Source organism: Musa acuminata, chromosome BXJ3-11 (assembly GCF_036884655.1).
Source record: "Musa acuminata AAA Group cultivar baxijiao chromosome BXJ3-11, Cavendish_Baxijiao_AAA, whole genome shotgun sequence".
Lineage (NCBI taxonomy): Eukaryota > Viridiplantae > Streptophyta > Magnoliopsida > Zingiberales > Musaceae > Musa > Musa acuminata.
In genome coordinates, this window is record NC_088359.1 from 4,718,626 (window position 1) to 4,862,804 (window position 144,179).

The 144,179-nt window shown below is 37.5% G+C and overlaps 13 protein-coding genes across 18 annotated transcripts in view; 7 read left to right on the forward strand and 6 right to left on the reverse strand.

The window, feature by feature from the left end:
* The window catches only part of LOC135652878 (mediator of RNA polymerase II transcription subunit 15a-like), a 22,878-nt gene extending 16,523 nt beyond the window's left edge, over positions 1 to 6,355 (reverse strand). Inside the window, exons 1-3 of the mRNA XM_065174181.1 lie at positions 6,103 to 6,355; positions 4,820 to 4,931; positions 4,165 to 4,288 (exon numbers count right to left, since the gene is read on the reverse strand). Coding sequence (XP_065030253.1) covers positions 4,165 to 4,288; positions 4,820 to 4,931; positions 6,103 to 6,224 — 358 coding nt within the window. The 5' untranslated portion in view covers positions 6,225 to 6,355. The remainder of the gene's footprint in view (positions 1 to 4,164; positions 4,289 to 4,819; positions 4,932 to 6,102) is intronic.
* Positions 6,356 to 10,558: 4,203 nt separating this feature from the next.
* LOC135653241 (U-box domain-containing protein 44-like) lies at positions 10,559 to 15,465 on the reverse strand. The gene is made up of 3 exons (XM_065175006.1): positions 14,612 to 15,465; positions 14,042 to 14,342; positions 10,559 to 12,635 (listed from the first exon to the last, which is right to left on the reverse strand). Exons 1-3 carry the CDS (start codon positions 15,323 to 15,325, stop codon positions 11,173 to 11,175), a joined length of 2,478 nt encoding a protein of 825 aa, XP_065031078.1. The 5' UTR covers positions 15,326 to 15,465; the 3' UTR covers positions 10,559 to 11,172.
* Positions 15,466 to 20,526: 5,061 nt separating this feature from the next.
* Positions 20,527 to 35,752, forward strand: LOC135582016 (F-box protein At3g54460-like). Of its 2 annotated transcripts, none has more exons than XM_065174890.1 (9): positions 20,527 to 21,225; positions 26,805 to 29,456; positions 29,529 to 29,742; positions 29,819 to 30,097; positions 30,183 to 30,242; positions 30,315 to 30,445; positions 30,746 to 30,860; positions 32,179 to 32,328; positions 35,468 to 35,752. In XM_065174890.1, exons 1-8 carry the CDS (start codon positions 20,702 to 20,704, stop codon positions 32,323 to 32,325), a joined length of 4,122 nt encoding a protein of 1,373 aa, XP_065030962.1. In that variant the 5' UTR covers positions 20,527 to 20,701; the 3' UTR covers positions 32,326 to 32,328; positions 35,468 to 35,752. The 2 variants fall into 2 exon arrangements, with proteins under 2 accessions (XP_065030962.1, XP_065030963.1); XM_065174891.1 differs by lacking the exon at positions 20,527 to 21,225 and adding an exon at positions 22,323 to 22,421.
* A 2,578-nt stretch (positions 35,753 to 38,330) lies between these two features.
* Positions 38,331 to 40,449, forward strand: LOC135652573 (two-component response regulator ORR9-like). Its single transcript, XM_065173593.1, has 5 exons — positions 38,331 to 38,686; positions 38,787 to 38,878; positions 38,962 to 39,039; positions 39,155 to 39,225; positions 39,996 to 40,449. Exons 1-5 carry the CDS (start codon positions 38,584 to 38,586, stop codon positions 40,270 to 40,272), a joined length of 621 nt encoding a protein of 206 aa, XP_065029665.1. The 5' UTR covers positions 38,331 to 38,583; the 3' UTR covers positions 40,273 to 40,449.
* A 1,512-nt stretch (positions 40,450 to 41,961) lies between these two features.
* LOC135652197 (protein LONG AFTER FAR-RED 3-like) lies at positions 41,962 to 73,943 on the forward strand. Of its 2 annotated transcripts, XM_065172984.1 has the most exons (15): positions 41,962 to 42,122; positions 42,244 to 42,392; positions 54,135 to 54,236; positions 55,305 to 55,377; positions 58,685 to 58,791; positions 58,873 to 58,996; positions 60,620 to 60,814; positions 61,161 to 61,246; positions 63,745 to 63,852; positions 68,830 to 68,925; positions 69,004 to 69,102; positions 69,261 to 69,335; positions 70,917 to 71,048; positions 71,164 to 71,279; positions 73,567 to 73,943. In XM_065172984.1, exons 1-15 carry the CDS (start codon positions 42,032 to 42,034, stop codon positions 73,739 to 73,741), a joined length of 1,728 nt encoding a protein of 575 aa, XP_065029056.1. In that variant the 5' UTR covers positions 41,962 to 42,031; the 3' UTR covers positions 73,742 to 73,943. The 2 variants fall into 2 exon arrangements, with proteins under 2 accessions (XP_065029056.1, XP_065029057.1); XM_065172985.1 differs by lacking the exons at positions 58,685 to 58,791; positions 58,873 to 58,996.
* Positions 73,944 to 78,609: 4,666 nt separating this feature from the next.
* On the forward strand, positions 78,610 to 79,420 carry LOC103970515 (uncharacterized). Its single transcript, XM_009384314.3, has one exon. It carries the CDS (start codon positions 78,649 to 78,651, stop codon positions 79,267 to 79,269), a length of 621 nt encoding a protein of 206 aa, XP_009382589.2. The 5' UTR covers positions 78,610 to 78,648; the 3' UTR covers positions 79,270 to 79,420.
* Positions 79,421 to 82,952: 3,532 nt separating this feature from the next.
* On the forward strand, positions 82,953 to 84,015 carry LOC135652532 (uncharacterized). 2 transcript variants are annotated; one of them, XM_065173527.1, is made up of 3 exons: positions 82,953 to 83,291; positions 83,496 to 83,590; positions 83,663 to 84,015. In XM_065173527.1, exons 1-2 carry the CDS (start codon positions 82,969 to 82,971, stop codon positions 83,506 to 83,508), a joined length of 336 nt encoding a protein of 111 aa, XP_065029599.1. In that variant the 5' UTR covers positions 82,953 to 82,968; the 3' UTR covers positions 83,509 to 83,590; positions 83,663 to 84,015. The 2 variants fall into 2 exon arrangements, with proteins under 2 accessions (XP_065029599.1, XP_065029598.1); XM_065173526.1 differs by having other exon boundaries at positions 83,676 to 84,015.
* A 609-nt stretch (positions 84,016 to 84,624) lies between these two features.
* On the reverse strand, positions 84,625 to 85,848 carry LOC103970907 (AT-hook motif nuclear-localized protein 28-like). Its single transcript, XM_009384824.3, has one exon. The coding sequence runs from the start codon at positions 85,800 to 85,802 to the stop codon at positions 84,936 to 84,938; it is 867 nt and encodes a 288-aa protein (XP_009383099.2). The 5' UTR covers positions 85,803 to 85,848; the 3' UTR covers positions 84,625 to 84,935.
* Positions 85,849 to 86,734: 886 nt separating this feature from the next.
* On the reverse strand, positions 86,735 to 87,181 carry LOC135652326 (SKP1-like protein 12). Its single transcript, XM_065173169.1, has one exon. The coding sequence runs from the start codon at positions 87,179 to 87,181 to the stop codon at positions 86,735 to 86,737; it is 447 nt and encodes a 148-aa protein (XP_065029241.1).
* Positions 87,182 to 93,635: 6,454 nt separating this feature from the next.
* LOC103970516 (U-box domain-containing protein 11-like) lies at positions 93,636 to 95,072 on the reverse strand. Its single transcript, XM_009384315.3, has one exon. The coding sequence runs from the start codon at positions 94,817 to 94,819 to the stop codon at positions 93,818 to 93,820; it is 1,002 nt and encodes a 333-aa protein (XP_009382590.2). The 5' UTR covers positions 94,820 to 95,072; the 3' UTR covers positions 93,636 to 93,817.
* Positions 95,073 to 118,382: 23,310 nt separating this feature from the next.
* On the reverse strand, positions 118,383 to 125,213 carry LOC135652143 (protein N-terminal glutamine amidohydrolase-like). 3 transcript variants are annotated; one of them, XM_065172885.1, is made up of 6 exons: positions 124,986 to 125,213; positions 123,150 to 123,255; positions 120,856 to 120,933; positions 120,610 to 120,737; positions 119,435 to 119,559; positions 118,383 to 118,652 (listed from the first exon to the last, which is right to left on the reverse strand). In XM_065172885.1, the coding sequence occupies exons 1-6, from the start codon at positions 125,138 to 125,140 to the stop codon at positions 118,495 to 118,497; spliced, it is 750 nt and encodes a 249-aa protein (XP_065028957.1). In that variant the 5' UTR covers positions 125,141 to 125,213; the 3' UTR covers positions 118,383 to 118,494. The 3 variants fall into 3 exon arrangements, with proteins under 3 accessions (XP_065028957.1, XP_065028956.1, XP_065028958.1); XM_065172884.1 differs by having other exon boundaries at positions 120,847 to 120,933; XM_065172886.1 differs by lacking the exon at positions 118,383 to 118,652 and adding an exon at positions 118,682 to 119,117 and having other exon boundaries at positions 120,847 to 120,933.
* A 195-nt stretch (positions 125,214 to 125,408) lies between these two features.
* On the forward strand, positions 125,409 to 129,555 carry LOC135652719 (uncharacterized). Its single transcript, XM_065173900.1, has 4 exons — positions 125,409 to 125,535; positions 125,981 to 126,212; positions 126,285 to 126,337; positions 129,219 to 129,555. Exons 2-4 carry the CDS (start codon positions 126,122 to 126,124, stop codon positions 129,366 to 129,368), a joined length of 294 nt encoding a protein of 97 aa, XP_065029972.1. The 5' UTR covers positions 125,409 to 125,535; positions 125,981 to 126,121; the 3' UTR covers positions 129,369 to 129,555.
* Positions 129,556 to 132,529: 2,974 nt separating this feature from the next.
* LOC135652454 (thioredoxin reductase NTRC-like) overlaps positions 132,530 to 144,179 on the forward strand; it is a 14,823-nt gene continuing 3,173 nt past the window's right edge. The window contains exons 1-8 of the mRNA XM_065173389.1: positions 132,530 to 132,881; positions 135,251 to 135,464; positions 135,580 to 135,685; positions 136,839 to 137,104; positions 140,093 to 140,372; positions 141,737 to 141,844; positions 142,255 to 142,341; positions 142,429 to 142,533. Of these exons, the coding sequence (XP_065029461.1) occupies positions 132,659 to 132,881; positions 135,251 to 135,464; positions 135,580 to 135,685; positions 136,839 to 137,104; positions 140,093 to 140,372; positions 141,737 to 141,844; positions 142,255 to 142,341; positions 142,429 to 142,533 (1,389 nt within the window). The 5' untranslated portion in view covers positions 132,530 to 132,658. The remainder of the gene's footprint in view (positions 132,882 to 135,250; positions 135,465 to 135,579; positions 135,686 to 136,838; positions 137,105 to 140,092; positions 140,373 to 141,736; positions 141,845 to 142,254; positions 142,342 to 142,428; positions 142,534 to 144,179) is intronic.

Sequence of the window (144,179 nt, forward strand, 5' to 3'; positions counted from 1 at the left end):
TATAAGTAAATTAATAAATATAATTATTTAAATAAAAATATAATATTAAATTAAAAAAATCTTACAGAATCACAATATCACATTAACAAAAAATCTCAAAATTCAAAAAAATAACAATAATTTCAAATAAATAAAAATTAGCAGTATTAAAATCAAAATAATATATTATTAATCTAATAAATAAAAAAATATTGTTAGTAGTATACAGTTAACAGTATACTATTAATATATTGTGAGTAGAGGGAGTAAGAGTAACAATAGCTGCAATGGCAGCGGGAGCGGGAGCGACGATAGTGGCAAGCAGCGACAATAGCGGTAGTGGTAGCGGCAGCGATAGCGGTAGCAGCAAGCAGCAGCAACGATAGCGGTAGCAGCGAGCAGCGACAGCAGTGTAAGAGTAAGACTGAGGCTGCTGACTGAGAGAAGCAGCAGTGGTAGCAGAAGCGGGAGCGGCAATAGTGACAACGGCAACAGCGATAGCGAGCAGCGACAACAACGACAAGCAGCGACAGTGGCAGCGGCAGCGGAGAGTAGCGACAACGAAGATAAGATAGCGGAGAGAGGCAATGGTAGTAGAGAGGAAATGTCAGCGGTAGAATCGCGAGCAGGGTTAGGGTTGGGGAAGTCGCGAGAGGGATGTTGGGAGGTTGATATCGGTGCTTTAATTGGTTCAATCAAACCAACTGAAGCACCGGAGATCGAACCAAACGTAAAACACTGGTTCGGTCGCCTGGTTTAACCCGGGCGCTTGCCCGAAGCGCCCGGTGCCTAGGCTCGGGCGAGCACCTCGGCGTGAAGCGAGGCACCTGGACGTGAAGCGAGGCGCTCGGGCCTCGCCTCGCCTCGCCTCGCCCGAGCACCTAGGCGAGTGCCCGAGCGCCTATTGAAATCGCTATCGTCAATAACATTTTTACAGACTATGAATTTCAACCAGGTTATAAGTCCTTATTGAAAACCTTAAGGCAAGGATTTCTAGTTGTGGCATGGGATCATGCCCATTCTTTGGCATAGGCCAAAAATTGGTGCAACCATATTCAGCACCAATTTAGCATGGTGCATGCCTGCACTTTTCTGGCATGGTACATTTTAAAGCATGGGTAATCTTTGTTGTAAGAAGAGATGTCAAGGTCATTCTGTTATCTAATCTGAAAAATAATCAAAGCCAGTTTCTTAAGAATTGTCATGAGTGTCAATACTGGACATGTATCTAGCATGCATCAGTAATAAAAAAGTCATTTGATCAATATCACATATCAAGCCAGTAAATACCAAGCTAATGGAGCATCAGCAAAAGGCAAATAACATGACAGTCCGGTGTACTCACACAGAACTGGTATGCCAACATGGCATTATAGTCCATCAACATATATCATGCCAGGGTATGGCACAACCTCACATACCCAGTGTTGCAACAAACCGTCCATTATCTTACTCTTACCCAATTCTATACTCTCATCCAAAATGGAATATTTTCTCTAAATTACCCTTTAATTTCTTTTGAAAATAATTCTTTCAAAGTATTTCTCCAAGTAGCATTGCTTCTGACGACAGAGAAGCTTAAAACTTAATATTACTGCTGTAAAAAGCATATATAGCTTTGTAAATATATTATTGCAATAAGCTAATTCACTAAATCACTTCATGATAGCAGTTTCAAGTTTGCAATTAATTTCACACATAAAACCATTATCAAAGATAGTTTTTTTTTTCTGCAGAGAAAACAACAACATAATTAGAGCTTTCTCACATGCAAGTCAACTTTCAGAAATATTTTGAGGAGGATCCTTTGGGAAATATTTTTAGAAGGGGTCTTTGAGGGAAAAGTTTCCCAAAGTTCAAACTAATCCAAATTTACAAGGGCAATGATCCTATTTAGATCTTACATTTAAAGCTTAAAATATCCTTGAATCATATTATTGTTGTAAATGAAAGAATGAGTAAACATACTTTCTACATGGTTGCAATTTTATACAGACATGAGAATATTTGCACCAATGGAAATCCACTGATTTTCTGTAGAGCCATAAATACAAAATTTAATATATAAGAATTAATTTTTTTGATTTTCAAGTGAGGAAGCATAGTTAGCAAAGCCTGTGTTGACTAGTTCTAATGATCAACATGGCAATAATTAGCAATCCAAATGCAAATCCCAAACTTGCTCCCACACTTTTTCAACAAGCTTACATTTAAATGATTATAATTAGAGGCAGGGCCTGTAAATCTGATGTGCAAGATGCAAGTCAACCACATCCGTTTTCAGATAATTATAAGCATCCAAATGAAAGCTTGTTTATTAAAGAATGGAAGAGACTTGGACAAACATGATTATGTTTTAGCTGACTAGCCTAGCTTTTCCAATCCTGCCTAAGAAGATATGCCTCCTAATCAAATATCTCCCTGGCATTGTGCCATTCTTAATTTTCTTGTTTATCACCAAAGCAATCAAGCATATTTAAGCGGGTAATTAGTGTTTGATCCAGCAAGGATCTAGTATGCATTCCATGTGCTATATCGCAATGGATGTACCACCAATGATGGCAATACTTCAAGTGACGGGCATGATGACAAGTCGGATTGAAACTTTGCCGCTTTAGGGCTATTTTCCGATAAAAATAGTTGTCAATAGATGATCAAATCCACAAATCCATAATGAAACCAAAATTAAGATGGGATCCAGAAGAATCTAGGCTAGATTGTCTAACCTATGTTTGTGGCAAATCTAGGCTATATCCGTGAATATCTATTGTAGATCTACACAGATCAATGCTAGATCCACAAAGATCTAGCATACATCCAAATGGATCTATGCTCAATCTGCAAAAATCTAGCATAGATCTAGGGGAACCGAGGCGAGTTCCAAATGGAACAAGCCTTAATCCTCATGAATCAAGTCTAAATCCTCCTTGATCTAGCTTAGATCTAGAAAAATATAAGCTGCATTTTTGTACAAGAAGCCCTAAATTAAGAATAAATGAAAGAAATCTAGGCTAAGGATGGAAGATTAAACATAAACCATAATCTAATTTCATGAAATTAACCTAGAGATAAGATTTGGATTTAGATTGATTTGAAGAAATTAGAACCCGATCTTGAGATTTGAGACTTTTTTCTAGTGCAAATAACCTCCCTTAATTTGTCTTCAATGAATTGTAAGGAAGTTGAGAAAGATTAAGTGAGTTTTGGGAGAAATTTAAAAAAGAATGAAAGAAGAGAGAGAGAGAGAGAGAGAGAGTGCAGGAAGGAAAAGAGGAGCAATGGGTGGCTGTCTAAAGGCAACCAAAAGAGGCTCACCGGTAAGCCTTAAACCCAGGTTATATCGCCTGATTTAAGCTGGTCAATGTTCACAGACCGGACAGGACCATGATTTACTATGGTATCAGTATGTATTCCTTGTGTCAAAGAATATGGTATCTAGTCAATTATACCAAAGTGAACTATCCCTGAATCTCACTTTTGATTAGATTTATTGCTAAGAAATAAAATTTTAAATTAATTTAGAAAAATAAATCTGGTTTGACCAGCTAGAGCTTCAGAGTTCAGACAGTTACGGAACTCCCTAGTTATGTTAATCTTTAGGCAGGAACAAGAAACACATGCTCAGAGGCCAGAACCTCAGACAACAATCAAGAAAGAGCTTTAAAAAGTAATTAAAACATTAGACTCAACTTCATGGCATTAGAAAATTTAAATCCAGTCTTATCCATGACAGAGAAATTAAATAACACAAAGTTCTTGTTAAGTATGAATGTTAAAGAATTTACAAAGACATGTAAGCATGATATATTAAACGAAAACAACTAGACAATAGGAATACAAAAGATGGGCACAAAGCATGGAATAGAATTAACTCAAACTTAAAAAACTTCATACGCTAGCATGTACCAATGAAACATTAGATAACCATGGTAACATATGCAGGAAGAAATTCCGAAACAACAGCAGGAAGACAAAAATATCTATTCCAGTTTATCTGACAGCATATTGATTCAGCTTGATAGGAAAAAGAATCAAGATGAAAATTAATATACATAGATACGCACAAACAGAGAAACAAATTAAAAGAAAGTAATGACTGCAATATTTTGACTACAATATGTCTGAACAATTAATCAGAATGCCTAATTTGTGATCAAAGGGAATGCAATTTTTTAATTTAAATACCTGGGTCTGCAGAATTTTGGTTGGTAACTGTCCTGTTGGACATTGAAGGGTTGATTGATGTAGAATGCTGAGGCTTATTCTTAATTGAGACCATCTTCAGAGAAATTTTCCTCACATAATCATCCTGAAAGATTAGATGATTAAAAGAACGCTTCGCCAAAAGCTTACAGTTAACAACAATAGGCAAGAAAAATTAATCAAATAGATTTTTTTTCTACTTTTAACTCTAAAACCATATATGTGGATAAATAAACCAAACTAGAGGTCCAAATTTGACATTCAAAATGCTCTAAAATAATGAATCTACAGTCTGCCAGCACCAGTGAAATTTGATTAACAAGCCAATAGCCAGTAAGAAACACATTTCTTCAACGATAAAATCAAACAAACAGAAGATTCTGCTACTTGAAAAAAAAATGATAATGTGATGCAGAAAGAGAGCAGACAAAAGCTATGTTTTTTTTTTTTTTTTTTTCACATTGCCTGGGAGAAGAACAATTCATGAAAGTATTGATTAACATTGAACCAAAAATTAAATACCAACAAGATCCAACAATTGAGCATGCAACTAAGAGAGGGTAAAGTCATCTAGTACAATCAGGCATAGAGTAATCATACAGAATGGCCAAGATTATAGACAGGCTAACTAAATTACCTGGTTAGCAGCTGAAGTATATATCTTCTCCTCAAACTCAAGAGCAATTTTCTGAAGTCCATATAAATCCTCAGGCTCAGAGACTAGCATTGGCATCTCCAAAGCCTCCATTCTACAAATAGCACACATTCTTTTATACAGCTACATTATGAACAGAAGAAATTTTGTGAACCAAAGGAGACAAATGAAGGACATGCACTGTCTTCCATATTTAAGAACAAGGAATTTGTCCAATTTTAGACAGATTATAGTTTGAACAAATCATAGAATGAAACTCTGAAATAAAAAGATTGAACAAAGAATAAAAATATGAAAAAAAAAATCTAAAGACTAAATTGTCAAAGATCAATGCCAATAATATCTATTTAGTAAAGACATGATGGAAAATTGAGAGAGGAAAAAATTGCATATTGTCTCTTTATCAAGTAAGAAAAAGTATAATGTAGGTTCCAACTTAACTAATGCAGTAGTTAAGTTGAGTTTGTTACATCTATATCCCATCCGTAAAATGCATATGGATCACTTTCTAAATCCAAGGCAGAGTGCAAAATTGAACTCCTTTTATCATGATAGACTTGGTCTATATCTGAACTTCCAAAGCATATTCCAATGAGGTTCCAACAATGTATGCTATTTTGCTGATTATAGGGATCCCATTTAAACATCCAATTACCAAAAAGACCAAACTCTCTTCCACCTCAGCCACTCGACAAGATCTATAACTACACAAAGAAAGAATCAGTTCTATTAACCAAATTAAATTTCCTTGTCAGATACTGAAGCAACATCGCAACCCTTCGTAAGTCACGCCCAACAATTGAAATCAGGGAACCTCGTTAAGCACCCAACAAGATCAAGCTTCTGAAATATGTCATAAGCGTACGTGTGCACATGTCTGACTAGGGGCGTGAAGCAATCGATTAAAGAACATTAAAATCTGGAACGAGAAGCTGAAGTGGATAAAGATTGGGAATTTAACATTTACATGAAAATATTATAAATTTTTTGAATATAACAACTTCATTCTTAATAGCAGAAGATCATAATAAAAACGCAAACGAAATCGACGCAAAAAATGCTTGTTTCCTCGATAAATTCAAATTTTCACATCCAACCAACAGAGGCACCCTAGTCTCATCCCAAACACTGTCATCATGTCAAAGATTCCACAACTTATCGATCAAAATCAAGAGATAATCCATTCCATCACATCATCAGATAACCTAACAACAAATAGAAGGAAATGATATTTTCGGGGATGAAAAAATGGTTCTCTTACTTACATCTGTTCTACAACCCTTTGACGCGCCCGGGGATCGAGTTGGGCCCTCCAGTCGGCAGAGTTCCCATCCGAAGTGGCCGCGGAGGCCTCCTCCCGGACAGGCCTCCAGCGGTTCGCCTCCATTCCACCGATCAAACCGAAGAAACTCCTCCTCTCCGGTTTACACTACGAGGTCCAAGAGCACGCAACACCCCAGAATGAGATATCAGTGCCGACAAAGGCCAAGGAGATAAGTCGAGGAAGAGAGAGAGAGAGAGAGGATGGTGGAGATCCCTCGTCTTCGAAGACACTCGTCACGGCAGCCGAGAAGGGAACTACGCTCTTCTACAATTACCCAACCATTGCCAAGGAAAACCGAACTATTATGGACGCGCACCGAAGGTGTTTGCTTATGGCCCCTTCGCGGCATCGCCATGTTTCCTTTTTGTCCACTTGCAGGCGCTCCAACCGCTACCGAGTAAAAATGCCTCACTCGTATGATGTACACTCGGCCTTTTGATGGGGATGCCTAATTGGTGCTTTTACATATATATCCTTTCCAAATCTTATTTTACGTCAATCCCCTTCCCAATATAATATAATATTATATATATATATATATATCCATTAAATTCACCATAATTAGTAATGGCTTTTAAAAATTTTAGAATAAAAATAAAAATATATGTTAATACTTTCATCAAATAAATAAATATAGAATTTACTAATTTATAGAAACATGCATAATATATGTGAAGGGTATTAGTAATAACAATTTTTGGATATTTAATGACATTAAGCTAACAATCAAGAAATTAACTATTATATATAAATAAAATCACTTTGAAGGATGTATATGCGATATTTGAAAAGATGGTGGGGGGGGGGAATCAATCCTCATTTAATAATCTTTAACCACATATTTGAAAAGCTCTATATAGCTTTATCAAGAAATTTATTTTTTTTTATTTCGAAAAATAGGCTGAACCACTTCTGTTGGATATTAGAAATGCAAAGAATTAATTATAAAATCCAAAAAAAGTCAGATGTTAGATTATGCATTCAAATCAATATCAATTGATTGCTTTCCAATCTTCAAAAACTGCAATTTTAAATATTCTAATTAATCAACACATTTAATATACAATTATATATATAACACATTACTGAATGGAGTGATTTTACAAAAATGTTTCTTACCAATTGTCACTTTCATTATCATATATATTTGGGAGAGACTCTCTAAATATTGCAAATAAAAATAAAAAATAAAAATAGAAAGTTTAGCAGCAAGGAATCAGAATGTACTTTCTTTATAATCCATGAAATGGGACTTCACACGCTTCCATGTTTACCTATGATGGCATGCTCTATCGTAGGAATGCAAGATGGAAGGCATATCGGTCAGCCTGGGAAAATGGTGCTATGTTCCTCAAATGTATTACTTCTGCTAACAAGCTTGAGAGGATGCCTTTGGTACCTAAAATTGATCTTTGATTCTACTTCTGAGAAGAGCCTTTGGTACCGACGAGGGAGATGAATGATTGCAGCCTCTTCTCGGACTCGGTAAACAGCTGAAGTACTTCTTCTTGCGGAGGGGAAAAATAAGATTAGAAAGCAATCGAGTGATTATTATTGATTGGCTCATTTTCATGCCAATTTACTAAGAATAACCGCTTTATTAGATTTTTACCTGCTATCTTTCGTCTTTCGTCAACCGCTGCAACTGTTTGATTCACTATGAACTATTTTTCGTATTCAACCCAGTTTATGGTAAAGACAAGTGACCTCCCCCTTCCTCCATTCTGAACTTTTGTCATGCTCTCGTCTCCCTATCATATATGCTATCGTTATATTCTCTGTCTTTTGATTTATCATTATCGTTCGTTAGTCTCATTTGTAATCTCTCTTCTTTTTCCTCCTATTCCTCTTCTTTATCTTCTATTATATTCATCTCTTCTTTATCTTTGTTGTTGTCTTCCTCTTTGTCTTTTTGTTATACTTGTCTTTCTTCTCCTCTATCTATTGTCTCCTACTATTTTGACGTTGTATCATCACTTAAGGTGGGTCACCTCATTCTCCCTATGCTACTTAAGCTCCCTCTACCTATCTCTTCATCGGTGATATTGACTTCTTCGAAGATTATCTCATCATCTTCACCACACTCGTATATAAGCGTTGTTATTCTCAATTATAGAATCATATTGAGAATATCAATTTTGAATATAAATATCTCTAAATCCACACAAAATAGAAAACTATATATTCATTATTATATATATAGAAAACTATATATAAAATGGACATTATTTACGTCGTATACAACCATATATCAAAGTCATTATACTTGTTTTCAGAACTATAGTAAAAATATGCCAAATTTGAATATAAATATCCATAAATTCAGATAAAAATATCCATAAATTCGAAAGGAGACTACGTGGGAGACTTAGGTGAAACAAAGAAGGAAACTTTGATGTTTAAATTAAAGAAGGAAGACACGATGTGGCACGATGACGTGGGTCTAGTTGCCAAGTAGGACAAGTCTGATTGATTGCCTTTACATGTCAAGAAATTACTTCTTGGACCTTAACTGATTTCACCAAGGAGATGACTAATGATCATGTTATCAATAATAAATTTATTAATTATCAGTTACATTATTTTATATCATACAAGTGTTTTCCTATTACAGGCTAGAGTAATTTCAAGCAAAAGCAATCTAAAACATGGTTGTGAAGAAATTGCCAAATTTGTTTTTTTAAAAGAAGGTCATAACCTATTACAGAATTTTAAATAATTCAAGTTTCCAAGAGAGAAAGGAACATGATCTAAACTTTTGGGTGGGGGGAGGAGAATGGGAGAAGCAACGACAAGCCATTGAGTGATTTTATGTATTCAGCTTGCCTAAACTCTTCTCTTTCATACAGGCACACAAATACGTACACACACACATACGAAGAGTAGGTATCTGTGTCCTCTAAGGTATATAGCTTTTTATTCATGCCACGAAATTGAAGATGGGACCAAAACCAAAATTATAACGAGCTATAAAATATTAGCCAAAAATTTTAAGACTGATTAAGCCATTATTTATAATAACAAAGGCATCAGTCCTGCAGATACATAAGCGGTTTAACAACTAGTCTTAAAAGAGAAATTAAAAAAAAAAAGGAGAATAAAGAGAAGTGTCAAGGAAAGAAGTATCGACGTCCTAGTCAATAAGATGCTGTCCGAACTCGTATGCAATGGATTATCCGATGTGTCTCTAAAGTAAAACTATCGAGCTCTTGATATGTCACCTGTACGAATATCGTGGTCGGGAGAAGTTTTCTGATCCAATTCGTCCAACACTTAAGTTAGTAACCCAAGGTATATGAGTATAGATGCGAGTGGTCAAAAAGGTTATCCCCTTTCATTGTGTTGAAAATGAACTTTTAAACTTCACCGTAAATATATAGAATATTTCATGAAATATTCGACTGAATCTTAAATTTTGATAATAAAATCAATTAATGAGTTTATTAAACTAATATGCTTTTAAGATAAGTAACATAGAAAATACTTCAATCATGAATTCAAACGACCGAAGAGCCAACTATTGAGCAGGAGAGTCGAAGTTATGCTAAAAAATTGTCATGTCAAAAATTAGATATCGACTCCAAGAATTGGTCAATGTGCCATAAATCAAACTTTGTACTAAGAGTTCGAGCATCATATTAAGATTGGATATTGTGCTAAAAGATTATATGCCGTGAAAAAATCGATATATCGATGTGGTCTAAACTTGTATGTGTAGGATTGTCCGATATGCCTTCAAAGTTAAAACGTCAAGCTCCCAAGATACCACCTTCACGAAGATCGTAGTCGGGAGAGGTTTCTCAATCCAATCCCTTTAATAACTAAGTTAGTAATCCAAGGTATATAAGTGTAGACATGAGTGATAAAAAAAAAAATCCCCTTTCATTATGTTGAAGATGAATTTTTATATCTAATCATAAAGGGATAAAATATAATATTTTATGGGGAGATAGCCTATGCTCGCCTCAACAATCTTCCCCTAACCTCTGTGGGCAACAAGGGAGGATAATCCATAATCGTTTGTTTTAAACCCTTGCCCATATGGGCAAACGGATGGAGAATGAGAATACCGTGATCGGATGAAGATTGAGATGTACTACCTGTTAAAAAGCTAAGAAAGTTTATTATTATAATCATGACCAGCAAATTATTGTCAAAGGACGACATCCACAATTCCGCTCAAAGCTCAATTGGAGCTCAACGAGCATCATTGATATGAGCTTACACAGCCCTACCAAGTACGCATCCCTCAGTTGTTACATAGACATCTGAAGAATAAAGCTAGCATGGAAACAATAGAAGATCTGCTACCATTGAACAAAGTCACAAACTACCAGTGAGGTAGACATCAGCAGGAAAACAAACCATTGTTAGAAGCAATTTCAGAGACCGATGTATCGTTAGGACTAAATCATCGAAGAATGATTTCATAAATGAAACTACACTTTGTACTTCAAAGTTCGACCATTCAAATACAGCTCCATAGACCCAACAAATCTGTGCACATCCTCTACAAGAACTGTTACAGCATAATGTATATTAAAGCACACGCAATTTTATAATGGAAATTATATACATGTAAGAATTGGCATACCTACATTCCTTTTTTATTTCCGGAGATATGAACAAAAATTGAATACACATGAGCACTTCCATCGAAGAGTCTGCTGTGTTCTGCCTTCTGATGAAGGTGAAATTATGGCTGTCTTCAGTACACAAATGTTCTGGCATAAAAGATCAAACTTGCACTATAGATCTCACATTCAGTACTTTCCCCTATGAGTACATAGTCGATTCTGAAACCAAAGTTTTATCTCATAACTTCTTGCAGTTGCTACAAGATCATAATGGGCCAGTCACAGCAGCAAGGGTACAAGTATCTCTCTCCTTTCCTTTGATGAACATTATCGATATATACCGAGTGGTCGAACCTTTATCCTTGAACAATTACAAACTTTGTTGAGTTGCTTTATGAAGCTTCTCCAAAATACCAAAGAAATATTAAAGCCTCTCAGAAGTAGCTTGATTGTGTTTGCAATAGCTGAAGGTGTGCTAGTATCTTTGCAATTTTTGGTTTCAGAGTTGGACTTCCTTTTTGTGCTAGATCAATGAGAACAACTTGAGCAGCTTCACCATGCTGCTCCGTGTGAGCTTCGAGCCTAAAAATCCTCTCCAACATCCATATCGCTTTTTCTTGAGCCTTCAGATTACCTACTTCAAGAACTCTCACAAGTGCCTGCACTCCTGACACCTTTTCAATAGCATTGCTTCCACTTTCCCAGGTCTCATCGTGCAATAAGGTTGCCAGGGCATCAAGAACTGCTTCATCTGCTTCACGCTCTTTGCCTTCCAACACTTGTACCAAAGGAGGTATAGCACCAGACTTAACCAAGCAAAATGTACTTTTCACAATGCAAGTGCCCTTGTGAACCTCACAAAATGTTTCGGATGATGGAGGAACACACAACCATCTAGTGGACTTGACCTTGCTCAAAGCAATTGTATTCTGTGATAGCTGACCCAGTGAAATAGCAGCTTTAGATTTGGCAACAGCAGAGCCACATGAAAGTAACTTCAGAAGGCAAGAAATAATACCATGTGATGCTGATATTCTCTGCATTTTCTTATCCCAAGGAACCGTGAACCGAATCATCACGCCTGCAATGCTCTCAAGTAACAACATTTTTGTAGTACCTAAAGATCCTATGATGGTTTCCCCAAGCAAAGAAATCAAAACAGGGAGTAAGTTTTCCCTTGCAAGAATTTCTGTTACTCTTTTGTCATTCACAGGGAGATTACTAAGAATGCCAACAGCAGCAGATTTCTCACTCTCTGAAATTGATGTCGAGACAATATTTACTAGGATGTTGAGATGAGCCTCTCCTAGCTGCTCAAAACACTCTATTGCTGGATCAAAATCTTTAGAGATGTGGAATAGTAAGTTCAAGGCTGCAATCCTGATCTCAGGATTGTCCTCAGTTAGGAATGGCAGAAGCAGCTGCATAGCACCATTTTCCTTCATTTTGGTTCTAATTCTTTTGGCATTAGGGTGACTTGCAATGCTATTAAGAGCCTGTAAAAGATGAATCTGGATTGCAGGGCTTGAGTGGTTAAGAAGAGACAGAATTTGTGGTGCCACACCTTTTTTTATTAGGATTAGATCAGATTGTGCTATGCTCGCAAGTATAGCTGATGCAGGTTCTCGAAGAGTCACAAGCACAGATGTAACAGAAAATAGGAGCTGAAGTAATGGTTCTACAGCACCTGACTTGATCAAACGGTGAATGTTCTCTCTCAAGCCAGAGAGGTTACGTAAGGCCCCCAGTGCAGACAACTTGGATTCGAGTTTCCCCATCGTAAACATTTTTACGAGGGGTTCTATAGAGCCCTCTTCTCCAAGGGTAGATTTCATTTGGTCTGTAAGTTTCATTCTTGAAATTGCATTTGCCATAAGAATTTTGTTCATTTCAGAACCTGCAGATGCAATATTAATTGAATGGACCAAGTTAGCAGGATAGGTTTCAAACAAATCAGCAAGAATAACTATGTCATACATATTAGAAGGAAGTAAATTCTTTAAAGCTATCAGTCAGTGCACTGATGCATACAGAGTCAAATGTGAAAGAAAATATGACATGCTTGGAGACCAAAATAATCAGAAGGGCCTGAATGTTTTGATAGCTAAATAGATGGTTTCCTAATTCGTAAACCATATAGATGTGGATTTAGTGGATCCTTATATTATTTCAGGAAGAAATTGTAGTCCACATAGTAGTGGATCCTTATAGATGTCAACAACTGTAGTCCACATATTGAGATGAAGACAACGCAGATTTCATGTCTAGGTATGGAGTAGTGCTTACTGGGGATACACAAGTAGTCTTTGATTATTAATATCACCAAAACCCCATTAGAATAAGAACTAAAGTAAAACTTTGTCAACTTGAAATGAGTGCAAACGCTAAAGCTACCTTTGCGATTCCTCAAGTACAAACAGGATTCTGCATATAGGTAAGAGGCACATTATGGGCAAACATCTAAACTGCTTTTAGCATACTCTGCCTAAGTATCCAAATTTAATCCATAAATTCTTCATTTACAACATACAAATTACTGATCTTGGGATCAAAGATAAAAGAAACTACATTAAAAGGAGTAATTTATGATAATATGGTCTGAGATGGAGGCCATTTGAATTGTCACCTCCAGTCCAACACAAATAAATCCACTTTCATTCACTTTATGCATTAGACAGTGTATCATTTGAGGAAACAATATGTCATGAACTTTGTCGGCATTTATTTAAGTTACCTATATTTGTGTAACAAAAAGTAAGATTTCCCTTAGAGATTTCAGCATTAAGTAACATAGTTCCATTCAAGTTGGCCGACTGAATTCTGAAATTACATGATATAATTTCCACAGTAAAAGATGAGATCTTTTAATCAAGTTCATTATCTTAAAATCTCTAGTTGCAATTTAAGAATGTTGGATGAAGTTCTTATCTTTTAAGTAAACGACTTAGTTTCTAAGAGATCTCAGAACTACGATTAGCAATGTGAAATCCTAATCATCTATCATAATGACTTAGAAGGAAGATGAAATCTAGATCATAGTTCCAGGGTTGGTTCAGTCATTTCTGCTACTTTGTTAAGGATTCAGGGATAATTGTCAGTGCTATTATTACTATTAAATCACACTAAAATAATTAGTTTTATCTTGGAAGAAACATCTTAAACTGAACACCTTGAATAATAGATACATAACTGAGTAGTTAAAAAACACATATACAAGATGTTGCTTAGAAACCAAACATAATGGAAATTCATATCTGGCATCGTACATGAAACTTTGAAACTAGAGGATTGTCTTGAAAGTACCTTCCTTCAAATAGTGTACCAGAGGTACGAAGTAACCAGCTTCTGCCATAAGGAGAACATTGTGTGCGTTACCTGACAAAACTCTCAGTAACTTCCCTGAATCTTGTGAAGCAATAGGGTCATCTCCATTTTGCAATGTAACCAACATCACCATACAACCTTGGATTCTACCAATTCTCTGTCGAATTTTCGGGACTACTGACAAATCCAAAAGCAGCCCTACTGCTTCTCTACTCTCTTCAACATACCTTGACAAAGATCTCACTATAGTAGAAAGAGCTTCAATGCCTGCCATTCTCTCCTGCAAACTAAATGACAACATAAGCAAACCATGCAACCATTGCATCATTCAGTGTGCCCATGTGCACTTTCTCATGATCCTAGCATACAGAATTATGATCAATCTAGCAATCAAGTTAGCTTGACTCTGTGAACAACTCAATCTAAATTATAACATCTCCAAGAAGCAAAATCACAAAAGTAACAAACTCACATCTAATCCTTAAACTTCTAAGATTGAATAACATGGAAATCGAAGTGGAAAGGACATAAGTATACTCGAAATGCTACCTTGTTCTCGGTGCTGTACGATGCAAGACTCCTCAACACCGGAATCATCTTCAACCTATTCGCACTCTTTGCGGAAGCCAATCGATTAAGAAGAGCTGAGATCAACCTCCCGCCCTCCTCCCACACCAATCCCTCACCAAGTAGGACCTCAATCTCAGAGATCACTACCCAGAGTTCATCCTCCTCCCCATTCTTAATCCGCACGACCAAGTCTTCGGTATCTACGTAAGTGCCGCCACCCTTGTCACTCGCCGGTCCCTGGAATCGCGCTTCCATCAATTCCATCTGCAGAGCTTCCATCTCACTCCTAATATTCGCCGGTGCATCGGCCCACGCGCCGGCCAAGACCTGGACTCCTCTCGCGAGGTTGCGAGCGGCGCCGTCGAGCAGGCGGGCGGCCAACGTGGAGGGATACCCAGTCGATCTCTCGGCGAGGCAGCGAGAGCGGCGGAGCTCGGAGTCGAGGGATTCGACAGCGCTCCTCTTGATGGTTGCGGTCGGTGCATCGGCGAGCTCGGACGGCTGCTGCAGCAGGACGTGGAGGATGGGGTTGAGGCGGCCTACCAAGGCCGAAAAATAAGGGAGGGCGGAGGGGACGTGGTGGGAGGACTCGGCGACGTCGGTAGGCCCGGCGAGGGATGCGGTCTCGTCGACGGAATCCAAGAGGCGGGAGAGGAGCTCGGCAGTGCTCGGGGCAGAATCCTCGGGCTGCATGGTGAAACGGAAAGGAGGAGGGAAAGCAGTTGCTGTAGAAGGATTGGCGATCGATAAGAGGAGGGAAGAGGAGAAGTAGTGGAGGGCGGCAGAGACGGAGCCACCCAGAAGCGCGGTGATGACGAAGTGGGATAGGACGGCTTTTGTCGTGAATCTCGACGATGACGTGGAGAAGACCGATTCAAACGAGTTAAAGGGTGCAGATTCCGTGTATCAACTAACTCAAGACGACGACTAACAACCGTAAATCGAGTGCTAAGTGGGGTCCACATGGGTCGACCCACGGGTTGCCACCAGTAGAAAACGTTGATATCCTGTTTGGTGATTTGAAGCACACAGCTGAGCTTACGCGTGGAAGGATGGATGACGGAGTTAGAAAGGTCAAGCCCAGATCACGGAACCGTTTTAACAGATATATCGGAGTAGAAAGATAACGGTCCGTCTTAAACGTGTGAGAACCGTGTATGTTCTCGCTCTTGTTCTTAAAAGAAAACAAAAAGTAGGTCTACTCCAACTTTTAGCTGTCATTTCAGAGTTAGTACTTAAACTAATTTATTTGGCAAATTGATAATTCAATAATTCTGTTTGTCATGATCTGATAGTTTATTTTTTAAGCTTTTGAATAATAATTATTGATTTTATTTAATCACAGTAAAAATTGGATAGAGATTTATTTAATATTTATTTATTATTAAGAATATTGATGAACTCTAGGTAAAACTTTATAAATAATGATGTAATCATTTCTTTCGATAGATAATTAAATATTATTTAATCTTGTGACAAAACCCTAGGAGGTTGATCCCCTCGAAGTGATCAAAGAGGCTGATCCCCTTGAAGTGATCATTCCATTTTCTCTCCTTTCTTCTATGATAAAATCCTAGGGTTTTATAAATTAATATTAGAGCGATGATTCTTGATGTTATCGCTGCAGTGTTGTCGTAGCTATCATAAAAAAAAAAAAAAAAAAAAAAAAACGAAGAGAGGAAGAAGAAGCCGCAGCCACACACCCCTGCTTTCCCTACTTCCGACCATCTCACCTGTCGTCTCTGCTCTTCGGCCAACGACTGACTCTGCCCCACCCCCCTTCTCCACCACCGTTGTAGGGCAACCTGATCTCCATCAACGCCGTTGTTTCCCAGCTAGCATGCCTCCCCCCTTCGTTGCGCTGCAACCGCTCACGCCCCCATCAAGCTCGAGCGAAAAAAGGGCGCCTCATCCCGCCTTCCACCACAGTCATCCCTCCGAGCCTTCGCCAGAGATGATGCTGCCAGTGTCTCGTCTCGCCGCAACCCCATGACCGTCTTCCCTTTCGCTCCTAGCCTCGGTGACCACCACTTCCTCTTCTCCACCGGCATCAACAATAGAGCATCCTCTGCTGTCGTAGCCGTTGGACCCTCTGCTGCCTCTCGACCTTGTCAATGCAGCCACAGTCACCCAGCCTTCAACTTGCACGTAGCCTCCCTGCCCTCGGCCAATAACCTCCCCTCCTCATTATGCCGTAATCGCCACAACCCTATCTTCTCCCATATGAAGCCCATTTGGTCGAAAGAGCCCCCTGCTTCCCCTACTTTCAACCAGCCCCACTGCTCGTTGTTGCTTTCCAATTAATAACCACCGTCACCGTTGCTCCTCAGCCAGCAGCCTTCCCTCCTTGCTGCTTCACCCTACTCGAGCAAGAAGGGCCACGATCGTTGTTTCTTAGCCAGCGGACCAACCCCCTCGTCGCTTCTACCATCGGCGACGCTACCCCCAACCGTGCCACCATCGCTGCCTCCCCTTGGGTTGTAACTGAAGTCACTAGACCATCCCTCCTCATGGCGATCAAAACAAGGCAATCATGACTGCCGTAGCCTCTATCGTTTCCTCGACCGTACACGATCCCTCGGCGTTACCAGCACCTCCTTACGTAGTGTGATAAAGACAGAGCAATGTTACCTTCCATTCACATCGTCGCAGCCACCACAACAGCGAGCCCTTGGCGGCACTGTCCCCAGTCGCACCACCATCGCTGCCTCCCAGCCCTCAGCAACAATGATCTCTCCATGTAGCGACCGCAACAAGCATCGCTGCCTCCCACGCAGCGACCACAGCTACATTCCAGCATCCTCGTAGCAACCCTCCATTCCCATAGTGCTGCCACCGACTGCATCACAACAGTAGCACCAAATAGGGTAGTGATTAATGCCCTAGTCTCGACACCAGAAATAGGAGTTGAAATTACATATTTGTAGTCTTACGTAATGGTCATCTATAGCTTGATGAAAGTACAAATGGAAGCATTGGAAATCAAAATTGAGAACCGGTAGTAAGAAACACTTAACGATTTCAAAAAGAGCATACTGGAGAGCTTTAGCAAATTTTAACAAGATAGGAGCTCAAGTTCTATGTTGCCCAGATCTAAAAATACAAGAAAATAACCCTAAGATTGTGACATAAACTACTCACACATGAAAGTAGAATTTTCGAGATGGGAAGATGGAGATCTGACCAATTGGATCTTTAGGGTAGAAATTTTTTTTTATTTTCACAGAACTCCAGAAGAATCCAAGGTGGAAATAGTCTCAATCCAACTAGAGGAAGATGCAATCCAATGGTATGATTGATATAAAACTTGTCATGAAGTTCCCTCGTAGGAGCAATTTAAAAGAGGACTTTTTATTCGCTTTAGACCATTTGAATACGAGAATGTTGATGGGTAGCTCACTAAAATTTATCAGACTTCTACAATGTTAGAATATCAGAGCAAATTTGAACAATTATCAAATCAAGCTAGAGATTGGTCTAAACGATAACTTATGAGAACATTTTTTGAAGGACTTAATCCAGATATCCAGTGTGAAGTTAAGGCTCGTTAACCCCGCACTATGATAGCTACGATCTCATTCGCACATCTACATGAGAAAAAAATTAGCAGGGAAAATCATAGAAACAGAAGTGACAACAACCAGATGATCAGCAAGCCACTTACCAAATCTATTCCCAACCAAAATCCTGACACCCAAAGACTAACCCAAGAAGAACTCAAGAAAAGATCAGCAAAGGGTTTGTACTATGATGGAAAGTGGAGTATGAAGCACCGATGTAAACAAGGTCAACTTTTGATAATTAAACCAATTGGAGAGGAACCAAAAGCTAAGAATGTGGACTCGAATCATGAAGGTCTAGATTCTAATAAAGATGTTGGACTTACCATACATACAATGCATGCATTAACTAACTACTCTAACCCGCAAACTATGAAAGTTAACGGAACTCTGGAACATCAATATGTTATAGTTTTGATTGATACTGGTAGTACTAATAATTTTATAGATAGTAAGACTATTGATCGATTGGCCCACTATATTGAAAGCTATGACATATTCGAAATAAAGATCGCTGATGGACGAATTTTAACTTGTGATAGCAAATGTTCGAAGATAATATTGATTATACAGGGCCAAAAGTTTCTTGCAATGATTACTACACTGAAAGACCGACCTATTGCTTACACTGTCAAAAAATGGAGACCATACTTATTTAATCAATGGGTTGTGATGCGTTGCAAATAGCCTGAAGTGCTAAAAGAGAAGCTCCCCGAGTTTGATGCTACTCAACCTTGAGGACAAGGCTGATTTGAAAAGGAAGGAATTGTTAAGATCCATTTATTTCTAAACTTTTGAATAATATTTAATGAGTCTGTTTAGTTCAATCGAGTAGAGGTTTATTTAATATTTATTTATTATTAAGAGTCAAAGTCCTAATGGAATTCTATAAATAGTGATGTAATCGTTTCTTTTTGATAGATAATTAAATATTATTCAGTCTTGTGACAAAATTCTAGGAGGCTAATCCCTTCGAAGTGATAAAGGAGATCGATCCTCTCGAAATGATTATTCTCTTTTCTCCTTTTTCTTCTACGATAAAATTCTAGAATCTTATTAGTATCGTTTCTCGTTAATGAAATAATAAGTTGTAGGCACATTCAATTTAAAATTCTTTATAATATAATAGGACAAATTATTGGACACTCAATTCACATAAATCTTCAAGTTTCCAAAATCAATCCCTAGATTGCCAAATTTTAGTTTTTAATATTTTTAATATTTTTACTATTAGTTGTTGATGAGCGAATAAGTTATTGAGATGTTGATCAGCTTGATATAATTTAGACCTGTAAATATATAATTGTCCAACGTATCTCTAAGATGAAAACCTCTGCATTACTTATACAAAAATTAAGGTCAAAAATAATTTTTCTATTCAATTCCTCTAACACCAAAGTATGTATATAGTTAAAAAAGAGAAACTCTATGGAGATTGAGCTTTTATATTTGATCATAAAATAATAGAATATTTTATATCTTTACCTTTTATCCACATGCATAATTAAGAGAGGAGATGAAGCTTATAATTATTTATTTTAGATCATCTATATGGGTAGGTAATAGAGGATGATCTTATCTTCTTCTTATAGACACCATGTTATAGTTACATATCGATGATTAATCGTACTCTCTATCAAATATTAATGATTTAATTTAAAGAAAAAAAGTTAAATGTAACCGCATATAACAGGATAGAGGACTCTCATATTCTTAATTTTACAAAGCTCTTCTAATATTTAAATTAATAGTGTATTGGACCGATTCAATCATATTGTCAGGGTAGACCAAAAAAGAATATATCTGAAGATAAAAAAGTGACTTGTGCTGTTTTGTTTTGTGTCTCCTCAGTTGATGTGAAATTAAATATATTTATTACATGTAGTATATGTTTAAATGTTATTCAGAAGTTTCGAATAACCCATGCAACAAATATGCTATCACACCCTTTCAGGTAACTTTGAGTGTGATGGTCTGACTTAATCAAATATAAACGAACTAAAAATTCGATCCAACCCAATTAGATTTGGAAAAAAAACCCTTTTTTTTATAATAAAAGCATTTTGATCAATTTATAAATATAAAACATTTTTCTGCATTATGGAAAAACTTAAAAAAATGAGGCTTTTCTCGAATAATAAGTCAATAATCTCTCTCTCTCTCTCTCTCTCTATATATATATATAATATTTATTATTTAAGGGTGAAATATGGCGGTTTACAAACGTATCCATAACGGGTTATTTCTTCGTCTGATATATTAAACAAAGATAAAAAGCAAACGGATCATGAGTTCGGTCGGGCGTCTTCGGTCGATCCGATTCCAGTCCGTCACGTCGTCGTTTGTTCTTCACCCATCCCCTCTCTCCTTTGCTACGAATCCTTCTCCTATTCCATCTTCACTTATCCTTTTATTTTGGCTACTGCCTCCTTCCATGTCTTCCAAAGCCGAACGCCACGAGCATTCGGAACCCTAATCTGGTCCCGCGACAACAATTCGGGCTTCTCTTATGGAGAGCGACCACAAGCTTTGCGGCTTCCTCCAGGTCGTGCTCTCCGTGCCCTCGCCCACCCAAATTCTAACCCCCGGCGCCTCCTGCTCCCTTTTCTCCGACGGACCTAATGTCGGTTTCCGCTCCGATGAAGGCGTCCTCCTGCTGCCTTTGCCCGACCGCACCGCCTCGCCTCCGCCCGCAGCTGCTGACGCCGTCGCCGCCGCGACGGCGACTCCGGGGAGGACCATGGCCGCATTTGGGAATGCCGCCGTGACGTTGCCCTCGTCGGCGTCGAAGAGGAGGAGGCGGAGGGTGGCCGGGCTGGTCAACGGGAGCATGAGCGTAGTCCACCAGTTGCAGGCGCTCACGGGCTACAAGTGCGTGAAGATTGATGCCAGAGTCGTGAGGATTTCTGCTCGAGGGGACGGCGAGGTGAGGGCGGTGGTGTTGATTGACTTGTATTTGCCCATTGCTGTGTGGTCCGGTTGGCAATTCCCCAGGTCCGGGGCGTTGGCTGCATCTCTCTTCAAGCATGCAAGGTATGGACCTCCTTTCCTCTAAATCGCTTGAAAGTCGTCCAATTTTAGATATCGTAATCTCAAGTGAACTTGTTCATAGGTCCAGGTGCTGTGCCCCGATACAATAACATGATCATACCGTGTGTAAGCTCATAAGAAACCACATTCACAGAGCAGGAACTTATATCTTTCAAGTGTTTATTCATAACAACGAGATGGCTTAATTGCTCAGTTCTTAAAACACTTTTGGATACCATCAAGAATGATTGACCTGCTTGCTTTCTTTAATTTTCATTCAAGGGGATCTTTCCCCATTATCTGGGCAAAACTTGGTGTTCATTACAAGAAAGTCAACATATAAAAGGTTGTAGACGTTAGACCTATTGCCTTATCCAATTTCCTTCATAAATCACTTGATAAAATCTTTGCGGATGAAATTAAGCTAAAAATTGATCCTCTTAGTTCCAACAACAATTTGCTTTTGTCCCTGATAGCAGTAGGAATATTCATGATAATATCCTTATCACCAATGAGGTTGTTTATTCAAGGCCCAACTTTAAATATCTCCTCTTATTCTCATCAAGGTGAAGTCTTTTTGACATTTACTTGGTCTGACATCTTTGAAACCCTGAGTAAAATGTATTTATCTTCTGTTTTTGTTCAGTGGATTATGACTTTTGTTTCATCCTCTAGATTTGTTTGCCTCATTAATGGTAACTCTTCTAATTGGTTCCAGAGTCATAGGAAAATTAGGCAAGGAAACCTCCTCTCTCCTTATCTCTTTATCCTAATTCACCATGTCTTATCCAGTATTCTCACTAATTTTGTTAGGCACAAGAAAATCATTCCCTTTAATCTCAAAGGAATCAAAATCTCATTACTTATGTATGGTGATCATCTTCTTATTACAATTAGGGGTAATTCCAAATCTTGCCTTAATCTTTGTTAGAGCTCTTTATATGTTTTTAGTCCTCACTAATCTAAGGATTAACAGAAGTAAGCCTGAATATTTCATCCCCAAGTCAAATGATCCTAATGTTAAATTATGATATCTTTGGTTTCGATTAGGGCAAATGGCCCATGAAATATCATGACCTTTTTGTCTCTTTTGACTGATTAGCTGAAAAAGACTAAAGTTTGATGACGGACAAAGCGGTAACAATGGTGGATGTCTAGGAGATGGTTCAAGGTTTGATGAGGGCCTTGTAACTAGCGAGGTATGGTACATCCTATATTATGGCGTGCCCTATTTTGTTGTGTGGGACTAAATATATACAAAATCAGGGCTTTGACATACTCCTTTAAAGGCCACAGGAATTGTTATCCTTACTAATAAGGATTCTTTTAGTGTTCCCTGAGTTTGGGGCAAGGTATATATTGCTATCTTTGGTATATGTTATTTGTAATGTGTTTAGTTAAGATTTGGTTACTAAGTATTTATTATCCATGTCTAGCATGTGCTTTTCAGATAGTGTATGTGACAAAAGAGTTTTATTCTTTATATAAGATCAAAGAATAGAAATGAGAATGAATAGCTACAAATAGCAATTTTGTATCAACCAATAAAATCAAAATTGCATGTGTGCCGTCCTTGGGGAGTTGAGCCAATGCTATTAAGAGGCCTCCGGTGCTTGTCTAGGCACTTGGGTGAGATGAGGCTAGAGCGCCTCAAATAAATTTGAGGAGGCACTTAGGCTTGGGTGCTCCTTATGCGAACTCCTGGTCCTGGGCATTGGTCTGCCTAAGCGTTCGCTAGGTTAGCTCAAATGCATTGAGTTTGGTTCTGTTAGCTATAACAGACCCAAGTCCGAACTAACAAACCCGATTCGCTCTCCCAATTCAAGTCCAACTCTAATTTGACTAAGCTAGATATGGGCCAATCAAATAAAATATCTAAACATCCTTAACCCCACCCCTAACCCTTCCCCATGATTCGAGTCCCAATCTGATCTGATTGAGCTAATTGATCTAGCTCAGTCAACCAAGATATCTTAACCAAGGTTTGCAATTTCGGTCCGTACCGGTATATTGACCAATGGTCGGTACGGTACGTACCGAGGCATACTGATGGTATGCCCAAAAAAAAAAAACTCCAAAAATACCTGAAAATTAGAAAAAATTAGTTTAGGATTTTGAAGTTGGAAATAAATATAAATTTAGTATAATTTTAGTGAAAATAATCAAAATTAAGAAAGAATAGTGACATATATCTTTTTTGAGCTTTGGGGAGTAATTTTGTTATACGTTTTGAATCATCATTCCATTAATATTGAATTATCTACAAAGAAATGATTTGAATTGTTAGATGTGAGTGAGAATAAGCTTGAGAGAGTTGAAGAGATTGAGAGATTGATATGAGTTGAAAGAGGGAGGAGGAAAGGGGAAAGGGTTTAAAAACCCTTTCCTATGAAATATGGCGATCTTAGTCATTGATCGATAATGGTCGAAATCCGACAGTTATCGATCGGTACACACCCCATATCACTCGATATGGGATTAGGTTATGGTATCGCCCTCAAGTCGGTAATGGTCAGATTTCGACCGTTACCATCCAGTACAAACCTTGCATTGCCCGATACGTGGTTAGGTTATGGTATTGCTCGGTAAAGGGTAGTCCACGTATTGGTCCCTTGTCGGATTGATACGTGTCGCTCATACCGGGCGGTATGGGTTGGTACTGCGCACCATGATCTTAACCATGGTTTGCAGTACCGGTTCGTACCGCCCGGTACGGGCGGTACGTATCGGTCCGCCAGACTTTCGGTACGCGGACCATATGTTACCGTTCCGACACTGTAGCAGTACTGTAGCACTGTAGAACTGCTACAGTGCTCGGCATGTCTGAATATACCGCTCGGTACACCTGGGTGTATCGAGCGGTATACCGTACCGTACCGGTACCGAGCCCAGGTCGAAACTCCGGTACGGTACGGTATTGCGAACCTTGATCTTAACAATCTAGTTCACGCCCTGGTTGATAGGGGTACATGTAAGTGTAAAAGTCAGTGAGCTCATTCAAAATAACTGTAAACTATATTATTTGAAGATAAAAATATCTAAATTGACAACTCTTGGAAATTAGGTGTAAAATGAGATTCAACAGATTTTTTTTGAAGCCTAAAATGATATTTTTATTAATTTGAGTCCACTAAAATTAAAATTGTGATAAATTATTTTTTTTAATCAATTAGCCACTCATTTCATGAATAACTTCATGAATTGAAAGCTTAAAATTTCTTTTATATGAAATTGTAGAATGAATTTTGGCCCAAAAAAGAGGTTTTTGTTATTATAGGTAAAGTAATTTTGATGAAAAATATTTTAATATTTGAAGTGTTACTATAATGACATTGGGTGTAATTAATATTTAATATTTATTGATTTGTTTACAAAATATTATTTTTAAAACATATATTTTTATTTTACAAACAATGATTTGATTTTACCATATTTTATTTTTTTTGTTATAATTTTTTTGTTTATTTTAACAGTTATTTTTTCTAATTATTTTATTAGTATAAATAAATTTATTAATATTATTTAATTTTGTTAGTCATTATTTATTTTTGTATCAGTTTAAATATTGGTTGGGTTAAATTGGTCCAATTAGATTAGATTGAAAAAGGAGGGAAAAGAGAAAAAGCTGACTTGATTGATTGTGTTGAAACATATGATCAATCTTAGATAATACTTACATTGATTCTGTTTAAGCCGACTGGTACTGAAAGCCTTGCTATTAGCTAGCCTTTCAAGTTTCAAGGTTTTTGTGGTGCCTACCAAAATGGTAAGGCTCCAATTAGCCCTATTTCATGTATATTTTGTCAGCAATGCAGGATGGACCTTTTTAACAAATGATTAGCGATGGCAGTGGATTGGTTTTTTTTAGTACTCGGGTCTGACCTGCTTAAATTGGTCTTGGATTTTTCTTAGGTTTATGATGTGTTCAGGTAGGGAAGTTGGTACATGAGTTAGTGTTCAGATACCTAGGTAATTAGTCAGGTTTGGATCCATTGTCAATCCTTGCGTGAGCTAGGATGGCAGTTCAGGTATTTTGGTCCATTGTCTTACCAACCCACATAAATTGGGTTCAAGTCCCCTTTAATTGGATTTGGGATGGGGTTCGGTTAGGAAGGTAGGTACCCATGTCAGGTCTGGGTTTGCTTTGGGTTGAAATCAATGATGCCAAACCTTTGCTGTCCTGATCAATCATCTTGATGACTTTTGAGGAAAGGACATGCAATTATGGTGCTTATGACCCTAGGTTCTAGTTAATAGTCAATATAAATATATGATCATGAGATCCATTTAATAGTCCTAGGCCTTTTAACTGATTCTAACTTCTTAGAGAAAAACTTTAAGCATTATATGCTGTTATGCTTATTCCCATTAACAATTACCATGAGAATCAGGATAGCCTGTCACGCTCTGCTGATTCCGCAATCATGTGTTTTATCCCTTTTAGTGTAACCTCCAGGATTCTTACATAGAACGAAGTCATTAACAACAGATGTATTCAATCATTTATGTTTTTAAGGAGGAGTTATGGGTTAGGTTTAACAAACATTTAGTGCAAAAGAAACGATCATAACAAAGCTTAGTAAATATGTAAAATAGTGAAAACTTAAACAGTTTAAAATTATGGGACAGTAGCTAGAAGAGATCAGTGATTTAAGATTTATTTTGGTCAGTTAATAGAGTTCAGAGAAGGACACCAGCAAACTTGAATAGTAATTTGGCAGGATGCTGGCATTGAATAAAAGATACCATCTGATTGGCTACAGTTTGGCAGTTAAAAGATGAATCAATATGATGATCATATTTGGATTAATCTTTGTCTTCCTTGTTGAGTACTTTATCTATTTGTTTATAGGTTCCCCATTATGAGGTTAACTGTGTGACAAGATGTGGATAGCTGGTTGGAAAGTTAAACATAGAGGCACAATTGCTCTTCTCACTCTTCCAAAGATGATTTGGTGAATAAGATGAATTGGCAATATTATCCAGTAACCTGTTTCTGTTATGGAAAGCTCAATAGTTGGTTCAATGAAACCTCATGAAAAAGTTGGGAGGAATTGCCTGATTCGCTTGATAGAAGGATATGCTTTAGCAGAATCAACAAAATGAAGTTTACCTGTTGCTATTAAAAGAATTTGGCTCATGCTTTTTGAGATCTATATATCTCCTCTTGGAGTTGGCATAGTTAATATCAGTTATAACCACTGAAAGTTTATGGCTTTTTTTCTAGGGAAAGATATCATTTGCATCACGTGATTGATATGGTGTTGATAATTTTATATAAGTAATGTATATACATGCATACATTTATATTTCTTTGCATCATCGTAAAAACTCACTTAGATTGTTGTCCTCCACCACACTGAGTAAACTCTGTTGGTCATCAAATGTTTGATCCGAATTTTATGTTAGCAACAAATTTGATTGTATAGGTCCCATGTGTTCCCTGATCAGTATATTGTTCTTATTACTGTTTGTTTATCTAGTGAATTAATTAATTTGGATCAGATTTATGTCCATCCATGCAAAACCATGAATGGTTAATTAACTATTTGCTAACATTAATTACCAATGTCTGTCTACAGTTGTAATTGGGAAGTCAGAATTTCTTTACTCACCTTTGATTGGAAAGCCAAGGATTATTGCAAGTTGGATGATGAATCCATTTGGAACTATTCTGATTGTCATATCTTGGGCTGCAAGATGCGCTGTACTTTATCTGGTTCTGACAATAAGAATCTATTTGATCTTCATGAAATGTTCAAGAGCTTACCTAGCATTGGGAAGGAAAAGAAGATTTACTCTACTAGAATAAGACCTGATGGCGAATTTGTAAGTCCTGGTATCTGGGATATTTCGGATGATGTTTTGACAAATGTGTTGAATCAACTTGGCCCCAAGGACCTTGTAAATGTTGCAGCCACTTGTCATCATCTAAGATCCTTGGCTAGGCCTATCATGCCATGTACGAAGCTAAAGCTTTTTCCTCACCAGGAAGCAGCAGTTGAGTGGATGCTAAAACGTGAGCACCATACTGCTGTTCTGGCACATCCTCTATACAGAGATTTTTCAACAGTGGATGGATTTTCACTTTACATGAATTCTGTTTCTGGTGAACTATCTACTGAAATGGCTCCGACTGTATGTGATTTCCATGGAGGAATGTTTTGTGATGAACCAGGATTAGGGAAGACTGTAACTGCACTATCTCTTATCCTGAAAACTCATGGAACTGTTGCTGACCCTCCTCATAATGCAGATGTAGTTTGGTGCATGCATAATATGGACCAAAGATGTGGTTATTATGAACTTGTTGCTGATAATTTAAATTCAGTTAACTTTATGTCAGCAAGAAAAAGATCTATAGCACAAAATTTAGGAAGGGGTGAGACCCAATTTAATCAGCCCCTACTGAGACCTAGTTCAGTTGAAAACTCAAATTCCTTCCCATATGATAGATGCAGATCAATAGATTCTAAGTTTACAGCAGAATTGATAGATTCTTCTAGTTGGAAGTCGGATATTTCAACTTGCACAAAATCAAGTCCAATGCCTGTAACATGCATTGTTAGAAGTACTAGAAGCTTGAGTCGAGTTAAGAGAAATCTTCTAAACAAATATGGAAAGGGTATTATCTCTGATAACAACATAAAGACTGCAGGAAAAGTTGTTGGCTGCACAAACATATCGACTGCTGCAAAAGGAGAACATTTGATGAATCAGGAACATGTTTTTCCTGCTGTTCGCAACAACTACAAGAAGCTAAAAAAAGAGACTGTTGGTTCTGATTCTAGTGAGACATGGGTTCAGTGTGATGCTTGTAGAAAATGGCGAAGGCTATCCGAGAGAAGTACACTTGACACTGCAGCAGCATGGTTTTGCAGTATGAACAATGATCCAATACATCAGAACTGTGGTGCTCCAGAAGAGTCTTGGGACTCCAAGACAAGAATTACATATTTGCCTGGATTTTATACAAAAGGAACTGCAGAAGGGAAAGAGCAAAACATCTCATTTTTCACAAGTGTATTAAAGGATAATTTCTCACTGATCAATCATGAAACAAATAAGGCTTTAAATTGGTTGGCCAATCTTTCACACAGCAAGTTCCAAGAGATGGAAAAAAATGGTTTGACACGGCCAGTTCTAAATGCACAGTGGGAAGTATATACAAGAGAGGCTCAGGGGTACCATAAAATATTTCAAGCATTTGGGCTTGTAAGAAAGCTTGAGCATGGTACAATAAAATGGTATTACCCATCTTCACTTGATAATTTGGCATTTGACTCTGCAGCACTCAGGATTGCTTTGACCAAACCATTGGACTCAATTAGGTTGTATTTGTCTAGAGCCACCCTGATTGTTGTCCCAGCAAATTTGATTGATCACTGGATAACCCAAATTCAGAAGCATGTTAGTCCTGGTCACCTACGTGTTTATGTGTGGGCTGATAACAGAAAGCCTTCTGCTCATAATCTTGCATGGGATTATGACATTGTCTTAACCACCTTCAACAAGTTAAGTGCAGAGTGGGGCCCTCGCAAGAGGAGCATCTTAATGCAAGTGCACTGGCTTAGGATAATGCTAGACGAAGGACATACGCTTGGCTCAAGTCTCAGCTTGACAAACAAATTACAGTTGGCTGTCTCTTTGACTGCAGCAAGTAGATGGATTCTTACTGGTACACCAACTCCAAATACCCCAAATAGTCAAGTAGCTCATCTTCAACCTATGCTCAAATTTCTTCATGATGAAGCTTATGGTCAAAATCAGGAATCCTGGGAAGCAGGTATACTTAGACCTTTTGAAGCACAACTGGAGGAGGGAAGGTTACGCCTTTTTCATTTACTTAAGCGGATTATGATTAGTGCAAGGAAAATAGATCTCAAAAGCATACCTCCTTGCATAAAAAAGATTACCTTTTTACATTTTACTGAAGAGCACGCAACAAGTTACAATGAATTGGTTCTTACTGTCCGACGAAATATATTAATGGCTGACTGGAATGATCCTTCTCATGTTGAGTCACTTCTGAACCCAAAACAATGGAAGTTCCGCAGTAGCACTATTAGGAATGTCAGACTATCTTGTTGTGTAGCTGGACATATCAAGGTAACAGATGCTGGTCAGGATATACAAGAAACAATGGATATACTAGTGCAACATGGTCTTGATCCTCTTTCAGAAGAGTATGGGTTCATTAAGAATTCTCTTTTGAATGGTTGTAGCTGTTTCAGGTAATTGATGCATATAAATTTTTAACTGATGATATTTTCTGATAATAATCATTTTGTTGTTACTACATTTAGGTGCGAAAATTGGTGTCGTTTACCTGTTATTACACCATGTCGGCATATGTTGTGCCTTGATTGTGTTGCTCTGGACAGTGAAAGATGCACTCTACCTGGCTGTGGATATCATTATGAGATGCAATCTCCAGAAACAATAGCTCGGCCAGAAAATCCAAATCCAAAGTGGCCTGTTCCCAAGGATCTTATTGAGCTACAGCCATCATATAAACAGGCATGCCATTATTTTTAACTAACATCAAATGATCTATTTCAACTACTGCTCTAGAATTACTTGTGCTCTTTTACAGGATGACTGGGATCCTGACTGGCAGTCAACATCTAGCAGCAAAGTTGCATATTTAGTAGAGCGATTGAAGGTTTTACAAGAAACAAACAGAAAATTTGGTGAATCTGTAGATGGAATAGATAAAACCAAGGAGCTTCTTTATTCTTCTAAGGTCAACTGTAGTTTTTTTGTGCATCGGAAAGCTTGGTCCGCACAGAATAGTGAGTCTTGTAAGGTGCTGCCTGAGAAAGTAATTGTTTTTTCTCAGTTTCTTGAGCATATACATGTTGTTGAACAGCAGGTAAACATTAAACATGTCTTCGAGAGTTTATTCATCATCTGAGTAACCTATAGTGAATGGGTCGATTTTTGGTTCTTTGTTTCAGTTGACAGTTGCTGGCATCATCTTTGCTAAAATGTATAGTCCGATGCATTCCAGCAACAAGGTATGAAGTCATTACCCAATTATAAAATTATTCGTCCCACATGGATGGATCTTACTTAATTGTCTTGTTCAGATGAAATCATTGATGACCTTCCAACTAGACCCAAATTGCATGGTTTTGCTAATGGATGGAAGTGCAGCCTTGGGCCTAGATCTGAGCTTTGTTACACATGTTTTTTTGATGGAACCAATCTGGGATAGAAGGTAATTCTCTTGTTTACCTGTATACAGTAAGTAAATGCATATATGCAAGAGGTACCACCACTTGCGTTAGTAAATTCCTTTTTTAGTGTTAATTAATGCTCTGTTGTAGCTATTCAGGAAGTAACGACATTAACTTGTCTTAATCAGGCAATAGTTATCTTCAATTTTGTTTCTTCCATTAATTGCTTACTGTTTGTTATGTGCTTTTCCTCTTTACAGTTTTTTTTCTATTTTTATTTATCAGCAGATGGATAGGCATCTCATTTTAACCTGTACTATGAATTTGTTATATGTAATCAGCATGGAAGAACAAGTGATTAGTCGTGCTCATCGCATGGGTGCTACACGTCCGATTAATGTAGAAACACTGGCAATGTATGGTACCATTGAAGAGCAAATGTTGAAATTTTTACAGGTAAATATTTCCTGACTTTGCGTGCTCTGCTGTAGGTAGCTTGTTTGATCCATTGGTGAGCATTTTTAATGTGTTAAGAGGCAATTGTCCGTTCTAATTCATACTATAACAACAAAGTCTAATCCATGTAAATTTCAGTTCCAAGGTCAAGCACTTTTCATTTGAGGATTGAAGTACAAGTGATTTGACAAATATAAAACAAATCAGCGATCGGAAGTCGACCTGGTGGTTTATCTTGTTTTATTGCTCAATTTTTGAAATGTTGAGGAGAAAAATAGTCAGTTTCTAGTGACTAGTGAGTACTTTTAGAGTTCTAGCTACTCTAGTTATGATCTACAAGAGATTTTTTAATGAATAAATCTATCCTGCTGTAATCAATTCCCTGAACAATAACAAGGCCTCTGGTTGTTGCTTCTCTTGTTCTGTTACATGAAGATCTCTTTGATCTAATCTTCCATGAATATTTAACCTGTTGCTAGAATTTGTTTCATATCTTCTTTGGAAGTCCTTGGTGGAATTTCTTCAGATTCTCTTTCTAGGGCTACTCATGGGAGGTTTTGGGTGGTTGTGCAAGCAACTGAAGCAAGTAAAGAATGGTCTCCACTTTCCACCAGTCTCCAGGCTTCATTAGTAAAATAATTTTAGACAATACGTTAGTTGAATGCTTTGCCATTTCGAATTTGGCAGCACAATGGGATTGGGATAAAGTGCTAATTTTGCCTCTTTTAATTATATATCTCTCTTGTTGTGTTATTCTTCTTTGAATGAGAAAGGGGGAGAGGGTGTGAAAAGAGGAGTGATCAGACTTTCGAGGAGATGGGAGTGATTCTCAGGGTTCTACTGTGACCAGTTTTGCTTGAAATATATAGGGTTTTAAATCAGTTCCAATGCAAGTTTGGTAAAATTATGAAAAAATGGGCTAGATATAATCAGTTCACTTCATACAACCTGAGATTGGGTAGTCCACATTTCAATCCATGGTTAATTTGGCATGTACTGGTTGATATGGTATGGTCTGCTGCGATACTTTTTGGCTATGGTTTGAACCTTTACTTCCTGCAAGGTTCCATTCTTGTTGTTTTCTTGCTTAATCATCATTTGAGGTCGACATTAGTTTTGGAAGCAATTTTCATTTTTGCCTTATTTTCTATAATTAATTCTTTTTTGGAAGTATGAAATTGTTTGCTAATCCTTCTTGGACCCTTTGAACCTAGGGCTTAGTTATAATTGTATCTGCAAGATTCTAGCACTGGAACATTTAGTAAGTGCAATATTAGCTGCAAGTTTAATGTACCACTAACTGCATCTGTCCCTTCAGGATGTCAATGCTTGTAGAGAAACATTCAAGCAAGAAGTTGATAAAGATGAATATGAAGGGACACGAGCTCATCGCACACTACATAATTTTGCTGAAAGCAATTATTTGGCTCGATTGAGCTTTGTGTGCACAAATGTGAAAGCATAACAGGTATTGGACCTGTCACAATCTATCTAATTATCTGTTAGTTGCTATTTACAAACTAGTTAGAATAAACATGCATTGTATTCGGTCTTTTTGTTTATTATCTTCACTTTACTATCATAGATTCTAGACAGCAAAAAGTTATGTAGATGTTAAACTTTGTTACATGATCATCCAGAGTCAAAAACTTCATGGCTGCTATTATCAGGAGAGTAGTACAAACTATAATTAGAGAGATTACATTAATGATCGCATTCTATTTAAGAATATTAGAACCATTATATTTTTCTTGCAGACTCCTTCTATAGACCTTATATTTATCATGAATAATGTAGTGATTTAAAAAACGTTAGGCACGAAGGTCATTAAATGTCCGAGGCGCTAGGTGCCCACCAAAGTGCCTGGTCGAGCAAAGCGAGGCACTCTAAAATATCAAAATATAAAAAATATATAATATAATTGATAAATATGATTATATAAGTATTAAAAAAAGATCTAAAGTATCAAGTCACATTATCCATCTTCTAATAACAAAAATGTCGAAAGACTCAACAATAAAACTTTACCTCAAATGTAATCATCATCATAATCAACATCGTCATTCTCGAACATATCATTAACTTTCTCTTCCTCTCGTCCAACTTCATCAAAATATGTTTTATCCTTTTCAACAATGGCAAGAGATGACTATTATATAGGTTTCTTCTCGTCCATCTTCATCTTTCTCTTCTTCTCATCGTCTTCAATAATAGGTTCTAAATAAATAGAGATTAGCAGTGTTAAAATCTAAATAGGGACTATTATAAGGTAATAGTAATTAACAATATGCTATTAACGGTATTTAATCCACTGTTAATAGTAGTTAGAGGAGAGAAAATAGTCATCGGCGGTGGAAAGTGGAGAAAGAGAGAACGACTGTGATGAAAGAACTTTCGATTGACGACTGTGGTGGCGAAGGAAGCTTCGGACAGTAACAACAGCGACAGAGAAAACTTTGGACTACAGTGGCGGTGGCAGAGGAAACTACTGACAGTAGCAGCAGTGACCGAGAAAACTTCGGACAGCGACATTACGGGCGGAGGAAGCTTTAGATGTGTCTATCGGTGGCAGCGAAAGCTACGGTCCGCTCCCTCGATGGTGGAAGGAGCTGCACATGGAAGTAGTGGCAACAGAGGGAACTACACACGAAAGCTAGACCTTTGGACCCGTTCGTCAGTGATAGAGGTAGAGGCTGTGCGTGTTTATGGGCCGGGGTCGTGCACGCAAGGTGGGTTGCTTGTGCAGCTTTAGAAATAGTAGGTTCAATTGAACCAATTAAGTTACTGTTCAATCGAACCAAACTTGATCATCCAGCTCGGTTGCTTTGCTAAAACAAGGTGCTTGCCTGAGGCGCCCGATGCCTGGGTTCAGGCGAGCGCCTAGGCGGACTTCGCCTCGCCTCACCCAAGCGCCTAGGTGAGCGCTCGAGTACCTATTTAAACCACTAGAATAATGAAACATGGATATCTACTATTGAAGTAGTCATCCTTGAGGAACTACCGCATCTTCTTCGGCCCTTGACACCACTATCTTCAAAGAACAATTTAAAGAATAGAATCAAGGTATAATGAATGCATGAATCATCTAAAAGTTTGTAAAGGATATAGGAAGACGATTTTACTTATAGAGAACATCATGGAGGACATGATTTTAGCTAGTATTGACATTAGGAGCTTTTCTTTTTCATAGACTTCAGTAGAAATTATAAATAAGGATTTATATACTCTTTAACTGAGCTGGGAATATAACTTTTTATAGAGTCCTATGGTGGCAAAAAATCCCTGTGGCCAACCCCAAATAATTGGGATATTATGGTTTTTTTGTTGTTGTGAGCACCCTGCAACAAGTCTAATAGCATTTTATGGTAATTACTTTTAAGGATGTGCATGTTTAATATGATAACTATCATCATGGAGGATAAGACTATATGCAATGTTACTGTTAGAATAAAGCAAAAATGAAAAATCTTATACTTTCTCACATGGCAAAAGAGTAAATATGATAGCCTGTTTTGTAACTATCATATATCATTGCCTTTTTTGTTCTAGTTAACTTATATTGCTGAGTGAAAAATCTATGGAAGTGCTTTTGTATTGTCATTTAAATGATTGCTTCCTTTTTTTCTAATCGTTTTGTCACCATGTACCAATGATACAAGGAAGAGTACAAATGCTAGAAAGGATAGGGTGCTAAAACCAAGAAGCTTAAGAGTTACTCATCTTGTAATGTAGCTTCAAGGGATTAATATCTTGGGGAACTTGTCACCTTTTAGCCACTGGAACAAGCACTTTCTTTGTTATGCTGGCTCACATGATTGTACCATCAAAATAGGAAAGCTAAGACAATGCTGATGAAACTGAAGCACTAGGCTTCTCTTTGTAATTTGTATGGTTGATATCAAGATCGGGATCCACTTGTGATGATATGATCAAATTTATAGAAGTGCTCAGATTAGACTTACAAGATCAAGACAAGCCAAGAATAAACTTAAAAAATATAATAAAAAATATTAGCAAAGGCGAAATAGGATCTGAGAACTTAAAATATGTTTTTATTCTATTATTTGATATGATATCTAACTTTTCAATAAAAAAGGAAACTACTATAAAAATTTTAAAAATCATAAATGATAACAACCAAAGATATTGGAAAGTAATTCATCAAGAAGTAACTATGATATATTTAATAGAAATAATTGTAGTAAATATATATTAAAAATTCAAAACATTTGCTCCTACAACTTTGAAAACTGTGATGCTGAAGTGTCGGGTAATGTGAAAACAACTAGAGAAAAAAAGATATTTTGAAGAGAATACTCCTGGGATTCAAATAGATTTTAAATGTCATGACACCTCTCTTCTTTTTTTGTGGAGAACCAAGATTGATGGTCACTATTTGTCCTTTTCATATACTTATGTTCTTTCTTTTCTGTCATATGCATGGATGATTAATGCAACAAATACAATAGTTTTAGGAAATATTATTATTTGCAATAGTAGCAACATCTTCATTTCACTCGCATAATTATAAGTTTTCTTTTTGTCTTTCAATCTGAACTTCTTCCTCTCCTTTTGCTTACGGCCTCTTTTTTTATTCGTTTTTGCAGCTGTCAAATGATAATTGGCCGAAATTAGCCTACTCCGATTGAATTCCATTGGTTGTACCTATTCCAATTGATTTTATGACTGTAGGTTGAAAAGTTTTGGAAATCATAAGCCTTTGATGATACTGATACAGATGGAACATTAACAGAAGTCAAATGATACTGTGAACCGTGTTCCTTTCACATCCAACCTTTATTTTTGAGGAGGTAAGGTGGCAATATTTGACGTTATGTAAGGCAGAGCAATCTGTATATTTCTGGTATATATCTGACCTGAGGTCTTCTCCATCCTTGGATCTTTCTTCCGTTATTTTGGTAGCAAGGTGAGGTGGCATCGAGTGTCGAGTCTATTAAATCTTGGGTGGATCTTGGACTGAATTGCTCTACATGGGGTTAACAAAGGTTGGTTTGACCATGTCAAATCGAACTGGTCTAGTATTATTGAGATCCTCAGTTTTTGGAGCTTGATAGATGACCGGCTCGAGTAATTTTGCTCGATGGTGTGCAAGCAGCTTCATTTGTGAACATAGTAGAGTCTCACTTTAGAAGGAATTCTATCTGCATAAGTGGAATAATGTAGCTAAGTTATTGTAGTGTTGTTATCTGACATCCAAAGCAAACGCACTATGAATACATATGTATAGGAAACCTGTGAATTACCGCCTATTGTTGTTTATCAAGGGAATTCTAACCTTTGTGGTTGGTCAACGGTTGCTGAACTCGATCGAGCCGATCACAAATCAGGTGGAGTCAATCTGTCCTATCACGATCGAAACCCATATGATCTCTCGTGAACTAGTCAGTGCCAGTCCATCCACGGCTACTGCTTATGACTTGGAAGAATCCACAGATCGAATCAGATCAGATCAAGCTGGGCCACCATGTCACAGAAGAGTCTGTGGGTTGTTGACCCGAGTGGTTTGCATGCATCTCACGCGGGGCTGACGGTCAACGATCACGCCCAAGCCGGTCAAGATCTCATTGCTACTATGCATTGGAAATTAAGGACGCTTCACGCCATGTTGAATCCGTCCAATGTCTAATTAAATGGTACAGTTTCTTGATTGAGCCGTCGAACCGAACTACTATTCCAAATTGGCGTGTGAAAGAACTTTACATGGACCACATGAGTTTAATGTTTAGAGGTTGTGAGATGATATTTGATAGTCGTAATCAGCTTCCTTCATACTCTAATACCGAATAATAAAATCCAAACAATGAACTGGTTGACTGACGACAATTTTTTGGTCAAGTCAAATTTTGAGTCAGATCTAACTTGATCACCTCATGCGTTCTCATTACAAAAGAAAAATTGATCACACATTGATTTGACACTCGAAAGACCTTTTTTCCTATCTATCTTAAACGATAGATAATGACTCCGACAGACATCCATCCCAGATGAACGCTAAGTTCTATGACCATATGAAATCCAGTACACGACGCATCTAAATATTAATAAGATTTTGGGAGTACAGATTTATATTTATTGTACAACGAAAACTAAAGCAAGAGAACATTCATTAGTTTAATATAAGGTAAAATCTAACACTTGTAGATGCATTCATGTTTGGAATACGACTAGAAGTCAACCCAAATCCATATCCTTGTCCAAAAGATTTTGAGTGACTATTTCGGAGTACATTTAAATAAAAATTGATCCACGTAATTTTATTATTATTATTATTAAAAGAACCTACTAAATTTGAATCAATTGAGGGACAATTAAATAATCTGAATAATTAGAAGGAAGATTTAGGTGAAAGTGTTATATTTGACTACCCAAATCACCTATAATAATAATAATAAATTTGACAATCATAATTAAAATTACATTGAGTACACCATCATAAGCTACATTAAACTCTCCCGGCATAGATTTTTGTTATAAGATAAAAAACGAATGCACACACTACATCAGCTAATAATACAATTATATATACAACACCCACTTTAATTCAAGAGACGAGACTCCCAAACCATAAATTGGTGGACACACACCACATCAGCTAAAAGAGATCATTTTGTCTATCAGATCCTCAATTACATACTACATGGCCCACACCATAGAGCTTGACCAGCCAAGCTTATATGGTAGCACAAGAAAATGAAATGGTATGTGATCCCAATATTGAAATCTGGAAGAAATTAGTCATAGAAAGACAATGGCCGGTGGAGTCTTCTTCCAGGTCTGCTACCAAAAAATGTACAATCTTCACTCAGCAAGCATCCATTCTTGTGTCAACCTCAACTTCTTTAATATATATATACGTGCATGATACTTGTTATGCCTTTGGTCTCCCATCTGACCGACTCCTCAGCAATACTAAATTATTATCATATATGCATGAAGATACAGATGGTGGTGCGTACCTCAGGCTGCTATTTTTGTATGCTACATTGAATAGTCTGGCACGGAAGCAAGAAGAGGAGAGAGAGAGAAGGAAAGAGATGGAAAAAGATCCGTGGAGACAGCAGGAAAGAGAGAGGGAGAGAGAGAGAGAGAGAGAGAGAGAGGGAGCAGAAGGACAGAGATGATGGGGAGGCAAATCTAGAAGGGATCACATGGAATTGCCTTCCAAGTGCTTGTGGGGGAGGGGCAGATCCTGCAAAGACCACAAGAACTCACACAACCAAAGAAAAGCGAGGGCCGACGGTGACGTCAGCGAATCTCATGCCAGGATTGGGTGGTCCACCACCACCGAGCCTTTCCCCGCTTCTGCTCCACGCCCTTCATCTGCTGGCCTTCCGCCCCTCCTCAGCCCTCGATCATGGCCGCACTAATCTCGTAGCAAGTTGCTTAACTTTGGCCCGAAAGGACATGTCAGGAGGTGGCTTACATATAAAACATCACTCCATGGGGGACGGGGGAGAGGAAGTGCCGTTTCTGTGGTGGCTTCGCTTGGTATCCAATTCATAGATAGAGCAGAGGGGATTCCTTTCGAGGAGGTGAGATTTTGGTGGGTTGCAAGGTGGATTATATTTGATCGTCTTGCTGGAGGTTGGAATCCGCTGGTGAGAAAACAGAAGGGAAGTGAACAGAAACCTCTCCTCCTCCTCTTCTTCTTCTTCTTCATTGCTGTTGTAGTTGTCGTCATCGAGAGAGAGAGGAAGAGAATATGGCTGTTGATCGGGAGGCACAGTTTCATGTGCTGGCTGTGGATGACAGCCTCATCGACAGGAAGCTCATCGAGAGGCTCCTCAAGACCTCATCCTACCAAGGTACTCTCACTGCTTATACTTACTTGCATGAATGGGGAACAGCGGATTCGGCACCCACTCGATTCGAGTGTTTCTGAGAGAAATGTGTTGTTTGCTTCAGTTACCACAGTCGACTCTGGGAGCAAAGCCTTGGAATTGCTGGGGTTGAGAGAGGACCAGGATATCTCATCGCCTTCCTCACCGGACAAGAACGTAAGTCAAATCATCCATCGATTTCACAGCATGGGTTCTTCTCGTTTCTGATGAATCGTGATGGATGGTAATCGTGCTTATAGGAAATAGCGGTGAATTTGGTCATAACAGACTACTGCATGCCCGGGATGACAGGGTATGATCTGCTCAAGAAGATCAAGGTAGAACTGATGGCTGGTCCGATTTCCATTCTTCGACTTTTAATTGCTTTTTTAGCTTGTTTCAAGATAGTTATGTGAGTTTGTGTGTGTGTGCTTGGTTTACTTGTTATATCAGGGGTCATCATCTTTGAAGGACGTTCCAGTTGTGATCATGTCCTCTGAGAATGTGCCTTCCAGGATCAACAGGTGAGGAAGTGGATTCCTTACCATTAAATTCTTGCATGAGATTTTGGTTTGGTTTCACTCGGCATAAATGGAGCACCTTTACAGTCTTGCAACTTTAAGAAAAGGTGAAGTAGGAAGGACAATAAAAGAATCCCAAGATGCTGTTGGTTTCTCTTCCAGCTTTCTTAAGTTTACAGTGACCAAGATATGAACTTTGTTCCAGAGGCTGATACCTCAAGAGCTGTATCCAATTTGTTTCCTTTTAGGAATCCCACAAACAAACACAAAGCCACTAATTTATGCAGCTAAGAAGTCCCAAGAAAGAGATCCAGCTCAAAATTCTTCTTCTTCTTCTTCACTTGCTTTTCATCAAAAGAGGAGAGAAACAAAAAAAAATAATAATAATAATAAAGGCAAGCAGTAAATTAGATCTTCCCTGGTTCACACAGTATCTCATATCTTGCCCATCACTGGGGGTAACGAGCGAGGATGGGGGGAAACATCCAAACCAGCAAGTGGTCCTCGAGGCATGTTTGTTTTCCCAACTTTGGTTCATAAAAGTTGGGTCGGAGTCATCTGTGCGGTGGTCATAGCTTGGGTGGAATCAGGATAAAGCCACCCCTATACGCCAATAAAGTCAAACATCCAAAATCTTTTCCATGTTGATGTTAGATTTGCTCAATATTCTGAAGTTGATGTGATGAGAGAAAAAGGATAGAGAGTCCCACCTTAGACTCCTTTCTTCTCACCTACATCTGACATGTAAATGCTTTGATGTGTCCTGATGACAGATGCTTGGAAGGAGGAGCTGAGGAGTTCTTCCTCAAGCCAATACAGCTTTCAGACCTCATCAGGCTCAGACCTTACATGCTAAAAGGCAAGTTGAAGGAGCAGCAACCATCACAACACCAAGAAACCAACAGTAGTACCATTAGCAGCTGCAGCAGTAATAACAACAGTAAGAGCAATAAAAGGAAGGCCATGGATGAGGGGCTTTCACCTGAGAAGACCAGGCCAAGATTCTCCAGTAGTAGCTTGGCATTGGTGTCATATGAAGAGACCGCCTAATTGCTTACGCCATCTACCTTGGATTGGGTTTCCTTGAATCATATGCCTGGAAACCCATATACATACACCTACTTGATTCCGATTTTTGTTGTTGTCATGATCTCCCCAACATCACAAGCAAATGTAGAAAAGAAAAATGGAGATTCGAGTCATGAATGGATAGATTGGATTTCTGAACTCAAAGCGTTTGCACATGGATGCGTTGCTACCTATGCCATCTGTATTGCAGCATTCAAAGGACAAAATGATGAAGAACCATAGCAAATCCAGCTGAGACGAGACAATAAAAGGCAGGAAGCCGAGAAAAAGTTCAGGACATCAGCCATTATTATGTTCCTTGACCTCTCAGACTCCATGCCGAAAGCTTTTCAGTGGCTTGCCAACCTTTGTCTGTAATCGCATGGGGGACTGCAAATTGCATGATTCAAAGCATCAGAAAAATTTGATCTACTAATAATGTATCTGAGCCTTTTTGGTTTGAACAGAGCATGGAAATAGCATTCGATCAAACCAAAGAGCTTAGATTATTCCCAAGCAAAACACTTGGCTTCCAGTATTACTTGGAGCAGCTGCATTTGACAGCCCACCGAAGGATCGCCTTGCACGCAACCACCAAATCATTTAATTAGTTCTTCAAAGGATTGTCCCCATGCCTTCTTCCACGGCAATTAATTCTTGCTTCCAATAAAAGGGAAATGCTTTTGTGATGTCAACTTACAACAGAATTTTTTTGCTAGATTTTGGTAAGATTAAAAAGGCATTTTTACAGTTGAAGGACGACTGTGATTCCATTCTTACCATTAAAAAGTGCAACCTGATGCCTTGAGAGTTAGAATCTTAGTGTCTCTTGTGTTGAGCAGTTTTGATCCAAAATGACATCATTTCTTGTGAGGACTATAACAAGAAACTCTTTTGGTCTCTTCCATATGACTCTCTATTAATAATTTAATAATCAAAAATTAAAACATAAGATTTTTATAAATATTCATAAAAATCTTAAAATAATTTGTATATATTTCTAACATAAACTAATCATATTATTTTTGAATAATTTCTATTAGTTTTGTCTCTTTCATATTAGTTTTTAATATTTTAGAGGTCAATAATTATTTTTATTATTTAATAAATTTACCATTGATTTTATAATTTGTATAATTTAATATGTTATTTATTTTTATAAATTTAACTAAAATTATAAAATTTGTTGGTTTTTAATCCAATTTTATATTCAGGGATCTAACCCTAAATCAAATTGAAATACGAAAAAAAAAGATAATCAATTTTTGTTGGATTATATATATATATGTATATATATATATATGTATATATGTATATATATATGTATATATGTATATATATACATATATACATATATACATATATATATACATATATATATATATACATATATATATATATATACATATATATATATATATGTATATATATATATATATATATACATGTATATATATATATATATATATATGAGATAAAATCATTCTTTCTTTCGATTTTAAAAAGATTATATATATATATATATTTATTATTTGAGACATTAGAATGGATTAGAATAATATCAAACGAAAATCAAATAAATTAATTTTAAATTTCTTCTAATCAAAACAAAAACTTGAAACGATTTCCTTAATCCCAAAACCTCTACCTACCAAAACCCACCGCTGATTACTATACTACCAATGGCCCAAAATTGCTCCTCCGCCGTCACCCCCTCGCTGCGTACTCTTCTGTTATTGGTATGGCCAGTAGAACCACCGCCCTCGCGTCCCTCTCTGCGGTGGCTGCCGCCCTTTTCGCTATCATCGTCGCTCCGGCTCTGCGCCTCACATGTACCCCCTCTCTGCTACTAGTCTCACAATCTTACTACTAGTTGAGAATGAAATCGATGGTGAAGCAATAGGGGAATGACTTGGGGAGGGCTAAAACTGTGTCGTGCTTTGTGAATCGCAGGGAGTCCGTGGAAATGGAGTCGGATTTCGGCGGACCTTGTGGTCATGAATGCGACCATCTACACCAGCGACCCATCCCTTCCTTTCGCCCAAGCCATGGCCGTCCGAGGCGGCCGGATTCTCCGAGTCGGCAGCTATTCCTCTGTTGAGGTGTTTGAACTTTACCTACCTCTTGAAATCTATTCTGTTTTGTGTTTATTATTTGTTATAAATTGTTCAAATTAAGAATTTCTTTTCAAAAGATTTATTTGAAAAGGTGTTTTCTTTTATTTTTGGTAGTTATTTTTCAAAGGTTGTGTCTTTTGAGAAAATAGTTATAATTTTCAATAGTTGTGTCTTTTGAGAAAATAGTTAATTTTCAAAGGTTGTGTCTTTTGAGAAAATATCTATAAATAGCTATTTGGGGGTAAATTACCAAGGAAAAACTCTTTCATGCTCTTCTTCTTTACTCTCCAAGTGATTGAGTTAGACATTCTCCAATTCCTTTCTGAAGATTCTTTATTGTTTGCTTAATACAGATCTTCTAAAGGCTTGTCATATCCACTAAAACTATTTGCATCAAACCCAGAGCAATCTTATTGAGAAGAGGGTGCAAATATCGTTTTTAGGAAAGTGTTTATACACGTTTCAAGCCTAAATATCTTTCCTAAAGTATTCTTGATCTTGTGTTTGTTATTTGTTACCATAGTGGGTTTTATCCTCTTCTTTGTCGTACCTCTTTTTTCCAACAATCTAAAAACGATATCTTGTGAGTTTATTCAAATTCACTATGGAGGCTACAAATACCATCAAATTATTGAATCAAGATTTTGTTCGTTTGGATCGTTTTGATGGAACGAATTTTACCCGTTGATAAGACAAGATGAAGTTCATGTTGACTGCTTTGAAGATCTTCTATGTGCTTGATCCAAATCTTCAACCAATTCCTGATCCAACCGATGATGACACCGATGAAATCAAGGCTGAACAAAAGAAAAGGAATGAAGATGAAGTCATGTGTAGAGGACACATTCTCAATGCTCTTTCGGACCAGCTTTATGATCTTTATACGGTGGAACCATCTGCAAAAGCAATTTGGAATGCTTTGGAATTCAAATATCATGCCGAGGAAGAAGGTACAAAGAAATTTTTAATTTCTAAATATTTTGATTACAAGTTTGTGGATGACAAGCCAATCTTGGCACAAGTACATGAGTTGCAAGTCATTGTTAATCAATTGAAGGCTGAAAAAATTGAACTTCCTGAACCTTTTCAAGTAGGGGCTGTAATAGCCAAGTTGCCTTCATCTTGGAAAGGGTATAGGAAGAAGATTTTGCATGACTCCAATGATATTACTTTGGAGCAAATTCAAAAACATCTTCGAATCGAGGAGGAATCGAGGATGAGAGATAAGAGTGAGAACTCTTTTTGCAATATAAAAGCAAATGTTGTGAATCAGCCTAAGAATTCCAACAAAAGCAAACAAAACAAGGAGAATCATTTTGGCCCCAAAAGGGATCAAAGAAAATTTAAGAAGCCACAGAGTGGAGGCTGTTTTGTTTGTGGAAAACCTGGTCATTTTGCTAGGGATTGCAGATTTAAAAAAGGCCAGAAACCAAAAGTCAACTCCGTTGAGGGAGATGATAATATAATCGCTACGGTGAGCGAAGTGAATGTCATATTTGGCAAGGTTTCTGGTTGGTGGTACGATACTTGTGCTACCGTCCATGTTTGCTATGATAAGGGACTCTTCAAGACTTACAAAGAAGTCACAGAAGGGCAAGAGATTCAAATGGGAAATGAAGTTCGTTCTAAGGTGATTGGCAAGGGAAATGTGGAACTCACTTTCACTTCAGGTAAGAAAGTCACTCTTACTAATGTTCTTCATATACCTGAGATGAATAGAAATTTAGTGAGTGGGAATCTCCTTAGCAAATCTGGAATTAAATCTGTTTTTGAATCCGGGAAGTTAATTCTATCCCGTAATGGAACTTTTGTTGGAAAAGGCTATTCCGCTGAGGGAATGGTCAAATTATCTATTGTTAACAATGATTCTAAAGTTAATAAAGATATTGCTTCTATTTATATTGTTGATTCTTATTCATTATGGCATGATAGATTAGCACATATTGGAATTAGCATGATTAGAAGAATGGTTAAGTGTGGCTTAATAAATTATCATTTTGATGATCTTAATAAATGTGAAATTTGTGTTAAATCAAAGATGATGAAGAAACCCTTCAAAAGTGTTGAAAGATATACTAATTTGTTAGATTTAATACATTCTGATATATGTGAATTAAATGGCATATTAACGAGAGGAGGTAATAGATATTTTATTACTTTTATAGATGATATGTCTAGATTCACATATGTGTACTTATTGAAACATAAAAATGATGCCTTTAATGCTTTTAAGGCATATAAAGCAGAAGTTGAAAATCAATTGGGGAAGAAAATTAAAGCTTTAAGAAGTGATAGAGGAGGAGAATACTTTCCTAATGAATTTAACTTGTTTTGTGAACAACATGGCATAATTCATGAATGTTCAGCACCTAGAACACCTGAGCAAAATGGATTAGCAGAAAGGAAAAATAGAACTTATCTAGAGATGATTAATGCTATGTTGTTGCATGCTAAATTATCTTATAATTTGTGGGGAGAAGCTTTATTGGCTGCATGTCATATCTTAAATAGAATTCCCTCTAAAAAGAATAAGATCTCTCCATATGAGTTATGGAAAGGAAGACAACCTAACATTGGTTATTTTAAAGTGTGGGGGTGTCTTGCATATTATAAAAATAATGATCCTCAAAGGACAAAATTGGGACATAGAGGAATCAAATGTGCATTTATAGGCTATGCCTCAAATAGCAAAGCATATAGACTTCTTAATTTAGAGTCTAATATCATAATAGAATCTCGAGATGTGGAGTTCTTTGAACATTTATTGACTTCTAGTAATAATGTTCATCCTCCAACTAGTGAAGAGTCACTAGTGAAGAAATCTCAAAAGATTGGTGAGCAACCTAAAATTCCTTTGATTGGACATCAATCAAGTTCACAAGAGGTTGGAGAGCAATCTTACGAATTAAGGAGAAGTACTCGTGTACGAAAAACAAAAACATTAAAATCGGATGAGATTGATTCTCAAAGTATTTCTTTTTATCTTGTAGAAGGAACTAATGAGAGAGTATTAAAAACAATTCCTCTTGTTTTACAAGTGGAAGATGATCCTAAAACATTTAAAGAAGCTATGGCTTCTCGAGATGCTGCTTTTTGGAAAGATGCTATTAATGATGAGATGGATTCTATTATGTCAAATCATACTTGGGAACTTGTCGATTTACCTTTTGCCTCGAAACCTATTAGTTGTAGATGGATATTTTGTAGGAAGTATCATACAAATGGTACTCTCCAAACGTTCAAAGCAAGGTTAGTTGCTAAAGGATTTCGACAAAAGGAAGGAATAGATTATTTTGACACATATGCTCCTGTGGCTAGGATCACATCTATTAGAATTATTTTTGCTTTAGCATCAATTTTTGATCTTTATGTTCATCAAATGGATGTCAAAACGGCATTTCTAAATGGAGACCTCGATGAGGAGGTTTATATGGAACAACCCGAAGGTTTTGTTCTACCGGGAAATGAACATAAAGTGTGTAAACTAATTAAATCATTGTATGGTTTAAAGCAGGCTCCAAAACAATGGCATAAGAAATTTGATGCAATAATTCTTTCTAATGGATTTGTTCATAATATTGCAGATAAATGTGTTTATCTCAAAACTTGTGATGACTATATGGTGATAGTTTGCCTTTATGTTGATGATATGCTAATAGTGAGCAACAACATAAAAGGTATTGTAGAAACAAAGAGGTTTCTATCTTCAACATTTAAGATGAAAGATCTTGGGCAAGTTGATACTATACTAGGTATCAAGGTAAAAAAAAAATAGTGGGGGATATGTTTTGAGTCAAACTCATTACATAGAGAAAGTATTGGAGAAATTCAGTCACTTAAAAATCAAAGAAGCAAATACCCCATTTGACCCAAGTATCAAATTAGTCAAGAATGTTGGAAGAACAGTGGCTCAATTAGAATATTCAAGTGCTATAGGAAGTCTTATGTATGCAACGCAGTGCACAAGACCTGATATAGCATTTGCAGTTAATAAATTGAGTAGATTTACTAGCAATCCAAATGTAGAGCATTGGAAGGCTATTGAAAGAGTTCTTGGGTACCTTAAACGAACCAAAGATTATGGCCTACAATACTCAAAATTTCCTGCTATTTTAGAAGGATATACTGACGCAAGTTGGATATCGAGTTTTGGAGATAACAAATCCACTACTGGTTGGGTGTTCACCTTGGGAGGTGGCGCTGTTTCTTGGAAGAGTAAGAAACAAACGTGTATAACTCACTCAACTATGGAATCGGAATTTGTTGCTCTAGCAGATGCAGGAAAGGAGGCTGAATGGTTGAGGGACTTTCTATTAGAAATTCCATTGACTTCTAAGAGTGTGAATTCAATTTCTATACTTTGTGATAGTCAAGCCACTTTAGCTCGTGCATATAGTGAAATATATAATGGAAAGTCAAGACATATAAGTCTTAGACATGATTATGTGAGGAAATTAATCAAGAGTGGGATTATTTCACTCACATTTGTGAAAACAAGTGAGAATTTGGCTGATCCATTCACCAAACCTCTTACAAGAGAAGTTGTAAGATCAACATCAAAATGGATGGGACTAAAACTCCTTGAATAAAAGATCCACCAATGATAGCAACCCTACTCAACATTATGAAATGAGTAATGAAGAGTTCAAAGGGTAAGAACAAGTCATTGATATGTGGAGTGGTTCAGCACTTTGAAATATTTTATGAGTCCCATCTAAAGATGTTAAAGTGCTGGTTGTCACCGAATGAGGGTTGAGTTAATTATACTCTTAATGAAGTTCAGTCAAGTTAGGACAAGTATCTCAAAGAGTGACAAAGATACTATAAGAACTTCACCTATATGAACTTAGAAGTGGTGCCGCTTCGATTGAGAGTTGGAGTTTCTCTCATAAAAGTTCATGAATTTGGATGAGCCCAAGGCCATATTAGGGCTAAGCGAGATTTTATGAGGAATACAAGAATGTTGTATTTATGTGTGTGGTATCACTGGTGTTGTCATGAGGAATAACAAATTCAAAGCTTTTATGCTATTTGGGATTTCGACTTCACTTTGTGATGCTTACACTAAGGTAATATTCAAATCGAAAGATATATTACTTTATTCATAAATACTATTTAATCACTTGGAGAAAATTTTAAATTTGAACAAGTGGGGGATTGTTATAAATTGTTCAAATTAAGAATTTCTTTTCAAAAGATTTATTTGAAAAGGTGTTTTCTTTTATTTTTGGTAGTTATTTTTCAAAGGTTGTGTCTTTTGAGAAAATAGTTATAATTTTCAATAGTTGTGTCTTTTGAGAAAATAGTTAATTTTCAAAGGTTGTGTCTTTTGAGAAAATATCTATAAATAGCTATTTGGGGGTAAATTACCAAGGAAAAACTCTTTCATGCTCTTCTTCTTTACTCTCCAAGTGATTGAGTTAGACATTCTCCAATTCCTTTCTGAAGATTCTTTATTGTTTGCTTAATACAGATCTTCTAAAGGCTTGTCATATCCACTAAAACTATTTGCATCAAACCCAGAGCAATCTTATTGAGAAGAGGGTGCAAATATCGTTTTTAGGAAAGTGTTTATACACGTTTCAAGCCTAAATATCTTTCCTAAAGTATTCTTGATCTTGTGTTTGTTATTTGTTACCATAGTGGGTTTTATCCTCTTCTTTGTCGTACCTCTTTTTTCCAACATTATTTGTATCGGCCGTTGACGCTGGTTGGTCCTGTGTTGTTTGTGAGTAAAAATTCGAGGAAATCAAGAATGAAACTGATAAGTCAACATTTGGTCATCATTGGTGCGAACCCGTAGGCTCGCGAAGAATTGTTCGCCCACATAGTTTTGCCCTTTCGAGGCTCATGAGCCTCAAAAAGGCCTACGGGGTCGTACCAATGACGATCAAATATTGACTTATCAGAATGGTGCTAGAAGGAGGGCCTGAACCTTCGGCTTCCCTAGGGAAGAGCACTAATAAGGACATTTAGTCCCACATTGGTTGAGAAGTAGGAGAACCAAGACTTATAAGCCCGTCGGGTCACCTTTACCTTCAGAGATGCCTTTTGAGGCTCACGAGTCCCGAAAGGGCAAAACTGTGTGGGCACGTCCAAAGCGGATAATTCCTCATGAGCCTACAGAGTCTGAATTCTAAGAGTTCTTCAATGCCTCTCTGTTTATTCAAATCCAGGTTTAGTGTTGTAGGTTAATTGTAAGTGTAGGTGTTGTGGCGATGCCATTTTAGAATTAATACAAATGTTTTATCTATCAGTTTATGTTGAATATATTTAGGGGGTATGAACACATGGAGAAACTTGATAGCTTCGAGTTATGAGTTGGACCAAAAAGTACATACAAGGTTGTCTTTGATTCCCCTTGTAGTTCCATTCATCTTTTGAATGTTAGCTCTTGGCTGCACTTTTAAAATTTAAAAGACAATCAAGATTTAGAGCTTATGTGAATTGCACCCTTTGATCATGTTCCATGTGACATAACTGGAAACTAAGAAGCATGAACACATGCTTTTGGTGGACTTGTTCGTGTCTGACGCATGTTAGACAAGTATATGTCGTCGACATGGCTGAACACATGTCCAGTCATGTTTATTTATTTATTTTCATTTCTATTTGTTGGACATGGCATTGCTTCTGGTTTGCTTTCATGCGCTTTGTTGCGTGACCCTCGCGTGCAACATTGCGCTTGCATGGCCCTCACATGAGGGCCGTTTGCTTCAGATTCTATGTGGACACGGATCGTCGGTGTTGCAAGGAAACATATATCAGTTATATCTAGACATTGTTAAATATTATTTGATGTACTCAATATTTATTTTGGATACCTACATTTAGATAATTTTAATTGTTTAAATCTGTATGATGATATTTATTTGTTCATATTGCTGAGTTTATAAAATTTAAGTATAAATGTCATGCAACTCATATTAGTATAATATATATACACACACATGTGTCCTCGCCGTGTATGTGTCCTAATTTTTTAAAAAATGATGTGTCGCTGTGTCCCTGTCCCATGTCTGTCTCTGTGCTTCTTAAACTAGAAATATCAACAATAAAGTTACTTGTTTCTCACTGAACTAAAAGAAACTCGACCATTTAAATTGATCTTGTAGGAATTCCTTTACTATTGATTTGTGCAAATGGAGGAACTGAGCTGCTTTAATCATGCTGTTTTGAAAGCATGAACGTATTGTTTTTTATGCGGGACTATGCATCACTATGTTGAGGTATATCTGAGAACTCATGACCCAAAGAAGCTTAGATATTTACTTATAACAGAGGAAACTAGATTTGATGCTCAGGAGAGGCTAAAAACTTGAATAAGAGTAGGTTGAACCTAGCATGGAAATGGAATGAAGTATCTGTGTATTGAATTATTGATTACCTAGAGGTTCTAACTAAATTGGCATATCCTGAAAGGGGAAAGAAGTCTCTGTGCGTTGATTACCTTGAGATTCCAACTGAATTGACATGTCCTGAGAAAATTGACAAAATATTGATTTACTGATCATTCAGGCTGTGCGCTTGACAAAATATGAGCTTGGACTGGATCAGCTGATGCTTGTTTCACATTTAAGGTTAACACATTTTTATCATGGATGTTGGCACTGCCTTCTTATGTGATTATAGTTTTGCTTAGTGCAACTGCATAAAGTAGTATTGGCATTGGCTTTTTAGAACTTTAAGTTGCCAATGTGATTTGAGTTTTGCTTAGTATAACTACCTAACTAGTACCAACATTGACTATTTAGAACTTCAAGCTGCTAATATATGTCTAATTGCATACTGGTTTGGACTGAAGGTGAATTAGATTTATGATCCTAAGACATCCATTGCAACATCATACTGCTATCATTGTTGGAAACATATGATCTGCAGCTCACTAGAGTGATTTTAATGTAAAAAAGAAGAAAGAAATTGTTCAGTGCTTGATCTGTAATTGGGTCTCATTGTAACATTCATTTTGGTAGACAATATTAGATCAAACATTTCTCAGAAAGGTTCAATTATACCAGTATTGTTGACACAAGACCATTTTAATATATATTTTTGAATAAATTTTATTAATTAGAAAGTATTTTGCAGATATCATAACTTGCAAAATAACATCTTCCATAATTCTACATTAATTATTAATATTGTGATCTTCAAGATCCAAGATATAATTAAAGGCTGAAATATGTTGAAGTTTGATTGATTGTGGTAGCACAAAGCAAGGTTTGCAATTTTAGGTTGTGGGACCCAGAACGTACTGTGGCACTGTTGGTTTGGGTGGGGGTAAAGAAGAAGGACGAAGAGGAGATGGGCATGCTGCCAGCAGCAAGAAGGGGGCTCTTGGCAGGACTCCTCGTGAGCCCTAGATGTATCTTTTAATGGGTGACTTCTCTTTTTACCTAAAAGTAAAATCTGTTTTTGTCATGAATTGGATCTGAATACCTGGTTTTAAGTCACCTGCATCCTGGTGGCAATCGGACTGGTAAATACTGGCTGAACAGTATCAGAACAGGTGAAATTGCTTTCTTTGGCACAAAGTAACTTGGTGTTTCTAAGTTGGCATAAAACTTGATTGAAACCGAGGAGTTGCCGTTTTAGCATACCCAGCTAAATTTATAGTAATGCACATGTCCAAGTCCAGATAAGGGCTCGTTTTTATGAGTCAGCACTGAGTGAGGATGCCTGATAACTGCCTCACACATCATTTAGACGACCGACAGGAACATGGTTCACTGCCGCAACAATGGGTGCATATTCAGGTACATCACTCTTAAAGTAGAAACATGACCTTTATTTGGAATATCAGATGAAATTTCTCCAAGGTTCAAAGGGATGATTCAAGCTTGGTTTAGTGTATGAAACTGCACAGTAGACTGTTTGGATGCTATTCCTCTCTTGGTGAAAACAAGACTACAGAGAAGTTGAAGCAGCAGGATAGCATTAGAAGATGCAGCATTGGCAGAATTAGTGGCAGCAGAAACAACTTCAGAAGATTGGCAATTCTTGTCCTCAGCGAAATAAGGCCTATGAGGATTTGGTACAACAGTACCATTGACCTTCCAAACTGGTTCAACATATGGCAGATAGTTCTTACCCTTGAAATGTAAATGGCTTAACAGTCTAGTCTGGACAAGGCATAGAAGGCAACGACCTCTACTGTCTCCCCTCCTCTCATGATTGCACATCCCATAAGGGGATGTTGGCACAATTAGGAGCCTCGTTAAGAGCATCATCAAAGCTATCAACAGAAGATTTTAGCAGCAAATATCTAGTATGTTTTAATCATAAAACAGATTCCTATTATAACTACGAGGTAGTAGAAGCTGTAAAGGTAGTCTAAGCCTCAGTGCTATCTTTTTGGACAATGTTATTCTCTTTTTCCATCAATAAACACTGTTTTCCTGTCAACTTACCTGGGAGTCTAACTTTGACGTGGAGAAGCACAAGTTACGGGGCATAGTTCCCAACAATTTTTGTTTGAGATCTTGCACTATTCAGCTGTCCTTACCACCATTCCCTACCAGTCATCCATTAGATTTTCACTTAAAAATCAATTTTTTTGATGATTATGATGAATGATTGATTAGCGAGATTTGATAGGGATTGCCTTTACCCTGTTACGCTGATCCAATCGATGAGAGCATCATGCAAGTTACATCATGTGCTCCAAACTACCCAGTCACATATGCCTAAAAGGTGAAGTGGTTGTATTCCAATCAGTGCAACTTGGGATCCTTCAATTCTGTGGTAAGACTTGATCTTTTAATACTTATATGGAATGCCTCTTCAGAAGAATTTTCTTCATAGATGCTCCTTTTCCATGGTATGGAAGGCTTCTCTCATCTGAAGCTGGTCTTGAAATTCTCTGATGCCTCTTCAGAACCAGACTGTCAGGTTCTGGAATGATGTTTGGCTTTTCTCCTTCCCCTTTTCAACTGTCCTATTTCTTATTTATCCTATCATCATGAATAGTTATAATCTGGTGGCCTTCATTCTGACCAGGAAGCCCAATGTATCTGGAAGCTATTCTGGTATAATTCACTGGCCCATCAACATGGTATATCTTATTTCTCTCAACACTAATCAACCCTTGAATAGCTCAAGGGAGTCTCTTAAGAAACTGGGATTATCTTCAAGCATGCTTTATTCTGGTTTAAGGTCCTCGTGTTTTGGTTACCCCATCTAGGATCAGGGTTTTGATGCTGTTACTGATTGTCCTTTTCGTTTTTCCTTCTATTTTTCTTCACCTATTCCTTTTTTTCTTTCTCATCTTTAATTTTCTTATACTTATTTCACATCTTATTGCCACAATCTTGCAGTTTTACTGCTTTTAACTAATTTTTTTAGTCACTCAGTAATAGAGTTCTGAATATGACCTAGAAAATGAATTTTCATAATAGTTTGTACAACTCTGAATATTGCTTTTCTATACATATAATATTTTATTTTTTGAAGAAGAGAGTACAAGATGGATGGAGGAATAAAAACTGGCATGTATGATTGTGTACACACATTACTTGCCTCGATTCATCTATTGATCTCAATTGTTAAAATTTTTCTAAAAAGGTTAGCCTGATTGACCCTTGTCTAGCAAGAACTTCATATCCCACGAACCAACCACGAGCCAATTTGGCCCCATGGACTTTCAAGTATTTTCAGGACATTCCTAGCATCACTTATCTTAGGATGTTGTCCACAAATAAATATTGAAGGTAGAAATTACATTGATGATGAGACTATCTGTTCATACTTCTGCCTGCATTTGTCGGAATCCTTTTGCCCTTGGTTGATTAGTGTTGAGAGAAACAACATATACCATGTTAATTGGCCGGTGAATTATACCAGAATAGCTTCTAGATACATTTGGCTTCCAGGTCAGAATGAAGGCCACCAGATTATAACTATTCAAGATGACGGGTAAATAAGTAATAGGACAGCTGAAAAGGGGAAGGAGAAAAGCTAAACATCATCCCAGAACCTGACAGCCTGGTTCTGAAGAGGCATCAGAGAATTACAAGACCAGCTTCAGAGAGATAAGCGTTGCATATCATGGAAAAGGAGCATCTATGCAGAAAATTGTTCTGAAGAGGCATTCCATATGCGTACATTTACTCTCCCAGACCCCGCATTGGCGGGAGCCTTGTGCATTGGGTACGCCCTTTTAAAAAATAGAGTACAAGATAGATGGAGGAATAACTACTGCATATATGATTGTGTTCACACACATATTATTTGCCTCCATTCATCTATTGTTCTCAGTTGTTAAAATTTTGCTAAATAGGTTAGCCTATCTTGTCTACCAAGAACTTCATATCCCACGAGCCAATTTGGCTACATGGACTTGCAAGTATTTTCAGGACATTCCTAGCATCACTTATCTTAGGATGTTGTCCACAAATAAATATTGAAGTTAGAAATTACATTGATGATGATACTATCTGTTCATACTTATGCCTGCATTTGTCGGAATCCTTTTGCCCTTGGCTTTCCATTTTTTTAAATTTAGTTAGCCCTCAGTATGTATTTTTAACAACTTTAGTTCTCAGTTTGCAATATTTTTTCTTAGTGCATTTTCACTTCAAGATCGGAGTTCGATGGATTCCTTTAGTAATATGAATGTAGTAGTCTTTCATATTACATGATCTCGTTGTTGTCATTGAGAAACTAGCAATCTTCATACTCGGATATTGAAACTTTCTTTTTGTTGCATATTAAATTTCTGAATTGCAGGACCTGGTGGGCCAAGAAACTTATGTGTTGAACCTTAATGGGAATGTTGTAATGCCAGGGTTTATTGATTCACATTTGCACTTGATATATGGTGGCTTGCAGGTACTGCTGCTTATTTTCTTTATTTGATATTTATGGTTTGTCAATCCAATTGGTTAAGATGCTTGACATATATTTCGTGTTATTCAGTAACTCCCATGACTACTTTATAATTGTCCACATGCAATAGTTTCATTATTGGTAATGTGTCACACATTTAAGTTACGTGAAACATATGTTATAAAATAACTTTTACTAGCTTCTGTACAAAAAAAATTGATTAATTATGCCATGAGTTATAAAATTAACTATGTCCAGAAGTCATTCAATTAGTGACTTTTTTTTATTTTTTCTAAAATTTAAGTATCTATCTCTTGGAGATGGTGGTTTGTTCTTTGGTCTGATAATATGAGTAATCAAGTATAAAGTTTAGCTGAAAGTGAAGAAACTTGTTATGGGATAATCAGATAGATAACAAAACTAGTTATCAGAGTAGATGCTTTTCCATTCCTAGATATAGCTGAAGTTTGCATAATTGCACAAATAGTATATATGCAGCTCAATGTGTCTTAAGATGGCTTTAATTAGCTAATTAATAGATTTTTTACTGTATAACAGAGGCAACCATTATTTTTCTTATTAATCTCGTCTAGTTATTCCCTGGTTTTGAGGCACAAAAGCTTAAGTTAAGGCAACATGAGATGGTACAGTGCCTTGCATGGTTAAAAATCTAGTTTGTACCATGGTGTTGAACCCGTCCTAGGTTGGACCAACATGTCCTGACTGATACCTGTGTACTGACATTTCATACACTGGTATGTACAGAAGAGGATTAGAGGAAGGAAGAAGAGGACATAGTGGAGAAAGAGGAGGAAGAAGAAGAAGGAGAAAGACAAAGGAGGAAAAGGTGTTTGTATGATTTAGGTTTGACATATCAGCATATATATGCTCATATGATTTAGATAATATTCCATTATTTTGATGATTTAAGTAGTTTTTTCAGTTGCAGTTAGGGTGCTAATGTAACTATTCCATCTAGTGGTATATTATTCATATAAAACATATCATTTTCCCAGATAGTGAACGTATTCCAGTGATATTTTGGTTCATATGTTGCTTTCTATCACTCAGATGGGACGAGTGGAACTTCGAGGTGTAAAAAGCCAAGAAGAATTTGCAAGAAAGATCAAAGAAGCTTTGAGAGGTTTACATCTGTGCAACTATCCTTTACGTATTAATTTGACATTTCCAAATTAACAGTTGGTTGATGTAACAAAATACATAATTCTGCTGGTCAAGTGAACTTGATATTTGAATTTTGAAGCCAGGTTGGAGCCAACCAATCTATCATTTATAACATGAACACAGAGCGAAACCTAACTAGGTTGTCCTTATGTGCCTTTCATTATATTTGCAGAGCATAAATCCTTCTTAGAATTAATTGAGACTTGATCCATCCATTTGGCTCTAGTAAGGACAACATGACTCCTCTTGGTGTTTCTCTTATTCTACTAAATCCTTTAGCATAATTTTAGTAATGAACTTATAAAGCACATTACCATAGGCAATAGATTTGAAATTCCCAAAACCTATCGGTACTACCAACTCCAAGCACCAATGTAAATGAAGTGGCATTTATTTTCTTGTCAATTTCTTAGTTTTTTGCAAAATGTGACATAGCTATTATTATGAATTAAAATCTCAGAAAAAGTGACATTGGTCTTTGAATGTACTTGTACATTAGTGGTACACCTTGTTTGGCATGTTGTTATGGCTGGACCAACCGACATGAATTCAGTTGATGTCAACATGAATTTTAAAATCAATATAAAACTTAAGTTTTTGACTAAAGAATCAATCAAAAATTAAATTTTGGCTAAAATTTTATACTAAATAATTAATCAAAAAAGTTTTTATGATTTATTGCAAATCATATTATGTATAAGTTCTAAACATGAAACATGATACACATCATACCTTATAACTGACCTATTACCCCCAAAATATTCTCCGGTATCAATGGGAGATGGTTACAAGTTCTCGTTGTGGCTCGGTTGTAGATTAAGATTATTTTTCTAAAGAACCCATGCATGAAATTGTTTTGTTGGCATCTGATATCAATTTTTTTTTGTGCTATTGATGAAACATAGTAGCATATGTGGTGGTATCATCATCAATTACTTGCGGTAGTAGGTTACTGGGTTAGGCACACTATGACAAATATGACTATGCCTGCTCGAGTATAGTTGAACTATGAGCTGTATGAAGCATTGAATTATGAGAAGGACCTACTATCATCATGATATTATTATTTATGATATGAGGTTCATAGTGAGAGGAGATTATGACCATGAGGAGTTTGTATGATTTGAGATCTTATCTCCTTGAAGTCATCAATTGCCTTTTTTTTGCCATTGTCCTTCTGGCCGTAAACAAATGGGGTGGATCTGCATATACCATGATAGTGATCCTGGGTGATGATTGAAATATTATTCCCTAGACCATGCTTTACTTTATATGTATGAGTAATGAGCACATAAAACTCTAGGCCTTGACCATCATCACTAGTAGATGCACTGTTATCCATCTTACTATCATCTATGTGGACCTTAGAAAGAGTAGATACATCGGTGAAGAAGTGTCATCCTCTGAATTGATTTGTTGCTCTTCGATGAAATCCAATGGATCAACCGACTTCAATCACTGTGCTATCTGGATGATTATAACTGATGCATTCTGCCATGACCCATCGACTTCCGAATGCTTGTAGCCAGACCACCTCCTGTCATCAGGCCTTCCTCCTCATACTGAGCAGCCTCGTCCTATGGGTCGTTTTCCTTGATAGCCTTTGAAATGAATGGTGAACTCTTGCTCATTTACAAGTAAATTACCTAACTCTCTATTGTGTACTTTAGCTTTGAAGTGTAAATGTTGCCTTCAGCTAGAGTTGGTGGCAAGTTAAGTGACATTTCATCATATGTCTTTATATTTCTGCATGCACGCAGTGATGATTATAAATGAACGAGTGATGCTCTCTGTTATTGCCTCTGTCCTCTTCGCCAGTCCAATATCACCAATGCCCTTTATCATGAGGTGTATACAATGGGCCATACATCATGTCCAGAAAAGACGCCTTCTATTGTCCAATGATTTGCTGGCCCTTTTTTGAGGTTAGTGTCATTATCGGAGATCACTTGCAGTCTTGCACTATACATTTCTCTCCAACCTTATCTACCAGTCTTCATGGATCCTGAATGTATAATGTATCATGAAAATGGTATGATGCATCAACTGACTTATAAAAGATAATTTTTTTTTTGTTGCAATAGATTAAAAAGTTTATGATAATCATCCTGATAGGACCGAATAATAGTCACATCATAAAGGCCCCATTTCTTCTTAATTGATATGATGCATCAACTGACTTATGAAAGATATTTTTTTGTAGCAATAGGTTAAAAAGCGTATGATGATCATCCTGATAGGGCTGAATCATAGTCACACCATAAAAGTCCCGTTGCTTCTTAAATGACTTGGGTTTTGGATTTCATCCACCTCTTTATTAAGATATTATATATACATCTGTCAGCAATCTCAAATGAATCAGGAACTTGTATACCGGGACTATGTTGCTAAATGAACCAAATAACTTGATAATAAGGGCCTCAAGCTACATATGCAGGGATGTGGTATATATTAACCCATCTTGCAATCACCTTTCATATATTCTCTTTTTTTTCCTCCTTAGTATGAGCATCATCTATCATGATTTATTTTGTACCTTGAAGGAGAAACCATCGGTCTAAATTGCCAACATTAGGAGATCGCCTCTTGCCTAATGAATTACAAAAAAAAGAAACTCCATATGCCCCCGCCTCATAATGGTAGTTTGGTCCAGCTCATGTGCACCGCTGGGCTACATTAGAAGCCATGAGACAGGATTCACGAATAATCTTTCTTAAGCTTTTTAACAATAGCATCCTTTTACCTCTTGTATGTACATTTGAGGTATATAAAAGAAGATATACATGAAGGATCTTCATTTCAAGTTCTGTCTGAGCATTTATCATGAAGATTGGGTCTTCTCCAATTTTAACTGTATCATATATTTTTCTGGGATTTATTTTGAGGCCGCATTTTTTAGCTTATTTTACAATTTGCTTGCTGATAACATTTATGCATGTACTCTTTTTTTTTTCTCAATATTTCTGTTGCTACTTGTCACTACTATTGAGAGATGACATTTTAAGTACAGCTTAGCTGTACATACTACTGTTTGCTGATATTGGTACCTGATCAGCTTTTACTTCTTGGATCTTTCTGTTTTTCAAATAGTTTTTAGCCCTATGTATTGTAGTAGGCATATGACGTGTGCACGAAAGCATCACCTATTGGTGACCTTATACATGTTAAAGGAAAGAATCACCTATTGGTGAAGCCTTATACATGTCAATAGTATCTTTCCTTTTTTTCTTTTCTCTCTAACTTCATTAGAAACATATTCATGACAGATAAACTTCATGGTGAGTGGATCTTAGGTGGCGGATGGAACAATGATCTCTGGGGTGGAGAATTACCTCTTGCTTCTTGGATAGATGGCATCACACCTGACAACCCAGTTGGTTCTCATGCTATTATTTTCATGCTATATGTTGAAGTACCAACAGCATAACTTGATATGGAACATTGTTATGGATAGGTATGGCTTTCGCGCATGGATGGTCATATGGGATTGGCCAATTCACTTGCCCTAAAGATAGCTGGAATTAACAACAGTACATGTGATCCAGTTGGTGGAGCTATTGCGAAGACTTTGGAGGGCGGTAAATATGAAGCTCAATAAATTATAAAATACTATTTTAGCATAACGAAGCAGGTTAAATTGATATTCGTTTGCAGTGCATTAGTGGATTATGTAGGGAAATTTAAGATTTGAACAGATTAATTTCTGCTTGGTAACAAAAGATGGCAAAAAACAAATAGATGGACTATGAGAGCAATTATGGGGAAATTAAACATGTAAAGGATTGAGGATTCATGCTTGGCCTGTAGCCATGATGCTTGTAAAAAATTTCAACCAAGTTTTTCCTATCCATAAAAAAATGATTGGTTCACATTTGAGTTTTCACACTCCTCTTGGGTTTGGAAGTTCTGTATTGTAATAAGCTTTTTTGCAAGTGCCTTATAAAAGGAACATAAGTGGAGTATTGTGGAATCAACAAAATAGCACAAGCATTGGAAAGAAAGGTGAGCTAGTGAGAATAGGTCTAGTTTGTCAATTGACTCAATTCAATTATTTTTTTGTTGACAAAAATGTGAAGATTGTAGCTGAAAAGTTAGCAGTTATAAATGAGATGAAAGATAAACTAAAAAAACATTTATCATTACAATCACTAAACAAAGGTAATCACTAATGCTTGGTGAGGTTATGAAAAGACAACACAGAGAGAACAATGAAGGGTATGACTGAGATTTAAGATACACAAATGGTGCCAAATAAAAGAAGAGATAAAACGTGAGCCTAGCCTGGCCTGAGATTTAAAATACTTAACAAATAGTTGTATCATAAACAGTTGTTGTCATATATTGATACTTTAACTATTAAAATTGTTTATACTTATTTTATAAAAAATAAGAATTTTATCTTCTGCAGTAATATATTGGCTAGATGGGTATATGTACCATGTGTATATGTTTGATGCAGCACATGGGTAGATCAGAATTTAATTTCACATGGGTAGATCATAATTAACTTTTTCAAGGCATTAAAAGTTTACTTGCAGGATTTTTCCAGTGAGCTATTAAATTAATAAGAAGATCAATAGTGGCATTGAAAAAGAATAGTTCCAAATTTCAAGATACTAAGATACAAGGCACTATGAAATAGTGATGTTTTTGTAATTTGTATTAGTAAATTGAAACAATTAATTAGATCATTGGTGGTTGACATTTTTAATACACGGAATATCCATAAAAAGAGAGGTAAAGGAGTCTGTGAGGGAATTTCATAAGGATATTTTAGAAACTAAAGGTGGCTATGTCATTGTTTTTACTTATTTTCTCTGACGCATGCTTTGGTAGGACACCACATGTTGCTATATCTAGTGAAACACCAATAGTAAATGGATTGAATTCATGCATGATAAATATGCCACTAAACGTGGTGACGGAACAATTTGCAGTCAATCAGTTATATTATACTTAAACAACAAATTCTTATACCAGTCACACTTGCAGCTTCCTTTAAGCTAATTGTATGATATTCTATGGTAAATGAGCTTCTTCCCAGCTAGGAACCAAAAAAATTATAAAAATTTTATTGTTAATGAAAACCAAAGGGTCACAGTATTTCCTTATGTCCATTAGGTATTAACAATTACTTGAAATTTAAAGTTTGGCTCTGCTTGACTTTGTTTTTCTTTAATTTGTATAATTCTACAATCCAGAGCCTAGTGGTCTGCTGGTTGATTCTGCAATGAAGCTTGTTCTAGCTGTGATACCTGAAGTCTCGATCCATGATAGGAGAGACTCACTGATCAGAGCAAGCAAGTATGCATTAACGAGGGGAGTGACAACCGTGATTGACTTTGGGAGATTCTTTCCAGGCACATCAGTTGATCATATCTGGCAAGACTTTTCAGGTTACACTTGGGAACCTCTTTAATTTTCTTCTCAATAGTTTGATGACAAGCTACCTTTTATCCTAAAGGCTATGTGCTGTCATTAAAGGAGGTTATTTAGCCTTCTCCCATGTTGCAGAATATAGTCTATTTCTTTACCCCAAGTAGTAAAGTCAACATGTATTGTTGTATAACCTGCTGAATCAAGTGATTCTGCCACATTGATTATTTGGGATTAGTCTCCTTGGGGAAGACTATCATTATTATTAAATATATATTCCTGAATTGGCTTTTCTACTTTAGGATTATCATCTTATCAGATGGATTTTAATTGGTTGTGCTGTCCTTGATATACATATCATTTCAGATGTTTACCAATGGGCTGATTCTTCTGGGAAAATGCTGATCAGAGTTTGCTTATTTTTTCCAATGCAAACTTGGTCTCTACTGGTTGTAAGTATCAGAGCCCCAATTACAATTCATTCTTGTACTTGAATTTTTACTATATTACAATATACCGGACCAAGTCTTAAATCCGAGTATTAATTATAAGAATTCAGTGTATTCTTCTTAATTCTTATCTGTTTTCCTTCACTGTAAGTTGTTCAAAGATAATAAAGTCCTAGACGACATCTTATTTTGTCACCAACCCAATAAACCACATCATATGCATACTTACTGGAGGAGCAGTTGATATCAACTAGTATCTTGGTATGGAAATATCGAATAAGTTTCTGGAGCTCAAAGGTCCAATGCTAAAGGTATCAAGCAACAACCATGAAGTTATACAATTTAAAAAGGCTTGATTTATCTGTGTTTCACACCAACACTTGTTAGACACATTTTGACACATGTTGGGTACCTCGAAACACATAGACTCTTTGTACCATCTATACTCGTTTATATTAACATACTCTATATATATATATATATATATATATATATAATTTTATTTAATGTAATTTATGCATTCTTTGTTAGTTAATGGTGCATATTGCATGATAAAGCTGTTGATGTCTGACTTGCTATATGTTCCTGTCAATCCCTAAGATCCACTTATATCTTGGGGTGACTTCCACAAACTTGAAGCACTTTCATGCCCCCAAAACTGGAATTAATAGTTGTACTCTGATTGATCTGTGTCCATTCAACTGATCCCATAATTATAGGAGTTTTGTGACTAGGCTCTCCTTTTCGGATCAGAAATTAGCTTATGAGCTATTCTAGAAGTGGGAAGGTACATTCATGAATTGGCTCTATAGATGTATCTTCTGGTTATATGTATGCTATTCTAGGTTTTACATATGTGTGTGTGGTACATAGAGGTGTCAATATCTTTCCCAATTGTACATTACTTGTGGAACAAAATTGCTTACCAAAATTGTAATTCTACTAAACCAAATTGATTTTTCGTATGTGTTGGCTAGTTTAGCTGTAAAAATTTTGTCAGATCACTGCAAGGCCCTGAGATCACCATCCACCTTCAACACTTATCATTTGCAAAAATAACAAAATAAATGTTAGTATAGAATTGTATAGATGTACATCCTAGCCTCAACCAAGGATTTTAATTTCGAATAATGTCGTCCGTACTGGGTGGCACGTACCGGTCCACCAGTAGACCGGTGCGCGGACTGCTTACTACCGGGCAGTACTGTTGATTGAGGCTTTTTTTGCCCCGTTACCACCCTAAATCGGTTGGTGATGGTCAATTTCGACCGTCACTGTCCGCTACCGGGTGTATTAGCCGAGGGAGAAGAAAGAAGAGGGAGAAGAAGAGGGAGAAGAAAAGGGAGAACCTAGAGATCCGACGTCGCTCTCCCTTGACAATCCTGATCCGTCGCCGCTCTCCCTCGTCGGACGTCGTAGATGAGATGTCGCCTCCTTGTCTGAGGCGACGAGGCCTCGACGTCGTCAGCGACTTCTCCTCATCCGCGCGGGGAGAAGAAGCCTCGGTGACGTCGCAAGGAGAAGAAACTGAGTGTCGTCGAGGCGACCTTTCTTCTCCCTACGTGGGCAGAAGAAATAACGCGACGAGGCGGCGACGTCGCCTCATCGCCCGTTTTTGCATGGGGAGAAGGAAACCTCAGTTTCTTCTCCCCACGCTGTCATGGATAGAATTGTAAACGGGGTGTTTGATGCAATGCTCATGTATGCTCGTGTCTTTCAGTTTTGTTCATGCTTTGCACAACATGTAAAGGGCTGATAGTAGGCTTAGCAGCCCTATTTTCTTTGGTTTTGGTGGTCGTCCTAAGCTTGCAAACAAAGGTTGTGTCATGTGGGCACTTTTGGGGATTTCGGTCTATAGTGGATCATTTTGGACCCTTTATTGTGCGACCGTTCAGAGCTTGTGAAGTATGTTTGTAATTTGCATTGGCTATGAAGTGTTTACTGAAATGATTGCTTGTGGATCCCGAGTGAGATGCTTTCTTTAACCTATTTTCTCTTTTGTAAGTCCTAAGGGACCATAGGAGGTTTCGGGGAGGCTGACCTTTGTGGACGGACACGCAAGGGTGCCACACGACTTTGGCAAAATTAGCAAAGTGCATGACAACGTTGGTAGAAAAACGAGTTTTTTTTTACTTTATATATATATATATATATATACCAAGCGGTACACCAGAATGTACCGCTCGGTATACCATACCGTATCGTATCGAGCTGATCTCGATACTCTGATACGGTACGAAATTACGAACCTTGGCCTCAACCATAAATAAAGTTATGTACATGAAATTTGGACGACATTCAATTGACAAGTGTTTTGTGACTATCTATATGTTGTAAAATGGTGGCTTGCTTATTTTCTTTTATTTAAGTGTCTATGCTTAACTGCAGTTTGGTTATTGTTGTCCACATATTGCCTTGAAATCTGTTTTTACTAATGTTTCTTTGATATATCAATAGATAATCTTTGTCTCAAATCATTACATCAACTGTTGATTCCTTAGGATCTTATTCAAGAAAAAGGTAGAGCCTTGAGTCAATGGATACATTTGGGTGGTGTCAAAGCTTTTGCTGATGGGTCTTTGGGATCTAGTAGTGCACTTTTCTACGAGGTAGGTTACCATTTCTATCTAATACAGTATATTCATTTAAAATTCACGCAACTGATCTTTCTTGTTTAATTCCCTTTATGTAAATAAAATGTTAGCATATGCATTTTGTTTGATATGATCAAGAACATGGAGTCAGCATTGCCATAATTACTATTGTTTCATGCAGTCATTTGCTTATTTCATTTTTAATTTTAGGTTATGGGTCATGTCATGGTTTTACATGTGCTTGGTTGATCCATCCAAAATCAATATTCTAAACTAGTTCCAGTTATCATAGGCAATTACTATAATTGTGTTGCCTTTGGGTTTCTATTTGAGCATACTGATTGCATACATTATAATAGTTCATCTTTAATGTTCTATCAATTGAATTGCAAAGAGACTTGGAAGAAAAAGGTGCCAAGCGTGTAAGAGATCCATTTCAAACGAAAATCAACCAATTTTAATATACTTGGGTTAAGTTCCACTTAGTTCAGGCCAGCGTTCGCCTTACTGGTTCATACCGATGTACCGACCAGTCGACGATATAGTACACTACATACCGCTCCGTACCAACATACCATGTGTTAGTATGGCAGGGCGCACCGAAGACATGGAAAAATGGCTGAAAATAGCTCCAAAAATTCTTTAAAATAGAAAAAACGTAAAATTAGTAATTTTAAGTTAGAAATAAATATAAATTTAGTATAATTTTAGCAAAAATAATCTAAATTAGGAAAGAATAATTGCATATATCTTTTTCGGGCTTTGAGGAGTAGCTGTGTGGTATGTTTCAAATTGTTATTTTGTTGATATTAAATTATCTACAAGGAAATGATTTGAATTGTTAGATTATTTGTTAAACAACTTAAACTTTAAGATTTAAATTAATTAAGCAATCAATTGATGGATATACATGGTTCTACCGCCAAAAAGAACTACGGGATTTCACAAGTGATGGATCAAGGTTCTCGAGTATATGTATCTGTATATCAATTTGATATATTTGTCGAACCTAATCCTGAAATTGATCTCATGATATATTATATTGATACACCATATGTCATTAGTGTATTAATGTGGTGATGGTTATAGTTTGATTGTCATGAACCACATATCCGAGGCGGCTCCTAAGGCAAGTACGATTGTGGCATGTATCGGTGGCGGAGGTTAGAGAAAGCTGAAACTTCTACTTTCGCTACTGATATATTGCTCTGTATCATAAGATCGATTATCGTACTGTTGCTCGGAGAAGAATGACCAACTATCATCGTATTGTTGTTGGTCGTAAGATTCTCCATAATACGACAACTGTGAATGCGATGAGTTCCGCTTTATGTCTAAGTTATGTAAGCTCTATTGCATCTGCTCAAAATCATCCACTTCCTTCCCCTTCTCCTTCCGTGTATAAACTTAACCAGTAACTCGTCAAATTTCATGATCTGAATCTTGGGTGGCATGTGTAAGAAACTGCTCCTGGTCCATCCACCACTCTTAAATTATGTTGACGGGACCATCGACTCCCTGACAAAGCCGCCATCGTCGGTCGAGGCACTGCTGTAAACATCACTGCCATGTCTTCGGACCGAGAGGGTTGCTGAATGCAATTGAGAAGGTGTTTCGTTATCTGACTCGATTCTTTCCAACAGTGGTTGATGTTACTGCCTTCCTTTTTGTCTTTTCCTTGCTCGTTGGCAAACGATTGTGATAGTTAGGTCTCTAGTTCCTCGAGTAATTTGACTCGATATTGTTTGGCTCTTGCCACGTTCTAACCAAGGGTGATCTTCCTCTTGTTGGGGATATGAACAAGGGTTTGACCGAGAGTGATGTTTTGCCATGTTCTAACTCTAGTTAGAGAGTGAAAAGGGAGAGAATGAGGGGGTATAAATGGTTTAAAAACCCTTAGATCTAGTTCAAATGGTCAAACAAATTGTTTGAAGTCAATAAATGCCGACCATTGATCTGTATCGATTGAAATCCAATCGTTACCGATCGGTAATGGTCGGATTTCGATTGTTATGATCATTACAGACCCCATATTGGGCTATACGGGGTCCCTTATTATGGACCATTTCTTTCACTGTAAATTGAGATGACTTTTTGAGAATGAGCTTTCAATTCCTTGATGAGCTTTTTGAGAAAAGCAGGCCATGAACTAACCCATTTCGGATTGTTCAAGCCAGTTTATAACCTCCCTCGTCTCGCTTTATCATTGTCACACTTGACTCTGTGCCCTACAACTCAAGCCACCCACCGCTCATCCCCCCTGACCTTGTCCGTAAAAGCCACTTGATGCCTGCTGCCCAATACTCCTCATTCTCTTCCGTTCCTAGTCCTCTCCTCTCTTCTCCTCTTCTTTCTCCTCCTATTCACCTTCTCCTTCTCTTCTTCTTCTCATCCTCCTTCCCACTTCTTAGTCATGCAGCATGTACCAACATACTATGTGTATGCTATCATGAACTGGACCTGTATCAGTCCAGTCAGGGACCAATATGGATCTAGTACTTGAGATTTCAAACCCCTTTTGAAACCTTGCCAATAAACCAAAATTTTTAACAAACCTACATAGGTCAGCATCACAAGGTAAAGAAGAAAGAGCATAAACAAAGAAAAGCATAAAAAAGGAAGAAAAGGAGAGAAACACATCCATGAACTCCTTACACAGTTAGGTGTCAAAAACTGGAGAAGTTGAGAGATCTCTGCTCAAGAACCTGAAGCCCATTTCTGCTAGAAAGAAATTCAGGGAGAACCATGGCCTGAACCAAGGTTTACTGTGCCAACTTGTACCTGGTGGTACGAGCGGTACATATCAGTCCGATAGGGGATTGACACATGGACTGCCTAGTACCGAATCATGATTTCATCAATCGAGATATAAATTTCAGGTTTCCTTTTCAAGTTTACGGATCTGGATGCATACGGATCCAAGTTAGAAATGCAAGGATCTGCCTTAGATGCCTGTAAATCACAGCGTAAATCTTTACAGATTTGACCTAGTTCCACACCCATATAGGTTAGGTCCGTGTGGATCAGGCCTATATATTGGTAGATTTATGAAGATTCACACAAATCTGACCAACATCTATGCAAATGCCATATAGATCTATGCATATCTATGACTCTTCTGTGAGATCAGACCTTGATTTCCAATATTAAATTTATGATTATGATGGACAATTTTTGAAAAAAATGACAATGATGCATTGGAGCACTGGCCTCACGTCGCAGTAGGCTCATTGTTTGAATAACTGCCATTATGGCAAATGCATTTTCTATGACTACATTGGTCCTGATAGAGGAATAACCTATCTGAAACAACTTTTGGCCACCGGATTTTCAAATGTGACCAAATGCATGAAGGTGCCACCACAGCAAATCAGATCATCTTTCTGAGCCTGTTGAGGAAGAGAGGTTTAAGAAGTCCCAAAAAAGCCCCAAAGGGATTTATTATGGATCCAAAACTGGGGGTAAGATTATTGTTTGACATAGGGGCAGGTAATGGTCAAATACTGGATGTTATGTTTGGTACGATAAGTGTAACAGGTGGTATGCCTGGTTTTGAAACAGCTTAGGCAATTTTGCGTGTTAGAGTGCCGGTCCCCTGTCAGACAGGTATAGACTGAGGCCTATCAAGTGGTACATTTGGTTTTCAAAATAATTAGGTCTTTGGGCAAAATTAGTTCACCTTTTTGTTTAATATACAAAAGTTCAAAATAGCCTTTTATATAGAGCTTTGGAGAAATTGGCATATGTTAATTGTAACATGCATCTATGAGACTATGACTATAATACTAAATTGGGGACAAAGAAAAGTTGGGGACCGAGGAAGAATCCATTTGATTACCTATTGTTTAGGATGATTCAGACCCTTTGATGGACTTGCCATGGGCAGCTGAAAAATCAGGATGATGTAGTGCACGTTGAAGATGGAGATCCACCATATCCATTGAAGCTCATCTCATACTGGATCTAGGAGGATTAGGTGGCTGATGATTCCGAGCCTCTAGCAAGGGCGTTCGACCTAAGAAGGATGATAGATTCAAGCGCCTTATGTATAACTTCAGCAGGATCACGATGCATTTTAGTCATGCACAGGAAGTCTGTCACAGTCATCCAAGGGCAAAATGATGTCAGAGGTCACTCATTACAATTGATTCTTTAAATGCCATTGATGACTAACAATTTGAGGATGACATGACAACCATCATGTGTTTTAGAATGATGATAGTGATGATAGTAATGATGAGGATGACCAGGGCTTGAGTTTCTGTATTCCCATGAACTAGAGTTGTGGCATGCGGATAGGAACTGAGATTTACTTATTCCGATCAAGAAAAAGATCATGTCTTCTGATCCAATAGAATTTATGAAAAAGGAGAAGAGCAAAGAAAAGATAGTTGATGTCTTCGAGGAGATAGGGAGAGCCTAGCTGAGACTGAGTTTGACAAGTGTTCCTCATGGTAATTGCCTTCCTACCAGCATAAATTTTGTAAGTCAGAGTATGCTTTAGTCTGATACTGAATCAGAGTTTTCATTTGCCCACAGTGAGAAGAGCATTGGATTGATAGTTCTAGAAACTACTAACAAATATGTAAAAAGTAACTAGGCCCAAATATGCGTAGAAAAGGGGAAAGTTGATTGTTACAAATGCGTGCTATTACATGGTATGGCTTGGTGCTGGTACCATACAGGTCTGATCACCAGTCAGTAACACTATCAGGCCTGCATTTTTGGTTTTTGGTCTTGTAACATAATTAGTTAGAAAATATGTTATTGTCTAATATTGTTTCAAGCAAAAATTATTTGTCTGTTTGCTTTTAGATTTGCATTTTGACTCAGTTGCACATGATATTTATCTAATATTAATCATTTGTTCTTCTTAAACTTGCATAACCCGCATTTAGACTCACAGATATATTCATGTCCTTTCATTATATATATTTGCAAATACCAATTCTCACTTGTTGTCTAACAATGGAGTCTTAATGAGTTTCTTAGCCTTATGAGGAGGATCCATACAGTTATGGATTGCAAGTAACAGATATAAATTGGCTCCAAAATGTGACATTGCATTCAGACAAATTTGGACTTCAGGTAATATCTATTTATTCTGGCCAATTTGTGCTCTGCAACTAGAAGTTGTTTCTAATGTGTTATTAGTCATGTAATCAGGTTGCCATTCATGCCATCGGAGACAAAGCCAACGATATGGTGCTGGATATGTATAATACTGTTGTATCTTATAATGGAATGAGGGATCGCAGATTTAGGGTCATGTTCTTTCTTTATCTGAATGAAATTCATAGGAAGTTCATGTGCTGTTAGTCTTTAGCTGTCTTATGCATTGCTCATCTACTGCTGAGAAAAGAGATGCTTTTGTTTATTATGAGCTTAATTCTTGTTGTCATCAACTAATTGGCCATAAACAGATTGAACATGCCCAACATCTGGTTCCAGGATCAACCATACGTTTTGGTGAACAAAGAATTATTGCCTCTGTACAGGTAAACCGGAGAGCAATTATTTATTTATTCCTTCATGAATATTTATCATGGGCTTTCTACTAAGTTCTGTAAAAGGAAAATTAACTAATAATGTATGGTTGATCTTGTACACTCCAATGTTTGGTAGAGACTACAACAAAGTCAAAAGTTCCTGGATGTCTTTACTCTCCTTATTCATCAAGGATCTCTAAGTAAATCTTTTGAGGCTGGTTAGTTCTTGTGTTTCATATGTGAGAATTAGGAGAGAAGTATCTGGACATGATACAATATGGTCACTGTCTGTCCTTTTTGAATGAAAGGTTTTAATTTAATTATTTTGGTTCTTTTCGCTGTATACAGAACTTTGCTTATAACTTTAGACATGGATGGGTATTTTCTTATTCCTGCTTTACATGACAAGATGATGATGTGGTGAACTCTAAGATACATTTATTTTAAAAATTATGAAAAGAAAAGAAAACAAAACTTATGTGTCTTTCTTCTGGATAGTTTGAGGCCATCGAATCAGTGTGAGACACATCCTAGATGCAATATCTTTGGACTACCCATCTTTCCTGTTTGTTTTTTCTTTACAGTAAGGTAAGAGAATGGTCATTCACACACTATATACAGCAAGAATTCAAATTACAGTCCTGTACAAGTTCTGGATTCTGTCAGACTGTTATGGTGCTTTGTATACCAGGCGATACACCAAACTGTACAGCCTGATGTGATGATGTCACTGAAGAACATAATAAATACAACAATGAATGATAGTGTCCTATATCAAGCTGTATACTTTGGTGCCGAACTTGATCAGACTGGTAAATACCAATCAATATATATTGGGGCCTCCAGTATTTAAATCCTTGATATGCAGTAAGATCCGTCCATCAATTTCTAGATTTGTTGACATACATGTCCTAGATAGGTTCATTAAGTTCTGGATCTTATATCTACTGCCACATTCCACCATCCAATGATTAAAGGCAACAACATCAAATATCTATGCTGTGGGAAAGCTATTCTTGATCTAAGCTCAATTTTTTTCAATTCATATGTGTGGCGCATATAAATTTGAAAATAATAATCCTTTTTCTTTTTAAGTCGGCTTAGAAGCTTCACTAACAAATGCTGTGCAGCATCTTTGTTCTGTTGCTCAATGGAATGATCTACACATTAACAATAACGAGATATATTTCTTATGAAATACTTTAAGCTTCCAGACCTTTATCATGGAAAATTCTTGACTATGGTAACCTACAAAAAGTTGATGATGGATTACAATATATGAATATGCATGTCATCCATCTAGTGAGCAACAGTGCCATACTGTTGGCATCATTATGCTTAATGATTTTCACTTTTGCTATTTTTATCTTTTTCTTTTTCTGTTCTCTGTCTTCATGCTTGTGAAGTCCCCAAAGAGAAGTATAATATGAACATCTTCATGCACCAGTATCATGTTGCATGCCCAAAGTTATTCTGTCTTATTGTCTCATCATTGTTTTCTAATTCTATATGTACCACAAAACCTGTTTTGAGACATTAGTTCTTGTTGGAGAAGTAATTCACTGATTAGAAATATACTTATGTTAACAGCCAGATCATCTCCTGGATGATGCTAATTCTGCTGAAAAAAAAATAGGCACCATGAGGGCTCAGAGAGGATCATATTTGTTCCGGTCACTCATTGACAGTGATGCAATCTTAGCTTTTGGTTCTGATTGGCCGGTGAGTATTCTTAAGTATGTTTTTTTCTTAATTTAAAACCTTGAGAAACTTTTACATAGATGTACCACTTATGAAAGTTGACTGCTAAGTCTTTGCTGGTGCATTGTCATTCTAGGTTGCTGATATCAATCCACTTGGAGCCATAAAAACAGCACTATACCGAGTCCCTCCAGGATGGGAAAATGCTTGGATTCCGAGTGAGCGTATGGCTTTATATGATGCTCTGAAAGCGTAAGATACTTTCCTCCTATAGTCTTTGCTGCTGTTGGTTTACAAAAGAGATGACACTTTGGGAATATTCAGTAGTTATTGCTATCTTAATTTGCAAGTTTGGCACATACAATTGCAGTGAATCAAAGTTTAGTTGAAATGGATGAGATACAAAATGGTTCGCCTTATCGGTTCATACCGATGTACATACTGAACTGTATTGACATATCGACACACGATATGGTGGGATGTACATACAAATCGATATGTACCGCCCATATTGGTCCTCTGTCGGACTAGTATGTACCACCTGTATCGGGTGGTTTGTTACGGTATGACAAACCTTACATATACCAAAAAAGTATATTTTTCTTTAAAAATTGGCAATTGTTCAAAAGAAAACAGTTCTGAGAAAGTGTTTCATGCCTTTGTGATTTTCAAATGATTCTTTGTAGAAGGAAAGATTATGTGGATAACTGCCAGTACAAATTTAAGGCTGGATTATTTATAATCTAGATTACATATTAAAATATTGTTCAACATTGAGTGAGGATCTTGATAGAAGACTTGTCATCAAGAAGGTAATAAATGGCAGGTCTTGGGTTGACGTGTGTATGTATGTGTGCATGCATATTTGTATGCATATACAATTAAGAAACCTGTGGTTCGTTGATACCTGGACCAAAAAACTTAAGTTTTCTGGTTTCTTTGGCCTAGTATGTATCTAAGTTCTAGAGTTCTGGTTCTCTCTATTTTTTCTTCTTTTCACTAATATGTTATCTTTCTTTCTTAAGTTACCACTCAGTTACTTTACCTCACAAGTGTCAATTTGTGAATTTTTTTCTTAATAGCATACGAACTACTTGTCTCATTAGAAATATCAGTCATATACCTGGTGATGTGTAAAATTTTAAACCGTCCTTGCTTCTACCCAAAATCCATTGTGGGAAATTGTTTGATTTTGGGAATTTGGATTACCACCTGCTATTTAAGATTCTGCAGGTCTTATCATGTGGTCTAGTCAAGTTGGAAGGAAGCAAGTATTAACTGGCATGGTCATTGTGCTACTTGAACAAGAAGGCAAACCAAAAGGAAAACATGAAGATGTGGAAATAAGTATAAAATACTAACCTCAGTTCTGTCCAGCCTTATATTAGTTATCCAATATCCACATTAAATGAATCAAGGCATTTAGCAATCAAGCAATGAGATGTTCTCTTCCCAGCCATTTTTTCACTTATCTAGAGCTAATGTGAGGTGGCAAGGAGTGATAGGGCCACCAGGTGAGATAGAACAGCAAGAGGGAGGGACGAGAGTGCAGCTATACCTTGTGAATTTAAAATTGTTAAAGCCAAGGTTTATAATACCGTTGGAGTAGTATGGACCATCCAACAACCAACTAGCATGCAAACCAAGGTAAACTGGATGGTATGCCTAGTATAAGGCTCATATCGCTAGGTATGCTCCAGTACTGGGCCATATATATATACATACATATATATATACATACATACATATATACATACATACATACATATAAAAGGTTTTTCTGAAACTTGGCACATAGCAATATACCAACACGTGTCGCTCATATGGCTCAGACCATATGTATCGGTGTGTTGGTATGGCTCAAAGCACCTCAAAGTTCATTTTCTCAAATCGTCTATCAAAGTATGTTTTCATTAACATACTGCATAATGCAACCAATTAAGGGTCATTCTGATGATGATTCTTTGAGGTGATTTATGTGCAATAATTATAATGTAGGAATGCTTAAAATATCTTGGATGGTCATGCCTTCCATGCAGGGAAGAGGCCAGGATACTTCTTATTAGGCTATACAATTATAATAACTTTTGGGGTTACTTTGATATGGAGAAAATATTTGAGATCAGGTGAGTATATCAGGTATCATCATACCTTGAGATTAAAAACAATCTGAACCTTAACAATTTGACTTATGGACAACATAACCTTTTGAGGCATGGACATTTCCAAGTCTCTGAAGAATTACTTGATGTGCATACTAGTGGAAATATAAGACTGAATTTTGAATATTAATAATGCTATGTCAAATGGATTAATGTTGGATTTTTTAGTGTCTCTTAGGATATTTGCTGTTTAATGTCTTTAAATCTGACCTTCATCCAATCATGTGTAGATCTTCTTTCAACACATTGGCAACTTAATTTCTTTCAACACATTCAACATTCAAAACATGTTGAATGTCTATATTATTTCTGAGTTGCATCAGATACATTAATATAAAATTATTAACATCATTAAATGCTTATTTTGAATATGGTAGGTCGACCATTTCAGCTGCCTACGCTGGCTTCTTAGACCAAGAGTTGGGTAGTCTGTCCGCAGATAAGTATGCAGATTTTGTAGTATTACCGGTCGATTCATGGGATCAATTGGCAGGGGATTTACCTACTACTGTATTGGCAACTTATGTAAATGGCAAGCAAGCTTATCCATGAGATTGTACCAAATTTTTTTGCCGGAGTGATGAATCAATGTGTCCTTGAGATAATATATATAGAGTGCAAAGTTGAAGGTAGGGATGATATGCTATCAGCAATAGTTGCTTTTAATTTGTAAAGAATCATTATGTAACTCATGGTTGCATCTGGAAGCATACAAAGGTACGGAAGTAAAAACTACATTTTGCCAAGTACAGAATTTTAATAGGTTCAAGCACCAAGATTAAGCTTCTTTAGAGGTCATCATCGATTTCTTTTTGTAATTTTTAGCAGGTGCAATCACAATGCGATCGAGCAGCTGATGTTGGTATGTTGTTCTAAACGATTTTGAACTTACTGACAAGTGAACAAAGGGTCTTTTGCAGTTCCGCTATGCTAAGCATTCCTCAGGGTTGTCATCCACACCTATCTGCAGGTACAACATTTGATTCTTGTGATGTTCTTTTAATCATCTTCCTCTACTGTGAATCATCGATATGGCTCGATGCTATAAAAAAAACTTGCTGCTAGTGCATATATCTCATAGAGGTAGTCAAATTGGACTAGCGATCTAAGTTTTACGTAGTCTTAATTGTTTCTTCTCATGTACTCGTTGGATTAATTTTGTGTTTATTATGTATATCATTTCCGTTTAGGACTCACTGACCTAATAACCTCTGAGATCACTAATGCATGCCATCAAAACTGATCCTTCCGCACACGGATAGACTTGATGAATTAAATTTTTTCTAACTTGGTTGAAGGAGTCCCCAAAAGGCAACCTTGGAGCATAGTTTGGTTTGCAAGTTAGCAGGTAGATTTGTAGAGTCGACTGAATCATTCTCATGATGAACTAAGAGAAGAGTTGGTACTCGTTCAGGATAAAGTTTGATGAACAGGACAAGATTATGGCCAAGCTGTGTCCATTAGAATAAGCAGCCAAATAGTAGAAAGTGGTAAGTTCTTGCCCCAATCATTATTGTGCTTGGATAAGCCTGTGTTGCTTAGATTCGAAGTTAACTTCGATGGCTGGACGTCAAGAACACAGGGTGTTATGTACATGTCATCTCAAACCTGTCGTGATAAATGCGAGCTCAGTTGGTCAACCAGTCATACGCTTAAATCATTCCAAGGAAGAAGAGATCAAAACAAACCCTCCTAAGCATCATTGATGATCCAAAGTTGTTTTTGAATTTTGATCTTTGACTTTTCAAAGTGACGTGAACCGACATTAATGGTCAGCTTTGGACGGCTGTTCAACTCGAGTCCTTCGATGTGGGGAAGAGCTGAACATTAATGGCGCCCATTGGCATTACTTGCTTACTACTGTTCTTCCCGTCACCACCCCGTCTTGTGGAAGGACTAGTGCTCCTTTCGTTACCAGTTGTTGACCTTTTCATTCATTAGTACATGCATGCACGTTACTAGCCATGCATAGTTTTCACCCACTTGGCTGCATCACAAGTGTAGTCAAAGGGAAATTGCGCTAATTATATAGGAAATTATGCTAATAATATAAGATTAATGGACGAAGGCAAAATGGTAGAAAGAGGTTTTTGGCGGCGCATACACTCGCCTGTATCAAAAGTCAGTACTGGATTTTATATTCTAATGTTGTTTGAAGTTAACAAGTCAAATTAACGTATGCATCAATGTATGTATAAGTTCCTGTGCCATAATGCATTCAACGATAAAATCTATTCCAAGCAACTCACCGAGTACAATGAATCATCTCATGAAGCTGACCTGAGTGATTTGACTAGGGCAAATTTTGTTCCAAGTCAAGGATGGAGATAGATTGTGTCACGGCCATACCACCACAGCACAACACCATTTGTGATTTTGTACATCTAATGTAATCTGTTTAATGTATGATAACTAAAACGTGTACATAACTCCTTTATCCACTAAATTGACACGATAATTTTACGCAACATCTTAAGTACATCCTCAATTTAATTCATCTTTGTTAAAACGTATAATCTGTAGAAGCCTCTTCTTCTTTTTTTTGTAATCTTGGGACGATGTCCTCATTTTTAGGTTTTCTATTTGATACGTTTATTTTTCTCTAATATCATAAATACATGTTAGCATTGAGAGGAAATAGATGGTCACAATAAGATGAAAGCGACGAAGTTGAAATAATGGGTGAAAGCGATAAGGCCTTACGATGGGATAAAGATGATCACAGTGGGACGAAAGCGACAATGGCGAAGGATATTTAGGACATAAAATGAGAAAAGTAAAAAGAAGAGAATCATACCGTAAAAGCAACAAAATGTGATTTTTTTTTAAAAAAAATTATCCTTTTTAAAATTTGTGATCATCTAATCATATCTTAAAGATAATATTATAGTAAATCATGAATTTGAGTCGAAAAAAATCTTTCTTGCGTGGCAAATTTAGCAAATCATGGATCCCTATCACCATATTACCAAACCGCATATATTTCTTGTCTCATTAGATCCACCATACCAACCGAAGTCAAGAAGGAAAAGTTATGAACATTAATACCTGTGATGTACGTATGCAATCACGTACTAAGAACAAATACTGACAACATACACGAAAACACAAAGCTGAGGGCTTTCATTGCTGAAAATATTACGTGTTTTGACATATCTGAATTCGAAGTTGATTCCTAAGTATGATCACATTTGAAAGCCAATTTGGAAGTCAGGAGTGCTTTTCTTATACGTTGAAGAATTGATTTCCAGTCGACGAAGAATTGATTGGTAAGGAGGAGGATTAGGTTGCCATCATTTCGATAGTACTCACGACGCAGAGGGCCACAATAGAAGGAAGAAAACCTAAACTTGGCTGGACCGACATATAATATAAATATAATTCTTGTGATTTATATTCTAGTGAAAATGTCATGCAATAATAATATGATCTCTCCATTGCAAAATTCTAGTAATTTATATATTATTATACAAAGTCGATAGGTTTCATGTTCGAAATTATTTTTTTCAAAAAAAAAATTGTTTCTCTTATCAGATTCAGATTGAACATCAAGACAAACCTTGAGTCACATTTAATAGTAAATATAATTATGTATACAAATTTCAAAAATAATAACTACAAGAAAATATATAAAATATATTTTTTTGCAAAATATATTAACTCAAAATATATATATAAAATATATAAAATAGAATAATTATATAAAATATATAAAATATATTAACTCAAAATGAAATATCAACTATTAAGGACAAAAAAAAGTTAGTTAGATATGGCCAATTATTATCAATTGAGCTATGTTCTAAATAGAATAATGGACTTGTAATTTCTTTAAAATATTAAATTAAAACACATAAATTAATGTATAATATATATGTAATACAAACATATGGCAATTTAAAACAACTATTCATCGTGGCACTTGAGACCGATGGGAACCGAGTGTCGGTGACTAGCGAAGCCAAGTGAGGAAGTTTGAGTAGAACGATGAACAACAAGTTTATTAACCAATAAAGTCGAACTAGTTTTATTTGAGAGTTATCTATCGAAATAATAATACTCTTATAGATCTATTAACAACAAGTGGATTTATCTTATATTAGAGAATTAATAGTTCAATTCATGCAAGTCAATAAAAAATAATCAAAAAAGTTATCCCTCTTTTTGCTTGATAATTTGATCCAATTTGATTTTGATAATCATGTAATTTTTATCAATCATGTGGTGTTACTATGGTTTCACGATAATGTGACCGAATAAAAAGTATTCATGCACGTGTGAATAAGACTTGCAAGTCATATGTGAAGCACATATGGTTTGCAAGTCTCTTAGTGTGTGAATCCATTGGCCGACTACGATTGATCGAATGCTTGCTGAGTTATGCCAAGCATGGTTATCGTGTTTTTCATGCTATTAAGCATGGTTAATAAAACTCGAATTGACTTGATCTCGACCGGTTCGATTCACTAATACGATTACTTCGAGTGTTAAAATAATTATCAAAAAAAAATTCTTAAGAGATATTTAAATTATTTTATTATAATTAAAAAAATGAATCGATTAATAAGAGATATTTATCACTCTCTTATGGACAAATTAAGCATATTTTTGAAATATATCATATGAAACTTTGAATATTCAATCTTTAATAAGTGAGTCTGGTACACTTCTCATCATCAAATCAAAATCAATATTACACGAATCTATAATACAAAATTGATGTCGACAGTTGGAACATGTTAATTAAGCATACAAAATCGATGTCGCCTAGCCAAATCTAATCTCCCTATCATTCGCTCGATCCACATCCAAGTCACTTGGATACACCACCGATCGCACGTTTCATCCTCAACCCACTTAAAATACTTGGGAAATCAAATCACGGCCGACATGTTACCAAATCAAACTAGCTGATATCATTGACAATGGAGCCATCTTCTTAGGTTCATACCAATCACATTCAACAATTCTAACCCTATATTTTTCTTTGTTTTAGGACGTGGCTCCCTCCAACCCACACTCTATGTGTGCATTTATAATTGCGGTTGACCGAGTCCAACTAAATCATGTAATGAATTCAATGCATTTTTATGTATTGATTGGCTAGTTTAGATGGTAATAATCATCATTTCAAGTTTTTAGGATCAAAATCCATCTAATATAATATAATATAACTATTTTGTTGGATGATAAACTATTCCAAAGTGAGACTTTTATGTATAACACAAGTAGAGATAGAAGAAGATAGGTGGTGATATATCCTCGTAGACAGTTGACTTTTTCCCAGAAACGTCATGGCCTCTGACCACCGACCGGATCAAAGACCTAAACCATGGAATAGTCCAAGTCAACCCACCTCCCACCCCTTCCTATATAATTACTCACCAGTGGCTCTTCCTCCGATCTTCAGCCCTCTCAAAGTCATAATCTTTGGCTTCTTCTTCTTCTCCATCTTAATCATGGGCAATGGGATCTCTCCTTGCTTCAACCCCGCCTCCAAGGGCGGCCTCGTCAAGCTCATCTTCTGGGGCGGCGCCACCGAGTTCTTGGCCGAGAAGCAGCTCGCCGGGCAGCTCATGTTCCGGTTCCCGGACCGCATCGTCTGCCACGCTGACTCGTTCTACATCGGCCACCCCGTCCCCGTCCTCTCCATCGACGACGAGCTCCTCCCTGGCCAGGCCTACTTCGTCCTTCCCATCGACAAGTTATCGTGCCACGATCCCCTCACCGCTGTGTCGCTCGCCTCGCTGTCCTCCGGCCGCACCAAGCCGTCGCTGGCCGGCAACGGGGAATCCCCCTTTGAGTACGTGAAGGGCGAAGACGGCCGGCTGCTGATCAAGGTGCTCCCGGAGTTCATAACCAAGGTCATCACCTCTGTCGAAGACGGACAAAAGTGTGGCAGCGACGGGGGGACTCTGTGCACTACGCCGGAGTTGAGGAAGCACTACTCGCAGCTCGTCGGGCCGAGAGATCACCCATGGTCGCCGAAGCTGGAGACGATATCGGAGACCAGGAAACGGATATCCGCAGGCAGGTTATCGCCTGTTCGGCTATTAGGGTTTCAGAGGAGATCATGTTAACTCCTCCTGTTTGTTCCACATGCATCTAATGTTGCGTACGTCCGAATGTTGCAGGTGAAAGCTAGCCGCTCTGATTAGGGTTCTTAGAGCAAGGTGTATATATTTATGGACATACATAATTTATGGACGACTACCTCTCTTTTATCTTTTAGCATACAATTTGATGGAGAACGAAGAAACTAAGCAGTCAGTCGATTGTCCATCAAATCCTTACCTCTTTTTCGTAAATAATGACCATAAGATTGTTGATGAGTATGTACAATAGACTATCTTCTTCTACAATGTCCCATTAAGATGTGTAAATTTCATAGCTTCAAGAATCATTTTATGTCTTCTATATTTTATATTTTTTTTTGGGTTGAGACAGTAAGTATATTAGGATTTGTAGAGTCAATGTCTCATTAAGACACAAAATCCTAGGAAAAAAGAGTCATGGGGTTTGATTCTTTTATGAATATATTATGTATCTCTATATTTTGTTGAAAAAAATAAAATATGAGAATTACTTTATATGCTACTTAAATTTTCTTTAAGGTGTTAAAAATTTAAAGAGGGTGAGAGAAAAAAATTTAAATTCTTCGAGACTCAGGTAAAAATTGTGTAAGGGGATTTGTAATAAAGATTGAGTTTAGATAGTCTTATGATTGATTTTATTCATATTATCAAAATATTTTAATTAGTTCAAGTTTTTCTCTCTCTTTCTTAGATAGTTGGGAGATTTATTTATTTTTTATTATTCCTTTAACTTCTAAAGTCCTTGATTGATTGGTGAAAGGAGATGAGAAAAGGAAAATTATGTCTAGTACTAAGAAGGCCTATCCATATATGTACTTTGTGATTTCCGCGTTTGTTTACTAAGTGTTTGCATTTACATTGTTACGAACTTTCCGCGTTTATTTACTAAGTGTTTGTATTTACATTGTTACGAAGAAAGTTATATTATAGGAAAAATAAGTAGGCAGCCATTTTTGTAATCCAATAGATCTTATTCCTTTAAATGTTTATATATTTTTGGGCAAATGTCAATGCCTCCTTTAATGTTTGGATACTATATTGTTAGCAAAATGGTGATACGTACACTTGCAATTTTAAGTGTTTACATATATAAAGTTATATACTTTTATATATGTGAGTGGATGAATCGAGTTATCAATTGAGATGCAAGTCTTTTTTTTGTGAATAGAAGGGCAATTATTTAAGAGACACATGAATTGAGATTTCATGGTCATCAATATAGAGAGAGATGGATGAGACACTAATCCATGGGGATTAGTGGTAGAAAGTGTGGCATTTGCAATAATGAGTTAAGTATCATATGCATTTGTTTTCTAATGATTTGTGCTTTCCCGTGTTTCATAGATTTTCCTACACACAGATTTACTATAAATCTTGTCTTGTCCTATATTTCATGTGTTATTGTTCCTCCCTCAGTCAACGTGATCTATGATTTGGATCTAAGGTATGAAGTGCATTAGATCTTACAAATCGAGTGCCAACATTTATTAAACCCCTTACGGCTTATCATCTTATTCTATATAATTGGGTCGCTTAATCATTATGTTTTTCTTTTATATTTATGTCAAATGCAAAACGTAAATATGGCATCATCAACTTTTCCCTAATGCCCAAGGATTGGAACAAAAATGCATATCATATATCATCTCTTATTCATATTATATTGTTTATCGGGAACATCAAAACTATATTTAATCCTAAGCGTCAATATCTTTCTAAGCTAAGCTAAGCTAACAATGGCTTCTTTTATCTTCTTCTTATCTTTTAAATCTAATTAATGTATCCATACTTCCTCTAATTTCGTCTCCAAATTGATCAGGTTCTATGAAAGTGGTCGTTGTAATCTTTCCTTAAGTGTTTTACGATGCACAAACCTAAAAGTTATATTTGAGAACATGTTTGCATTTCTAATGTTTAGTTGGAAAAAGAGATTTGAATGAAATGCTTTGAGTATCTGATAAATAATAGATGAAAATTGTATTTTAAATATGTATTAACGTAAATTTTATTCAATAAAATTATATTTCAAAAGTTGATAAATTTACTTTAAATTAATATATATATATATATATAATAAAAAAATGAATGTATGTAATCTTATAAAAATTTTGTATGGCCCAAATATATAATAAATAAAAATATATAATCACATGAATAAATATAAAATAATCTTTAGAAATAAATAAATAAATAAAATAAAATAAAATTTTATCTTAAAAAAATATAATTTATATTAGATTCTTACTAAATTATTTTGGTAATATTATAATTTTAGATTAAGTTACAAGGTATTTTTGAAACTTAAAAAATTACATTAGTATGCTGCAAATGCAAAGATTAGTACTAATACTATCCTAAAGTAGTATATGAGTATTTCCAATACAGTATTAAGACCAGATGTGATTTGGAAAAGAATTTCCAAACATTAATCTTCATTTGAAATATGCATTGGGTCCACATTCGAAATGTATTCATTCACAAATGCACCCTAAAATACCATTCATATGATGTTTATATACATAATTTCACATTTATCATATATCAATTGATCCGACTATAATTGGATTTGAATCGGAATTGAACTTTTGAATAAAAAATTAAAAATTAAAAATTAAAACAGATGATTTTGGTAGAGAATCGAAATGATTGATTCCCAAATTGAAATTGGGAATTTCCAAACACTAATCTACATTTGAAATATGCATTGGGTCTTCAATGCACAATCGAAATGTATTCATTCCTAAACGTACCCTAAAATATCATTCTTTAGATTATACATAATTTCACATTTATCATAGATCAATTGATCCGATTATAATTTAATTTGAATCGGAATTAAACTTTTGAATCAAAAAAATTTAAAATTTAAAATTAAAATAAATGGTTTTCCAAATTGAAATTGGAACCAAAAATTTTTAATTGAAAATTTTAATTTTTAACTGAAATTAAAATTAAAATTGAACCAAAAATAGAACCACATGAAATGGATTTGATTTCAATTTCAAAATTAGTAAAAAAATATTTAAATTTTTTAAAAATTATATTAACATCTTGCAAATAAATGCTAAGATACTAATACTATCCCGAGGTAGTATATAAGTATTTCTAATCGACATTAAAATCATATATGATTTAAAAAAATTATCAAACACAAATTCATATTTGAAATGTAACATTTCAAATGTGTTTCCAAACGTATTTTAAATTATCATTCATATGATGTTTAGAATATACATAATTTCAGATACATAATATATCAATAAATTTGATTTGAATCGGAATTACAATTTTGAATCAAAAAAATAAAATATAAAAAATAAAAATAGATAGTGTCGATTCTGAACCAAAAATAGAACCTCATGCATGAAATGGATTCCATTTCAGTTTCAAATTTAGTAAAAGGGAAGTCACTGGTAGGCATATCATTAGGTAGGATGGATGGTGTATCGATTAAGCATCTCCATGCCTTTCTCTTCAATTAGTAGTTCCACAAATCTATATGGTTAAACCTCTCCACCCAACACCTGAACTTGGAAGTGCAGCAGCTGGAAGGCACACTCACCAACTCCACTTACCATACCTGCAGATTTGTTGGATGGCAGCCACCAACACCTAATAAGTTTTGCATGCATATATATCACCCAACAGGAAGCACACACACCACAAGCAGCAGTAGCAGCAGCGATGGCTTGTGCCTCAGGTGTTAGGGTAAACCCTAATAACCAGCAGCAAAAAGAGGAAGAGAACCTTATCGATGAAGACGAAGAAGAATTCATCGAGCTCGACTTGGAGGTGCTGAACCGGATTCCGACGCCGAGGTACTACGAGAGCTATCAGGTAACCAGCGATGCCCTCCTCGCCAACTGCCTCCTCCCCGTCAGGTACGTATGCAACGCTATTCCCATTGACAGCAGCTTGCATGGGCAGCACCCCTCGATGAAGCCGCAGCAGTACTACTACAAACTACCTCCCATGGTGACGACGACAGGCACCAAGAGTAGCCCAAGGTAATTCCGTTGGACCAGAAATAAGGTGTCGATCATACGATCCTGCTTGTTAGATTGTGTAACCCGTGCATGTCAACTATGTCGACCCATTGTCTTTCACTGGTGCATCCAGAATTCATAGTTGATCTGCGAACAGCAGCGAAGTAGCTTTTGACTTCAATCTTTCCTTATTTTCGCTAATTCACCCCCTCTTAGTGTATACAGTCAAATAAGCTGAACGTTTCTGTGAGGACCTCCATTATCAGAAGAATCACATCCTCTCACTATCATTAATCCAATTCATCAAATATAACAATATGGTATGCTGTGGATTTCCATTACTTTTCCTCGTGCCCTTTCAAGACATGAAAGCTACACTAATACACCACCAGTTGTGGCTTTCAGGGAGCCGATAGATGAGCATTTTGGAAGGATTTCAAATCAAGTATACAATTTTTTCAGTATATTCATTTTGTGGGGATATATAACGAGGATAATTCATTTTCGTGTTGGTGTGATGCTTCATTTTATTGTACATGTACCCTTCAAAATATAGAAAACTCACCTATGCTCTCAAAATGAAGAAGATGGTCAGCAAATGATCAACTTCAGAGGTGCATCTACGACATTTCGAGGGGCATCATGAATGCCTATGACACTTCGTAACTTTAAAGTGTATATATGATAATGCGGGAAAAGTCTCCTATGTAGCTTTGTCTTATTATCTGCTAAGGCTTTTAGAGAAGAGACCGCTCTCTCTCTCTCTCTCTCTCTCTCTCTCTCTCTCTCTAGCAATGAAAAAGCTGGGTATATAATTTTCAGAATTATATAACTAAATAAAATAATAAACAAATAATTTCTAGGCAACTTTGCTCATTAGGTCGAAGCGTATTGAGAACCCTACAGGTGCGAATCAGGGTGCCGAGCACGAGAACATGATGGTTTCCCCCTGTGACAATGTAGTAGAAAAGCGGAAAGAGAGAGAGCAGTTTCCCGCACCAAATGCTTCTTTTCATCATCTCCATCTTTCTTCGTCAAAAGCGCGAGCATTCAAAAGGGAAAGGCGAGCGACCATATTCCCATACCAAGTGAGTGCACCTGCGTGCCCAAGTGCTCATGAATCCCTGCCTGCAGCGCCTCTGCACCACCTACTAATCCTTGCGTTTCTTTGACTGACTTCGTTATACGTACAAGAAAGATAATGAAGGAAGACGCAGAAACTTCCGAACCCTCTCGCGCTCACCGCACCATGCGTCTCTTCCTTTTCCAACTTCTTTGCCAAAGTTGGAGCGTCCGAGACCAGCATAAATGCATGCATTTATCCCGCGCGTGCCGGCACACAGCAGAGCAAATATGTCAGAAACCAAGTAAATAGCAACTACATGTTTGAAGAGATCGATCACTGTGATCCATGGTCTGACCCATTCCCACTTCCATTGAAGCATCAAATGACGGTTGCTATCTTTTTACTACGTTGGGGGATGCATTGGAAGCCGGAGTTCAGCTGTTCCCAAGAAAAATAAAGAGAAAAAAGGATCTCATAGCTTGGGATAGAGCTATGGAGCATCGAAACCCACCATCTTTAGCACCCATGCATCAGTAACAGAACAAAATTTCCCTCCACTTGCAGTAGCTTCTTAAGAATGCATTCTGGTCGGGTTCGAGTTAGTAACGAGGAGGAGGATGAGCATGAGGCGGAGGACGAGTCGAGGAAGGCTGCGCCCACAGAACCACGTCGGTGTGGGAGAGCTGACCAGGCAACGGACTGGTCTCGCCGAGGGCTACCAGCGCCTCCGTCTCCGGACTGACGTCCTCCTCCTTGACCCCCTCCTCGTCATCCTCCGACAGCGGCAGCCGATGGAACTCCGGCTTCGCGAACGTCGCAGCAACAAGCAACACCGGCCCCACAGCCGTCATCGGCCCCGCCACCGTTCCCCCTATGACTTGGCCATGCGGGCCCGCCAAGGAGACGGTCAGGGGAGGCAGCCGTGCGGTCCAGGCGGCCACCGTCGGGGCGGGTGCCCCGGCAGAGGCGGGCGGCTGGGGAGGGAGCAAGGTGCCGGAGAGGGAGAGGACGTCGAAGCGTCCGGGAACGGATATGGTAGATGGGCCGTGTGCCGACAAGTGTCGGAGAGTAACGTCGGCAACGGTGCCACTGCCGCCGAGGACGGAGACACCTACGCGGCGTCGGCGGGCGAAGTCGGTGACGCCAGATACGATGTCGGAACCGCCAGCGAGCTCCAGGACCACCGGGTGCATCGCCGACTCGCTCGCCTTGGTGATGACCACCGGCGGCTTCGGCTTGTTCTTGGAGCCCGGAGGCCGCCCCCTGGGCTTCCGCGCTGCCGATCCACCACCCGAAGAAGGCTCACCTCCGGCGCCAGAGGAGGAGCCTCCACCGCCGGCGCCCCCGCGGGAGGATCTAGCTCCAGAGCTTCCGCCGCCGTCCTCGTCGTCGTCGGAAGCGGCCCCGTCACGGGGCTGCGAGAGGCCTATCATGGCGGTGCCAGGCGTCCGCACGAAGTCGGACATGCCGCTGCCTTTAGTGAGCCGGACCGACACCTAAAGACGAAACCCGAAACGGCTCCTTAGTAGAAGGAACAGGCGATGGGTGCGCCCTCCCGCCGCTTTCTTTTATAGAGCGCCCAAAAAAGTCGGCATCCCGAGGAGTTACGTTGGTCCTCGCATTGTCGAAAAGCTAAACTGGACCTCTCCATCCGCACCGTTCACTCGATCGACTACGAAGCCCGATGTAACCCAATCTGCGCTTGCTGCCATCGATAAGGAACCCACAGCCGTAGCTCACAGGTGCACTTGGTTGCACGAGAGGAAAGGTGGCGACGGTGAACGTCTCATCCGGCCAGTGACGAAGCGGAGAAGTAGACGGGACCCACGGCAAAAGTTGGGGAGGAGGAAGAGGGGAGAGAGAGAGAGAGAGGGGAATCCTAAACGCTATATCCATGGTAGGGGCGGTAGCCTTTGCTCGTGTCGTCCCATCGACGTGTTGCGTCAGTGGCACCAGTGAACCTCTTTACACGGTCAAATTGCCGAACTTTTGATAGATTTAGATCGACGTGCGCTGCTTCGAGATTACCGCCCAGTGGGAGCATCAAGTGATGGGTGGTGCAGGAAGCTGAGGTTTCCACTTCCCCCCAGTAACGTGTTTTTACATCCCAAGAACTCTGGAAAACATTTTTGTTTTTCGACACACGAGTTTTGTAGCAAAATAAATAAATAAATAAATTGAATTTTTGGGAAGAAAAAAAAATAAATTAAAGTTTTGTAGCAAAGATATCACTGAAGATAAACACAACAAAAGATATCACTATAAAACTAAGCCGAAAAAACTCTACCATCACAAATCTGAGTAATTCGGAATCGATTCATCGTGCCAAGAGTGCTCAGTAAGTAATCTGTCATCCAGAAAACATCGGTCTTCGTACATCCATCCATCACGAGAAGCTTCAATCAAATGCCCATGCACTTTCAGCTCGAATCCGTTGCAATTCCTCGTCGGTGAAGTCACATTCGATATCCAAAAACTCTCTGATTTCCTCGACAGACATGCCTTTGAACTTATCGGCCAGTACTTTACATGAGAAGTCGAACAACGAGGTCGCTTCGATGTAGTTGGCAGCTCCAAGCACGTCGATCATCGTATTCATGTCCGTCTCTATCAACTCCTTGATTATTTGCGTCACTTCTTCAGCATCATTCTTGGCATTCACGTTCAACAACTCTAGCAACTTAGCAAGCACGGGAGCTGTGACGTTCAAGAGGGGGACTTGCAAGCCATCGGCGCCGCCCATGTCCGAGATGAGGTTTCTGATCATCTCACTCTGGTTTGTGATTTCTTCCACGTCTACCACAAATTCGTCGCCATTGGAAGCCATGAGAACAATAGTCTTCATTTCGGGTTTCGATTGTGACGACTCACCCACTAAAATTTCTTTAGACTCAGTCGACATGATTGGTTTTTCCGAGAATTCAGAAACCCTAAGCGAAGGAAAAAGAGTCAGATGGCATAAAAATGATTTGATCATTTCATTTATTTATTAGAAATAAGAGAGTTCTTATTTCGTAATCGAGAGACATGCAAAGTATCATTTATACTGTGAGAACAACCTAAAAGGCTGCACTGCACGATCTACTTCTTTATCCAACACACCGATCGAGCATGACGTGAAATAGCTATACAAGTCTTAGCAAAGGATTCAAAGCCAACCTCATCTAGAAGAAGAAGAAGAGGAAAAAAAAACAATTTTAAGTTATAGTACCAAAATCAAATCGAAAAGACTTGTGTCATCGGATCACTAAAAACATTTTTACTATTGAAAAGACTTGTATTACATATTTAATTTAAAATATATTAAAATATAAAATAATTCAAAATTATATGTATTAAAAATATAAAGTATTAAAATTGATAAAAAATAATAATAATCTTAGACAAGTGATAAACAGAATATCGTCGATCAACATTTTAAACATAAACTTCTATCCAAATTAAATAAATCTAATAATATCTAAGAATTAACTATGTTAATATAACCCAAAATAAATTATTTTAATAATATAAAATAAATAATCTATTCAATATAGTCGTTGCGACTTAAGTAACATAGGCATATGAATTTTTCATATCTCAAAATGGATATTGTTTTAGTCATCCAATATCAGTTCTACCGTAATAAACTTATATTGCACATGATATTTTAAATTTTTAAACTCATTTTTAATTTGTCTCAACATTTGATTCATTCTTCTATAGTCATTTTAGTGATCAAAGAGAAAAGAGATAAAGAGAAGATATTCATTTTAGTGATCAAAGAGAAAAGAGATAAAAGAGAAGATATGTAGAGGATAGGTGAAGAGAGAGAGAGAGAGAGGGGGAGATGAGAAGGCAAAGAACAACTAAAAAAGAGAGATGATTTTTGTAAAACATATCACCTTCTTCTCAAGTTAACCCTAGTTTCAAAATTGACATAAAGAATTTTGCTTGAGTGATTTAAGCTAAGAATATTCAAGTAATTTTTGATAATAGATAAATTTTTCTGTACGAGAAAATCTCGATGTTCTATTGAGGAAAAACCTTCGTCCTAAATAAGAATATAACTTCTTTTATAATTTCTATCTTTTATCTTTTGTTTCATTTCTTACAATTTTAACTATATTAACAAAACCAGATTGGGTTTATTTAACCAGATCGATTTATATTTAGTTATTCAAAATATAATCGGAGCAATTAAGTCATTCTGAATTTTTAACATAATTGATCTAATATGTGAATTAAACTGGCCAATGGTTTGATTATTAATTTTTCCAGCTCGATCGTTCGATTTAGTCTGATTATGATACATATGAGTAGAACTCCTACAAACGAAGACCAAAGAAAAACTCCATGTTATCTATCCAACTCTTCAAAAACCTCATACGAAAATAAAGAGAAGCAATAACATAAGTTTTCTTTTTTTACCTATTATCTCTCTTTTTGTGATGTCCAGCCAAACTTCTTGCCACCTGAGAGAGTAGCGTGAGGAATGATGGGTATTTATACAACAAATGAACCACATTTGGCATCTAAAACCTTTCCCAACTAATTATGATTCCTAATTCCAAATTCCAAATCTACCATCTAATTATTACCTACTCTTAGTTCATTTTAATGAGTGCCAAACTAAAATTTAATTACCATAAGCTAATTTAATAAGAGAAATTTTTATTACATTAAATAACGTAAAAAGACGCTCACATGTACACTCAAACCTTATATTTATCACTTATATAATAATGTACTAACTATTCGAATGTCTCAACAAAGATATATAATCATATATTTATCACTTATGGCGGATTGGAAAAAAAAAATTAACATTTTTCTTTCCCTTTTGTCTAAATTTTAGTTTTTCATGTCATATACCATATATTTTTAATAACAAAGTTGAATTTATTATCAACTTTTATTTAGATTTATACCTATAAGGAAGACAACATTCATTTTGCAACCCTTTAACTTTTAGCTTTCAAAATTCGAGTTACCTTTCTTTTTCAAATATGAAATGGTTTTTTGGATGATCATGTCTATAACAAAAGTTGTATTTATTCTTAAATTGAAAGTATGATTTTGGGACATATGAGATTGGTCCTTGGGCAAATTTAGTCCATGTCATATTCAATATTATTTGAATAGAAATCAATCTCTTTGCTTCTAAAAGGTTGAGACATGTTTTCTTAAGGTCATATTGAGAGAGTGTGTCTGACCTTAAATTTAAATAGAGCTTGTTTTGAGATTTTTTTTTCCAAGTGATCTAATTAATTTATTATTTTTAGTGGAATATAGGCAACTTTACCTTTTCTTTCATGTAAGCCCATGTTTGTGTTTTCAAAAGCATTTAATTGAAGGGATATTTTGAAAATATTATCTTTTAGTTTTTAGTTTTCTTCCTTCACTAAATCGACATTTAAACATGTGGTACATAAAGAAAGTTTCACATGCTCATTTTTAAGCTTTTATATACTTGACTTGATTTATTGTAGTCATACAACAATTCAACATATGCATAATGTAACTCATTATAAGATATCAAAACGAGGCAAATTAGATCCATCGCCTCCTTGTGCCATTAGAACATTATTTGTTGGTTGTTTCTATATCTCTTCATAGGCATATATGATCTTCTCACCATAAGTCACAAGTAGTAGCAATAAGGTTAAATCTTTGACCTCGTGTATGGATGTGATCCTTAGATTCATAAATAGAAATAGATTTATCAAGAGTTTTTAATTGAGAATTGGATAAATATATCACCAATATATTTCATTGTTTTATCATTAAAAAACTTAAAAGTATGCCAAATATTAAAAATGGATTTATATGAAAATTCAATCAAACTCATTTTGACCTAAAGTATAATACAAATCAGATTATAATTAGAAATAGATTTATCGAGAGTTTTTAATTCATTGTTAATATTTGAGAATTGATAAATACATCACCAATATATTTCATTGGTTTATCATAAAAAAGCTTAAAATTATACTTAAATAAACTTACGCCTTTATGGTAATCTTAAAAGTATGCCAAATATTAAAAAAATATTCAAATATTAAAAATGGACAGATATGAAAATTCAATCAAACTCATTTTGATCTGTGTTACACAACATCATTATGTTCAAAGACTAGCAAAGTGTCAATCTATCTCGTCTGCCCATGCATGATGTGCCAAACCATCTCTTCTCTTTGTTGAATGCCTGTTAATTTTGCCTTGGTTTCTTGAGTCATGTCAATGTGGCATTATGCTCTATATGTTCTTGTTTCTTGAATCGCACTGTAGGCCTTTCTCATCCAAGGAGAAGGTCAGCGGTAGTTGGACATGCTTTGATGATTCATTTCGTAATCTACTCGGAACAACTGCCACTGGATTTGCCTAGATCAACTAACTTCGATCAAATCTGACATGCAACTCATCTTTATTTGTGTCGCTACGACACTACGCATGTGAGTGATTAAAGTCAGTATACCTTAATACTCTCGCAAGTCTCAAGCTTCTATTGTACCTTATACGAGTGGTTCAAATCAATGTATACCGAAGCCCGCATGTTTTTATGTATCCAACAGCCCATATAAAGGCAATTTAAGTTAGTACATCCCAAACACTTCAAGTTGCACTTAATATCCTTATTATCTCATGTGCCTAATAATCCCTACATTTATGGTTCTTGAGCATCTACACATCTCATTTGCCTTATATGGGTAAAGCATGCTAACGTTACTTCATCATATTTTATGCCGATAATATCTATTAAGTTCTTGAGTCAAATATTATACTATAATATAGGCAAGCCGAGTAAATGATATGACTATATTTGATGAGGAATGAAAAACTTGCTCGACACATAACACCCAATTGGTTATTGGAGCCCACTTAGTGACTAGATCATGTTGCGTCATCTAAGCTCACATAAATAGTTAGATGAAAAGGCAGCACCGTAAACATGTCTAGTCAAAATTACATATAAAAATGAATATTCCCTTTCGAAACTTTGGCTGAGAATATTAAGGGAGGTGATATGACACATTTTGATATCGCTCGTGTGGACCCAAGCAAATAGATATGATGATGTAAATGTAAAACTTCAAGTCCGATGTGACGTGTAGCACACATGTGGTGAGCAACCGCTCGTCGCCTCCTCCGTACGAACGACATCATCACGGTACAATTGTCCTAGAAAGCTCGGGGCGGCACTACGTGACGCCGATTCATGCATGGTCAGCACTCGCACAAAAGCTTAAGTCGACCATAGTTAATTGATCCTATACGACCAATTCATTCTCGCAGGTTTAAAAGCTAACCTTCCTTGATTAAGAGGAGGGGAGACTCAACTCCCCCTAACTCTACAATGCCGACTTGAACTTCGGAGGGGTTGAGTTGAGAAATCCCCCTCCCGACCTCGACCATTATGCAGGAATCGACATCGAAGGAGTAACAACCCGTCGAGGGAGAACCGCGCTCGAGAGACGACGCTTGGACCTAATCCAACCCGACGTCAATATGATCGAAGCATCCGCGTGCGCAACCTTGTGCATCAGGGACTGGATCGAGCTATGTTGACACCTCGATCACGACGTAAAGGTTCACCAATAGGAGGGTCTTTCTAGGGATTCATTTATCTCATTCTCCCGCTTTCTAAACTCATATAGGGGTCTCGTTAGATGCTATCGACACAATTTTGCATGATTATTTTGCTAAGAAGGAAATACCATAAAAGAGACAACATGAGGTGGCGACTAGCTTAAACAAATATAAGGCATCATCTAGTTTGTTGACTTCTCTATATGGTTGTTGACGATCATTTTTATATTAAAATTATTATCTTATATTTTGATGATAAAATTAATTGATAAATTTAATAAACTATTCTTATGTCAAGATAAATGATACATGAGATACTTAACTAAGAGTGCGGACCACTAGAGGATACATGAGGATCAATTGTCAAGTTGAGAATTGATATCAAGCTAGGGGATCGAACATCAAGCAAGAAAATAAATGTTGATCCAAAGGATCAAACATAATGTTAAAGGATTGAAGTCATATAATCAACTAGCATGCTATAGGATTGATTGACATAGGATTGATTAATGTATCAAAGGATTAATCGGAGCCTTGGTAAAGTAATTAGGCTATGAATAAGTTGCTATTGGACTAAAAATAGGCTTTCACTAAAAATGAGTAATGGTAATGATGATAGATAATTACGGTGGTGCCATATTCCATGTTTTAGATACTTTTACTTTAGGTTTATTCAAAGCCTTCAAAATAGAAAGGCATTAAGGTTACTTGATTTTAATCCAAAGAGTATGAGCGAGATAATGAAAGTCAATGATATTTAGAAATATGGAATCACTAAAGACTTTTGTTTCTTCCATTATGTTATTTCTTTATTTAGACACTTTCTCATTAATTTTACAAATTATAAAAAAATTAAGCATATTTGTACTAATTTATCCCCAATTCTAATAATGAGAGCAATATTCTCTCATCTAGTTTAACAATTAAAGAAAATAATGATATTCTTTAGTAAAGAAGAGGATCACTATATTATGCATCCTTCCATATTCAATAAGATGGAATACATATTGAAATATTCAAATGAACTTTTTTTTACTTTATATTTATTTTGATATTTGAAACATTATCAAATTTGATTTTCAAAGTCAACGAAACTAATGCATAAATATAATGATTTTAAACAAATAAATATTTTTCATTGAATGCTAAGACTATGCATGACTTATTTGTTTATTAAAAAAGTTCAATCAAATTTTCACTTATAAGAAATCTAAAATTAATATATTAGTAAATAATTATAAATTATTATTATAATAGAACCAACTGATTTTCAAATGTTATGAATGGGTTAAAATAAATTGTAATATTAAATCGATAAGTAAAGTTCTTAAACAAAATTGACCATAGAAGAAGAATAGAACCAAAACATAATTCTACACAAAGGACTCATGCAATCATTTAATTTATGATATGAGATACAAAGGCACACACAAAGTAAAAAAATAAAGTTGCCATCTCAAGAAAGGGATTATACAAGTGAAATCAAAGGCATAAGGTAAAAAAATAATTGATAAATAAATAAATAAATATATTTTTATGTTAAAAAAAAGTAACTTCAAAACTAACTCAGAGGATGAGAGTTTGAAATCTCATTCCACTTCTTTTTTTTTATAAAGGTATTAATTAATCTAACTAATAAAGATCTTAATAGTTTATCATAAGATTCTCCATTACATTTTTATATAAAAAAAATTTACTTAATATTTTTTAATAATCTAAAAAGATAAATATAAATTATGATTCATTTACTTTAAAATAATTTTGATATTTAAAACATTGAATATGTAATCCCTAAATATATCATTATTTACCTAAAATCAATTTAACTCATCATATAGAAAGCCGTCAAAACTCTTTGTGAACAAAAATCAATTAGTGGATGGAGAGGGATGCAACTATTGACTTTTTAGTCTTACGGGGAGGAAGTGGGAGAAGAATAAGAAAGCGGCGTATGCGGCACGGAGTCATCGGTGCCGGTTTCGGAATCATCAATACGCTGCAACTGGCTCCCCCGCCGGCTCTCCAGAACCGTCAGCAGAGCCTCCGCCTTGCTCTTTCCCCTCGCGCTCACCCCACTGTCGCCGCCGGCCAGAGCCCTCACGGCCGCCTCCGCCCCGTCCACCTCCCTGACGTCCCCCACCGCCTTGTCCCCGCCGCTCTTTACCAGGTTCAGCAGCGCAGCCGCAGCGTTTTCCCTTGCCCTCCCGCTCCCCCCAACCACCAGATCCACCAAGACGCTGACGCCGTCCACCCTCCGGAACGCCTCCACGCTCTCGTCGCATCCTGCCACCTGGGCGATCACCGCCGACGCGTCCTCCACCAACCCCCTCCGCCCGTCCTTCACCACCAGCGCGAAGAGGGGCGGCACGGCGCCCAGCTCGACGAGGGCGGTGCGGTTGAGCGGGTAGAGGGCCAGGCCGAAGAGGGCCTTGAGCGCGTCCTTGATGGACCTAGTCGGCGCGCCGGGAGCGCCGAGGAGGTCCACGAGGGCGGCGATGAGGGGTTTCTTTGACCCGATGACGGAGCGGTACGCTTCGACGGAGAGGAGGCTGTAGAGGGTTGCGGCGGCGTGCTGGGCGGCGGCGGGGGAGAGGAGGCGGAGGGCTGCGGCAAGGGCGTCGAGGATGCCCGGGGTGCACATGAGCGCCTCGCGGGCGGAGATGGAGAGGTTGAGGAGGGCAGCGGCCGCGTTCTCCTGGGCCTCGGCCGCAGACGAGTGATGGTGGTGGTGGTTGAGGAGGCGGGCGGCAAGGAGGGGCACGGCGCCGGCGTCGGCGAGGGGGGCGCGCATCTCCGGGTCCTGCTTCGACAGGCGGCGGATCTCCGCGATGGCTTCGGCAGCGGACTTCGATTCCGCGGCGACGGAGCTCAGGCGCTGCACCAAAGATCGGGCCTTCTGCTGCTTCTCCTCCATCAATCGCCCTCCCTAACCCAATTGCTCCTTTCTTTATTATGGACATGGCACGGATGAAGGTGTTTTAGTGGGATGCGTGTCCACTACAGTAATGGATAGTGTTGACTTCGCAATCGTTGAAGCTTTCGCGGAGTTAATGGTGGTATACCTTTTTGACCAGTGTTGTTGGGATGAACGATGCAGTCCTATGGACTTTTCTGACATATTTAGTTGTTATTTTATATGTTTTGGGGCACATAAAAGCCAAAAACAAATTGGAAGCAGAGCTATGTATTAGATTCTGTGCGTGCCAGCCTAGGAAATTATAATTAAGTATTAATCATATTTCTTTTATTTTAATGGGGTGAATTTTGGATCGATCTTTTTAATTTATTAGCCATAGCTTGTTGCTTGGTGACCCAGAATTTATCTTTCTCATATGCACTCACTCTATTTATTGTTTTGGAAGGTGTCTAATGCAAATACTAGAGAAATCCTCGGTCTATCTCGTTCTCTTTGCATCAAAATCTTTGTCACGACTCATGAGATTATGTTCTATTTTTTTAATAAAATTATGTGGTATTAATTTTTATTTATTTTTTTAGAAAAGATAAATATAAAATTTAATCTTAGGCCCTCATGAGCTATAATAGAGATATAATGACATAATGAACACCTTAGTACCATATATGTAATACTTCAATGTTATATAATTATTACTTCAGCGTCACGTGGTAGATACCTCAGCACTATATGTTCAACACATCGATGTCATATTATTATAGACAAATTTGTATAAAGAGTATTTGATATAATATTTATGTATGTTAGTATCTTTCGGTTTTACATATTTTGCACAGCATATAAAGAGTTTATAATAGGTTTCACAATCCCATTTTGATTGAATTTTATAGTTATTTTAGTCCAAGTTGTGTGAAGTGACAAAGGCACAACTGCTCAAAAATAGGTTACTCAAGTAGTTATTTTAGGAGTTTTCTTACTTCGTAGAATGATACAAAATATCAGCGAGTAAAACACCATATAGTTACCCATGTAGCACACGGTTGGATAGGCCTTTGGAGTATTATCTAGGATTGATTCACTATCTTATTTTGCAGTAGTATTATATGGGTACTTATGGGGACTTTTGACTGCAATGGACCACCTTGAATCCTTTATCACATAATCGTTTAGAGCTTACGAAATCTATGCTTATAATTTACATTGCCTATCAAGTGTATGCTGAAATGTCTACTTATGAGATCTCGAGTTAAATATTTTCTTTGACTCGTTTTCTCTTTTGCAAGTTCTTGTGGGACCATAAGAGGTTTCGGGGAGACTAACTCTTTGCAGATAGACACGCAAGGGTATCGCCCAACTTAGAAAAAATCAAATAAGTTCATGACACATGGTATTAGAGTAAGACAAGCATACTTAGAAATAGTTGATATGGAAATGTGAGGGACCTAGCGAGGCTACGATGAGGGTAGCCAATATATATGACTGTTTGAGGGAAACAAGCGTAGTGACGTAGGAAAATGAGTCACTTAAATGAGTGAAAATCCGAGATTGACATTTAGAGAAATAGCCAACCATTCACATGAGAGGCATTACAAGGACACGCACGCTGGGAAGAACACGTAGTGCATAAAGGTTGGAATAGTTGAGTTTGAGCTATGACTCAATGTTGGAAACCAAACTTGATAGTGCTTAAGATAAGCATAACACTTGACAAAGTATAAGATTGTATAAAGAGGGATAAGTTGCTCGGTGATTGAAAGAGTTATGCAAACCTCACAAAGGTGAGGAAGATTGCTAACTCGAAAAATTTGATACTAATGTAAGGGCTTATATACCAACGATAGATTGTTCATGGTCATCCCAAGGTAACTGAAACTCGATGATATGGAGCATAAAAATTTTTTCTTCGTCATAAGAAGGATATGTCCATAGGAGGCTGAAGTGTATAATATGTGTAACATGTTACTAGGTCTTGAGGGGCACAGTGAGAGTTATACTAACAAAAGAGTCACAATCTAGCAAGTGTGTTCATGGTAACGAAATAGTGCACAGTTTTTTCAACAAGGTGGAGTAGTCCAAGAGGATAGTGGTCTCTGAAACCTTTAGGGGGAAGGGTGTGAAGTGGTAAGTCACTCTAACGAGACAAATATTTAAGGGAGACAAGTCTTAGTTCTCTAAAGGGAGAATCATATACAATGGACTACAGATGATGGGAGGTACCTCAAGATGACATCTCCATAAACCTCAATGGATCATGCGAGTGGCAAGGAATTTTTGCATGATCTCACATGAGGTAATGTGTTGGTGAATACATTATGAGATCAAGTAGGGGAGTGACCCTAGGTAAAGTAATATTTTGGTGGATGCATTGTGAGATCAAATGAGAAAGCAATCCTATACAATACCAAACAAAGATACACTTAAAATTGATATAGAGATCAAACTCAATAGATCGTTGACCCATAGAATAGTGGGCGTGAGGGCAACCATCAAGTTAATGCAAATCGAGGAGTGGAGCAACTTAGGTAAAACTTGGTGAAGTATCTAAGCCGTATGAAAGAAGTCAACATAGAAGATATAACATGGAGTGGAGGCACAAAGCTCTCATTGGATAAAGGCCAAGGACATAAACTCTTATAAACGCAAGAGTGAGATAATGTCATTCTCTAGATCCCTTGTTCTGATGGAGCAAACCATCTTATATGGTGCTACAATCGAAGGGAGCTTCAAGGCACAAGCACCTTATTTCGATGAAATAATTGACAAAGAGACTAAGGCGACTCAACTCGTAGAGGCGATGTTAAAGTCAAAAGGCTTTAACACAGGGCAAGAGGATATGAAGGTGGGTACTCTTGAAGAATATATTGTAGTACTGCTATTTAAGTTGTTGCAAAGGAAGTTGTGCGTAGTGGAGATTGTGCTGGGGGCAGGGGCTGAGGATCTAGATAATGGTGCACTAATTTTAGTGAAGTCATCGATTTTGAGAGTTATTGGGCGATAAACTATCATAGAGTTACACTTTGTCTGTGTGTGACCTAAGAGTGGGTGGGCGAAGGTCGATTGCTAAAGGAGCGAACATAATTGGAGAGGATGAAGGCCTTGAAATGTGTTGATAAAGCCACACATGGTGAGATTGTAGTCAGAGTTTGTCTCACAAAAATCATAATACAATGGAGATGTCATCAAGAGGTGACATGGTATAGTAGATCATGGTGGAATAGTTTGAGGTGATACAATACACATGGGAGAAGTCCCGTGAGGGACTTAATCATACGCATATATAATCAAGAGCTACAAGAAGTTGCACTTTAATGAGCAATACAATGACAAAAATGGTTATGGATTTAAGGAGTGAATGATATGGTACTGTATGGGTCTGACAGCACTATACCTAGTATACGGTCTCTAGGATATTAGATGGATGAAGGACTATAGGTACATGATAACTAAGGATAGATAGGTCCAATAGATTGAATTCCCCTGTATCATTTAGGGACTGTGGCGTAGTGGCATAGTACGTTTGTAATCGATGAGTCGAGTGAATTATTATGGAGATAATAATTCACTGAGCTAGAAGGAGTTTTGACAGGTATGACTCACAGCCAGCTCGATATTGGGTCTAGAGGGTCACACACATATGGTAGGCATTGCAATGAGTAGAGGTTCATATATGTGATATTCGTCGGAAGCCTTATCTTATTGGATATCCAATAAGCCCTTGAATTATTGGATCCTATGGACGAGATCCAATAAAAGCCCATGAGAGATTATTGGATAGATATCCACTAATCTAAAAGGCTTGGGTAATTGGATGCAGATCCAATACCCAATAGGGGAGGATCCATCAGGGTTTGGATTCAGTGGTTCATAGGCTAGAGTCTTTGCTTGCCTCTCATATTCTCCTCCCCCCTCTTCACCTCGGAGTAGGCCTAGAGATTTGAGGAGCGTCGTCGCAGCTTGCTGTGTGGATCACCACTTGAGAGGAGGATGCTTAACCTCCTTCACCCTCTCCTAGAGATCTGTAGGATTCAGGGATATACGATCTCCCTAGGTAATACAATATACTCTATACGCAGTTTTAAGTTTTCTGGATTTTTCGCACCAATCCTCACATGATGACGAACATCTCTTTGGGAATAGAGGATTTTGTTTTTTGTTCTTCCGCTGCGCATGTGATGTCGCCCCAAGATTTCCCAACAACACCAATATAGTTGAACCCCCAAATAGGTGGTTCCCCTTGTAAAAGAGGCTCCTTACACTAATATGGTGAAACCCTGACACCAATATAGTTGAACCATCTAAAGAGGTGGTTTCTGACACAAACATAACTGAAAACTCAAAGAGGTGGTTCACGATACCAATTTGGTTAAACTCCCAAAGTGGTGTTTCTCGACACCAATATGGTATAAACCCTTGAAGAGATGGTTTCTAACATTTACATGGTCAAGCCCCCGAAAATGTGGCTCTTGAGAGCAACACGATCGAATTGCTTGAAGAGGCAACTCCTGAGAATGACGGGATTGAATTTAGTTATAAATCATCCTCGACAATGATGTGATCAACATAGTCCAAAAGCATCTACCGATATTGATGTAGGTCAAATCGATCTAGAAATATTTTTCGATAACAACAAAGACTAGATTAGCCTAAAAGTGTCTCTTGATAATAACATGATCGAATTGGTCCAAAGCAATTCTTACAATGATAATATAATCAAATCAGCCTAGAGCCCTCTTATGATGACAACACGGTGGAAATGACCCAAGGCACTTCTTTTGATGATAATACAATTAGAATGATAAAATGACCCAAAGCACTCCCTTCAACAACAATATGATTGAATCAACCCAAAGCATTCTTTTAATAATAGCATGATTGAAATTTTCCAAAGAGCTTCCTTTGATAACAATATAGTCAAAAGAACCCAAAGCGTTCATTTTAATGACAACGTGATTGAATCGACCCCAAGTACCCCTTTTGATGAGTGCATGGTCAAAATTGCCTAAAGTGCTCCTTTCAACAATATTACAATTGAAATATCCCAAAGCATTCTCTTCAATGATAGGATTACTAAAATGGCCCAAAGTGCTTACTTCGATGACAACATGATTAAATCAGTTAAAAGCATTTATTTCAATGACAATACAATTGAAATATCCTAAAGTGCTCCTTTCAATGATAACACAATCAAAATGACCCAAAGAGCTTAGTTCGATAATCGTGCCATCGGATAGGCCTAAAGTGCACCTTTTGATAACAACACGATTGAAATTATCCAAAATGCTCATTTTAATGACAGCGCAGTCAAAACGACTAAAAGCGCCCACTTTGATAACAATGTGGCTGAAATAACCTAAAACACTCCCTTCATCGATAGCACAATCGACACGACCTAAAGTGTTACTTCAACAATAGCTCAATCGACATGACTCAAAGCACTCCATTGAACATTGGCATGATCAAAATGACCCAAAGCGATCCCTTCGATAATAGTGAGATTTACATAGCCCTAAGTATTTTATTTGGCAATAGTATGATAGACGTAATCTAAAGTATTTCCTTCGACGACTACACGATCGACACAACCCAAGGCTCTTCCTTCGACGATGGCACATTTAACATAACCCCAAGTGTTTCCTTTGATAATTGTGTGACTAACATTACCCAAAGTACTTTCTTCAATGATAACACAACCCAAAATACTCCCTTCGATGACAACGTGACTGAAATGACCCAAAGCCCTAGCTTCAATAATGGATAAGCAACTATCCCATTTTGTGTGGATGTCAACAATTGAATAAGAATCATAATTGTGCCCCAACTTCGCTATGCTTGTCAAGGCATGATTTGGGGGGGGGGAAGGCGATGGGGGGCAAATGATAGAAAAATAATAACATAGCCAATACCTCAATGACATATGGTCAACATTTAAGGGGTACATGGGCGATAACTCAAAGTCACGTGGTTAACACCTCCGTGTCACGTGACTAACACCTCAGTGCCATGTGGTCAATACCTCAGGATGTTACTAACCAAATCATAATTGTCACATGTCTTGTAGATTCTATGCAACATGATTACATTAGAACTGAAAGATGCATATAATCATATTCCTGACATTAATATATATCTATAAGCATAATGATCCAAAACTCTACTATAAAAGACCCCCCAAGTATATTCTCAATGGGTTTCTCCCTCTCTAGTGAATTTTACATATTTTGTATTTAGCACATGATGGAATCCTTTTAACTCATTAAAGTATTAGAGGAGCCTTACGAGATATGTCCCGACACAAATTCTTTTTTTTTTTGTAGAATCTCTTATAGAACACACTCATTTTTTTTTATATCAAACTCATATGGCTCTGAATTCCTTTCCCATATCAAACAATCAAATTCTACTTTAACAAGTTAACCTAGCTAGCATGTAGGATTTTATTTAAATTCATATTTGTAGTTCCAATGAATGTAAACTTCTTGCATAGATTTATTAATTTTTCATTTCAAAATAATAAATTTATAATATCAACACTGTATATTATTGGAGAACTAATGTATTAGAAAGAAACCAACCTAAATGGTCAATACTTAAAAATTCTTTATGAGTGAGGCATTGAGAAAAACTACATTAAATCCTAATATTATGAAAATTCTTTATGAGTGAGCCAACAAATAAACTACATTGCATCCTTATATTACGGAACCATATCAATAACATATGAATTTAAACATAAAAAATATATGAATATAACTCTTAAACCATGAAAACAAAGGGATATACTGAATCGTTGTTGCATAGGAATCTAAGTGAACAGGTTACAAAGGGAAAAAAAAAAGACAATATATATGGATGTGTACCTAATAATAAGGATATAACATAAATAAAATTGCAACTTATTTTAGACTAGACTATCCCCCGATCTTCTAATTCTATCGAACCTCAATAGGAATGTCATCAAATCTCATATTCTTACTTATTTTAAATTATTTTCTTTACTCAATTTGCTCTAATTTTATAATAAAGAAATAATGACATAGCTAATACATTGACACCACATGATTGGCATCTAAGGGGTACATGACTAATAGCTCAGAGTCACGTGATTGACACTTAACCCTATGTGACTAACACTTTAGTGTTATGTGGTCGATGCCTTAGGGATGTTACTAATCATATCACAATTACCACATGTCTTGTAGATTCTGTGCAACATGACTCCATTAGGATCGAAAGATATGTACAATCATATTCTTGATATTAATGTGTCTACGAGCATAACAATCTAAAAGTCACACTACAAAAGACCCCAAGTATATTCTAAATGAAGGTCACCCCACTAAGGTGAATTACGTCTTTTGTATTTAACACTTAATCGAATCCTCTTAACTCCTTACTACTTTAAGCATGAAAGGGGCCTTGTCAGGTATGCCTTAATATAATTTCTTTTTTATAGGATCCCTTGTTAAGCACACTTATTTCTAAATGTCAAACTCACGCTCAAACCAAGATTGACTCCAAATTCTCTCCCCATATCAAATAATCAAATTTCGCATTAACAAGTTAACCTAGCTAGCATGTAGGATTATACATAAATTCATATTTGTAGTTTGAATAAATGTAAACTTCTTGCATAGATTTGTTAATTTTCCATCTTCAAAACAATAAATTTTTAATATCAACACTATATATTATTGGAGAACCAATGTGTTAGAAAGAAATCAACTAAATGGTCAATACTTAAATATTCTTTGAGTGAGGCATTGAACAAAACTAAATTAAATCCTAATATTGTGGATCATATCAAAATTCTTTATTAGTGGACCAACCAATAAAACTTCATTGAATCCTCGTATTATTGAACCATATCAATAATATATGAATTTAAACATAAGAAATACGTAAATATAACTCTTAAACCATGGAAACTCTCTCGGTCGCTCGGTCTTACATACATGGAATCAAAGTGATTGGCTTACAAAGGGATAAAAAAGATTAAAAAAACATATGCATGTGTCCGTAATAATAAGAATGTAACAAAAATAAAAATATAACTTATTTTAGACCAAACGATCTCTCGGTCTCCTAATTCTATCAAATCTCAATACGAATATTATCAAATCTCATATTCTTACCTATTTGTCTTTCTCGAATTCTTTTTTACTCAATTTGCTCTTATTTTATATACATATATATGATTATTAGATCTAAAATTATTATCAATCTTTAGAGTTAAGTTATTTATAGAATATTCATTAAATACAATAAAAATAATTTATCTATTTTTTTATCAATTTAATATCATTAATATTTTTTTTATCCTCATCATTAATGCATCTAATATTATATAAATCCTTGCCTTTTCTTTCTATTTCTTTAAAAATTCGAAAGATATTCTTTTCTCCATCTTTAGTACATAATTTATTATAAAAATATTATAAACTTTATATGTTACCATAATGACAACTCTTTTCATCTCTTTGTTTAAATTATATATATTTCTTAATATTTAAAGTATGATCTTTAATTACAAAGATATTTTTTAGTATCAAAATGATATAATCTAATAGGATAAATTATCGAGAAGAGAGATGTGCCTTCATTTTGTTGTTCTCCATTAGTGTCTCGTTTTTTTTTCCCTTTGTTTCGAAAATTTCCCTTATAATGTATCTCAAACACCTCAACTTAATGTATCTCATACATATATAGATGCTTGTTAATGTCTAATTCGATAGCCCCATCCGGCGACTCATGTTAGTGTATCTCAGAAACCTCAACATAATGGCATGCAGCAAGCAACACAAAGTACAAAATGTCCTCTCCTATCTCTTGGTTTAACCATGAAGTCTATCCCAAAACACTTCAATGACCACTGATAGGGATGATTTTACCTCATGTCAGTTATTACAGAGGTTGACATTTAAGTAGAGCTCCAAGTCATTAGTCCCAAAATGATATTGTAATGCATCCCGACGTGTCCCGCATCAATTACTGATAATAACTATCCCACCTTATTAAGATTAGAGAATGATCAGATGATTCACCTAATCTTATCCTAGGCCAACTAGTAAGAAGGCCTAGGGATCAAGTATAAAAAGAAATTTATCAGCACACACCGAGGGGGACTCTCTATACATTAACTTAGTCATATAATTTATACTACTGTCTTCTTCCCTTCATTGACTTAAATATTAGAGGGGCTGTGCTGGGCAATCCTCAGTACCTGCCTATCATGCAAGATCGTCAATTGCCTTGGACACCAGGATGACCCAATCCTGGGAAGAAACCTTGCAACCAAGAAGTTCTCAGACCGCCTACTCGATCATCCCGAATCGAGTCCTCACTAACAAAACGATTTCCGACCAAGCAATCTATACAGTCTCACCTTACTAACTCTCTTAAGTTAATTAGGAAAAGATAAGTAAGTGAGCCTACACCTTCTACGGTGGATCAATAATGCCGACTCACAAATCAACTATACTTATATGGCACACCATAATTGCAAATACCAAGAAGGGTGACCCACAGCCGACCCAGCTAGCTTAAACACAACATACTTTGCCACTTATTTATTGCTTATGAATTGGCAGAGTCCACGACAAAAGCCAAATCTTCAATCTTCTACTTTTACATTACTATGGAACAAAACAAAACCCAGCTTGAATTCAGGTAGATGTTGACGTGCCGTGCCAAGATTCATTGCATCCGTATTGTTTGCCACAGTTAAGTCTCGTCGACTGCACCGCAACCCTGCAATACTATAATAAACTACTAAATGGTGATGCCCAGTTAGAGATGGCAGCGTGCGTTGGTTGGGTGCATTGAACCTCTGCGTCAGTTGCGCACGTGGCTGTTTTATAGAGTACGTAAGTCACCTGGGTATGAGGTGGGAGACGACGTCTTCCCAAAGGGAGAGTCTGAGGAGAATCAATGAGGAAAACGTCGACAAACTTACGATCAGTGCCTTTCCCTTCTTTTCTCTCTCTTTTTCGATAAACTTAATTTTTTTTTCTTATTTTTAGTGCGGGTTATACTCACTCATTGTCCATCGCCAGCATATCACACTATAGGAGCCCAAATAGATCTGACCCATACCGCAGGGGGTATACAGGTCAACTGCTCACACTACAGCATCACAAAAAGGTACTATCGGTCCTCACTAATTACAACTTTCTTTCGTCGGCTCCGCAAGTATAAGAACCGATGCTCGATGCTTGAGGAGAGGATCGGTCAAAGAACAACCCACCCGATACTAGTCCTTTCTTCATATTCTAACTTAAGCATCGGAGGGATTAAATTGGGAATCCCCCTAACACCGACTTGTAGTTTAAGATCTCAACGATAATCTTGGGACGATCCTTTATAGCCTTGACCTCACTCTCACCGCTTTGAGAAGCCACCTGGATGACCTTGCACCTTTGGGATAGGACCAAGTCGTATCGATTTGCGGTCCAGGATATCAAGTTGCAAACATTTTGGTGCTAGGAGAGTTAAATGTCGCAAGAGCATCCACTAATTAATCCACTCAACGAGTTCTCCAACGAGAATGCTCCTCCACCCACACACAATACCTTTGGTCGAGGAAGGCAATTACCCACCCTCTCACAAGTAGACGAGTCCACCTAGGCCGGGATACTGGGTGCTATTGGCGCCTATTTAACAACCCTAGACTCTCTCCTCTAGGAGCCAACATGGGACAATTGGTGGTCCCAACCGAGGCCTTCCTAAACCTCACACACTAGGTGCAGGCACGTGCTGGGATGATGCAAGTCATCGCTCCCCTCCTACCCCAACATATGGTACCTATTCCGCAACCACAGCCAGTGGTCTAGCCATCGCTTGTTTGCACACCCCTTGGTTCTACCCTGGCTGATCCACCCCTGGTGCACTAAGACCATCCCTAGTTAACCAAGGGACAACTCGAGGGCCCACACTTCCCGATGATGAAATGCAATACTCCCTCATCCCACCGTATCGCCTTAGCCTTCCCTGAATTGAACACTTATTCGATAGATTTAATGGATGACTCACTGAAGGCTCAATTACAATTAGTGAACCAGTACCTAAACCAGGTGCAATGAGAATTCTAGTAGTCTAAGAGGGAGGTCGTCGACTCTGTCTCGAGTAGCTCCTCTTTTGTCTAAGATATCCAAGAGAAGCCCCTCTCGACTAACTTCCGCCTCCTGACGCTGAAGACTTTCGATGGAAATTCTGACTTGGGATAGCACATGGTGGCCTTTTAGGCTCAGATGGCTATTGGAAAACCTTAGACAACATCACTTGCATAGCGAAAAATAAAAATAAAAATAAATTTCCTAAAACAAATTTATCGGATCGTCATGTGATGATCGGGAGCATAAAACTCAAGAAACTGAAAAGCGCATAAGGGGTGTGAGACATTCTCACATAGAGGAACTCATATATTCCATAAGATTATAAATTCTAGTCTATGAACGAAGGAGCTCTCATGAACTCCTCTCTAGTAGTGATCCACATGATGGACACAGTAATAACGCACCTCCGCATACAATGCATTCTTTCCTTGTGATCGCGCACCACCATGCAGTAGCAAATAAGGAGGGATCAATCCCTCTTGTTGTCCTCTCGCACTAGAGAGGGGGCTAATGACTAGAGGAAAAAGGGAGGAAGAGATGAGGAGGGTGGCGGGTATAGAGGTCCAACCTATGGCCCTTTGATCCCTAACTCTTATTTATAGAGAGCCTCCTTTAACTGACCCTAATGGATCTTACCTTAATGGATATTGGATCTCTATTCAATTACCCCTAGCTTAATGGATATTAGATTCTCATCCAATAACCATTCTAAGCTCTATTAGGTCTCACCTAATAGATCCATTAAAATAGAGGTTTATTGGATATCTGATATTTAATCCTTTATTCGTCATATTGTTCACCATATGTGTGTAACCCTCTAGGCCCAATACCAAGCTGGTCATGAGTTGCATTTGTTAAAACTTCTTTTGACTCAATAAATTATTATCCCTATAATAATTCACTCAACTCATTAACTATGGATGTACTATGCTACTACGCCATAGTCCCTAGATGGTATAGGGGGACCTAATTTGGTAGACCTGTCTACCCTCAGTTATCATGTATCTATAGTTTCTCATCCATTTAATATTGTAAAGATCATATACCAGACATGATACTGTTAGGTACATACAGAATCCATCCGAGTCTCACTCTAATCAGAGTCTCCTAAAGAACTCCTTTTCTCTCAATTTGAATCTCACGCTTATCTGATTTATCACAATCTGATTGATCTTGGCTAGAGACTTACATGAGTGAGAACACATAAGATATTCCTCTTATGATATGAGAGTAGATGATCCTCTATTGACACCCAATTACCTTCGTAAAGTTGGTTATCATTCCCAATGACCGTTTATAATAGATCTAGAACTTCTAGACCTATAAGTCTACATGTAATGTTTAATGTGTGGACGGATGATCATGGACCATGTGATGTGTATACTTGTGATTATTATTATTGGGGTCTGCGAGCCTCCATTATATTTCTCGTTTATTGTCGGGTGCCTATGATTAAGTTGTAATCACATGAGGAGGTGAAATGGGAGCGTGGATGCGATAACGGGACCCACGAGACGGACGATCGTAATGCATGAAGATACATCGAGATGTCGACGGAACCAACGAGGACGAGATGGATGATCATAGGACATGAAGATGCACCGTTGTACACATAGATCTTGATGTGAGTAATTAGGCCTACTGGCTTGGGCCTGATCATATTATGTTGTGGTCCATGATCATCTGGTATGATTGCTTATACACATACTAAATATGTATATATATTTGCATGCGATGTAGATATATATTAAATATGTATATGTGTGACATGTCATATTAGGAGACCAAATCATAGAAACATCTCTCTCGATAATATTAAGTCGGTAAACGTGAGGCAATTAGATTGACCCACGTGGCCTTCCATCGTTATAGGTATGAACCGATTCCCGGTGTAGGTTGAGTTAGTCGAGTCCCTCGAGGCTCACCTATATCGCGATTCGCTATCTTGCTTACAACATAGAGATATCACCGGTGACCTGAGGACATGGTATGCTTAGTCGAGTCCTTCGAGGGTATATCATCGAATCAGACTCAGCTTGTAACGATGGTATTGACTTAACCGAGCATCATGGTTAGTCGAGTCCCTCGAGACCATGGTGATTCGGAGGCCGAATAGGACGGAAATCACAAGGAGTTATGATCGACAAGAGTTGCCTACCTTTTGGGCTTAGTGTGATTAGTCGAGTCCATCGAGGTTACACTAAGACGATGATTAGATCCTGATCCCCACTAGAAGTTTGCCGGAGACTTTTGTTTCACGTGCTGAGGGTGTCGCGTGACTCGCTAGTAAAATAGTGGGAGCATATTAAGATAGAAGCCCAAATCTTGATTGTTTATTTCTTACAAAATCTGCATGTTATTCATTTCTACTACATCTTTATTTTCAGAAAATGTCAGTTTCAAATCCCTTACGTGGGATACTTGATGCCAACCACCTCACTGGTCCAAATTATACAGATTGTCTCCGTAACTTAAGAATTGTTCTCACGGCAGAAAAAATCATGTACGTCCTTGATACAATGATGCCTACGCCCGAGGAAGGGGCAAGCGAGGATGAGATCACTCACTACGTGAAGTACATTGATGACTCCACTCTTGCTCAGTGCTACATGTTGGGCTCTATGACTCCTGAGTTACAGAGACAACATGAAAAGATGGATGCTAGATCCATTCTCATACATGTCCGCAAATTGTTTGAGGAACAAGGAAGGACTCAGCGATATGAGATATCCAAGAGCCTCTTCCACGCTACGATGACTGAGGGGACACTAGTTCAAAACCATGTCTTAAAGATGATTGAGTGGATAGAGAAACTCACAAGACTAGGAATGGTCCTAGAGGATAACTTATGTATGGACATTGTGCTTTAGTCCCTACCGGATTCCTTTTCACAGTTCATAATGAATTTTAATATGAATAAGTTTGAGGTGACTCTCCCAGAGCTCCTCAATATATTGAGGGAGACAGAGAGTACTATTAAGAAAGAGAAGTCAGTTCTCTACACTCGTGAGACCAAAAAGAAAAGGAAAGCAAAAAAGTCCCTTAAGAAGGGCAAGGGCAAGGGTAGATCAGGTAAAGCAAAGATTGCTAAGAAAGACCCAACAAAGGACAAAGGCCAGTGCTTCCACTATGGCAAAGATAGACACTGTAAGAGGAACTACAAAGAGTACATTGCAGATAGGGCGGAACAAAAGCTTGGAGAAGCTTCAGGTACATTCGTGATCAGTCTCTATTTGTCAAACCCTTATGATAACACATGGATATTGGATACCGATAGTGCTTATCATATATGCAATTCGTTGTAGGTTCTAGCAAGGCCTAGGAGACTAGAGAGAGGCGAGATGGACCTCAAGATGGGCAATGGAGCAAAAGTTGCTATAGTAGCTGTTGGTGAGGTCGCCCTATATTTGCCTGGTGGAGCTTTTATTGCATTAGATGCATGTTATTTTGTTCCTTCTATTATCAAAAACATTATCTCCGTTTCATGTTTGACAGTTAGTGGATATAAATTAGTTTTTGAGAACAATGGTTGTTCGATATTATTAGATAATGAGATCATCACGAAAGGAACATTGCATAATGGTTTATTTATACTAGACACTACTCCACATATCATGAATGTAAATGTGTCTAAGAGGAAACAAGATGACGTGAATAGTGCATACCTATGACATTGTAGGCTAGGTTACATCCATGAGGGAAGGATTCAAAAGTTGCTAAATGATGGATATCTAGATCCATTCGACTATGAGTCATATGCAACTTGCGAGCCTTGCCTTCATGGAAAACTGACCAACTCTCTATTTAGTGGAACTGGAGAGAGAGAGCCACTGAATTGTTAAAACTCATACATAGTGATGTATGTGGACCCATGTCAACTCATGCCATTGGTGGTTACTCCTACTTCATTACCTTTACTGATGATTTCTCAAGGTATGGATATGTGTACTTAATGAAGTGCAAGTCCAAGGTCTTTGAGAAATTTAGAGAGTATAAGAATGAAGTGGAGAACCAGATTGGAAAGAGTATTAAGACTCTTCGATCAGATCGAGGAGGTGAGTACTTAAGTACAGAGTTTACTCAGTTCCTCAAGGACCATGAGATATTATCCCAATGGACACATCCTTATACACCTCAGCTCAATGGTGTCTCTGAAAGGAGAAATAATACGCTATTAGATATGGTACGGTCCATGATGAGTTTCGCTGACCTACCCATCTCATTCTGAGGATATGCCCTAGAGACCGCAGCTTACCTTCTGAATAGAGTTCCAACTAAGTTGGTAGTGTCTATGCCATATGAGATATGGAAAGGGAAGAAGCTCAATCTTAAGGTTATTAAGATTTGGGGTTGTCCTACCCACGTTAAAAGACACAACCCCGATAAGTTAGAATCGAGGACAGAGTAGTGTAAATTTATGAGATACCCCAAGGAAACTTGTGGGTATTATTTCTATCATCTCGAGGACCAAAAGGTCTTTGTAGCTAAGAGAGCAATGTTCCTTGAGAAGCAACACATTCTTAGCGGAGATAGTGGGAGCATGATAGAGTTGAGCAAGGTTGGAGAACCAAGCTCAAGCACTACTCTGCAGCCCGAGTATGTTCAGGTACCTAACACACAAGTTTCAATTTTATATAGGTCTGGTAGAGTATCCCATCCTCTTGAGAGATATTGGGACATATTAGAGGAGAGGATGTTGAGGACATTGATTTTCAAACCTACGAGGAGGCTATTATAAGTATAGACTTCGGGAAGTGGCAAGAAGCCATGAATTCTGAGATGGATTCTATGTACTCCAATATGGTTTGGAACCTAGTTGATGCACCCGAAGGTATTATACCCATCGATTGCAAGTGGATCTTTAAGAAAAAGATCGAAGTAGATGAAAAGGTAGAGACTTATAAAGCAAGGTTAGTAGCTAACGGGTATCGTCAAATGCAAGGTGTTGACTATGACGAAACCTTCTCACCCGTAGTAATATTAAAATCCATCCGAATTCTATTGGCTATTGCAGCACACTATGATTATGAGATCTGATATGATACAACTTGAGGGATTCGTGTCCAAGAACTGCCCAGATAAGGTATGCAGGTTGCTTAGATCCATTTATGGACTAAAGCAAGCTTTTTGAAGTTGGAACATAGGATTTGATGAGGCAATCAGATCTTATGATTTCGTTAAGAACGAAGATGAGCCCTGTGTGTACAGGAAGGTAAGTGGGAGCGCTATCACCTTTTTTGGTGTTATATGTGAATGACATTCTGATCATTGGGAATGACGTAGGAATGCTATTCATAGTAAAGGCTTGGTTATCTAGACACTTCTCCATGAAGGACTTAGGAGAAGCATCCTATATCTTGGGGATTCGGATCTATAGAGACAGATCCAAGAGTATGCTTGACTTGTCCTAGTCCAGGTACATAGAAACCATTGTCAAAAGATTTGGCATAAAAAATTTCAAGAGATGTCTCATACCGATGAGACATGGGATATCGCTTTCTAGGAGTATGTCCCCAAAGACTCTAGAAGAAAGGGCAAACATGGATATGATACCTTATGCCTCAGCGATAGAGTCTATCATGTATGTCATGCTATGTACGAGGCCTGATATAGCGCATGCTCTGAGTGTCACGAGCAAGTATCAAGTAGATCCAGGCTTGGAGCACTGGAAAACAATAAAGTGTATCCTTAAGTACTTGAGAAGGACTAAGGATCTTTACTAGTATATGGAGGTAGTAGCCTCAGGGTTGAAGGCTACACGGACTCAAGTTTTCAGTCTGATGTCGATGATAGCAAGTCGAATTTGTGGTATATGTAAACCTTGAATGGAGGAGCAGTGTGCTGGAAGAGTTCCAAGTAAGATACTACTGCTGACTCGACCATAGAGGCGAAGTACATTGCTGCAGCAAATGCAGCAAAGGAGGGAGTCTGGGTGAATAAGTTCATCATAGATCTAGGAGTCGTGTCGGATAGCGAGGGGCTGATTTCCTTATATTGCAACAACAACGAGGCAATTGCTCAAGCAAATGAACCCAGGTTTCATCAGGAATCTAAGCATGTTCTGAGGAGGTTCCACCTGATCAGAGAGATCGTAACCCGAGGAGATGTAGTAGTGGAAAGAGTTCCATCCGAAGATAACATTGCAGATCCACTAACAAAGCCATTGTCTCATATTATCTTTGAGCGTCACAGGGGTCTGATGGGGATCAAACACATAGGTGATTGGCTCTAGGTTAAGTGGGAGATTGCTAGTTATAGGTGCCCAACAAGCCAATCACGTGAGTGATGGCACATGTGACTTGACACAGAATCTTTTTACTTATTATATTTTGATATTTATCACTTTATATTAAATATTACATATATGCATGTATATATTGTGATGTCCTTAGATCTGTGCAATGAGAATTGGATCGTGACGAGATCACGATAATGAGATCGATTCACCTTTAAACATAGATCCTAAATAATCCCGGTCATAGGTTACTCGAGAGGGACATCGTGATAACCGGACATACTGGTGTGTTATATACTCGTCCATATGATGGATGCAGCTAGTCTCATAGCTGCTCATGTGGGGATACTAGGGATACAATACAGGTGCTCATTAGAGAATGAGTTCACTGATTGATCCGCTTACGGAATGTTGGATGGTTGATGATGCCTTATTGTCATACAACGATTCCATAGTCCTAGTGGTGTGTCTGGTCCTTAGACTTGAGACACCAAGGATGTCCTATATGAGTGCTCCACTCTTTGATATAATATTTATAGGTTTGGATGTCCTAAATCCAGTACAACTGGTCATTGGGAGTGGCAGTTGACCTTACGAGAGAGGTTCGATATTATGAGAAGAATATCTCATGTGTTCTTACTCAGACAAATCCCTGGCCAGGGTCATTCGGATTGAGAGAGAAAGAGTTCTCCGGGAGAATCCAATTAGAGCGAGACTCGAGAAGAAACCATATGGGTCTGACAGCACCATACTCAATATACGATCTCTGAGATATTAGATGATGATGGACTATAGGTATACGGTAACCGAGGATAGACAGGTCCAATGGATTGGATTCCCTTGTATCGTTTGGGTCTGGGGACTACGGCGTAGTGGTCTAGTACGTCCGTAGTCGATGAGTCGAGTAAATTATTATAGAGATAATAATTTACTAAGTTAGAAGGAGTTCTAACAGGTATGACTCACAGCCAGCTCGATATTGGACCTAGAGGGTCACACACATATGGTAGGCATTGCGATGAGTAGTGATTCATTTATAAGATATCCGCCGGAGTCCCTATCTTATTGGATATCTAATAAGCTCCTGAATTATTGGATCCCATGAACGAGATTCAATCAGAGCCCATGAGAGATTATTGGATAGAGATTCATTAAGCTAAAAGGCTTGGGCAATTAGATGCAGATCCAATACCCACTAGGGGAGGATCCATTAGGGTTTGACAGGGGACCTCTATAAATAGAAGGAATTCAGTGGTTCATAGGCTAGAGCCTTTACTTGCCTCTCTTATTCTCCTCCCCCTCTTCACCTCAGAGCAAGCCTGGAGTTTTGAGGAGCGTCATCGCAGCCTTGCTGTGTGGATCACCGCTAGAGAGGAGGACGCTTAACCTCCTTCACCCTCTCCTAGAGATCTACAAGGAAATAGGGATATACGATCTCCCTAGGTAACACAATCTATTCTATATGCAGTTTGTTTCATGGATTTTTGCGCACCAATCTTCGCACGACGACGAACATCTTTTTGAGAAATTGGAGATTTTGTTTTCTTGTTCTTCCGCTGCGCATATGATGTCGCCCCCAAGATTTCCCAACAGGTGCCACTTGGGAGGGCGAGATCCGCCACCACTATAAGCAAGACTTGATGACTGGGTGGAACAGAAGGAGGAGTCCTACCTCAAGAGCATCATAGGATAGGCAGAACCCATTTGGGATCGGGTTGTAATGGCGTTGCCCAAGTCGAGGGACGCATAGCTCGTACTCAACGGAGATACATTAGTGTGACCAAAGTCACTCCAAAATGGGTGCTGTCATGAATGAATCGCAGTTGTATGCATCCTTCATGGATTCTAGGACCCGAAGGGCTTTGACATCCATCAAGGACATGCCCTTGGAGGACGAGCTTATCTGCTCGGCTCTCGGACTACTTGAGGACGAAGCATTGGCTACAACATATGGCCAACTCGTTGAACCAAAAGAAGATAGAGAAGGAGAAGACACGACTTGAAGAATGGTCACTAGGTTGTGGCAAAGAAAGATGAAGACTCAACACCTCTTACTTGAGGTACAACCCAAAACGACTCTAAGGGAATGGCGCATAAGGCTAAGGGATGGAATGAGCCTCCCTTGCCGACAAACAAGGAGCTTAAAAGGGGGGAGCACCACCCCTTACCCTCTGTCATCAAGGTGGCCATCCCATTAGAAGAAATTCTTGGAGGTGAGAAACCTTGAAATCTACCATAAATAATGCCTCAAAGAAACCCCCAGAGGTGGAAACCTTGGAATCCTACATAATGGCACCTCGAAGAACCCTTTGGAGGCCGAAAAGTTTGAGCCCCCATCATAGTTAAAGTGGTACTTCAAGTTCGGTGGAGACGATACGGATCCCTATGCCCTCAATGAGACAAAAAAAAGGCCTCAACAAGAACGAGACATGCCATGGCGAGGCCATCGATCTGAATGTGCTTGAGATGTATAAGTCGAGAAAAAGATAATGGAAGATCAAGACCCACTATGGTGGGAAAAGAAGATGCCCACTTTAGTGAGGCTAAATATGCATGAGATGTGTAGATCAAGAAGGAGGTAGTGGAAGGTTAAGTCCTGCCATAACGAGGCCATTAGGCTGAAAGAGATCAAGATGTGTAAATTGGGAAAAAGGTAGTGGAAGATCAAAGCCTACCATGGTGGGAAAAGAAGAAGCCTCCTACGGCGAGGCTGAATGTGCCTAAGATGTGAAGATTGAGAAGGAGGTAGTGGAAGATTAAGTCCCGCCATGGTGAGAGAAGAAGATGCCCGCTATGTGAGGCCATTGGGACAAAAGTTCATGAGATGTGTAAGTAGGAAAAAAGTAGCAGAAGATCAAGGGCGACCACAATGGGAAAAGAAGATGCCTACTACGATAAGGCCGAATATACTTGAGATATGTAGATTAGAAAGGAGGTAGTGGAAGATTAAGTCCCGCCATGACGGGGGAAGAAGACGCCTACTATGACGAGGCCGTTGGGTTAAAATTTTTTGAGATGTGTAAGTCAAGAAAAAGGTCATGAAAGATCAAGGTCCACCATAGTGAGGCCATTGGGCCGAAAGTGCCCAAGATGTGTAGATTAGGAAAAAGGTAGCGGAAGATCAAGACCCGCCACCATAGTGAGGCCATCAGACCGAAAGTGCCCAAGATGTGTAGGTTAGGAAAAAGGTAGCGGAAGATCAAGACCCGCCACCATAATGAGGCCATCAGACCGAAAGTGCCCAAGATGTGTAGGTTAAGAGAAAGGTAGCAGAAGATCAAGGCTCGCCACAATGAGGCCATCGGGCCAAAAGTGCTCGAAATGTGTAGGTCGGGAAAAAGGTAGTAGAAGATCAAGGCTTGACACGGTGAGGTTATTATGCTAAATGTGCTCGAGATGTGCGGTCGGGAAGCAAGTAGCAGAAGATCAAGGCATACCATAATGTAAAAAGAGGAGGCTCACCATGATGAGGCCATGGAGCTAAATGTGCTTGAGACATGCAAGTCGAGAGGAGAAGAGGCCCACTACGATGAGGCCACTAGGCGGAATGTACCTGAGACATGCGAGTCAAGATAACCCGATCCACTTTGATCCCCCTGTAGCGAAGTTATTAAGGAAAATGTGCCCTGGACATGTAAGTCAGGATAACTCGATCCACTACAAGGTACTTGCTACGGCAAGACTCAACCCAAGCCACACGTCAAAAAACATGATGTATCCAAGCAAGAGAAGACCTTGATCGACAAAAGAGCCATATGACGTACCTCGAGCCCCTGTACGAGACTCCCAAGCCACGCCTTCCGGGGGGACGAATGATAGGGAGTAGTATTCCAGCACTAGTCATAGTTTGCCAATTGATAGCTACCATGGACTTGACATGGAGGACACCTTGGCATCCGTCTTATGCAAAAAAAGGGCTAAGATTGCGGGCGACACTGCCTTAGTTGTCCCTCGCCAGCTTTGCATCACACGGGACTACACGAACTGGTGCCACACTATAGGAACTCGGATAGGTCGACCCGTGTCGCAGGGGGTGTACAAGTCGGCCGCCCACACTATCACGTCGCAGAGAGGTATGACCCGTCCACACTAGTTGCAACTCCCTCTCGTTGGCTTTGTAGGTATAAGAACTAAGCCCCGGTGCTTGAGGAGGGGATCGATCGAAGAGCAACCTGCCTGATGCAAGTCCTTTTTCCATCTATTAACTTAAGCATCGGATGAGTCGAGTTGGAAATCCCTCCAACATCGACCTGTGGTGCAGGATCTCGACGACAATCTCAGGACCATCCTCTACAGCCCCGACCTTACTCCTTGTTTGCGAGAGCATCTCAACAGCCTTATCATAATAGAAGATGTGATGACAGATATCTTGGAAGGATCATAAGTGCCACGGGATGTTGCTGAGTCAGAGAACACATCGATGATACTCCTTAGAATGAGTGAAAACTTTGATTCTGGACAAGAATAGCATAGCCTCGAGAGGCTGCTTCATCTTGTAGTCTACTTATCGTGGTTGTGCCCAGCACGTGACTCCCAGCCCTCAGCATATCGAGGAGTTTGCTCTAAGGGTTTGTGTAGCCCCTCCTACTATATAGAGAGAGGTGTTGCAGTAGTGGTTATCCGAGGCACGCATGGTCGGGCGTCATCACCGCCTCCTCCGCGAGAAAACGGTAAGCTCCAGCAGCAGCAGGAGGAGGAGGAGGAGGAGGAGGAAGAGGATAGAGGTTTGATGGTTCATCACTGGAGTGCAAGCGCAGTGCTGCTGGCGCTGATGGCGGTCCTCCTCGTGTTGCCACTGGTTTTGCCTCCTTTGCCTCCACCCCCACAGTTCCTTCTCCTGATACCTGTAGCCATGATGCTTCTGCTTGCGTTCCTTGCTTGCTTTCCCTCCAACAACATGGCATCGTCTCATCACTTCCCCCCACAACATCAGTGAAAATACTTCCTCTCGGCACTCCTGGTATCTATCATCAACTAGGCATGGCGAGCTAGTGTCAGAGAAGGCTTGCAAGATGAAGTGATATGTAATTTTTGCTCTTTCATTCCCAATGATTATGGTTCTACTATTTTTGGTCTTCTTCCTCTTCTCCTTCACCGAAGGGTCGGCCCCCAGGTGTTTGCATCCGTCTCCGAGAACTCCTGTTTCTGCCAGGCCCCACGATGTACACAAGAGGCATTGCCGCAAATGAACACGACAAATTCGTGAGCATGTGCCGGTGGAGTCCAGCAATCGATCGAGAAGCTAAGCGGCCATTTTGGTGCGTACAGCGACGGCAGCTTTGAGCCTCCGATGCAGAGATCGATGCAAGAAAAGCTAGTCGTACCCTATAAGCTGTCACATCCTTAGTCTCGTAATGCACCCGGACACGAGCAGTAGATAGTAGGTGTAAATAGTAGCTAAAACAACTTGCGGATGCGATGAATGACCGACTGTGACGACGTCAAAGGGAAGCATGAGGAGATTCCTAAACATATTGTTCTCATGCGCCTTATGGTGACTTGGGGAATTGACAGCAGTATGTGCATATGGGCCAGTTCAACCCTGGCAAATGTCCCTCTCAGATCACGAATTCTGAAGTAGCACCGCTGCCGCAGCATCAATCTAGTTGTTTTTGTATTACATGTCATCCTGGTGTCAGCTCTATCATTTCTTTGGTAGCCGCATGAACCAGTAGGGCCGCCGCCTGGTACTGCGGGTAGATTGATCGTGGCCTTCAAAACTTGGAACTACTCCAACATCCACGTTGAAGCACACGGATTTTGAATACCGCTATCTAACACGGCTTATAAGACTTAGAAAAGAGTATGTTCACCTGCCTTTTATCAGGTTGCTGCCAGTGATCACGAACCTCGTGCTTGAGTGGAATGCTTCTCTGTATTACTACTTTTATGATGTTGTTATTCTCCATCTTCCAAATTAAGGTCAGTGTCTCGTGGAACCAATAGCCGCCAACAGCAACAACTGCTCCTTGTGACATAGGCTTCTTGCAATAGCTTACTATTTCTCAAATAAGAGTGAAGAATGTTCTAAAGTGTATGTAATCTCGAGCCTGATTGTTAATGAAATCACGGATATATTTATAGCTCAATAATTAAATTCTTCTATTATCGTTACTGTCATCCCAAAATAAACTATTGGAAATTTTAGTTATTTTTAAGATCGAGCTACTTATAAGGGGATGTAAAATATGAACCTTTTTTTGGACTAAAGACCTTGTAAAATAAATGATCTCCACAATCTTTTTATAGCTAAGTCGTAAAGATACACTTGATTTAAATAAGGATAGCTTTTCCACTGTCATCCAATAAAATTAATCCTAATGTTATCACTGATGGATCTGAGAAAAAAACCATTCCATCATTGTTTCACCAACCAGAACTCCATATTCATTGGAGAACACACCATGAACCAAGTCCTGTATGTTGGCCGATACATCAGCTGCCAGCATATGGATGTACTTGTCAAGGTTATTCTTGGTTCCATCTACATGAACACAGAAGACAATTTTCAATGCTCGAGAATGCTTGCTCTGACATGTTGAATTCACGGAAAGAAACTTCAAGCTAACAAGCAGATACATTAGTGGGAAAAACATTCGACTGCTAGCAACAGTATTAAATTGAAGAAAGTTCCATACAATGACTACTACTTTAAGCACTTGCAGTGGGATATGAATAAAGAAAAGAAAAGAGAAATGATAAGGTGAGTTTTCTGAAGCAAATACCTGATACTAATTAATTATGTGCAAATATAAGAAAAAGAGTTATAGTGGGATTGAAACTCATCTTGACGATTAAAAGAGCAAACTACTCTTCTTAGGTTGGGGCCCGTTAACTTTGTTCCCTCCAGGATCCCTCTGCACTACCTGTCTTTTTCCTTCCCAACCCATCTTGTAAAATATCAATAAACTACGGAGGCCATTCCTCTAGAAAGGCAAGAGGTTGTCGCCTGGTGAATAGGTCTACTGTTAGCAAATTCAAAGACCAAGGAGGAGAGTGTGCTACTGAAATAAGGCAATTCAGCGTCGCTAACTCAGAAGATCGTGGTGGAAAGTCCTAGATAGCTCATCTTGAAAGGTGTCATCCTCATTAGTCTTTTTCACTAAAAGATGTTTATCCAAGATATACAATAACAAATTACACAACCCAAAATCTGACTCAATTCTAAACCTAATGTGGTAATCCAGGCTGCAAAACTATATGAATAAGGAAAATCACTAAATGGTAATCCTTTTTAAGTCAAAAAAATGCATTAAAGTAATATACCTTCACTAGTTATAGGTTCATATTTAGGAGGCAAAGCAAGCCAATTCCCCAGGTCATCTTTCATATGACTTCGATCTGATGCAAAGCAACGAAGAAATAGTGGAGCATGAACCACCCGAAAAAGCCTGCACAATGATGGCCCCATATATTTGAGATAGCACTCGAGATGGAAACATTTACTTTAAGAAATATTAAAGCATGGATAAGTAGGTTACGAATAAGTCCTAAATAAGGATAAAATGTGAAACCCATAAAAATAATAATGTAGAATAAAAATGTGTTTATGGAAACCCATCTGGGGTTCATCACCCACCTCTGGCTTAAGCAAGTTGGAGTTAAGCCCAATGAATCACATGTCCTATGCAATCTATACTTTGATTGAGGCATATCTTCTTCCAATTTAGCGTATCTATAGATTTTTAGAAGTTCGTTTAAAATCAATTGGGTTATAAATTTCAATTCTTTAATTCTTGGGAGACTAGGGATTCACTTTTAGTGGGCTTGTTCCTTATGATAGCTTAAAATGACATTATTGAGGTGTCTCAAGCATCCTCTGAAAAATAAGAATGAATTTCTTGTCTGTAGTGATTGTGCCACAATCTAATCCAACTGGTACATGTTATACATGATGACTTCAGATAAAATTACAGTCTATGCTTTTAACTAAGTTTAGATATTGTTTTAATTTACATATGCATATTGTCACACACTGTTTAGTACTTAAGCAATTATCATTGGGTCCAAAAATCTATATTTCTCTACCCTTCAGCTCTTACTTATTTTCATCTTTATTTTAGAACCTTTTCCATCTTCACTTCTGCTTCGGCTGAAACACTAATCCAGCTGTTCAAACTTGGCCAGACCTGCATACCAAGGTCCAACACCATATATACTGCTGAAGGTTTAATGAGGCCAGTGAATCTTCTTTAACATACAAAAAATGTTACCAGGCATCACACATAAGTCTACAGTGCACTGAATATGCAAGGACGAGATAAGCAAACATAAATGAGCATTAGTACATCTGTGATGCAATCTACCTATACAATTTGTATACAGATGCATGTGGGCATGGGCATAAAGTCACAACCATGCATGGTATAAATCTGCTTCCCAGCAGGGGATCAACAAGATAACAGCCATCCTGAAGTTGTTCAGCGTGCTAAAGGAATCACCTGCTATTTACCAAATTAGGAGAGTACATTGGTTGAATGGCTTCAGAAAAGTACACATTAATGGGAGAAGGAAATGGAAGACTAGAATCCAGATCCCACACCAGATCAAACACCTTGCCTCTTCTACTCTGTGGCTTATCAGGAATTAGAAAAGACCAGTCTTTTGAAGAATTTCAGAAATAAATACATAAAACAATCTGAGTAGGAAATACAAAAATATAGTAACAAAACACTTACAGCATTTACCTGTATGCAGATCACATGATAATCCCACAAGACCAGACCATCATTTCTTAAGCTAGCCTTCTGATGCCATAGAGGGACCTTGAGAAGCCATATCAAAGAAGTCCACTTTAGAACTACTTATATCTCCAGTTAAGGTAAAATGGAAATAAGTTAGAGATGAGATGAACAAAGATAGCTAACAATCTAACTGTCAAATGCCGAAGTATGTTACTTCTAAATTTCAAATAATAATTTCCTCGTATATCAGTTTTTGGAGATTAGATGTACAACTAAGAACATATAAACTGCACATTTTATCTTTTTGCAATAACATAAGACAGATGCATCATCTTATGTCCTACATGACTGTAACAACAATGTAATGGTCAACATAGTGGCATCTAGAGACCATGAAATATAAATGGATAATTATAATATTTAAGTAAAATAAATATCACTATACCAACCTGAACAGGTCAAATTCCTAATCCCACCCAAATTTATTTCAATCATTAACCCAACTGAGTAACCTGTAATTGACATCCTAGGTCTTCCATTTCCTGCTCCATGCTAAGTGTTGCTATCACCCTCACTAAATCTATATACATATCATAATGATGTGTTAACATTCCTAAATGGATGGCACCGATATGGTTAACATGGAGACCCATTTGGGATGAAACATGCCTGACACTTGTTTTATGCTGATGTGATAATCAAGTGGCATTGATGTGGCATGTCATAACACAACAAAACATCATGTACCAACTGATATTTATCAGTCCAAACAAAATACACCACTGAACCATATAGCTCAGTATTAATTAGTATTCTTTTTTTGTTCTTTTCAGTGATACCAAATGATACAAACAAATATACCGTCAGAGATGCTGGTAATGTACCGGTCTGACAAGGTTTTGAAAATAATATTGGACTGAGATTTAAAACTTTTCCACATATAGTCCATGCTAGCACCAGATTAACATCTTGTTGCTATTATATAGACTAATACGTCAACAAATTTGAGTAATTCACTCTTGCAGCTAATCTTTTAAAATACCTAGGTTATGCCTTTCCTAATATAATTTTTTTAAATACTAAGGATAATTTTGTCATAATTTTTTAGATGTGATGTAGGTCACAGAAAGTTTGGGATGATAATAAAGAATAACTCAGGTAGGTTAACTGATATGAAATGAATCTTGAGGAGGCTTGATGAAATTAGGCCTAAAATCAGGTAAGTAAAGTGATATCTTTCCATAATTTCACGAATGAAAAATACGGTTTCCTTTGAACTACTAGTTTGTGAAGGATAGTGACACTCATATAACTTTCTTCTGGCAATATCCAACAGCCACATAATTTCATCAAAAACTTTTCTCATGGCTCCTTTAGCAAAAGCTTTCAGCCCTTTATAAAGCTCAAGGGTAAAGCTCAAAATAGTACTCATTTTAGATATATGTTCATTACTTTAAAAGGGTTGCTAGATAAAAGAAATCAAATTAGCATATTCTCATACTAGGGACTTGGGAAAGGATCTCCTACCCAGGGTGTCCTTACCCTCAGACAAATGACTTTTTGTTAGGTCCTCCTTGGCTAATGATCGGCTTGTGGTCGACTGCCATGGAGCGGTATTCTAAGCATCCTCAGATGCTGGATCTAGTGGAGGTGCTTGTGTGAATTAACTCCTTTTTATTTGAAGCACAAAATCAAGGTTTCCACCACAAGCACACTGACGATGGGGAGAGTTTCTTCACCACCTTCTAAAGAATGAGCTAAAGGATCAGAAATTTTCTCTTATGCTGCAAGGTGAGAGATAATTATATCAATACTTCTAAGTGTGCATATCTATTGGACAAGACCATTTTCTTTGCCTAAAAGGATTACATGAGCAGTTGAGGCCATTTGCAAAAAGACTTCTATGAAATGGTGCGAGGACAAGAGAAAGCTTCCTTTAGTAGCTCAGGGTCAGGTCTGTTAAACTTTGAAATATGCATTTAGGAAATCTTTTACCATATTAGGAACTACAGTTTCTGATGTATTCTAGTGATTATGATTTATTACAGACTTGTTCGTTGTCATACAAAGATGAAATAGAACAATCAAAACAAAATCAACTCTAGAAAGATTTTGTCAGACTAGAACTTTATTACTTAAAAACACTGAAATTTTCTAGCACATCATTATGTCATCTAAAATGCCTCCCTAATGTAAAATGGCCAATATTATAGCAAAGCATTTCATCATTCAGTTAGCATAATAAGATTTGAACAATAACAATTTAAAGGTAAACAAGCAAAATCATAGAAGTATACCATTTTCTCCTCGTTGGATATGAAGACAACAAAAAGATCAGCACCCATTGGATCAGCAGCCCCTACCTCACAAAGTTTCTTACAGAGCAGATAGACATTCTCTTCACTATAAAAGAAAAAAAAAAACTAAGAATCTTTAACCTGATAATGTTAACTTAAAAAGTTACAGAAGCAAGCATATGCATTCAACTTAGAAAGCAACACCATAAACAATACTGTTATGTCTAACACCATAATTGAAGTTAAAATTATCAAAGCCAGTGGACTTTCTTTATCTTGAGCTTTCTAGAAAAGATGAAGAAGGGTTCAAGAACAAAATGAAACGAAACAAGACTTTTGCATGGAAAATCATAATTCCAGTCATTTGATTATCGACAATTATCTGTATTCCAGATATTTAACCCACATTCCAGTCATTTGATTATACCAATACTGTATGTTGATTTGTCCTAGTACCACACTGATCCAGTCACTGACCAACATCGGACCAATGTTTTAAGCCTTGATTGAAAGGATTACAGTACAGAAACAAAAAATATTATAAACCACTAGCGGCATCACAAATTGAGTTATACAATACTGTCCCTAGTTCTTCTCTATCTGTCCTCTACTCTTCAAATATCCCTCTCTTTCTCTTTTCCAACAAGAGAGGTCCTTCGCTCAAAGAAAGAAGGCACTTGTAGAAGGCACTAAGTCCTATTAGCACACCATAAATCTCTAGCTTTGTTTTTCAATTTTCTCCCACAAAATTATACTTTGGCACCTTTCATATTCTAATTCATATGAAATACATGTTCATGTGAATCAAGCTTGCAGCATGTACCCAAAATAAATATTCGATAGGTATTTTTATCAAATAATAAATCTTGGAGGCTTATTAGATGATCACTTCCGTCAAAAGAAACCACACATTCAAGCCCATAGGAAATATTTGACTAGTTCTGCTTCAAAGTTTTTTTCATGCAGACCATGTCACTTCTTTAATTTACCAACATTGATTTTTTGCAGGACAAAAGAAATCCCACTCCATTTTGCCCCTCATTCTTCCCACCCAAATGCTAAGAGATCTCAAATAAGCAAAGGCATTTATAAAATCAACTTAAAAAGGGTTCACATTCGTAGATGCATATAGAACCAAATTATTAATGCTACAGCACCACAAATACATATGCATACCAGTTCAACACCAATTGCTACACATTGATTCAAGATCTATGGCCTGACATTTAAACAAAAGTATATGTAAGATGTCGGGCACACAGCATAAACGAACCTAAACTATTTTTAAAAATATTGGTTAGTAGCCTAGTGAATGTTAGTAAAAGTTGTACTGATTAACGAAACCTGACACCAAATTGGTCAGTTTTGAATTGTCTTACAGTTCACAATGTGCATGAATATCCATATTTGGTTAATATTTGAACCTAAGATTGCTTACAGATTATCTGGACTGACTTCTTCTTTTTCCCCCTACGAGGGTTGCTTTCTCCTACATTATTGAACTGCCTAGCTACAACTAATTCTCCTTATATACTCAACTGATCCTTTGGGTTATTTAATGATGTCCCCTTCTCTTGTCCAAACATGACTATGCAAGAAATGACACATTACAGGAATGGAAAAAACTACAGCCAGATCCGTAATTCGACAAGGCTAATTATCACTTGAATAGTTCTGAGCTATTGCTTAGAAGAAATAAACCCAATGTGTAAGCAAAACTGGACAATAATTACTCAAAGAATAGGGGGCTGTGCGTGATAAAAGATTGAGCAAGGAAAAAACACAGAAAAGAAAGACAAAAACTAAGAGATACATAGAGGAGGGAAGGAAGGATACCAGTAGTTAGGGGTGTGGGTGAAGGAAAAGATGTCGAGAGAAGAAGCGCCAGGCACCATCGACGGAGATGGAACAGGGGCGGGTAGGGAGACAGAGGCGGTCTGCGTCGCGCGTTTGCGTCCCTGGATTTCCAAAAGCCCATCGCCATCGGCCATGATCGCCTCGAAGGCTCGCTTTTGACAGAGCCTTAGGGGAGGTAAAGAGAGGATGCGTTCCTTCTATCTTATACCGCCGGTTATATATACAACAATAAAAACCATCTTTGGAAAACCAGGTTTTATATGCCATCCAAAAACGTGATGATAAGATTATGCGATCGAGACCGTATGATCGTCCGATCTCAGTCCACAGCTCGCCGGGCGAGTCGGTTCGGAAATTGAACCGGATTTTGAGACTCCCGTCGATTCGAGTTTTCCGGGTCGACTCAGCTTCATATAAAAGGTCAAAGAAATGAAAGTCCCGGAGTGCGCCTGGTGCCCTAACGCTTAGTTGTCGCCGTCGCCCGAGCCCTTCCACCGCTGCCGCCGCTAGCCGAGCCGCCCCTTCCCGGGTATTATTCTCTCCTCTCCTCCATTCTTGTTCTATGATCTCCTCCCCAATCTCATTCTCTCCTCTACTCTCCTCACTCTCCTCTTTTCTCTTCTCCTCTCCTTAATTATCTTCGTTTAATATACATATCAAGCTGTTATAATTGCCAATCTAACCATGGGTGACTCATTTGCTCTGTAAATACCTGCATCCAGAAATTATACAATTATCTAAGCTCACTATTTTTTTATGATAGATCACCCTTCCCATCTTTTGGTCTCTAATATGTATATTATATCTTGTGGTCAGCATCTCATTGATTATTGTTTTATTGCATTATATAGTTGAAGGACTAGTTTTATATAAAAATTACTTTAAGGAACAACTTGAAGCAATTTTCGTCATTTAATTTGGTTTTAGTTGTACCTATATAATTTATCCTAAAATTGTTCAATTCTCTTACGTAGGGCTTGGGGAGCTTCAGAATCCAGGACAGGCCCAAGTGTGGGCCAAGCTTGATCTGCCGGAGGTAGAAGTGTTGGCAGCCACGCTAGGTGCAACCCTAAGAAGCCAAGGCTTGTTAGAGGGAGGAATTTCTGTGAGGAAAGATGACGCAGAAGGGGAATCTGTTTAAAGGACTGCAGAAGAAGAAATCTATCCCTCCCAGTCGCCATGGCAAAGCTCCTCACACTCGTAAAGGTTGTTCCCCACTTTTTTTCAATTTTGTTTGCTCTCCTTGCTTATAGCTAACTTGGTCTTGACATGATTTAGGTAAGAGGGCAACGAAGCCTTCTAAGGTCACCAAGGAGATGGAAGCTGATCAAGTAAGTTCCCTCCTTTTTCTCCACTTTGGTTATCTTTTGTAGATGTTGTGGTCTCTTCAGTTTCCTTCCCATATTGTAAATGTTTCATGTTGTATTAGCTGTGAATGATGGACTTGATCTCTTTCTGTACCCTGGATTGTGTATTATATCGCTTGTTGTTCCGAATTCTTTATTTTTTGTCTGATCAGTCATATTGTTATTTATTTTAGCATCGGCAAACCTGATTATATCGTCTATATTTTATTTTCATAATTCACACATGCATTTTTCAGATTGTGGATGTCAGTTTGATGCTTTCCTGGAAAATTTTGTGGATAAGAAGCCATATTTCCTTTTTTTAATTTTCTATTTGTCATGAAACATCATGTGTATTGGCATGTGCTTTTTCCTTTTCTAATTTCAATCACCTGATAATCTTACTGGAGGAGGAAATGAAAAGTAGAAATGAAAAAAATTATCTTGCATTTCTGCTTAGATGACTACTCTATTGTTTTCATATTTACTTTAATAATTACCAAGGTGGCAATCAAATGGAAAATCTTTTCAATGTTAGTGGATTAATTTTGGCATCAGTATAAAGGAGCCTCGTCTTCAGCTAGAATTTTTGCACAATTAAATAACTGCTCAGGTTTATATCTATACGTCAGCCAAGGTTTAAAATTTTCGTTTGATACTGGTGTGGGCATCTTGTTGGACCAATATGATGATGGTATACTGGGCTATATGCTGATCATTGATAGTTCTACAATATTTTCTGAAAGTAGTATATGTCCTGTATGTTTGATCTTAAAAAGTTATCACTCCTCAATCTGAACCATTGATAGGTTCTAGAGCCAAAGCATATTGTTAGTTTTGATCAAATCTACTTAGGGATTAGGATGCAGAACAAGCTGTGTCTTGCCTCCATGCAGATCAAAGGATGTGTTGAATCATGATTAAAGTTATGAGGAAGTCACATAGACTTTGATTAGAATCAATAACATCATGGTTTGCTTTGGTCCTTCACAACTTGATCCTTAAAAGGTACATACGGATGATGTTGAGTGAGGGCTTAAGTCTTTAGTTGAATCTACAGTTAAGTTTGATCTACAGTTAAGTTTGAAACAAAGTCAAAGATGAAAATCAAGTTGTTGCCATGCATGAGATAGTATTGCTTGGACCAATGTTTTGGTTAACAAGTTTCACCCATGATCTTTATATTATCTGACTGAGGTTTAGGGTTGTAACAGTTATAGTACATCCCTTGGCTATTTGGGTCCAAGTTAGGCATGGTTTGCATTGTAAAAAACATGCTACATGTAATCGTGTATGACTTCTTTTTCATTCAGGAAAATTGAGGAATGTAGAAACTCCCATTACGAATAGGATTTGAGTCAGGCAGGGTATCCAAATAAAATGGCTATCCGTCAATATGCATCTAGTTTGGAAACATAAGAGGTTATGTATATGAGATGGAAGCCTTTAAAGTTTCCCTTTGAAATTACTCCATTTTTCCAGCAATAGATAGGTATTCTTTTGTTCTCTAGTTTAGTTTCTTGGGAGGTCTTTCTCCTCAAATTAGAGAAACATCATGTTAAAGAGGTTCAATTTTATCAAGAACTATCCCCTTACTGACGCTTGTTGCTTATCATCACTTGCTAATCATAGCCCATAATTTGTCACAAGCTCTCGGCTTGAGATGGGAAGTACCACATTTTTCATGTTTTTGGCTTATTTTGGTCTCTTAATCAATTGTTTGATTTTACTTAATGCTTCATCAACATGGTGATTGTGTTGATGACACAACATAGGACAAACCATTACAGTAGTTGGCTAGCACCCCTAGCGCCACCATAACTCAATAATCTTTCCTCGTCAATTCCATCCAACTCAAACCAGTTAGCCATATGAGTTGAGTCAAGGAAATCTTGATTCGTTTGTGGGGATCGGTCGGCTCCATGTACCCTCACTTCCTGCCTTAGCCTGTCTTGACTCATTCCTTCCAAGTAGCATTTCTATGAATAGCTCTGAGACACATGTTATACTTTCTTTGTTGTCAAACATGGACTCAACTTTGAGTTTGGTTCTGTTAATTATCAATGATTTTGAGGGTTATAAGTCTAAATCATCATGATATAGATTTAGTTCTTAAAAACGTAATGGATTTGCATTGTTAGATTTTTATTTTATGTGTTTGTATCCGCTTAGAATCTTATCTAGTAAGGGTTTTCTCCCTTGTCAATGATAAGCCCCAGCACCCACTCTTTTGACTACTAAAATTTAGAATTTTTTTATAGCCATGGGAAATGAATTTGAATTTTTATGTTCCAGTAGCAGTGGAAAGATTTGCAGTAGGCTTGGTTCAGTTGTTTGAGCAAGTTGCTTGATAGCTGGAATTGAGTGTCCAATTACTCCAAAGTTTCATTTTCTTTTCAAATAAAATCTCAGTGTTACTAACTGCTATCATCTCTGTCTTTGGGCCAATTGACATCAACTTCTAATCACCACTGCTTTCTCCATTAGTCAGCTCTCTTCTCTAAAATTTTACATGGGGTAGATTGCACTATGACTAAAATTTAGTGCTTTGATTGTACTATGAGGGAAAAAATTTATGGTTTCTCTAGCCACAGATTTTGTGGTTGGCAGATGTGATGGTGATGATCAAATTTCATCTTTCTCAGAAAATGTCTCACTACAAATCCTGCGACATGTATGTTTAGGAAAGAGGGAGCGGAAAGGGTGTTGTGGGCCCCACTTATAGGCTTCCTAAACCAAGAACTCTTAGGAATTGAACAAAAAAGTGTAGCTGCACTCAGATTTTAATTGCTATCACCCTAAAAATGTTTGCTATTTTAATGCCTTTACATCATTTTGATGGATATCAAACAACTTTTGCATCCAGGAGTTGAGCAAGTTCATAAACCACTGCAATGAGATCAAGGCTGCATCTCTTGCTAGCAAGGAGGGTGGTCAACTTAGTATCCTGAAGCCTGAAACTGATCCCACAACTTCTTCCAAGACGAAGGACACACAAAAAAATTCAGATGCTTAGGGGAATCGAGGCATACGGGCATGATAGTGATCGTTGCTGCCTGCGTGTTACCTCAAATTGCATCTCACGGATTGCAGTTTTGTAGTTGAAGATTATTATAATGATACAAGAACCAGTTTATGTGAGAAACTTGTGAGATAATGTTGGTTTTTTAGCACATCCAATGGAACAGTGCATTTATTTGTTACATATTTTTCATTTTGCATGGTTTCGACATTTTATGAGACAAATCATCTCCTGCTGATGCTCCCATTGCTCGAGTAATTGATTCAAGAGTTAAAAAGATATAAAATTGTAGTTTTCTTTTGTCAATTGTTATTTTTCTTATTGATATCAGGACACAGCCTAATCAGAAATAAGGTGGGAATTATTGATTAAGTCCTACCATCTTGTCCCCCAATTTTGATTGGTGTTTACAGAGCTTGTCCCTAATCCACCATGTAACTTGGTCACTTTCTCTCTAATCCATGCATTGCGGGTCTAATGTATTTGGTCTCATGATTGCCTACAGATGGACATCAAGAAGCCCGTAATGGCAATCATACAAGTGTGGTCCAAGGTTCAAAAGGGATATCATACAATAAAATTATTGTAACCAGTAGATGATGAAATTATAGGGCACATATTATTATGCACTTACTGGAACATTGGTCAATTATTTCAGGGGTAATATCCAAAAATTGGAATTTGCACCGAATTGGACATAGATGAATTATTTTACGGAATAATTCCTAACTGGACATAGGAATAGGTTACCAAGTAACTTCGGGAAAAATGTTCCTAATTACATTAGTAGTTACGTTTAGATGATAAATAAGGAAAAGGTTCTAATTTATTTTGTATTAGGATTCCTAATTACTTGGGTTGGCCAAGCGGCAGGTCTTCTTCTATAAATACTCCCAACCCTGCTCCCAAATCATCAAGGGGAGCAAAAGAGATCTGCGTGCCATCGACAGCCCGGAGAAGCGAGAAGTGGAAGACGGTGGAAAATGGTCGAGAAGGAGATTGGTATAGAACTCGTGCCGTCGCTTGTCCTTATTATCCATGATGTCTCTTTTTGATTAGTTTGCTGAAACCCAAATCAATCTACTGGCTTGTATCGTTTTGTAATAGATGAGATGTTTCTCTTGGCTTCTTTAATCGTGGTAAAGTAGTTTGACCTAGAATTTTTAATCTGCTGTGTAAGTATTGACAATTACCATTGCTTAAGATTAAACTTGAGCAAGATGTGATGCCCCAGGTTAGGGTTTAATAATGTTAGTGAGATTTGCATATACACAGTTATCAATGTAAGTTATTTTCTTTGGTTTTTTTTTCTCCGGCGGATGCTGAAACTTGTTTGCGTTCAGATACTGTAAGTTAGAGTTTCATTAAACCTCATAAATTCTCGTTTTCTAATTTGTTAACCATTACATTCCTACAATGTATCACTGTCATGCTTGTATGCACACCAATGCTAATCGTAATAACTTCTCTGCTATGGTATCTATGAGAATGTAATAAATAAAGTCACTTAGAGTACTTTGTTTTCATATATTTGTTTAAAGTGCACATCTACTTCGGCATATATCTCTAAAAATCATATGTAGGATATTGGTATGAGTATGATATGTTACTAATTCTTTTGTCTTTTTCCATTCGCTTTAGGAAGTAACCATTTATGTTTTTTGACTTAGAATGAATTAAAGACACTTTAAACAAGACATAGAGTCTATGTTCTTCCCAAACAATTGCAACCTAAGTTTGTGCTGTCAAAGGGTATCTCACATCCCTATATGCTTGCTTTAACATTTAGGTTACATTAGATGTGGAATGGGATAAATACGATTTACTAATCCTGTAGCTCAATCTATTATATTTGAACTCATAGAATCCCATAATTTACAGCTAGTTTTAAGTTGCAGGAATTATAAACTCAAGTTTCTTTTTTTCAGATTTGAAGTATATCTTGCGAAAGAAGTTAATCATGTTGATTGAACGAAAAGAGACTCTTGATAGAAGAGTCACAGAAGAAAACCTAGAGAAAGAAAAATATATCATTCTCAAGGCAAGTGATGGGCGTTAAATTGTGGTGGATGTGACCATTACAAACCAATCAAGAATAATAAAAAATCTTATTTTTGGACTTTGATGATGATGACGATAAGGAGTTCGTGAAGCTTGATAAGAGCATGTTGATCGAGGTCATAATGGCAACCAATTATCTCAGTGCAAGGCCATTGCTCGATCTAACTTGTTAATCCTTGACTAACACTGTTAAAAATATATTGGTCTAATATGTGAGAGAATATAAAGATGTGAGAGAGTGACTTTACTGAGGAAGAAGAAAATAGTTAATCCTTGGCTAACACTGTTCAAAATATATTGGTCTAAGATGTGAGAGAGTGACTTTACTGAGGAAGAAGAAAATAGTTAATCCTTGACTTACACTGTTAAAAATATATTGGTCTAAGATGTGAGAGAATATAAAGATGTGAGAGAGTGACTTTACTGAGGAAGAAGAAAATATAATTTCGACTAAGGATGATTAGTTTTCTAAGAATGCTTGTCCTAATTTCATGATAACTGTGGGCATCCGAGTAATTTTTTTATCATAATAAGATTATTTTTTTAGATAAATTGATATGATGACTGTGATGGTAAAAACCCAATGCACTAGTACTTACTAAGAACATGAGTTGATTTTGAAATTACTTACAGATTTGTTATTATGTAATGTTTTTGATTTATTGCGTGGTAATTTTGGACATCAAGATTGGAAATGATTTTTTTCTGATATCAAACAATTTTATTTTACTTGAGATAAATTATCAAACAATAAATTATGCAAGCCTCCTGAGAATGGAAGACTATGAACAGTGTGTTTGTAGGATCTCTCGTCATTTATGTAACCACAAATTCAGACAATCCTTGCCATATCCCTTAAGATGGATTGGTGGAAGCAAAGTTCAGGATTTCATAAATCTTACGAGAAAAGAAAAAAAGAATTAATGGAAGTCCGAGACATAAATGTTACGAGAAAAGGAAAAACAATTAATGGAAGCAAAATTTCGGATGTAAATGTTACGAGAAAAGAAAAAAAAATTGAAATAAGCCAAGAAGAAGACAAACGATGGAAGGGAGAGGCCGGCGTTGGGTCATCAGATAACGGATGACACGACGGCCCCTCTCCACCAACGAAACCTTAACCCAAACCCCTGTTTACCTGTTTTTTTCCGCTGCCTTCTCTCTCTCTCTCGCTGATCAGTCTATCTTCTCTCCGCCTCCTCTTTCTCCCGTCTCCGATTCAAATGGCCGTTTCTCCGGTAGGTATGACGGCTGTTGTCTCGGTGGCGGCGCCCTCGACGTCCTCCCTCCCATGCCACCGGCCCATTCTCCTACGGGTTCCCCCACTTCGCTGCCCGTCCCGGCGCCCTCTGAACTCTTGGGTCGGCCGTCGCGCCAGCGCTCCCGTCTCCGCTACCCCGGCCGCCTCTTCCACGGACGAGGTCGCCGCAGTCTCTCCTTCAGGAGGTATAACGCGGACGCCCTTTTGCCTTTTCTAGTTCTGCTTCTTTTGAAACTTGTGAGGCTTGGCTTGCTTGATGCTGCTGTTGCCGAATTATTCCCCCTGTTTCTATCATACGTTCTTGTCGATGTTGATGTTGGACGAATCATGGTCCTCAGCTCAAGAAGTTGTTCTTGAAGAATTTGCATTACCTTGCTGATTTCACTTTTATATATGATTTGCTGCCTTGAAGGGTATTGGAAAAGTATGCCTTTTCTTTGTTGGTCACAACTTATAGGTATCTCATCATCAATGGGAACATAGTACGAGTGATCAAACATGCCACACTGGTGGGTGGAAGTAATTGAAATGCAACTAACTAAAAGAATTTTGAAGAAGATAAAGGGAACTTTCACCACACTGAATATGCCTTTTCCAATATCCGCATTGTATTCTATAAAGTCTGCAATTGTTTGACTGTGACACTAGAGTTATCATCTAATGAAATGCTGATTTATCTGTAGTATTATATACAGAAGGGAAAAGAAAAAAAACGTCCAAGGATTTTTAGAATCATCTCATGTAACTGACCTTTAACCAAACACGTGACTGTCTCCTGAATATCTTTTCCTCCTATGAGGACACTTATACTATGTTTTAAAATTCTTGAATCTGATTGGCCTTTTATTGGTTGATTATTGATCTATTGTTATACTATAACTAATCAAATCTAAATACGATAAAGGCCTCTGATTCAGTAGGCCAATTCCTTGAAAGACAGTGTTATTACTATATTCCAGCATTACAATTAGACAATGGAAGTGTCCTATCTAGGGACCAAATTGGTCATTTAATTTACTCAAGCTCCTTACGTCATCCATATGGCTTCCAATTATGAACTTGGAATTGTGAGTTTAGAGACTATAATGGTATCTCTGGTTCATTTAGCAAATACAGCATCATGGATAATTATATTCTTTCGTAGTCTTAGTTCTCTCCCATTCTTAACTTGCTTTTGATGTCAATGGAAGGATACAAAATGAGTTTTCCATGTATCACTGCCATCTCTTATATCACATTCCAAGGGAGCTAACATACATAAGAGGTGATCTGGGGTACCTTTGGATGATTCAGTAAGATTTAGAAATTATTTTAACATTTGAATGACTTAGTTCATAGATCTAGTCTATTTTGAGTGGCTACTGGAGACAATTGCATGCTATGTGTGTGTACCGAGTTTGTTCTTTAGCACACATTAGTTTAAGCTGTGGGAGAGCCACTACTGTTTAAGGAATACATTTTAGAATTTGAGGAGCAATTCAGCTATGTATGTAAGATCAGCAGGTTTCAGTTATTCTTCGCAAAACAAGTCTACTTACATCAAGCCATGGGTATAAGAACACTAGAGTCATGCTATAAAAAAATCTCGTAACGTAATCAAGAGCCACAAGATTGATTGGTTAAGCATGTGGAAGTTGCTCACAATACTGATGGTAAAACTTGACGGAAAAGGATTTTGAAGTAGCTATTTGTGGTAAAGCAAGTTATCCAGTTAAGAACTTCAATAATTTTTTGCACACTTTTTCTTAGGACTTCAGCAGGATATCAAGTGTGGAACTCAGTGTGAATGATTACAGAAAATTCCAAAGTAATAAGAATATGTACTTTTTCTAGTTTCAAAGATTTTCCATGTGATTTTTAGACTGCAGTGTTAATGGTACATCGATACCAAATGATATTTCAGTGCACTACACCTGTAAAAAATATAATTTGGAAGATGAGTCGGGCAGTGGCTCACAATACTCATGCATTTTTAAATTTTTGTAAGATGAGCATCTTGCTTTGCTCGGATGAGTGGCTAGGTAAGCACTTACCACCTTGGGCAATTTGGAACCTTGGTTCCTTTTAGCCCAGGCGTACCTTTGACAATACTGCTTGCAAATGGAAATTCAGTATATTGCCATATTTTGGGGCCACCACTGCCAACGTTTATTGACATGAGTGTTTGATTGCATGTTGGGTTTTAATATTGAAATTTTTTCTTTCTTTTATTTGGAAATTTTGTTCTTCTAGAGATAAGCTTTTTTTTCAGTTTGTCAGCAGGTCATCCTGTTGCTTTTTTACAAAATTATACCAATCAACTGTAATAAATTATTAGTCCATGTTATTTATGAGTGTATTATGTAAGTATGGATCTCATCTCTCTATCTCCCTGTCTGTCCATTAAAACTCCCCCAAAATAAACATTTAGATGTTTGAAAATCATGGCATTTGTGGCCATCTATTTTTCTATTCATCTTAAAGAAGTGCATTGAGGTATATGATCGTCATCTGCTTTTAGCTATTAGAAATTGCTGGATTATTCTGTAAAATTTAAATGAGATACTTGCTGCAGATTCGTCTAGTGGAATTGAGAACTTGGTGATCATTGGTTCTGGTCCAGCTGGTTATACTGCAGCTATATATGCTGCTCGTGCAAATTTAAAGCCTGTTGTGTTTGAAGGTTATCAAGTAGGTGGTGTTCCAGGAGGGCAGTTAATGACTACTACAGAAGTTGAAAATTTTCCTGGGTTTCCAGAAGGGATAACCGGTCCTGATTTGATGGATAGGTATATAAGTCATGCTACATGCCTAAATGCTTTCGCTTTGTAATTTTTTTCTTTTCTATATTAACTAATAAATCATTACTTGATTTTATAATTTACAATCATGACATTTGCGTAGGATACGACGGCAAGCTGAACGTTGGGGTGCTGAACTTTTTCAAGAAGATGTCGAATTTGTTGTTGTCCGGACTAATCCTTTCATCATCCGCAGTAGTGAGCGTGAGGTGACATTTACCTCTTTCTAGTTTCTACCAAATTCATTCTGAAAATATCCATATAGAAAAGTTCATATATGCTGCTTCGCAAAAACAATTAAAACAGAAATTTTATAATGGACCATATGCAAACTTTTTCCTCATCTATTTTATTGCATTGGAAGTCTGAAATCTCTAGGAACCTTGCCAACTCTTTTATTATCTATATGGTGCACTCATAATATCAATTAAGTGGTAGTTTGGTGCAAGGAACACCATCTCATGTAGACCGGCTATGTTGGTTCCTAGTTGGACCGGTATTTAACGATAGTCACTAGTGTATCGTATGTTGGTACAATGGTATGCATTGGTATTCCAAAAACAGCTCGAAATTAAAAAATCCCATTTTAATTTTTTCATATAATTTCTTGGTATGTAAACTATATTTAAATAAGAATAAAGTGTAGCTAAACCGTAAATTTATAGAAAGTATATGTTATTTGGATGAAAATAAAATTTTTCAACCTTGAATATAAAATTTTAAGGTGATGTTTCTATCATGTCTTACATTTTAATTGGACTGACATTTTTGAAACTCAAAGAGTACAGTTCCATGATAATCAACATGAATAAAATAAAATAAAAAAACATGAATATGGTAGGATCCTATGTAGAAATTCTCAAAAGGAAGTATGTTTCTAGTTTGGGAATCGTATATACTCACCATTTATATGTTTCTTGAAATGGTTCTCTTCTGTTTTTAGTTTCCTTTTAGCAGCATATATATGGCCAGTCTCCAGCTACTTATGCAGAATAAAAGGAGTTAATATTTGATCTTAGTTGGACCATGATGTGGCTACTTGATACTCTATTGAGAAGACATGTAACATGTCATATACCTAATAAATCATTAGAAGAAGTGTTATGTTTTTTTGCTGACTTGAAGATGTCCAATTACTGCTATATGGATATTGATAAAAAAAGGTTTATTCCTTGCCTATTATGTAAAAAACGATGAGGATTTTAGAAAAGGTCATCCAGCCATATAAAAGATATGAATGTCCTAAATTTTTTTAACATGGTAAAAGTTGATATTAAGCTAGTTTATTTGATGCCAATGTTCTTTTCTATATTCTATGTTGTGAAGTTAATTTTTTTTTCCTTTTTTGGTTTATGCATATAGGTAAAATGCCATAGTCTTATCATAGCAACAGGAGCAAATGCCAAAAGACTTAGGTTGCCTCGTGAAGACGAATTTTGGAGTAGAGGGATCAGTGCTTGTGCAATATGTGATGGAGCATCACCACTATTCAAGGGGCAAGTATTGGCTGTTGTTGGAGGAGGTGACACAGCTACCGAGGAAGCATTATACTTGACCAAATATGCACGCCATGTACACTTGCTTGTTCGTAAAAACCATCTGCGGGCATCTAAAGCTATGCAAGACAGGTTAGTTAACTTAATGCAATAATTTATTTTCCAGCCGAAGTCTTTTTGGGTCTTTATGATTTAAATCTTCATAATGAATGAGCATCTTTTTCTTCTAATAACAAAGCTCTTCTTATAATGAGCAAATATCCACGTAATATACTCACATATATGAGGAAACTAATCAATAATAAACCTCTACCTATTATTTAAATGAGCTTTGAAATCCTCCATGTTTATCTCTTTCATATTCCAAGATCAGTCTATTCTAGTGCCAGGTCATGGATATTCTTTTTACAACAATATTTATTGGTGGAAACTAGAGGGTGGGTCTTGGTGTCATGCTAAGGTTGCTTGCAATCTAGTTGAATAGGACTCGAATCATGGAAATTATCTTCATTCTTGCATGGTAGGGTTGCATAGATTGACTCTTCTCAGAGCTCTCATTGACCGTTCCCATACCCCTCATCAGTGTGGGACCTTGGAGTCTGGCAATCCTTTTTTCATTTATTGGACAAGATCGTATCCATTCAAGTTATTCAAAATTTTTTTTATTGGTAAGATGTCTAGAGCTCTTCATCTTAAAGTAGTTCATCATCTTGTTGATCCTATTCAGGTGTGTACTTTAATGCTGATAGAGTAAAATGTTACATTGTTTGCTGAAGTGAAAATTTTCGTTGCAGTTTGGCTTGTTAGACTCCATAATTTTGACATATATCTAGCTTAAGCTTTGTTGATCAGGTACCTTCTTGTATATGTAAACAGTTTTATAAGGTCTCTGACTTAATTTTCTTTGTGAAGCCCTCAAATTAGTGGACTAGCTGAATTGATCTCCTATGTCAGATTAGAATCTTTAGCAATCAACATACTTTGTGAAGCATCTAACTGGTTCAACTATGCCTTATTAGGATTAGGAGATCCATCTCACTGAGACCTTCCATTACTTGCTTGTCTACCTTACAAAATCTTTTCTAACCTATTTATTTAAATAGTCTTGAGGTTTTATGTCATATCTAATATTGTTGATGGTTAGATGGTTCATTCTTAGATTCTGGTTTGGGACTTGACTAAGTGTATACCCAAAATTGGATGATAATTTGTTGTACTAGTGAAGGTGCCAAAGTTCCAAATTGCTTGAGGAGATAGGTGCTTGGCCGAATGAAGCAACACACTCATTATTATAAAAAAATTATAAAAATATATAATTAAGAATAAAGACAAACATTAAAATAAAAACTAGATGATCATTAAAATAAAAATAGAAAGAGGTATATTGTGATGTCTTTGGCAACGGAGAGTGTGGCTGAGAGGGTAGCAGATTAATGTCAACAAAGAGCTGAGAGGTGGTGGGGGAGGGGGAGACTGGTGATGGAGACTTGACAACAAAGAGATGAGAGGGCAGCAGAGAGCTGAGAAAGCAATGAAGAGTTGAGAAGGCGAGAGGGAGCTGAAGGGAGATCAAGGAGACTGAGAGGTACCGAGCCGACAGTTGAGAGCTGAGAGGGTTGAGGAGACTAAGAGGGCGATTGAGAGGTATTGGTCCTCTTAGTGTTACTAAAATTAAATCTCATATCTTGTCTTAGTCCTATTTAATTTAAAACCATCGATTTCTTAGATTCAAGGTTTGTAATGTTGCACAATACAGTTCAATACAGGCAGTATTTATCAGTCCGAAAACCTATTGGTGCACAAACCAGGTGAAACCAAGCATTGTGTCTAGTTTGTAGTGTACCATTTGGTATAAGGCCTATACTACTTGGTACATCCAATACAGGGATTGTACCATCTGGTATGGGGCTTGTACCACCTAATACACAACGGTACAAGCCTTAAACCATGTCCTATTTTGCTTTTTGAGCCTTTTTTTCAGGCTTTTTCCAAAACTTGGTACATACTAGCGTACTGACACTACGGATTGGTGTCTAGTTTAAAACTAATTCAATTGGAACTCTCATCAATTGAGACAATATCATCAGGGAATAATGTAAACCATGGAAGTCTATTTTGTATATACTATAAGTTCATCCATTACCAATCACTGCATGAGAGTTAAGAATCATCGTTTGTGGATTAATTTTGGAGAAAAGAGTAAGGTTTAAGTTTACTTGACCAAACATTGCAGTGATTGGTTGCTAGAAAGCTATGTGTCAGTGCATTGAGCAGTGTGGACACTTGGTGTGTTTAAAAGTACATCATGCATCCTAGACGTGATTGAAAAATATGAAGTCTGCAACCAATTGAGGGTTTCTAGCTGGAAGTTTGAAACCAATAGAGGAACTTTGAAAGAAAAAGAGTTGTGATTGAAAAATATGAAGTCATTAAAAGTACACCAATTTCGATGCTTTGAATCAAATCTACTTTGTTATATGTTAGAAGTTAGAACAACTTTGCTCTGTTTCACATGTGAGAAGCTACTTAATCAAGAAAAGAAAAAAACTTGATTCTGCTTTAGTTACACCTGGGTACATGTTAAATTGATATGTTCAGTATTGTTGGCAGCTTGTCTTGGTATGATGTGCTGGTGGATATGCCTGGGTATTTTCAGTAATGAAAATGTTGGTAGATACTTTCTTCTTTGCACAAGGTCATGACGACTGCATGCACGATTGACTTTGTAGTGGTTGATAATTGCTGTCATCCTCTTGTTCCTTGTTTAGCCATCCACTATGGGCAACATGTTTCACCAAGCTTAAATTTGTGATACTAATCATGGTCCAATTGGGTATCTTTCTTCTGGTATAATACTTACTAAGACTACTTAATAACTTGTAGCAATCTGCGTATCTGACATAATAATAATCATTCCATTTGTAACTTGAGGATGTTCCACAGTTCTTTGTAGGTTATAAAGTCCAGTAATTAATCAACAATACCTTATTGTTTTATTACTTAACAGCTTTGATGGATCTTGTATACTGATGCAAGCAAGTTACTACAAGCATTGATGATGGTAAATATTCAATCCCTGAATGTTTTTTTAACAGGTTGATTATGGCGAATGTTTCACAGAGTATTCAACAACCCGAATGTCACAGTGCACTTCAATACAGAAGCCATGGACGTTGTTAGCAATAGCAAGGGCCAGATGTCAGGAGTTTTAACAAAAAGAGTTGATACAGGCGAAGAATCAGTACTCGATGTAAAAGGTCTATTCTATGGTATAGGGCATACTCCAAACAGCCAGTTGTTGGAAGGACAAATTGAACTTGATAGTTCTGGATATATCTTAGTCAAAGAAGGCACAGCAAAAACTTCAGTTGAAGGTGTCTTTGCTGCTGGTGATGTACAGGTAATGCTGATGTTTCTTTTTGTACTTGCATGATTGTTTTCTTGTCTTATTTAATTCTAATATTTATTTTTCTAGACTGTTTTCCATGATATATATTTGTACTTCATCGAGATATACCATAATTTCTTGATAAATCTTCACAGTTTTGCATCTTGTAAGATAGAAGGAAGATGAACAACACCCTTTGCATATGCTTAAAGCAAAATTAACATGGTAGTAGTTAAATAAAAAATTATTTGTTTGTGTTGTTTTGTAACCAGGATACCTTGGATTGGGGGATTTGGACCCGATCCAACTTATTCATATAGGGTTGGTGATAAACCCAATATTGATAATATCTTTTATCTATTTCCAAGGGTGAAAGAGTATAGAGGCTGTGATGGCAGCAGCAGTTGCTGCCACCAATCTGATGGCTACTATCCGACTAACTGTAGAGATGAGGATAAGACTCAGCAGGATCAGACACAGAGAGAGAGAGAGAGAGAGAGAGAGAGAGAGAGAGAGAGAGAGAGAGAGAGAGAGAGAGAGACTGTGTAATGTCGCTGCTGTGATATGGTTATGCAGAGTAAGTCACGGACAGCAGACAGGCCTTTGATCTACTCCTTGAGTGGTTTCACGTTAGCCTCGTTCGAATTAATGATATTTAAGGATTGATCTGGTTACTAAATAATATTCTAGAATGTTATTTCTGAATATCCTTTTTAACATATGTTATCCAAGGTTTCTTTGCTTCTATATTTTCAAACAAGGGCCTATTTTCCTTTTTTGGCTAGGATTTTTTCTTGGAGTTATAACCCATGTCGAGAATCTTCCTGAAGTGACCAAGTGCTGTCCTCATGAAAATTCTAGACATACCTCTAAACACACTAGAAGTCCATTTTGGTCCCAGAGGATGCTAGATCTGGTTCGATTGACTTAAATTGAGATTTGATCAAACACAGTCTGCTTTGTGATGGATTGCTACTTTGGGACTATCAAGGGTTGGGCCACGGAATATACCTCTTTCTTGGGGCAAATTAGCTTATATTTTGACTCTCTTCAAATCCCACATTAATCTAATCCGTGAAGTTGACATTTCTTTGTCATACACATATTATACCCCATTGACTAGGTTAACTTAAACCTTTTTAACTGAGGAGCATTTGGATGGTCAAACCAAAAAACACCAACTTAACCTTGGTCAGAAACCAAGCTCAGCCTAAGTAAACCATATGCAAGTTAAAAATTTTTTAATGTGATATTGGATTTGTAAGTTCCAGGTCAAAAACTGAAAAATGATCTGGTAGAAAAACTGTAATTTATGTTGGGTTGGAAGTTGGAACAATTAAAATCCAGGATTCTCACTTTCTTGTTGGTGATGGTAGGATCATGAGTGGAGGCAAGCGATTACTGCTGCTGGTTCTGGATGTGTTGCTGCTTTATCTGTTGAAAGATATCTAGTTTCAAACAATCTTCTTGTTGAGTTCCATCAGGTAATATATTTCATTATAATTCAATCAGATATTACTGGCTTATGTTACTGTGAAATTCAATCTGATGGCTACTACTATCTGACTAGAAGGTTAGTTGTTGCTACTGTGAAAACTTAATGGATGTAAACCTAAATCCAATAAAGTTTTACCTTTATTGTGATTAGATGGTATACTAGAAGTTGCATCTTTTAGTATACTGATTCACTATGTTCAATTTTAATGTACATCCAATGTTTCAGTATTGATTATTGGGCCACTTATAATTTATGGTAAAAGTTAACTGTTTTGTTTAATCACAATTGACACCAATAGAGAAGATGTTAAGTCAAACTCATAAGCACCTGCCATCATGAACATGAGTGAATACATTTAAATCAGTATGCCATTGTATCGTTTTTCATTTTTAACAGCCTGTAACTGAAGATGTCAAGAAGGAACTTACTGACAAGGATGTACAAATGGGTTTCGATATAACACTGACAAAGCACAAAGGACAGGTAGCAGAAGTTCATTTCATTTGATAGTGTACCATCAACATGAGAGCTTTTATTTTACATCACTTTAATTGGAGCTGGATCTTGCAGTATGCACTTCGGAAGTTGTATCATGAAAGCCCAAGGTTATTATGTGTTCTATATACAGCACCAACATGTGGTCCATGTAGGACACTGAAACCAATTTTAAGCAAGGTACCATAAGATTATTCCTTGAAAACAATTATTCATGTACTTGTATGCCTAGATATTTAATCTCAGGTTTGTGTTCCTTTTTATAGTCATTATTATTTTTCATATTGTCCAAAACTCCATGCTGTATCTATTGTCTAATTTTACATTGATAATAACAACAACTAACCTTCTAGTCCTGAATTTTTTGGAGTGTTACAATAAATTAGAATCTGGTAATTGTAACTGCACATGTGGGAACCATATTATGGCACACTGGGTATTGGGATCATGGCAGCATACAAGGAACATGACAAGACAAACCGAGATGGAAGAACAGAGGGATTTCTTTTTCTTTCTTTGTTGCAATAATGGTAATTATGTTGGCCTTTGAACGACAGAGCGGTTTCAGGATCTGCACATGCTCATCAAAAATACTTGGCTAGTTTTTTTGTTACTAGGTGTAATTGAGCTAAGCTATAGAAAGATCACCAATGTCTAAGCATCAGTTGGAATTAATGTTGAGCCTAGATAAATGATCAATCTGGGCTTGTTACATTATGATTAATTGTTAGATTTTGAGCCTAACTTGAAATCAAGCCAATCACAACCCTCAATGAAGTGGCTTGATGAGCTAAATTCATATTTCATCCATGACTGAGATGGACTATTGATTTAAATCCTTTTTAATCTCAACTTTGAAGAGTGGTTCAGGCTTGGGTGTATTGGTCTTCTATGGTGTTATATTATTATCTCAACATACCTTGTTACTTGGGGTAAGCAATTGAAATGGAAACAAACATTCATTATATTTTCAAAATTAAAATAAATTATTTTAAGAGTGAATATGGACTCCATACATTGTAAGGCAAGTTTATACTTAGTAAACTTGTTGTTTGGTATTTAGGTGTATATACACATGCATGCATATGCATAACTTTGAGCCATCTTGAGTTCTCAACTGAACAGTGATAATTTCAGGCTTGGCTTGATATACACCTTTGAGCCAATCTTACTTTCTGGCTTGCTTGTTTATATATGAGTCAAGCTTAACTGAAAGTCAATTCAAGATGATCTCGAGTTGTACATCCGTAGCTTTTTACAACAAGCAACCTTTTTTATGATCAAGCCAATTAAACATGTATTCATGAGAATCTAAGACTGGTACGTTTTCTTATATTAATTGCTTCCACTAGGATCGTCCAACTTTAAGGAATTATTATTTATGGTGTCAAGTACATGTGGATCAACAAGTTCACAGTTCTCCGATTTCTACAAAGCCAATAGAAGCTGAGCTAAAGGTCCTAAACCTCAGCTCACGAATGGTTTAGAAGAGTTTGAAATTGCAATTAAAACCTTCATCGTGGAAGGAAATTGGTACTCAAGCAGTCTTTTGTAATTAGTTGTTAAAGACTCTAACATGGGGAAAAGGCCATTTCACGTAACATGAAATGTAACTTTGCTGGGCACCAGTTAGCATGTCTTAAAAGCTTATTGCATGGTGTCCATGAGTGTATAGAACATTTGGGATATTTCAGCCTCAGGTTCAAACAGTTACGGTAGAAATTCACCATTGAAATCAATTAAAATGTTAGAGTCTTTAACAACTAATTACAAAAGACTGCTTGAGTACCAATTTCCTTCCACGATGAAGGTTTTAATTGCAATTT

Excerpts from the sequence above, each read along its gene's own strand:
- LOC103970907 (XM_009384824.3), bottom strand. The coding sequence starts at position 85,802 with ATGTCCGACTTCGTGCGGACGCCTGGCACCGCCATGATAGGCCTCTCG.
- LOC135652143 (XM_065172884.1), bottom strand. The coding sequence starts at position 125,140 with ATGGCCGATGGCGATGGGCTTTTGGAAATCCAGGGACGCAAACGCGCG. Across the intron at positions 120,934-123,149 it reads TATCCAACGAGGAGAAAATG|GTCCCTCTATGGCATCAGAA; the intron begins GTATACTTCTAT and ends TGGCTTCTCAAG. Across the intron at positions 118,653-119,434 it reads TGAACCTATAACTAGTGAAG|ATGGAACCAAGAATAACCTT; the intron begins GTATATTACTTT and ends GTGTTCATGTAG.
- LOC135652719 (XM_065173900.1), top strand. The coding sequence starts at position 126,122 with ATGACGCAGAAGGGGAATCTGTTTAAAGGACTGCAGAAGAAGAAATCT. Across the intron at positions 126,213-126,284 it reads AGCTCCTCACACTCGTAAAG|GTAAGAGGGCAACGAAGCCT; the intron begins GTTGTTCCCCAC and ends GACATGATTTAG. Across the intron at positions 126,338-129,218 it reads AGGAGATGGAAGCTGATCAA|GAGTTGAGCAAGTTCATAAA; the intron begins GTAAGTTCCCTC and ends TTTTGCATCCAG.
- LOC135652532 (XM_065173527.1), top strand. The coding sequence starts at position 82,969 with ATGGCTTGTGCCTCAGGTGTTAGGGTAAACCCTAATAACCAGCAGCAA.
- LOC135582016 (XM_065174890.1), top strand. The coding sequence starts at position 20,702 with ATGGAGAGCGACCACAAGCTTTGCGGCTTCCTCCAGGTCGTGCTCTCC. Across the intron at positions 29,743-29,818 it reads TACAGCCATCATATAAACAG|GATGACTGGGATCCTGACTG; the intron begins GCATGCCATTAT and ends GCTCTTTTACAG. Across the intron at positions 30,098-30,182 it reads TACATGTTGTTGAACAGCAG|TTGACAGTTGCTGGCATCAT; the intron begins GTAAACATTAAA and ends TCTTTGTTTCAG.
- LOC103970516 (XM_009384315.3), bottom strand. The coding sequence starts at position 94,819 with ATGGAGGAGAAGCAGCAGAAGGCCCGATCTTTGGTGCAGCGCCTGAGC.
- LOC135652326 (XM_065173169.1), bottom strand. The coding sequence starts at position 87,181 with ATGAAGACTATTGTTCTCATGGCTTCCAATGGCGACGAATTTGTGGTA.
- LOC135652573 (XM_065173593.1), top strand. The coding sequence starts at position 38,584 with ATGGCTGTTGATCGGGAGGCACAGTTTCATGTGCTGGCTGTGGATGAC. Across the intron at positions 39,040-39,154 it reads ATCTGCTCAAGAAGATCAAG|GGGTCATCATCTTTGAAGGA; the intron begins GTAGAACTGATG and ends TTGTTATATCAG. Across the intron at positions 39,226-39,995 it reads GTGCCTTCCAGGATCAACAG|ATGCTTGGAAGGAGGAGCTG; the intron begins GTGAGGAAGTGG and ends TCCTGATGACAG.
- LOC135652197 (XM_065172984.1), top strand. The coding sequence starts at position 42,032 with ATGGCCAGTAGAACCACCGCCCTCGCGTCCCTCTCTGCGGTGGCTGCC. Across the intron at positions 42,123-42,243 it reads TCCGGCTCTGCGCCTCACAT|GGAGTCCGTGGAAATGGAGT; the intron begins GTACCCCCTCTC and ends TGTGAATCGCAG. Across the intron at positions 69,103-69,260 it reads TGAGGGATCGCAGATTTAGG|ATTGAACATGCCCAACATCT; the intron begins GTCATGTTCTTT and ends GGCCATAAACAG.
- LOC135653241 (XM_065175006.1), bottom strand. The coding sequence starts at position 15,325 with ATGCAGCCCGAGGATTCTGCCCCGAGCACTGCCGAGCTCCTCTCCCGC. Across the intron at positions 14,343-14,611 it reads CGTACAGCACCGAGAACAAG|GAGAGAATGGCAGGCATTGA; the intron begins GTAGCATTTCGA and ends TTTAGTTTGCAG. Across the intron at positions 12,636-14,041 it reads GGTACACTATTTGAAGGAAG|GTTCTGAAATGAACAAAATT; the intron begins GTACTTTCAAGA and ends TTGCATCTGCAG.
- LOC103970515 (XM_009384314.3), top strand. The coding sequence starts at position 78,649 with ATGGGCAATGGGATCTCTCCTTGCTTCAACCCCGCCTCCAAGGGCGGC.